The sequence below is a fragment of the Nerophis ophidion genome, linkage group LG04 (genome assembly GCF_033978795.1).
Source record: "Nerophis ophidion isolate RoL-2023_Sa linkage group LG04, RoL_Noph_v1.0, whole genome shotgun sequence".
In the NCBI taxonomy this organism is placed as follows: domain Eukaryota; kingdom Metazoa; phylum Chordata; class Actinopteri; order Syngnathiformes; family Syngnathidae; genus Nerophis; species Nerophis ophidion.
The window spans coordinates 70,947,584-71,069,479 of record NC_084614.1 but is presented as its reverse complement, the minus strand read 5'-3'; the positions used below and the strand labels follow the sequence as shown (position 1 = coordinate 71,069,479).

At 41.4% G+C, this 121,896-nt stretch overlaps 7 protein-coding genes across 21 annotated transcripts in view; 4 read left to right on the top strand and 3 right to left on the bottom strand.

Annotated features, from left to right (window-relative positions):
* Positions 1–3,362: 3,362 nt before the first annotated feature.
* LOC133551831 (arf-GAP with Rho-GAP domain, ANK repeat and PH domain-containing protein 1) lies at positions 3,363–21,561 on the top strand. 6 transcript variants are annotated; one of them, XM_061898962.1, is made up of 27 exons: positions 3,363–3,515; positions 3,818–3,897; positions 3,979–4,025; positions 5,173–7,011; positions 7,664–7,723; positions 7,811–7,967; positions 8,053–8,154; positions 9,848–9,952; positions 10,031–10,091; positions 10,160–10,280; positions 12,166–12,430; positions 12,513–12,712; positions 12,787–12,872; positions 12,949–13,131; positions 13,209–13,277; positions 13,349–13,448; positions 13,542–13,598; positions 13,676–13,802; positions 15,878–15,977; positions 16,171–16,372; positions 16,460–16,505; positions 16,564–16,760; positions 18,873–19,082; positions 19,148–19,253; positions 19,319–19,460; positions 19,536–19,604; positions 20,743–21,561. In XM_061898962.1, exons 1-26 carry the CDS (start codon positions 3,450–3,452, stop codon positions 19,557–19,559), a joined length of 4,752 nt encoding a protein of 1,583 aa, XP_061754946.1. In that variant the 5' UTR covers positions 3,363–3,449; the 3' UTR covers positions 19,560–19,604; positions 20,743–21,561. The 6 variants fall into 6 exon arrangements, with proteins under 6 accessions (XP_061754946.1, XP_061754945.1, XP_061754948.1 ...); XM_061898961.1 differs by having other exon boundaries at positions 19,536–21,561; XM_061898963.1 differs by having other exon boundaries at positions 3,364–3,515; positions 16,567–16,760; positions 19,536–21,561.
* A 3,674-nt stretch (positions 21,562–25,235) lies between these two features.
* On the top strand, positions 25,236–38,262 carry ttc1 (tetratricopeptide repeat domain 1). 3 transcript variants are annotated; one of them, XM_061898954.1, is made up of 9 exons: positions 25,283–25,394; positions 29,502–29,606; positions 33,044–33,365; positions 33,434–33,494; positions 33,573–33,685; positions 37,623–37,659; positions 37,729–37,877; positions 37,954–38,008; positions 38,083–38,262. In XM_061898954.1, coding segments are annotated over exons 2-9 (870 nt in total). In that variant the 5' UTR covers positions 25,283–25,394; positions 29,502–29,604; the 3' UTR covers positions 38,214–38,262. The 3 variants fall into 3 exon arrangements, with proteins under 3 accessions (XP_061754939.1, XP_061754938.1, XP_061754941.1); XM_061898955.1 differs by lacking the exon at positions 29,502–29,606 and having other exon boundaries at positions 25,236–25,394; XM_061898957.1 differs by lacking the exons at positions 25,283–25,394; positions 29,502–29,606 and adding an exon at positions 30,280–30,415.
* On the bottom strand, positions 38,038–42,912 carry pfdn1 (prefoldin subunit 1). 3 transcript variants are annotated; one of them, XM_061898959.1, is made up of 4 exons: positions 42,826–42,912; positions 38,667–38,833; positions 38,504–38,588; positions 38,038–38,424 (listed from the first exon to the last, which is right to left on the bottom strand). In XM_061898959.1, the coding sequence occupies exons 1-4, from the start codon at positions 42,886–42,888 to the stop codon at positions 38,341–38,343; spliced, it is 399 nt and encodes a 132-aa protein (XP_061754943.1). In that variant the 5' UTR covers positions 42,889–42,912; the 3' UTR covers positions 38,038–38,340. The 3 variants fall into 3 exon arrangements, with proteins under 3 accessions (XP_061754943.1, XP_061754942.1, XP_061754944.1); XM_061898958.1 differs by having other exon boundaries at positions 38,504–38,621; positions 38,688–38,833; XM_061898960.1 differs by having other exon boundaries at positions 38,688–38,833.
* Positions 42,913–45,147: 2,235 nt separating this feature from the next.
* On the bottom strand, positions 45,148–60,430 carry mat2b (methionine adenosyltransferase 2 non-catalytic beta subunit methionine). 4 transcript variants are annotated; one of them, XM_061898952.1, is made up of 8 exons: positions 60,050–60,429; positions 55,279–55,363; positions 54,751–54,945; positions 51,211–51,325; positions 50,987–51,139; positions 50,719–50,915; positions 45,625–45,738; positions 45,148–45,557 (listed from the first exon to the last, which is right to left on the bottom strand). In XM_061898952.1, exons 3-8 carry the CDS (start codon positions 54,937–54,939, stop codon positions 45,384–45,386), a joined length of 942 nt encoding a protein of 313 aa, XP_061754936.1. In that variant the 5' UTR covers positions 54,940–54,945; positions 55,279–55,363; positions 60,050–60,429; the 3' UTR covers positions 45,148–45,383. The 4 variants fall into 4 exon arrangements, with proteins under 4 accessions (XP_061754936.1, XP_061754937.1, XP_061754935.1 ...); XM_061898953.1 differs by having other exon boundaries at positions 60,059–60,429; XM_061898951.1 differs by lacking the exon at positions 55,279–55,363 and having other exon boundaries at positions 60,059–60,430.
* A 4,011-nt stretch (positions 60,431–64,441) lies between these two features.
* On the top strand, positions 64,442–68,792 carry LOC133551826 (adhesive plaque matrix protein-like). 2 transcript variants are annotated; one of them, XM_061898947.1, is made up of 4 exons: positions 64,442–64,975; positions 65,109–65,380; positions 65,446–65,566; positions 65,649–68,792. In XM_061898947.1, exons 2-4 carry the CDS (start codon positions 65,141–65,143, stop codon positions 67,934–67,936), a joined length of 2,649 nt encoding a protein of 882 aa, XP_061754931.1. In that variant the 5' UTR covers positions 64,442–64,975; positions 65,109–65,140; the 3' UTR covers positions 67,937–68,792. The 2 variants fall into 2 exon arrangements, with proteins under 2 accessions (XP_061754931.1, XP_061754932.1); XM_061898948.1 differs by lacking the exon at positions 64,442–64,975 and having other exon boundaries at positions 64,988–65,380.
* Positions 68,793–78,019: 9,227 nt separating this feature from the next.
* Positions 78,020–121,896, bottom strand: part of LOC133551824 (uncharacterized) — a 502,474-nt gene continuing 458,597 nt past the window's right edge. The window contains exons 1-3 of one of the 2 annotated variants that reach the window (XR_009806574.1): positions 88,718–89,175; positions 80,202–80,561; positions 78,020–78,359 (exon numbers count right to left, since the gene is read on the bottom strand). Coding sequence is in view for 1 of the 2 variants with exons in the window: in XM_061898946.1 (XP_061754930.1) it covers positions 78,316–78,359; positions 80,202–80,561; positions 99,501–99,573 (477 nt within the window). In the remaining variant the exon portion in view is untranslated. Of the gene's footprint in view, positions 78,360–80,201; positions 80,562–88,717; positions 89,176–99,500; positions 99,604–121,896 lie in introns of those variants that run through there. The other variant, XM_061898946.1, reaches the window with a different exon arrangement.
* tlcd3a (TLC domain containing 3A) overlaps positions 115,577–121,896 on the top strand; it is a 49,183-nt gene continuing 42,863 nt past the window's right edge. The window contains exon 1 of the mRNA XM_061898940.1: positions 115,577–115,953. Coding sequence (XP_061754924.1) covers positions 115,832–115,953 — 122 coding nt within the window. The 5' untranslated portion in view covers positions 115,577–115,831. The remainder of the gene's footprint in view (positions 115,954–121,896) is intronic.

The window sequence follows — 121,896 nt, the reverse complement described above, 5'->3', positions numbered from 1 at the left end:
TGGTGAAGCTGTATTTTCATTTGCACTTTTGTTTTATTGACAGTTTATTTAAAAAAACATATTCATTATTCATTTAGTTTATTTATTTTAGCAGTACGTAATTGATGTACACTTATTTTTCATCAGTTAATTATGAGTAAATTCTTATGCAGTATATTTGGTTAGTACTTATTTCCTCATCAGCCTGACCTAAGCCTTAAGTTTATGTGTTGACTCAAAAACAATCTTTTTGATTAACATGTGATTTTATATCATTTGACAAGGATATAAACCAGGGGTCCCCAAAGTACGACCCGCAGGCCAGATCCGGCCTGCCAGCGTCCAGAATCTGGCCAGAAGTCCCAAGTTTAAAACAAACATGTATATATATTATTTGGCTACTGATGTAGCTTACCACCACCAGGTGTGAATGAATGATGGTTCCCACTTCACTGTGAGCGCTTTGAGTATCTAACAAATATACCTGCGATGAGGTGGTGACCTGTCCAGGGTGTACACCGCCTTATATATATATACATATATATATATATATATATATATATATATATATATATATATATATATATACATATATATATATATATATATATATATATATATATATATATATATATATATATATATATATATATATATATATATATATATATATATATATATATATATATATATATATACATATTTATATATATATATATATATATATGTGTGTACATACATAATCAAGATTTCTGTGGTTTATTCTGTATACTGTGCTCAATACCGGGGTACAGCGGAATATACGTTAGGTCAGGAAAAAACATAGAGGCTATATCATCCCTACAAGCCTGTTTCAGAGGTTTCCCTACTCATCAGGGGATTTTATTTTCCTACAATAAAAAAAATAAAATGTTATTTCATATAGTAAAACCTGCGAAACAGGCTTGTAGGTAACAGCAGAAACATTGTTTTTTATCAGGGATCGTATGTTTAAAAAACCTATATTATAGGTAGTGGGCTGTTTTAGGGAATTTTTGATCAAATTATCCGTAATAGCAATATTAATAATGTTGTGTTTATTCTGCGTAGTGCACTTAAAATAATCATGACCATATCTAGGAATTGATATGATGGAAATTTTCCGATTGTTTGCTTGGTGCTTTGATAAACTGAACGCATCATATACATGGTACTATTTGTGATGTTATGAGCCAGGGAAAAAAAGAACTACCCTACCCAGCATGCAACAGGAGTGACGAGCATGCGCGGTAGACCGGTATAGGTTGTGTCGCCATGACGGCATCTTGTATGTTGTGATATGCACGCTCTGAAAGTAAACGTTAAGAACTCAGCCAACAATCCTCGTCTGCATTATTGATAAATAGACAGACAACACATATACTCCGCTGCTTCACAAGCCGCTGGATGTAGCCGGCAAAGTATTCCCATGCTAGCTAGCCGGTCTAGCAAGCACGCGTCATTCAGTCCAAAACGGCGCAATCTATCCACATTCAGAATTGTCTGGCGGTCGTAAGTGATCCCGGAGTGACCACGCTGTAAGCCAGCCATGAAATTTGCAGAATTGTCCGGTATTTTTGCCAAATGTTCCATCTTTACCAAGAGCCCCTCGACGCCGAAGTACATCCGGGAGATGCCATCTTGTTAAGAAAAGGCGTTAACAAAATAAAAGCATGTAAACAACATACGCAAATGTGCGATAAATAATTGTTGGTGTTAACAGATTGATGAGTTAACGGGTAATTAACGCATTAATTTGCCCACCACTAGTATATATACATATATATATATACACACACACACACATATATATATATATATACACACACACATATATATATACATATACATATATATATATATATATATATATATATATATATATATATACACAGCCCAGCGCCCTTCCATATTTTTCAAACCCAATGCAGCCCCTTAGTCAAAAAATTTGGGAACTCCTGATGTAAACTGTAAAAAGGTTACATATAATTATTAAGTTTGATTGAAATATTTGAGTGGCCCCATGGGCCACTCTGTAGTGGAAAAGTTGGGCCCGAGGTCAAATAGGTCGAGAACGCCTTGTGTATCTGAAATTTTACAGAGGTTGTTGATGTACATAATGAATAGTAAAATATCCATGGACCCCGACTTAAACAAGTTGAAAAACTTATTCGGGTGTTACCATTTAGTGGTCAATTGTACGGAATATGTACTGTACTGTGCAATCTACTAATAAAAGTATCAATCAATCAATAAATCAAAACCATTACTGACCTCTTTGGGACGTCACATGCAATACATAAGTGTTCTGACTTATTTGCAATGTTAGTGTTACATAAAAATAAGATTACTTTACGAGTAATGTGTAATTAATGAATTCCTTTTCCTACGTTCCGCCGTTACCGATGTGTTTCATGTATTGTGGCACGCTAGTTTTGACGTGGTTGTATGTCAGCAAAATAGCGTTAGAAGTCCGGCAACTGCAATGCAGGAAGTATCCTTTTACTAACGCAAAATACCAAATAGGAGGTGGCAACATCACACAGCAAACAACACGCAACATGTAATTACACACGTCTACTACTACTACTGCTACTACTACTATGAGGAAATAATGAACAACAAATTGATGATTGAGGTGACAAGCTTGTAATTCTAAAATACCCTGTTTGTGGACAATGACACTACAGCCATCAAAATACATTCAACCTCTTTGTTAACTAGTATTAACACGATTCAGTAAAAAGATTCAACCGATGTTACAGCTGGCAAACAGCTGTTGTTAGGCTAACAAACCTAGCTGAGATAATGTTTCGTCTGAGTGCGCTCTCGCTGACGTCACAAGTTGCTTGGCAACTGACGCTGCCTTTCAATGGCTCACACACACACTGCTCTCATGAAACATCTCTCAACTGCGTATGCCATATATTTGATTTTTTGTTTTTTTAAAGAGCAATTCCATTAGTAATACTGTGACTTTCATTTTTTGGGGTAAGTAGTGAGTAACTATAATTAATGGCTATAGAAAAGTAATATGCCGAAGACTGCCTATTTGTCCGAATTGCTGTCGGTTTTCTACTCTACTCAAAGCCCCCCCTGTCTCATACCATACATACCTTTCCATTTTCCTAAACAATATACCACGGTTAATTGTCTATACCTTATTGACTTTCTTTCTGTCGAAGTAGTTTTAATAGTGAAGAAAGTTGCTCTACATTTACTTTAGGTCTACAACATAGAAATCCTGTTAAAAAGCAACATCTAGTGGTGTGGAGAGGAAGAGCAGCTTCCTTCACATGTCTTCAACTGACACAGTTCAATGCTAGCAACACACACACACACACACACACACGCACGCACGCATGCACACACATGCGTGCACACACACATATGTTTGATGACGTGAGTCAGTCAAACTGGTCGTGTGAAAAACTGACAGAGCAGGTTGAGCGATGTTTGAACCGGACCAGAATAGAAAAGAGGTGGAAAGGAAACAAGTGGATCTTTGGACAAACACGGTAAGAGAACGTCTTTGCGATTTCATAATTTTTAGTTAGGACTGAATAAATGTGAATCCACACTCCACGCACACACATTGTTGGCACGTTATCATCCCATTCTGATGTCATGACAACAGCCTGATTGGTTGTGATTGAGAACGTCTATGGTTGTATTGGTGTCCTTAACGATAACGGATGGCGTTGTGGCTTGTGCAGCCCTTTTAGACATTTGTGATTAAAGGCTATACAAGTACACTTTGATTGATTGTTTGATTGAACGAGCAATCACTCATAGTCCAAAAATATGTCCACTGTATCAGATGACCCCGGCCCCACCTGTCCCCAAACCTCGAGCTCGTTATGCAAGCGACAGATTAAGCTCCACCTCTTCTCCGGAAAGGTAAGTCCGTAAATGTGCGCTCATACACTTGGTTTTTTTTGAAGAAGGTGAACACAGCTGAGACATTTTCGTGCCTTTCAGAGATCCGATTCGCCAAAATGCATCAGATGGAGTTCTGCCAAGAACAGGTACAGATGTACCACAGGCACATAAACACACACACACACACACACACACGCACATACATCACATACACACACGCACATGCATGCACACGCACACACCACAACAAAATATTCAGGGATATTTTGGTGAGGAAAGTTAAACTGAAGGGACTGCTGATGCTTTCTGCCAAACTGGTTTGTAAACTGGTTTGAATTTTTATGTGAGCACGATGGTAGCAAAACAATTTGTAAATGCATGTCTCACACAGTGTCTGTCATACAATCTGTGTGTGCATGATCAGATTTGTGTGTGTAAACAATATGTACCGTAATAGCGGTATAGCTCGGTTGGTAGAGCGGCCGTGCCAGCAACTTGAGGGTTGCAGGTTCGATCCCCGCTTCCGCCATCCTAGTTACTGCCGTTGTGTCCTTGGGCATGACACTTTACCCACCTGCTCCCAGTGCCACCCACACTGGTTTGAATGTAAAAATTAGATATTGGGTTTCACTATGTAAAGCGGTTTGAGTCACTAGAGAAAAAGTGCTGTATAAATATAATTCACTTCACTTCCTTGAACTGCCGCCGGGGCGCTAATTAATTTAAAACCTCTTCTCACTCCTGCGCTTACCAAAGGCATGCGGTAAAAGTAAGCATGCGCTAATTATTTTAAAACCCCTTCTCACTCCGGCACTTACCAATGGTATGCAGTAAAAAATTGAGTGTGATGTAAGCTTGGACCTTAAATCCTACTGAATAGCTCCTAATCTTCTTCCCTTTATGTGATTTAAAAAATCCTGCTATTTTCATCAGCCTACTCCATTTTGAAAATGATGACAGGAGAAGTGTCACTCGGCACGTCACAAGTTTGACCAGGCGGTAATACTAAGCATGCGCTAATTATTTTGGGAAGCGAGCTTGACATGGCAGTAATTCAAGGCAGGCGAATACTATATGCGCTGTGGCAATTCAAGGAAATACGGTATGTAGGTTTGCAAGTGAAATCTGTGAATGTATAAATAGACCTTTGCCGATAATACATTGTGACCGACAATATACTGTCCCACAAATTGCTGATCCCATTAGTATTTTTTACTGTTGTAATTGGAAGATCAAGAACTTTTAAGTACTAACGTGATTTTACATGGTTTATGATGTCTCCTTTCCCTTCAGATGAAGATCCCCCTCTTGGTTCCACTGCTGAATCACCGGGTTTACAGACACTGGCAGGTGTTGCTGACATACCACCAATGGAAACAACTGACTCTGCTCAAGATCCACCAATTGTACCTGTCCCCTCGTCCCTTCCATCCATGCAAAGTATGGTCAGCAGCATTAAAAGCAGCATACCAAGTTTAGCAGGAACTGCTGACACCATTGCTAACCCTGCCGTTACTATGCAAAGCTCCTCCACCTCGTCCCCTCCATCCATACAAAGCCTGGACATGAGCAGCCCCACACCAAGTTTAGATGGAACTTTTAGCACCCTTGCTAACTCTGCTGTTACTATGCATAGCTCCTCCAGCTCGTCCCCTTCCTCCATACAGAGCATTGTCAGCAGCGTTGCAAACCGCACACCAAGTTTAGATGGAACTGCTAGCACCACTGCTAACCCCACGGTTACTGCGCAAAGCTCCTCCACTTTATCCACTTCCTCCGTACAGAGCATGGCCATCAGCATTGCAAACCATGCACCCAGTTTGGATGGAACTGGTAGCACCACTGCTAACCCTGTGGTTACAACGGAAAGCTCCTCCACCTCGTCCCCTCCACTCATACAAAGCATGGTCAGCACCATTGCAAACCACATACCAAGTTTAGATGGAACTGCTAGCACCATTGCTAACCCTGCGGTTACTACGCAAAGCTCCTCCACCTCGTCCCTTCCATCCATACAAAGCATGGTCAGCAGCATTGCAAACCGAACACCAAATTTAGATGAAACTGCTAGCACCACTGCTAACCCTACGGTTACTGCGCAAAGCTCCTCCGCTTCGTCCCCTTCCTCCATACAAAGCATGGTCAGCAGCATTGCAAACGACACACCCGGTTTGGATGGCACTGCTAGCAGCTCAGCTATCCCTGTGGTTACAACGCAACGCTCCTCCACCTCGTCCCCTCCATCCATACAAAGCATGGTCAGCAGCATTGCAAACCACATACCAAGTTTAGATGGAACTGCTAGCACCACTGCTAACCCTGCGGTTACTACGCAAAGCTCCTCCACCTCGTCCATTCCATCCATACAAAGCATGGTCAGCAGCATTGCAAACCGAACACCAAATTTAGATGGAACTGCTAGCACCACTGCTAACCCTGCGGTGACTACGCAAAGCTCCTCTACCATGTCCCTTCCATCCATACAAGGCATGGTCAGCAGCATTGTAAACCGCAACCCAAGTTTAACTGGAACTGCTAGCCCCCTTTCTAATCCTGTGGTTACTACGCAAAGCTCCTCCACCTCGTCCACTCCATCCATACAAAGAATGGTCAGGAGCCTTGTAAACCGCTCAACAAGTTTTGATGGAACTGTGAGCACCACTGCTAACCCTGCGGTTACTACGCAAAGCTCCTCCACCTTGTCTCCTCCATCCATACAAAGCATGGTCAGCAGCATTGCAAACCGCAGAACAAGCTTAGCTGAAACTCTGAGCACCACTGCTAACCCTGCGGTTACTACGCAAAGCTCCTCCACCTCGTCCCGTTCATCCATACGAAGCATGGTCAGGAGCATTGCAAGCCGCACACCAAATTTATCAGGAACTACTAGCACCACTGCTAACCCTGCAGTTACTACGCAAAGCTCCTCCACCTCGTACCCTCCATCCATACAAAGCATGGTCAGCAGCATTGCAAGCCGCATCCCAAGTTTAGCAGGCACTGCCAGCACCATTGCTAACCCTGCCGTTACTACCGAAAGCTCCCCCAGCCTTGCTGTTAGCGCCTGGATGAGCCCGCAGACACGGCCACCTGAACCCCTCACTCCTTTGATAAGGGGTGACTCACACGCTGGTAAATTACTCACTGTTTCTTTTTGTTGATTATCACTGTGAATCCAAGTTGCTTTTTCTGAATCTCTCAAATGGCTTTCGAATTGCTTTCGAATGGCCGTTGATTTTTCTTGAAACAGTATTAAGGGAGTAAAACTAAGAAAATGTTGTATGGAAAACACATAGAAGGCACACATTGAAGCACAACCTTAACAGCATCATAGGTAAGATAGTTAGGTATGGGAAAGAATAATATAGTATGACGATAAGATCGTCCACCAGAAAATCTCTGGCTCAACACGGGTGTGCTGGCCCAGAACAGGCCCATCATAGCCCAAGACAAACAAAGGTGTTAGGACCAGAGGACAACCAGCCCCAGAGCCAGCAAGAGACCAACACTCAGAAGGACAGGTAGAAATCAGGAGGCCCGAACTGAGTGGGCGCAGAGCCACTCCTGTTTTCAGGAAGGAGCCCTGCTCCCACCCCAACAGCCCTCACCCTCCTTTCCTCGTCAGAGCCCAACATGGGTCGACCCATCCAGAGTGACCGAAGCTTTGCAATGATTGTATTGACAAAATAACTTAACCCTTTGTGACGAATGTATTTTCTGCTTAATGTCCAGACCTTGTTCTTGACAATTGCTAGACAATCACTGTTGTCTTTCTCTGGTCCAGATGTGCTTGTTGTGGCCCCATCATCACAACCAGAGGGAGATGCTGGGCCCACTGGACAAGGTACAGTACAGTAGGACCATATGCAATTTTCAGCTTGATTCACGTTACACCTGACAACTTCCCCTTTTCTTCTCGCTAACACCACAGAGAAAGGGAAAGAAGGCCTCTACCTTAATATGTTGGACGGCTCGGATGAGGACGTTGACTCTGATTCGTCAAATGAGGAGGAACCTTTGGAAGTTTCATCTGGACCTAATGAACAAATGACAGTTGACCTTGCACACAACCGGCTCAACAACAACAAGTACGTACAGTATATGCGGTACTTCACTCAGTACCACGACTTTTGTTTACACTAATAATGTGTGTTGTGTCTGTTGTTCGTGAAGTGTCCTTTACAACCTTTCAGCAAGTGTTATTCCCCCTCAGCCAGTCCCACCTGCTGGCCAATCAGCAAAAATGGCAAAATATTACAAACAAAAGATTCCAAGGTACAAAACAGACACAACTTATGAATTTGTGGAGTCGTTGTTGTTGGTCCAATTTTCAGCGCTAAGCCTTCTGCTAAATGTAAACACTTAGCAAAGAATTTAAGTCCTGACTTCCTTTTTTACATGAATTTATATATTTATTTATCTAGATTAAGATAATTACCAGTAGATTTGCAATGCTTACATAGCAAAAAGGCAATTAACATGAGTGATTGTTAACTCTCATGGTCTCCTATTTGCCAACACAAATTACCCTTAAGGTTGCTCTCAACATACTTATGAAGGTTCTCATTCATCCAGGTGATTGTCATCTTAGGGCAGGGGTAGGGAACCTATGGCTCGCGAGCCAGATGTGGCTCTTTTGATGACTGCATCTGGCTCTCGGATAAATCTGAGCTGACATTGCTTAACACGATAAATAATGAATAATTCCACTTGTGTTAAAAAAACGTTCAAAATATAAAACATTGTCATGCATTTTTATGTTCAAGAAGTTGGTAAGAAGTCATTTAATTATTATTGGTTAGTGTGGGGCTTGCCCTCCTGGGGGTTCTTCAGACCACCAAGCACTGACATGAGAACCTGTTTCAGGGTTTCAATATTATTTTATTTTTCAATAAGTCTCTCAGTTGCTTTCCAGCAATTGTCTTTTTCTCTTTCTTTCTCGCTCGCGCTCTGGTTTCTAGCCCCAAGCCCATCTCTCCTCCTGGCGGCTGCTTATGACATAGCGACAGGTGATCAGATAAAAAGGCCCAGGTGGGCCTTCTACGTACCTGTCGCTGATTTCGACAACAGGCCCGTAGGCCACGCCCCCTCCACAGTTAGCTTCAGAATAACAATGTTTTTACAAAGAATAAGAGACCTCTCTAGAAATGTTGGTCTTTCTTAAAAATGCACGCGTTTTGTTGTGTTCAGTGTTAAAAAAAATATTATATGGCTCTTACGGAAATACATTTTAAAATAGTTGGCTTCTTGGCTCTCTCAGCCAAAAAGGTTCCCGACCCCTGTCTTAGGGCATTCAATCGTTCGCAACTGGACTGCTCGGTTTGTCTTTAAGACAAACCGAGCAGTCCAGTTGCGAACGATTGAACGCCCTGAAATGTTGCTCTCAACAGTTTACAAATGCTCTTAACGTGTGTTCATGTGAAATGTTTAAGATCGACACAGTTTTCAAGCGTAAAACATACACAGAGAATGTCTGCAACGTTTGGACAACACCTTTGGTGGTGTTTCTTTCTGTAATCATAATTAATTGTTACTATTATTAGTTATCAATGATCAAAACATTACAAAAAAGTTTGTTCTTTTATTGCAGTCGAGTGTGTACTTTTAACTGACCATTAAATAAAACAAGTAAAACATCACTGTTTAAACATTTTGGTTGAAATACTGCGCATTTGGAGGTTAAGGTTACAAGGGACATTTAAAACATCCATCTATCCATTTTCTACCGCTTGTCCCTTTTGGGGTCGCAGGGGGTGATAACAAATTCATAAAATCACAAGGTGATTCAACATTATTGAAGTAAATAAGCCTCTACTTTCTGAAAAAGTTGCCTCAAATTCAGGCATTTTAGGTCACGATAATCACAAAAAAAAACCACGAAATCCTGGAGGGATGGCCTAATGAGGACAGGCATTGGGAAAGATGGACAAATAAAACCTTTTTGTGAAGTTGTGTTGTTGTCATGCAGCATTGCAACGATTCGAGTGTCCAGAACGAAAGGACAAGGCCCACGCTCCATTCCACAAAGTGGTGTGGCCCGAGCAAGCTGGCTGGAGACATGGAAAGGCTTCAGGTATATTCATCGTCCTTTTTGTCTTGAGAGATAAAATAAACATACAATAAAAAGATGTCTTCTTTTTTTTTTTTTTAGACATTATGTATTTTGGGGGACATTTGATGGACAGTTGATGTCACTGCAGAAAAAACGAAAAGTAAGTCCGTCCTCTTTTGTGTATATTTTGTATGTGTGTGTTAGTAATAATTGCGTTTTCTTAAACAGGACTATTTCAGCGAGATCCTTTTCCACGTGTCCAGTATCACTAACATAAAGAAACTAGACAAGAGAAGGTTCTCGGTTTACTTCAAAAAGAAACATTATGACTTCATGGCTCCCAGTGATGGTAAGATACTGCTCTCTACTCTCCCACTCTTTCCAATTTTCTATTGGACTGCACTGATTTGTACCATGATAGTAGTGGTTGACTGATATAATTGGCCGACATTGACATACAAACTAGATTTCGGATCATATCGATATACGTTTTTTCCTGACGATAATGATGTAATCTGTTATGATCGGGTCGCACGGTAGTGAGACCGTGTTCTCCAGGATGCAGAAAGACAAGCAGCGCGTAGATAAGACACTTTTAATCTACAAAGATAGGGCAAAAATCCAAAATGGGAGACCGTGCTGATAAGAAACGAGCACAGGGAGCTCAATGCCCATCCATCCATTAATTTTTTACCGCTTATTCCCTTTGGGGTTGCGGGGGGCGCTGGTGCCTATCTCAGCTACAATCGGGCGAAAGGCGGAGTACACCCTGGACAAGTCGCCATCTCATCGCAGGGCCAACACAGATAGACAAACAACATTCACACTCACATTCACACACTAGGGACCATTTAGTGTTGCCAATCAACCTATCCCCAGGTGCATGTCTTTGGAAGTGGGAAGAAGCCGGAGTACCCGGTGGGAACCCACGTAGTCACGGGGAGGACATGCAAACTCCACACAGACAGATCCCGAGCCCGGGTTTGAACCCAGGACTACTCAGGACCTTTGTATTGTGAGGCAGACGCACAAACCCCTCTCCCACCGTGAAGCCCGAGCTCAATGCCACTTAAAAGAAAAACTTTGCATAGCAGACAAAGAAAGAGAGTAACAAGGAGCTCGCATACTGTACCAACTTACTGTCATCGAAAGAGGCTGCACTGAACATAACTTTTTGCTAATAGCGAACAAAGTACCCGTGCTGGGTCTGAGTGGAAAGACTGGGTATATAAGGGGCCATGATTAGCTAACCACTAAATGAAGGCAAGTGCGGAGAGCGCGCTCAAAAACACAGAAAGTAAACATAGGAAGAAGCGCTGAAAGAGAAATAGCCCTGAAACATAGGAAAACTATAACATGTATCAAACAAGACATGGCCTGATGTGTCAGGTCCTGACAGCACCACCCCGCCCCCGTTCCCTCCCCTTATCCCCTCAAAGGGGAACTGCACTTTTTTGCCCATTGTTCACAATCATTATGAAATACATGAAGACGAATGTATTTTTTTTTCAATGCATTCAAACTTGTAAATAAATGCAAATAAAAGTCTGCTTACAGCCGAGCCAATGGGAGGTCCTCTATTCCGCCCATAGATCCCAACAAAAAAAACATTCAAAAAGCGCCAACAATACTGAATTTACATTTCGTGACCTGACTTTTAACCAAGTATCAGTAATATTGTTATTGTAAGCGCTAACGCAGACAAACTATTTATAGCGGCACTTTGATCACGAGCTTGTGTGACATATCCTTGCTCGTAAAACTTTATTGTAGATTATAAATCATGCCTCTAACCTGGATAGTAGAGGGAAGAGGACGTATTCCGACAAATGTTTACACTTTGGCAGCCAATTTAGAAACGGGATGGCAAAAACAACACAAAAAGACACTTGGATTATGAGTATTTTTTCATCTAAACAGCAATACATGAACATCCCAGCAGTCAGCATCCTAATGACTGCAGACATTGTACAGTAAGTGATGTTTTATTAAGTTTATTGGCTCTCACAAAGTCTGCAGTGAGTACTAATCAGTGATGTAGTTGGGGAGAAAAAAAAAGATAATATTGTGATGCCTTTTTAAAATTAATACGGAAGCAGCTTTCTGGGTCTGGTGAAGTGGTAGCGCGTGCGGGAAGAACGCCTGGAACGATCTCTAGTTTATCCTGTCTTCTGTTGGATTTTGTCATGTGACTTCAATACAGAAATATTTATTCCCGGTGGTTTGTGTCACAGATATTCAAGAAGGTTGGGTCCAGTCTCTCTTGGCGTCTCGGGGACAACCGAATCCCGCTGCACCGGAACTGCACGGGCCGATCAACATCAAAGATATAAGAAGCCGGAATTACGCTGCCATCTGCGGGCCTGACTTCTGGGTTTACCCCGAGAAAGATCGTTTCCAGCTCGGCCTGGCTTCCTACAGCATTCCTCTGAACTTGGCCTCAGTCACGGCGACCGGAAAACACTCATTTTCAATGACCACGCCCTTCAAGACCATACAGTACTGACCCGTTTGTCCTCCTTTCTGTCCCATTATATGTGTTTTCCTCTCTGCTTGACTGTGTCTCCATTCCTTTCGCCAGCCTGTCTGTTGATTCATCAAAGGATCTTAAGGTCTGGTTAGACGGCTTGTCCTCATCAATCAGTCGTGCTCTGTCCAGCAGCCAGGTGGCGACGCGTCTATGGAAAAATCCCTCCAATCAACAGTGCGCCGATTGCAGCGCCGCCAATCCTGAGTGGGCGTCGATCAACCTGTTGCTTGTCATCTGTGACAGATGTGCAGGTGACCACTCCCTTATCCGACAGTCCTCCTGTTTAATACTAACTAACCAGTTAATGCTAGGCATATTTCTTCAGGTCACCATCGAAGTCTTGGCAGCACTCTCTCCAATGTCCGGAGTCTAAAGATGGACAACAAGGTTTGGACTGAACCACTCGTACAGGTAAGGCGGAGCGGACGGAACACACAATTAAATGTTTGTCTGTCTCTTAGACCTGTGAAACCCTCTTCCCTCACAGCTGTTCGTTACATATGGCAACAGGCTGGCCAATCAGGTGTGGGCGCCGCTGGTGCCCCTTTTCGAGCAGTTAAGACCAGAGTCTTCAGATGAGCAGAGATCAAACTTCATTCAAGACAAATACCGCAAGGGGCAGTACCGAAGAGTACATGCGCTGGCGTCCTCTTCTGATCTGATGCAGCAGGTGTGACTGACGCGTGACCATGTTGACCGTAAGACCACTTGTACGACCCAGTGACTCCACTCCATGTTTTGTTTCAGAGGATGCGAGAGGTTGTTTGTGGCAGCGATGTCGAAGAAACCATGACACTTATCTGCTCCGGGGCAAAGGTGTCACACTCACACAAACACACACATTCACACATGTACAAACATTTTATATCATCACTGCCTTCCTGCAGGTGTGTCAATCAGATCCTCAGAGCCCCTCTCCCATCCAGCTGGCTGAGAGGGCCGGGCAAGCTCTGCAGGCAGAGATACTTAAACTCAACGAGTATACAGGTGAAACACAACACTTATTTGCATTGAAAACAGTATGAAGACAAAGATGTTAGCAATTTTTGTTGTTGTTTTGTTTTGTTTTTTTCAAAATAGAGGTTCCACCTTACCTTCCCAAGATAGGGTACAGGCGAGCTGACTCCGTCCCCTCATGTAAAAAAAAAATCAAATAAAATCGCCGGCCTCCAGGTACTTTTGTTGTATTGATTTGATGTGCGTCGTTTGTGCAGGTGAGGAAGAGGAGGAGCTCCATGGCAAATTGGAAGACGATCGTTTCCTCTTTTCTTTGGAAAATGACTCCGCGGCATGTGACGTCCTCGACTTGCGGGAAGTTTTATCGCTTTTCCGAAAAGACGGGTAATCATTCCTATTATACTATTACATTATTAACTAGAAAGCTCTTGATGGGGCGGCATGGCGTAGTGGGTAGAGCGGCCGTGCCAGAAACCTGAGGGTTGCAGGTTCGCTTCCCACCTAATGACATCCAAAAAAATCGCTGCCGTTGTGTCCTTGGGCAGGACACTTCCCCCTTTGCCCCCGGTGCCGCTCACACAGGTGAATGAATGATGAATGAATGATTGGTGGTGGTCGGAGGGGCCGTAGGCGCAAACTGGCAGCCATGCTTCCGTCAGTCTACCCCAGGGCAGCTGTGGCTACTGATGTAGCTTACCACCACCAGGTGTGAATGAATGTTGAGTCCCACTTCTCTGTGAGCGCTTTGAGTATCTAATAATAGAAAAGCGCGATATAAATATAATCCATTATTATTATTGATGAACACAGACTTCCCAACAGCAAAAAAGTCCTTCATACACACGGTGATCTGGATTACCCTGATACTGGGGCGGCATAGCTTGTTTGGTAGAGTGGCCCTGCCAGCAACTTGAGGGTTCCAGGTTCGATTCCCGCTTCCACCATCCTAGTCACTGCCGTTGTGTCCTTGGGCAAGACACTTTACCCACCTGCTCCCAGTGCCACCCACACTGGTTTGAATGTAACTTAGATATTGGGATTCACTATGTAAAGCGCTTACAGTCACTAGAGAAAAGCGCTATATAAATATAATTCACTTCACTTCACAAAATATAATCACTTGTTCTTTGAAATTATCTTGTAACGATCTTGCGTTCCTTATGTCTCAAAGGGCTTCACAAACCACAAAGACGTCCTCGGATTAGATGAAAATCCGCCTATGACTTTTTGAGCTATCTAAAACATGATGAGGAAACACTCTTGTTTATCTCCACTAACATACCAGCATACTATTATACACCCACACAAATGCATTAACGGAAGGTAACGTAGCAGAAATTATACAGATGAGGCCCAAATTCAAATCGATTGTTCCTTATCCTATTTTTGGAAAGTTGAATCAAAATATACCCATAAAATTTTGAGCTACAGTATCCATAGCGGAATGAGGGGAAAAAACGGAGTGAACCCTCTCGTCAGACATCCTCTTGTTTGTCTCAGTGGGTGAAGACGTATCAATCAATTGATCAAAGTTTATTTATATAGCCCTTGATCACAAGTGTCTCAAAGGGCTGCACAATCCGTAACGACCTCCTTTGCTCAGATCTCAACAGGGCAAGAAAAAACTCAACCCAATGGGATACAATGAGAAACCTTAGAGGGGACGGCAGATGTGGGGACCCTCCCCCTGGGCGCCCGGTGCAATGGACGTCGAGTGGATCTAGTTAATAGTGTGAGAGTCCAGTCCATAGTGGGGCTAGCAGGGGATCATCTTGAGTGGAGACAGGGTCCCGTCACCTGTTTTCCCTTTTTCCCGGGTCCTGAGATTGAACAGCTAGCGACTCATCAGTAGTCACCTAAAAGCTTCTCCACGCAGGAGAAGGGGGCAGAGCAGAAAAGAGACGGCAGATCAACTGGTCTAAAATGGGGGGTCTATTTAAAGGCTAAAAACTTCAAAGTTGATTGTCACACGCACTCTTGGTGTGGCAAAATTATTCCCTGCATTTGACCCATCACCCTTGTTCACCCCCTTGGAGTTGAGGGGAGCAGTGGGCAGCAGCGGTGCCGCGCCCGGGAATCATTTTTGGTGATTTAGCATCCAATTCCAACCCTTCATGCTGAGTGCCAAGCAGGGAGGTAATGAGTCCCATTTTTATAGTCTTTGGTATGACTGGGCCGGGGTTGGAACTCACAGGGTTGACACTCTAACCACTAGGCCACTGAGTAGTTAGTAGCCTATACAAATGAGTTTTAAGACTTACGTACACACACGGAAGTTGAAGGTTGTTACGAACAGCGTCAGGTAACTGAGTAGAAATGATCTGGAACATTTTTGGACATTTCCTAAAAGTTAGTTAAAATATTTGATCACTTTTTGAGTTGTTTGGCGAATTTACTAACAGACAGACAAACCAACAGTATTTTAGTGACACAAGACTATGAACTGTTTTTGCTTTCAGGCCAACCTTTCAGTTCGAGTTGGTCACTTTAGACAATCGGATCGTTTGCGTGGCTGAAAGCGAGGACGAGCTCTTGACGCACCTGGTCCACATCCTTAAGGTGAGCCTCCCCAAGACTCCTTCCATGACCCAGACCAACTGACAAGACCAAAACCCCCTGATAAGATTTCCAGACCTCAGACCACCAGACTGGACACATGACGGCACTCAAACATGCTTGGAACCACCTGACCAGCCTATATGTTGCATGTTCAAATGTTTCAGGTTGTCACTGCTGTCATTTTTTTTTGCAGGTAATTCTGCCAGGGGGCGTGTCCTACGCAGAGGTGTGCGGGGCCTTAGCAGTCAGTAAAGTGTGTGTTGTTGAAGTGGGGGTAGCCACCAATAATCCCGATGCTTGGTTGTTGCTTTGGGATGGCGGCGTGAGCGTTCACCGTGCTCACAGACACTCAAAGCCGCCTCTCATAATTGAACTGAGCACGCTCAGTCACTACGGTAACTCTTCTTGACATTCACATCCAACATGAATTAAAGTCACATGGAAAACACCAAAAGCAAAGTTCCTTCTTATTTTTTTTTTAGAGGTGAAGCAATTTGAAGACGCCATCTCCATGGTATACAGAGACAGGTGGGTGTGTATGTTACACAAATTATTTGTTTGAAATTACGTGACAATTGCCCGTCAGCAGGGGCGTTTCTCTGCACTTTGACGAGCACTACAGCTGCCATAGCTGGTACGGCCTCCTCCAGGATGCTCTGGCCAATCAGAACATTTCAAAACCTCGGGCGGCCAATCAATCTCTGTACCCAATAGCAGACATCGAAGTGATGAACTCGGTGCCGCTGGCCATTGAACGCTGCATCAAACACATCCAAGACTACGGTAAGAAGACTTCTCTTCTTCACATTGTCTTTTTCTTCTCAAAAGACTTAGACTTTGACTTGGACAAACTTTAATGATCCACAAGGGAAATTGTTCCACACAGTAGCTCAGTTACAATGATGGAAAGTGTAAGGATAGAAAGGACAATGCAGGTATACACAAACTAAATATAGCAATGTAAAATATAAGACATGTACGTAATATTTACACCATATATGTACAGTATATTATATATACAGATATATATAAATATATCAGATATATCATATATGCAGTGTAGAAAAATTACCATGTACAATATTACAATATATGTGACAGCTGTATATGTGTCAGGTGTCAGGTAATAGACAGATATCATCTATTGCTGTATGGGGAGTGATTATACAGCTGGATGGAGTGCGGAATGAAGGAGTTCTTGAATCGAACACTGTGGGAACCAAGCTGAAGGAGCCTGTTGGAGTATGAACTCTGCTGTCCCTCAATTGTCAGGTGGAGTGGGTGGGCAGGATTGTCCGTAATGGCCAGCAGTTTGTCCAGTGTCCTCTTGTCCCTCACTGATACAAACGCCTCCAACTGCGAGCCAATAGTTTGGCCGGCTTTCCGGATCAGTTTGTCAATCCGGTTTGAGTCCCTTTTGCTGGTGCTGCTCCCCCAACAGACCACTGCGAAGTACAGGGCACCGGCCACAAAAGACTGATAAAATGTTTCCACACATTAAAGGACCTAAGCTGCTCATGCCCTTCTTGTAAACAGCATTGCAGTTGTCCTTCCAGTCCAGTCTGCTGTTCAAGTCGACTCCCAGGTACTTAAACTGCCCCACTACTGCCATTTCCCGGCCCTGGATCTTGATGGGCTCCACCGGGGTCATTCTCTTCCTGAAGTCGATGACCAGCTCCTTGGTCTTGTCCATATTAAGAACCAGATGGTTCGCCTAAGACCACTCCACAAAGTATGCGATCAGTGTCCTGTACTCCGATTCCTGTCCCTCTCTGATACACCCGACCACAGCAGAGTCATCTGAGTACAGTGGGGCAAAAAAGTATTTAGTCAGCCACCAATTGTGCAAGTTCTCCCACTTAAAATGATGACAGAGGTCTGTAATTTTCATCATAGGTACACTTCAACTGTGAGAGACAGAATGTGAAAAAAAAATCCAGGAATTCACATTGTAGGAATTTTAAAGAATTTATTTGTAAATTATGGTGGAAAATAAGTATTTGGTCAACCATTCAAAGCTATCACTGATTGAAAGAGGTTTTGGCTCAAAATCTCACGATACATGGCCCCATTCATTCTTTCCTTAACACGGATCAATCGTCCTGTCCCCTTAGCAGAAAAACAGCCCCAAAGCATGATGTTTCCACACCCATACTTCACAGTAGGTTTGGTGTCCTTGGGATGCAACTCATTATTCTTCTTCCTCCAAACACGACGAGTTGAGTTTATACCAAAATGGATACATGGATGATACAGCAGAGGATTGGGAGAATGTCATGTGGTCAGATGAAACCAAAATAGAACTTTTTGGTATAAACTCAACCCGTCGTGTTTGGAGGAAGAAGAATACTGAGTTGCATCCCAAGAACACCACACCTACTGTGAAGCATGGGGGTGGAAACATTATGCTTTGGGGCTGTTTTTCTGCTAAGGGGACAGGACGATTGATCTGTGTTAAGGAAAGAATGAATGGGGCTATGTATCGTGAGATTTTGAGCCAAAACCTCCTTCCATCAGTGAGAGCTTTGAATGGTTAACCAAATACTTATTTTCCACCATAATTTACAAATAATTTCTTTAAAATTCCTACAATGTGAATTCCTGGATTTTTTTTTTCACATTCTGTCTCTCACAGTTGAAGTGTACCTATGATGAAAATTACAGACCTCTGTCATCATTTTAAGTGGGAGAACTTGCACAATCGGTTGCTGACTAAATACTTTTTTGCCCCACTGTATTTCTGCAGGTAGCAAGACCTGGAACTATACTGGAAGTCTGAGGTGTACAGGGTGAACAGGAAAGGAGACAGGACGGTCCCCTGTGGAGCACCTACACCACTGACCGCAGTATCCGACAGGGAGCTCCCCAGACAATGTTTATTGGTTGTTGTTTCAGGTCTGAATGTGGAGGGTGTGTACCGCCGCTGTGGACTGGCCTCCAAGGTGTCACAACTGGTGGAGGCCTTGGTGAAATGTCCGAGCTCTGCCTCTCTGGAGTCAGATGAACAAGGTGTTTTGGACGTAGCCTCTGCCCTGAAAAAATATATTCGCCAGAGGGAACCGCTCTTCCCAGAGAAGGAAAAGAAGGACTGGGTACAGGCGGCAGGTCAGTCCATAGTACTACAAAATGATTACTACTTGTAGTAGTAGTTGACACCTTTTGTGTGTCAGTGATTCCAGATAAAGAAAAGAGGTGGTCAACCTACCGCCAGTTGCTACAGCAACTCCCTGGTCAGCAGCGTGCAACGCTGGACGCCTTGTTTGGACACTTTTACTTGTAAGTAAAAAACATGGCAGGGACTCGGACTCATTCCCCCTAACTGTGTGCGTGTCTTGTGTCAGGGTTCAGGCCTACTCTCAAGTCAACAAGATGTCCGCCCAAAACCTGGCCCTGGTTCTGGTTCCCTCACTCTTCAACAGCTTGAGCGCCGATCTGCTCAATATGACCCGCGAGTTCATCATCCACCACGACATGCTTTTTCCGGTACAGCATGCGTGTCACGTGACCCACGTTAATGGATTGTTCGTTGGCTAAAAAGTGTGTTGCAATGGTTTCCAGACCCACAAACAGCATGGCAGGTGAGGAAGAGCAGCAGATCACAGTCCGCTGAAGAAGCACAAGAGGAAGGTTTGGGACGAAATCAATACTGACGATCAATTGTCTGCATGTTGAAAGAGTTGGAAGACATCAGCCCTTTTCCACCAAAATACCAAAAAGTTTAAAAAAACAATTGTTTTATATAATAAATGAAATATGGAGAATTGTATATATAGTGCGGTTTACCGGTACCAATACAGTACCACGGTACTAATGAGTTAAAATGGACTATATTGCTTCTGAAAAATACCGGTACTATTTATTTTCCAGAGATGACGGAGGGGTGGTAAAACGAGCAGAGGAGCATAAAACAATGCACACACACAGAGTACCTACATGTAGACACAGTGTGGTGATAGAAAAGGAAGAATAGACACATTTTTGGCTTAAAAACTAAGGGTAACGTTGAAGCTATAAACACTAAAGCGCCGCTCTGCAAAAGGTGCTTATCCCTTACCATGAATTGATTAACAAGTTGAAAAATGTATTCGGGTGTTACCATTTAGTAGTCAATTGTACGGAATACGTACTGTACTGTGCAATCTACGTTAACGTTAGCCGTTTGCTAGATAGCGGCTAACGACCATCCGCAGTCAGTAGTGTTTTAGCTACTTCTATATCACTAATCCTCGCCGCCATGGCGACAAATGAACTACGTTTCTTACAATTATCATTCCTGAAGGACGGGGACTAATTAAACATACTTCACTACACACCGTAGGAGGATACAAAGGCTAACTGCTAACAGCAAGCTAGCGCACCTCAATATAAACAAATGCCGTGGGCAGGTATACATACACAGACATCGATTGTATTGATACCAAGTACAAGAGTCGTATATAGTCAATGGTTACGTCGATAATGTCCATTTTTGGTCTTTTTTTAACTGTTTATTAATTCATGAAATGGACACAGGAGAACTTTAATTATGATCAATGTATGACCCTGTACCAACTTGGTATTGGATTGACAGCAAAATTTGTAGTATCACCCAAAATGTATATAAAGTATACAAACAACTGAAAAATAAGTGCTTATTACATTATAACAGAAGTTTAGATAGAACATGTTAAAACAAAAAGTAAGCAGATATTAATAGCAAATGAACAAGTAGATGTTACGGCTCAGACCACTGCCAACGTCGCTCATCAGTCTGTGCGCACTTCAGGACACACCCACGGGCGCGCACATCCACTGACGAGCCGCGTTCGTCTCCGCCCTGCAGCAGCCGCCAGCTGCAATCAATCACTGGCAATCCTCACACCTGACGGTAATGATGGAGCTGCCTTCATAAGCCTGGACAACCTGGCATGCCGGTGCCGGAGTGTAATCATCTTTACCTTCCCTGTGTTGCATCCCCGAGTCAAGCTGTGCGTCTTGTGCTCCCGGAACTTCCCTCTCTCCCCGTGCATCATGGTTTTTCGACTGCTTCCCTCGTTCCTCGATTCTTCGCTCGCCCCACGACTCTGACGCCTCTCTCTCGCCCCGGATCCCCTGCATGCCCCATGGACTGCCTCGTTCCTTCCCTCCTAATTCAACATTTACGGTAACACTTTAGAGCTAATCTACACACATAGTCACACACATACAATCTTGGATTTTGTCACACACTATTCTATAGTTTATTAGTATTGTAAATTATTATTATTATATATATAGAGAGAGGGCATATATATAATAAATCATTGCACACTACTCCCCTCTGGTGTCCGTTTGCCGTCACTCCCCTTGCAATCCACAACAGTAGATTAATTATCCATTTTCTACTGCTTGTTCCTCATAATTTTGAGAAAGTATTAGAATGGGAAATGACACAATATGTTACTGCATACGTCAGCAGCCAAAATAGGAGCCTTTGTTTGCTAACTTACAACTAAAAGAGATGTTAACAATTATATTTAATGCCGAAATTATTCTTTGATTGCAATGATAAATGTATGTTTAACGTATAATGAGATTTTCTGTGAAAATAAAGCCGTTAATTACATTTTGTTTGTGGTCCCTTTTGTTTTGAAAAGTATTCCAAATACATTTTGGTACCGGTCCCAAAATATTGGTATCGGGACAATTCTAACAGCAGGGATTTTGACTCGTGGGCCAAATTTAGAGAAAAAAAATGTATCTGGGGGCCTGTATTATTTTTAGGAACACTAATACAAAACCTCACAATAATGTCTGATTGAATGCTAAAATCTTTATGACAGACCGCCGTAAAAACGGAATTGAATATTAAATTTTTTTACTGAATGAGACACCCAGAATGTACATGAAGATAAAGAATGTGGGATTTACAATATTAACTATGAAGGATAAAACACTAAATATTGACAACATATGAATGTCACACCCCTTCTCCATCCACATATTTTACAATCGATAAAAATGCAAAAAACATAGCAAAATATGAACGGCAGTGGTAAAAAAACAAACACCTACTATCTGATATATGTGATACTCCCCAAAATGTAGAACTTTGTTGCAAAAATCTCCTTTCACGTTTGTCCCTGACACCCGCATTTCAGGCTATGGAAACACTCTGTGGAAACACTCCCCACCCACACTGCTTGGTCCCTCGTCTGAGCTGCTGTGACCTACATTACCATAGTAACTAATTAGATAACCAAAGTACCTAATTAGATTACCTTAGTAAATAGTATATAAGGCAAAAGTGCAGATTCCAACCATTGGAATAATTTGTATAGTTCCAGACTTACGGTCATTAGAAAACATCACTGCACATCATAATGGCAGCTGCACTTTTTCCAGCTTTAAAGATCTAAAAAAAAATGATTTGGGAATGTCCGGCGGGCCAGACTGAAAAGCTTCAAGGGCCGCATGTGGCCCCCGGTCCTTAATTTGCCCAGGTCTGCCCTAAAAGGACTTGGAGGGAAAAAAATGTTTTGCGAGTTCTCGCAAAAGGTTTTTTTCCTCTGTCAGTAAAACAGACACAGCAATGGTGAACCGGAAGTGAAACAGACAACTCATACTCATCATCTGTGGGAGAAATTTATTGATTCCTATTTTAGTATTGGCCTAACAGGGCTTCACGGTGGAAGAGGGGTTAGTGCCTCTGCCTCACAATACGAAGGTCCTGCAGTCCTGGGTTCAATCCCAGGCTCGGTATCTTTCTGTGTGGAGTTTGCATGTTCTCCCCGTGAATGCGTGGGTTCCCTCCGGGTACTCCGGCTTCCTCCCATTTCCAAAGACATGCACCTGGGGATAGGTTGATTGGCAACACTAAATTGGCCCTAGTGTGTGAATGTGAGTGTGAATGTTGTCTGTCTATCTGTGTTGGCCCTTGCGACGAGGTGGCGACTTGTCCAGGGTGTACGGCGCCTTCCGCCCGATTGTAGCTGAGATAGGCGCCAGCGCCCCCCGCGACCCCAAAAGGGAATAAGCGGTAGAAAATGGATGGATGGATGGATGGATGGATATTGGCCTAACATATAAAGACATCAAATCGTACTGTAGTCCCACAACAGAGCACAGATGATGGGTAAGGTACTGCACGCTCCTAGTCCTCCATCGCTGTGTTAGTTTTACTTCCGGTTCACTGACATAGGAAAAAAAAACCTTTGCGAAATCTCGCAAAATATCCATGTCCCTTTAGGGGCTCAGTATAACAGTTATGCCAAGCCAAAAAAACTAAAAATATTTTAAACATTTCTTTTTTAAATAAAAAAATAATGCGCACGTGCACACGTGCACACGCACACGCACACGCACACACACACACACACACACACACACACACACACACACACACACACACTTAAGAGTGTGACAATATATGGAATAATTTAACCTTATAATAAGATAATTCAATCCTTCCACCCATATCATTGTTGTTGTTTTTTGTGCTCCCCCAAAACTGTTGTGTTTTACCCTTTGGTACATTGTGTATTATTCTGTAACTAATAGGGCTGTCAAACTATTACAACATTTAACCGTTTAATCCCATTTAATCACATTTTATCCATAGTTAACTCATATTTAATAGCTATGTTGCAAATAGAAGTTTTAACATATACTGTATCACAGAAATACATTTTAAAATATTTGGCTTTCATGGCTCTCTCAACCAAAAAGGTTCCCGACCCCTGGTGTAGGAGATGGTTTAATACATTGTAGGAAATACAGTAGCGAAAGGGAAATAAGTTAGCGAATTGATTTATTGATTGAAACTTTTATGAGTAGATTTTACAGTACAGTCCATATTCTGTACAATTGACCATTAAATGGTAACACCCAAATAAGTTTTTCAACTTGTTTAAGTCGGGGTCCAAGTAAATCAATTCATGTTAAAAGAGAAGGTTAGGTTAATAGTGGAAGATATTTTAGGCTTGCACAGAGTATTATATACATATTTAAAAAAAGACTGGGTTAAATAAAAATATTTATATCAGGGGTCCCCAAACTATGGCCCGCGGGCCGGTGACGGCCCGCCAGCATCCAAAATCCGGCCCGAGGGAAGTCCCAAGTTAAAAAACATAAAATAATTATTTTATTTTATTTTTCATTTTTATTTTTTTAAATCTGTCCTTTGAAATCCATTTTACTGTTGTTACCTGTTGTGTCTCCTAGCCGTTCAGTCAAATCATATTGTCGAAAAATGCCTTTTCCCATTGATAACTTGACATCATCAGCGGCAAGTGCGTCAATTAGTGTGCAAGGAATATATATATATATATATATATATATATATATATATATATATATATATATATACTATAAAAACAGTACCACTTTTTCTATTTTCCTTTGTTTGTTTTTTATTGTAGCAACAGGGTGTATGCGTGTGCATGTTGATATATATATATATATATATATATATATATATATATATATATATATATATATATATATATATATATATATATATATATATATATATACATACATATATACACACACACACACACACAGCCCGGCCCCCGGCCAAATTGTTCTAACCCAATGTGGCCCCCAAATCAAAAAAATTGGGGACCCCTGATATATATAGTAGGGCAGTGGTTTTCAAATGGGGGTACAGTACGCGTACCCCTGGGGGTACTTGAAGGTATGCCAAGGGGTATGTGACATTTTTTTTTAAATATTCCTGAAATACCAACAATTCAAAAATCCTTTATAAATATGTTTATTGAATAATACTTCAACAAAATATGAATGTAAGTTCATAAACTGTGAAAAGAAATGCAACAATGCAATATTCAGTGTAGACAGCTAGATTTTTCCTGGAAATGTTCCATAAATATTGATGATAAAGATTTATTTTTTTGTGAAGAAATGTTTAGAATTAAGTTCATGAATCCAGATGGATGGATCTCAATTGCAATCCCCAAAGAGGGCACTTTAAGTTCTATGTGTAGAAATCTTTAACTATAATTGAATCACTTGTTTATTTTTCAACAAGTTTTTAGTTCTTTTTATATCTTTTTTTTTATATAGTTCTAGAAAGACCACTACAAATGAGCAATATTTTGCACTGTTATACAATTTAATAAATCAGAAACTGATGACATAGTGCTGTATTTTACTTCTTCATTTCTTTTTTTCAACTAAAAATGCTTTGCTCTGATTAGGGGGTACTTGAATTAAAAATGTTCACAGGGGGTACATCACTGAAAAAAGGTTGAGAACCACTGTAGTAAAGTTCCATCTCGGCCCACACGCCATATGAGAAGGGGGCAGTAATGCACACCAGAAGGTTGCATGCCAACGGCCATTAAACCAAAGAAGAAGAAGAAGAAGAAACGCAGGCGAAGAAGAGTAACCCAGAAGTGAATTCCGGGATAAACCGAGGGCTAACTGTGCTAACAGGTAAGACCTCAAATCAGCCCATTTGAGTGTTTTTCGCCCACCAAATCACACTTTATGAAGACATTTCAAGTTCAAACTGCTATTTGATAACTCGACTGCAGTCTTCTACATGTCGTTCCCCCCGTATTTGTGTCGTTGTTGGTTCATAAACAACACATTGGGGCAAAAGCTTCTTCATCATTGGTCCGTAAGGAGGATGACAGGCAAATAATAACAATGTCATTATTTATTATTATGAACTCTCCAAACTGTCTGCAGTTTAGCGTGATTTAATAATATATAGTTTGATAAAGTCATTCATATACGTTGCATATTAAAAGTGTTAATGTGAGAGAGCCTTAATCAGAACCACTGCATTCGAATATGAAATGTTTCACTTTTCCCCTTAATGATGGGATTTTTCTGTTGTAAGGCGGGGATTTCATTTTTTAAAATAGTCTGATTTAATATGGTTTTAGTTCATTTCGAACATGAATACAGTTATTGTTTGCACGTTACTTATTTATAGGTTTTTTTGATTGATTGAAACTTGTATTTGTAGATTGCACAGTTCAGTACAATTGACCACTAAATGGTAACACCTGAATACGTTTTTCAACTTGTTTAAGTCGGGGTCCACGTAAATCAATTCCATCCATCCATCCATTTTTCTACCGCTTATTCCCTTTGGGGTCGCGGGGGGCGCTGGTGCCTATCTCAGCTACAATCGGGCGGAAGGCGATGTACACCCTGGACAAGTTGCCACCTCATCGCAGGGCCAACACAGATAGACAGACAACATTCACAATCACATTCACACACTAGGGCGAATTTAGTGTTGCCAAACAACCTATCCCCAGGTGCATGTCTTTGGAAGTGGGAGGAAGCCGGAGTACTCGGAGGGAACCCACGCATTCACGGGGAGGACATGCAAACTCCACACAGCCAGGGATTGAACCCAGGACTACTGGTCTTTCGTATTGTGAGGCAGACGCACTAACCCCTCTGCCACCATGAAGCCGTAAATCAATTCATGGTACAAATATATACTATCAGCATAATACAGTCATCACACAAGTGAGATGGGATGTGAATGGAGGAGGGTATTAGTAAAGGGTTGAAGTTGCCAGGAGGTGTTGTTTTAGAGCCGTTTGAAGGAGGATAGAGATGCACTTACTTTTACACCTGTTGGGAGTGCATTCCAGATTGATGTGGCATAGAAAGAGAATGAGTTAAGACCTTTGTTAGATCGGAATCTAGGTTTAACGTGGTTTGTGGAGCTCCCCCTAGTGTTGTGGTTATGGCGGTTATTTACATTAAGGAAGTAGTATGACATGTACTTCGGTATCAGGGAGGTGTAGCGGATCCTATAGACTAGGCTAAGTGCAAGTTGTTTTACTCTGTCCCTGAGCCAGCCAACTTTGGAGAAGTGGGTTGGAGTGAGGTGTGAACTGGGTTGGAAGTCTAAAAGTAACCGGACTAGCTTGTTCTGGGATGTTTGGAGTCTATATATGACGGTTTTGGAGGTGCTGGGGTACCAGGAGGTGCAAGCGTAATCGAAAAAGGGTTGAATGAGAGTTCCCGCTAGAATCTTTAAGGTGCTTTTGTTGACCATAAAGGAGATTCTGTAGAGGAATCTCGTTCTCTGTTTGACCTTTTTGATTACCTTGGTTGCCATTTTATCACAGGGAAGATTGGCCTCTAGAATGGAACCTAGGTAGGTGATCTCATCTTTCCTGGTGATAACAATGTCACCCACTTTGAAGTGAAGTCACTGACTTTCTTAAGGTTGATATGGGACCCAAATAGGATGGATTCCGTGTGACCTAAGTGTATGGATAGCTTGTTGTCAGCGACATAAAGAAGTAGGAAGTAGCTAGCATATTTGTTTACTTCCTGTCTTCATATGTAACACAAACAAAAAAAGTCTAGATTTATTATTTTTTTTTTTTTTAAATAAACCATTCAAACAAAATTATACGCAGTAATACCATAACAATACAATTCCAATTCCAAAACCAAACCCGACCAAGCATCATTCAGAATAGCAATCAACAGAGGATTTGAGAGGACACACAAACATGACACATAACATCCAAAATGAGTCAAACAAAACCGTATCCATCCATCCGTTTTTTACCGTTTATTCCCTTTTGGGGTCACGGGGGGGGGGCTGTTGCCCATCTCAGCTATGATCGGGCGGAAGGCGGCGTACACCCTGGACAAGTCGTCACCTCATCGCAGGGCCAACACGGATAGACAAACAACATTTACACTCACATTCACGCATCCATCCATTTTCTACCGCTTATTCCCTTTGGGGTGGCGGGGGGCGCTGTTGTCTATCTCAGCTACAATCGGGCGGAAGGCGGCGTACACCCTATACAAGTCGCCACCTCATCGCAGGGCCAACACAGATAGACAGACAACATTCACACTCACATTCACACATCCATCCATCCACTTTCTACCGCTTATTTCCTTTGGGGTCGCGGGGGGCGCTGTTGCCTATCTCGGCTACAATCAGGCGGAAGGCGGTGTACACCCTGGACAAGTTACCCCCTCATCGCAGGGCCAACATTCACACTCACATTAACACATGCGGGATTCACGGTGGAAGAGGGGTTAGTGCGTCTGCCTCACAATACGAAGCTCCTGCAGTTCTGGGTTCAAATCCAGGCTCGGGATCTTTCTGTGTGGAGTTGGCATGTTCTCCCCGTGAATGCGTGGGTTCCCTCCGGGTACTCCGGCTTCCTCCCACTTCCAAAGACATGCACCTGGGGATAGGTTGATTGGCAACACTAAAATTGGCCCTAGTGTTTGAATGTGAGTGTGAATGTTTGTCTATCTGTGTTGGCCCTGCGATGAGGTGGCGACTTGTCCAGGGTGTACCCCGCTTTCCGCCCGATTGTAGCTGAGATAGGCGCCAGCGACCCCAAAAGGGAATAAGCGGTAGAAAATGGATGGATGGATGGATTAACACATGCATCCAACTATCCATCCATTTTTTACCGCTTATTCCCTTTGGAGTCACGGGGGGCGCTGCGCTGGTGCCTATCTCAGCTACAATCGGGTGGAAGGCGGTGTACACCCTGGACAAGTCGCCACCTCATCGCAGGGACAACACCGATAGACGGACAACTATGGTGTCACATTAGTGCCAAAAATCCAAGCGCATTAAAATTCTTATCGCGCGCTGATCCTCCACTTCATGCGCGCGCGACACCCTTTTGCGCGCGTGTGGTGCCTTTGTGCGCACGCGCCGTCTTCGTTTTGGTACTTTGTGGGCGGTTATTCTTACATGGCCCCTCCTTTCTAATTGGTCAGGCGAAAATAGCTGAGGGCCAATCAGAAGTATAGCAGGGCGGGTCAACATCAATATGTATCAAGATAATTCAGCTCCTGTCGACAAACAAATTCTGAAAAGTCCAAATTTATTGGAGTTGTGGAAAATACCAATTGAATTGTATCTAAAAGTCTTTGAAGAAGGTAATGTATCATCTGTTGAGAGAATATCATATAGTTAATGAAGTTTTAAGATCAATATCTCTCTTTTCATACACATACAACCAGTCCACAGATGTCAGTCAATGATGGAAATTATATTTTAAAATATGTTTTCTTTCCTCACTTGTCTGTTTTAAAACAATTTTGTATTTATTTAATATCTGTATGTGTAAAGATTGAATGTATGCCACAAGTTGGAACTATTAATTTTCTTTCCTCTATCTACTTTAAGTTTACACCAGAGTTTACCCAAACCCACTTATCTATGCGTACTTCATATCAGGACCACCTGATTAGCATATGGGCCTAATTATTGATGTTATGATTGCAATTACTATTTTAGTAGAATAATGAATGACAGGTTATCACTACAATTAATGAATATGGTGTTAATATTACTATAAAAAGTATTTACGTTTCTGCAAACTCAAACTATGGAAATTTACATATCAGCCCAGATCAGTATAGATGGCAGAGTTAAAAATATGTATTTAAAAGAACAACAAAAAAAGCTAGCTCCATACATTAGGCAAATTAAATCTGAGAGATAATAGTGTAAGACTTACTTGTTCAGCAATGATAGCCCCATGAAAACATGATTTCCTTTCTCTTTAATCCCAGGGAACTGCCATGGACCTTTCATCATAGATATGAATAAACACTCCATGTTTCTCCAGCGTAGCGGCCATCTTACCTCGGACAGCTGGTCCCCATCATTTCATTGATGTCAGTGGTACATGTACTATTTAAATGTACACATACATACAATACTCTGACATTTATGACAAATCGAAAGGAGGAAAGAAAATTAATAGTCCCACTTTGTGGCATACATTCCATATTTACATACACAAATAATAAATAAATACAAATATTTTTGAAAACAGACAAGTGAGGAAAGAAAACATATTTTAAAATATAATTTCCATCATTGACTGACATCTGTGGACTGGTTGTATGTGTATGAAAAGAGAGATATTGATCTTGACACTTCATTAACTATGTTATGTTCTCTCAACAGATGAAATATTACCTTCTTCAAAGACTTTTAGATAAAATTCAATTGGTATTTTCCACAACTCCACTAAATTTGGACTTTTTAGAATTTGTTTGTCACAGGAGCTGTATTATCTTGATAGATATTGATGTTGACCCGCCCTGCTATACTTCTGATTGGCCCTCAGCTATTTTCGCCTGACCAATCAGAAAGGAGGGGCCGTATAAGAATAACCGCCCACAAAGTGCCAAAACAAAGACGGTGCGTGCGCACGAAGTGGAGAATCAGCGCGCGATAACTGTTTTTATGCGCTTGGAATTTTGGCACTAATGTGACGCCATAGACAACATTCACACTCACACACTAGGGCCAATTTAGTGTTGCCAATCAACCTATCCCCAGGTGCATGTCTTTGGAGGTGGGAGGAAGCCGGAGTACACAGAAGGAACCCACGCAGTCACGGGGAGGACACGCAAAGTCCATACAGAAAGATCCCAAGCCCGGGATTGGACCCAGGACAACTCAGGACCTTCGTATTGTGAGGCAGACACACTAACCCCTCTATTCCACCGTGCTGCCCCAAAACAGTATCAATAATAATAAATATTCCAACATAGCAGTGATTAGAAATCCCTCATTTAAATGCTCATCACAGCCATTTATAAAAAAAATAAAAACATTAAGAAAATGAAGAATAGTGTCACAGTGGATTACACTTGCATCACGTCTCATAAGCTTGACAACATATTGTGTCCGATATATATAAAAAAATAAAGCTTAGATTACAGATGTCCGATAATGGCTTTTTTTCCGATATCCGATATTGTCTAACTCTTAATTATTGATTCTGATATCAACAGTTACCGATATAGACAGCCGTGGAATTAACACATTTTTATGCCTAATTTTGTAATGATGCCCCGCTGGAGGCATTTAACAATGTAACAAGATTTTCCAAAATAAATCATCTTAAGTTATGGAAAAAAATGTCAACATTGCACTGCCATATTTATTATTGAAGTCACTAAGTGCATAATTTTTTTTAACATACTTCAAAACAGCAGTTTGGAATTTGGGACCTGCTCTACCTGAGACAGCATGTGGAGGTTGAGGTGGGCGGGGTTGAGTTGAGGGTGGGGGGAGTGTATATTGTAGCGTCCCGGAAGAGTTGGTGCTGCAAGGGGTTCTGGGTATTTGTGTTACGGTGCGGATGTTCTCTCGACATGTGTTTGTCATTCTTGTTTGGTGTTTGTTCACAGTGTGGCACATATTTGTAACAGTGTTTAAGTTGTTTATACTGCCACCCTCAGTGTGACCCTTATGGCTATTTACCAAGTATGCCTGCATTCACTTGTGTGTGTGAAAAGCCTAAGATATGTGATGTGACTGGGCCGGCACGCAAAGGAAGTGCCTTTAAGGTTTATTGGCGCTCTGTACTTCTCCCTACGTTCGTGTACACAGCGGCGTTTTGAAAAAGTCATACATTTTACTTTTTGAAACCGATAATTTTGAAACCGGTAATTTCCGATATTACATTTTAAAGCATTTATCGGCCGGTATTATCGGACATCCCTAGTTTAGATAATAAATTGTGGTTGACATGCGGACTGTGATGAGGTGGCGACTTGTCCAGGGTGTACACCGCCTTCCGCCAGAATGCAGCTGAGATAGGCTCCAGTGACCCCCGCGATCCCAAATGGAACAAGCGGTAGTAAATGGATGGATAACATGCTGAATAATTGATGGTCTGTCATTTATCAATAAGGTTCGAGTTGTTTATCAGGATTGTTCTTCCTCGTACTTTGTAAAAGCTTCTGGTTTGAACAGTTTCTTAAACTGGACCATGTTAGGACATTGTTAGTCCATTCCTTAAAAAGGGAACTGCACTGTTTTTTTGGAATTTTGCCTATCAATTGCAATCCTTATCCAAAGTAAGAACACGTGTTTATTTCTTTTTTTATGCATTCTCACTCGTAAATAAACAATAGCAACAGTCTGTAACTGTAGCTGTAACTATATATCTGCTGTAGTAACAGGCACATTCCTAATAATATGTCATATTTTGCTCGTTTTAAATTGTCGTATTTATTTCACAGACTCATTACAATGTTCACTTTTCCCTACAACAACACTACTTGTCATGGCAGACCTAATTGAGAGACCATTTAGATTACTTTGAGACAAAAGATGATCCAGAACCTTATATTTTTAAGCCTGTATAAATGGAGGTTGAGCTACAACTTTTACAAGCTGAGTGATAAACAGATTCAGCAAATAGCACTCAATCAATCAATCAAAAGTTATTTATATAGACTAAATCACAAGTGTCTCAAAGGGCTGCACAAGCCACAACGACATCCTCGGCTCAGATCCCACATCAGGGCAAGAAAAAACTAATTCTAATGGGATACAATTAAAAACCTTTTAAGGGGACCCCCTCTCCCCCTGGCGACCAGTGCAATGGACGTCGAGTGGATCTAAAAACAAGAAATACAGACTACCAACATAAAAAATCTATCACTTACTGCAGAATGCCTGCTCTCACAGAGAATGATGGAAAGTTTGAATCTTCCCGTTTAAATGAAGAATTACTCATAATCCTCACAGATGTCGCCATAATGGATTGTTGGATGTCAAAGTCGCCAAAAATATCACAGTTTATGGCAACAACTTTCTACTACCCAATTGAAAGACATGATTTATAATCTAGAATTAACTTTCACCAATTCAAAACCATGCAGCAGCTCACCAGCTCGATATGTCAATACAGGAGCATAAGCGAGTTAGCTCTCTGTGATCACGCCGCCGCTAAAAATAGTTTATAATACACAATATAGCTATTAATTGGTTAATTAATAATCAGGTCAAGAGATGTATTGTATGGAGTACTGTTGACGGTTTTTGGATGTTTTTTTTAGAGGGGTTTATGGGCGGAATAGTGTACTTCCATTAGCTGCATTGTTAGCCATCTCATACTTGGTGTATTTCCGGAAATAGATTGATTGATTTTTTTTTAAGAAAAATATGTGTTTTAGTCGTCTACTACATAAGGATTGTGAATAACATAATTTTTTTTAAAAGTGTGGTTTTCCTTTTAATGATTATTTTTACGTGGTGACAAGATATCTTAGTCTTTCATACCGGCCCGTTAAATCTTGCGCTGCAGGATGAGCCACCCAGCAGGCGAGCAAAGGCACAAAGTTGAAGAGGACAACCTGGACAAAGAGGACTTTTTTGACTGCCAGGAGTCTTTGGAACCTCCAGACCAAGAGGATGAGCAGAGGCGGCAGGAGGAGGCAGTAAAGACAGACCGGCTCACTGACGCCACGCATACACAAGCTGATGCCGAGACGGAGACAGGACCACTCGAGGACTACGAGGCTTGGGAGGACTTGGATTCCAACTTAGACGCAGGCTGCGAAGGAGAACTCGATGAGGAAGAACTGAGGAAAGCGCAGGAGGAGGAGCTGACGGAGCAGGAGAAGGAGGTACAGGGCGAATATTGATTGTAATGCGATGAAAACTCATAATGCAACCTCACCTTTTTTTTGTGTAGAGTCGACGACTTGAGGGTTTATCATTAAAGGAAAAAGGCAACAGTCTTTTTAAAGCTGGAGGTGAGTTGACCCATCTATAGCAGTTTGACCAGTGTATGAATTCCAATATGTCGACCGTTCCTTCATCTGTTTGTCCAGACTGGTTGGCGGCGGAGCAAAGCTACTCAGAAGCTTTGCTTTTGTGTCCCGTGTGTTTCAGCCAAGAGCGAGCAGTGCTGTTTTCCAACAGAGCGGCTGCGAGACTGCACCTGGTAAACGACACACGACACGCTGATACTTGTCATCGGGGGGCCTCATTTATAAAAGTGTGCGTGGATTCCGACGTAAAACATTGCGTTAGCACAGGCCTCTGAATGTACGTACAGCGGAACCTCGATTTACAAACGTAATTGCTTCTCGAACCGGGTTCGGAAATTGAAAAAGTTGTATAGTGAAACATGTTTCTCCATAAGAAACAATGTAAATATGAATAATTGGTTCCAGCTTCAACAAAAGTCTCTATTTTAGTTAGGTTTGTGCACTTTGAACACAATATAATGTGCTAAACAGTAGTGTTGTTCCGATACCAATATTTTGGTACCGGTACCAAAATGTATTTTGATACTTTTCTAAATAAAGGGGACTACATAAAATTGCATTATTGGCTTTACTGTAACAAAAAATCTTACGGTACATTAAACATATTTCTCTTATTGCAAGTTTGTCCTTAAATAAAATAAGAAACATACAAGAAAACTTGTCTTTTAGTAGTAAGTAAGCAAACAAAGGCTCCTAATTAGCCTGCTGACACATGCAGTAAAATATTGTGTCATTTTCTATCCTATTATTTTGTCAAAATTATGAAGGACAAGTTCTGTGTTGGCCCTGCGATGAGGTGGCGACTTGTCCAGGGTGTACACTAACCTTCCGCCTGATTGAAGCTGAGATAGGCACCAGCGCCCCCCGCGACCCCAAAGGGAATAAGCGGTAGAAAATGGATGGATGGAAGTTCTAGAAAATTATTTATTAATCTACTTGTTCATTTACAGTTAATATATGCTTAATTTTTCCTTTAACATGTTAAAATGTAATAATCACTTATTCTTCTGTTGTTTGGATGCATTACATTAGTTTTGGATGATACCACAAATTTGGGTATCAATCCGATACCCTGAGTTTATAAACATAATATAATTTATAAAAAACTAAAGAAGATTTTGTGATGCTAAAAATATTGATGTAATTATAGTAGTATCGACTAAATACGCTCTTGTACTTGGTATCACTACAGTGGATGTTAGGTGTCGATCCATCAATGGCGTTTGTTTACATTGTGTCGCCAGTGAGCTACGGTGTGTACTGAAGCATGTTTAGCTATTCCTCGTCCTGCAGGGATGATACTTGTAAGAAACTTACTTTATTTGTCGGCATGGAGGCGAGGATTAGTGATTTAGAAGTAGCTAAAACACTGCAGACTGCGGATGGACTTTAGCCGCTAGCTAGCTAGCCATGTCTTAAAGTACCTCTTCCTGAGGGCGTTTCAGTTTTATAACTTCGCCTTTATCGTTAGTTTTAAAGCCAAAATGCGTCCGTTCTCCCTTTCCTATGTACACACTGTGACTGTTTGTAAGTACCCTGTGATTGTGCCCTGCCGAACATGCTCGTCTGCTCGTAGACCAGCAATGACACAACTTGATGACGATGGGTTGTGGGGGACCGGTACTTTTTAGAGGCGATATAGTACCGAATGTAATTCATCAGAATCGTGGTGCTATTCTGATAGCAGTATACCGTACAAGCCTACTATACAGTAATGTATATCAAACAAACATAACAAGGAAGGGATGGATCAACTTTCTGTGTATTAACAAGCCAAAAGAACAAGCTTCTGTCCTCTATGCGCTGGACTGATAACACACACACACACACACACACACACACACACACACACAAAAAAATCCCTAACTTTAAAGGGGAACTACTTTTTTTTTAGAATTTTGCCCATCATTTGCAATGAGTGACAATAACACACTTCTTTGTTTTTTCCCATGATGACATAGAAGCTATCTTATCTCTTGCTTTAGTTAGCTTTTACAGCTAATACCATAGCACCTCAATGTGTTCCTCAGTGTTGACTTTTACAATAACAATGTCGCTTCAGCTTGGTTATTATACAGGTTACGGAAGGGTAATGAGTTTTTGTTGACGGTTTTTGAATGCATTTTTAAAGTGATTTAGTGGTAGAATTGATTGTTCTCATTAGCTGCGTTGTTAGTCACCTACTAGGTGCCGATTTAAGATGTTAGAAAGCAAAAAAAACAACTTTTGTCTTCTTGTCTGTCATGATTGTGATCAATAGGCAAAATTCCCTCCAAAAAGTGCAGTTCCCCTTTAACAACCGTATCGTTAAAATAATAAACATTTTAAAAAGTAAAATCCGCTTACATTAATATTGGCTAAGGAGGAGCAGACAGAGGGAGGTGGGGGGAAGTAAAAGCAAGGGAAGGCGCCACCGAATTGATTAACATGGACCCCGACTTAAACTTGAAAAACTTATTCGGATGTTACCATTTAGTTGTACGGAATATGTACTGTACTGTACAATCTACTAATTAAAGTTTCGATCAATCAAATCAATCACTGAACGAGCGGAAATGAGCTTTAGCATCTTTTTCCGGAAAAGTCCGGTTTCATCACAATCAAAACTTGCTGTGGTTCGAACCTGCTTTGTTAATTCTTCCATAGTTGAGCGCCATCACTGTACTCAGGCATATGATTTTTCCGTCTAGTCAGAAATCTGTCTTTTTTATCTCTGTAAAAATATTTTTAAAAAATTTGTTTTTCTTCCTTTTTTCCGACCTACAATGAGTGTTAAAATCTTGATCCGCCTCTTTGCCATACCTCCCAACAACTACGGTTTTCCCCGTAAAGAGTACGGTTTCTGATAATCCCTTCCGGTTTACAGTTGCAGTGGTAAAAACTACGGTTTTCCATAAAAACGATTAATTAAAAAATCGAAGCTACGTAGCCTATATACATTTTTTCCAGTAGCTTGGCAGGAGCGTCGCTACTTTTCAAGCAAGTAGTGATTTCCATAGCTTAGCTATTTTCAGACCCAGAAGAGAGTGAGAATAGAAAGAGAGAAACTGACTTTTGTAACTCCACAGGCAGGGGACAAAATATACGGGAAAAATCAATGAGTGGTTGGTTTATGAGTAAGAACATCCATGATTGGTTGGTTGGCTGACTATGAAGAGTCACGACTGGTTAAGATTAGGGCAAAACATTAGGGACAGGCCAATCGGAGGCAAGATGGGGGGGGTCATCGAACCAGGAAGGGGAATCACAACAAACACGCACATCCCTAACCCAAATGACAACGAGAGTTGGACAAGAGAAGAGGGAATGTTCAAGCGGGCAATTTATATATTATGTATTTATTTCTTTTCTCAAACTTCAAGCACACCTGTGAAGTGAAACCCTTTCAGGTGACTACCTATTTTTTTCCCCTGAAGAATCAGAAGAGATTTATTGCCATTGTTTAAGAACGGGTTCACAAACAAGGAATTTTACTTGGCGCAATCGTGCAACATAAAAGACATATAACACAGAATAGGTATTAAAAAGAGCTGTAACTGAGCAATCAGATCTTGTTATTGTTCATGTGCCTGATGGCCGAGGGGAAAAAACTGTTCAGGTGGCGGTAGGTGTGGGTCTGGATTGACCGTAGTCTCCTGCCTGAGGGGAGAATAGTTTGTGTGCTTGAAGCTCATCAAGAGAATGTCAAAAGTGCGCAAAGAAGTATTCGGAGCAAAGGGTGGCTATTTTGAAGAAACTAGAATATAAAACATGTTTTCAGTTATTTCACCTTTTTTTGTTAAGTACAAATTTTTACATTGGTTCATTCTCAGCTTTGATGCCTTAAGTGACAATCTACAATTTAAATAGTCATGAAAATAAAGAAAACTCATTGATTGAAATGTCCAAACTTGTGGCCTCTACTGTATATTTTTTCTACAAATACCAAGGTTTGCAGTGAAAGTTACTTACGCATTTATCCCCCAATGACGCAATCACTTTGCGCACAGCAACTTTTATAGACTAGGCCCTGCTTACTATCACTGTGCTAGCAGAAAATGAGGTGACACAAACAACATCCTAGGATAGTGCAAGGGGTCGAGCTAACTAAGTCCTCTTGTCTCACGTCAGGACCGGAAGGAGGACGGTATAGCAGACTGCTCTAAAGGTGAGTGACGTCGTCACAACCTGTGAGGTCACAGGTGAGCTTACTGGTTTGATGCTTGCACGCACGCAGCGCTGGAGCTGAATCCGGAATACATGAAGGCCTTGCTCAGGAGGGCGGAGCTTTACGAACAGACCGAGCAGCTGGACAAGGCTCTGGAGGACTACCAGAAGGTTCTTGAGCGGGACCCCAATCAGACAGGCGCGAGGCAGGCCTGCATGGTGAGTTCAGTGTCCGCTGGAATAATGAGTGCTCAATGAGGGACTCTGATGACAATGATAGTGACGTTTCTTGCAGAGGTTGCCTCAACAGATTAACGAGAGAAATGAGAAGCTGAAAGAGGAAATGTTAGGTAGGGAAAAAAACTAAAACGTTCAAATATTTAAAACGTGTTGTTTTTTAATAGATGACCTTTGACCTGTGCAGATAAACTGAAGGACCTTGGGAACTTAGTCCTGAGACCCTTTGGCCTTTCGACCAACAACTTCCAGGTAAACCAGGACAGCAACACTGGCTCCTACTCCATCAATTTTGTCAACAAGCCCAACAACACATGATGATGTCATCTACTTTTCAAAATAAAAGTCTTTCCTGTTATGTGTAAAAGAGACTCGCTGTGATTCTGCATGGTTTAATTAGAAACAGTGAGGACATAGTTTGACTAGGACTAGAACTCAACGTCCATCACTGGGCTCTCCTGGACATCAACATCTCTCGAATGTTGTCCTCCGCCTCCTTGACGCTGCGTTCAAGATACACCTTCTTTTGCTGGAATGAATAACAACAACTCCTGTCAGGTGACTGAATCATTATCACATCATTAGTACTAAGAATTAACCATCAGTACCTCCAGCTCTTTGATTTTCTCATCAGCAGTTTTCTGTTTGTCCTTCAGCTGATGGGCGATGTCGTCCTTGGACTGCAGGATGAACCTGGAACACACGTCACCGTGAGAGTTCACCTGACTAGATAGACAAGGTGCATATTTATTTGTTGCCATAGCGACTCACATGCGCCCAACACCTTCGTACATTGGCGTGTCGTTGGGCAAAGTGCTGATCTCCGTGTGCGTCAGGTTGGCGTGTTTCTGAACCCGCGTCAGCTGCTCGATCTGAAGGTCAGCCAGCTTTACCTTCTGCTGTGTGTCGATCATCTTCACCTGCAGCTCAGAGAAGGCCTGCAAAGATGTCCTATTGCTCACCAAATGTCCCATTCCACATGAAGTGTATTGAACACACACATAACTCTTTGGGCTCTCCGCAAATCGGGGGGTGGGGGATGTGTCCCAATCCCATAATGATATTAACTTGCATCTAGAATCTCTGACACAAGCTCCAAGGTTTACCGTATTTTCCGGACCATAGGGCACACTGCCGATGAGTGGTCTATTTTTTTTATCTTTTTTCATATATAAGGTGCACTGGATTATAGGACACATTAAAGAAGCCATATTATTATTTTTTTGTAAATGTAAAACACTTCCTTGTTGTCTACATAACATTTAATGGTGGTTATTTGGTCAAAATGTTGCATAGATAATGTTTTACAGATCATCTTCAAGCCGCTTGCTGACAGTCGCTTACGGATGCGCCGTTTTATGGGCGGTCTTGATTACGTAGCTCACCTTCGGCAGCGTCTTCTCCCCGTCATCTTTGTTGTAGCGGTGTAGCGTGCAAGGATGGGAGTGGAAGGAGTGTCAAAAGATGGAGTGAACTGCTTTAATGACATTCGGACTTTACTTAAATACATAATGGAGCAGCATCTCCTCATCCGCCCGAAATGTGTCCCGTGAAAAAACGTCCGACCGGAACTTTCCAATAACTAAAGTTCCTTAGGTGAATAATGTAAACTCACTACACCGGTATGTTTTAGTGCTTTCATGGTGAGTTTGATGACATATATAAGTAAGAACACTACTTTATATTAGAAACGGCGACAGCGAAGGATGAAGGTCCCATCCAAACCCTGACAGAGTCATACAAAAAGACTATAAAAATGGGATCCTTTACCTCCCTGCTTGGCAGTCAGGGGTTAAATCACCAAAATGATTCCTGGGAGCGGCCACCGCTGCAGCTCACTGCTCCCCTCACCTCCCAGGAGGTGATCAAGGGTGATGGGTCAAATACAGAGAATAATTTTGCCACACCTATTGTGTGTGTGAAAATCATTAGCACTTTAACTTTAACTTAACAAGAAGATGGAGAAAAAGAAGAGGCTCAACGACTACGGTGTCTGCACGGACTACAAAGACGGATGCGAGGAATTTTTCAGGATTTATGCAGATCCCAAATACAGATCAGCAGGTACCAGAAGGTAAGGAAAGTTGCTTTTGCATAATATTGCGAAACAAAACGCTAGTTTACATGTCTTACCTTATACACACACACACCATAATAATACTTGTATATTGAAGCACAGTAAAATCCATCAAGCAGTATGGCTTCATAGCTTACCAAAGTCGTACTAAAACATTTTGACAGATTTTTGTGCGCCGTAAGTCATGTTCTATATTTCAAATGGAACATATTAAATGAGCCATATTGCCATCATGTTGCAGGCTATGCGCATTTCTTACGTTTGACTGCCATCTACTGGTCACACTTATCAATACACTGTGTACAAAATAAAATAGCTTTGAGGTGGATAATCTCAACCAAATTTATTCCTTACGTTAGGAGAACCGGGTTATTAAGAACACTGTCGAGTTTTGAGGAAAAAAAGGTTTTTAAGTGCCCCTTGTTGTCCGGAAAATACAGTATTTGTGCAAAGCTGGACAGCCAGTTAACATCGAAATGTCCTCCAAAAAGCCCACAAGTTTGGTGTTCTGTTTTAGCCAAGACATCTACAAAAGATAAACAGGCTATCAGGAGCTAGCAGCGACACAACAGCTAAGTAAACAATAGCACATGCTAAAGTTAAACAATATTGCAGCCTAAAACACTACGTTTGTCAATATGAATAAGTATCAAATAAATTTGTCGCAAATTACTTACAGGTACATTGTCTAAGGCAGAGGCAAATCAGAAAGTATGCAGTAACAAACGTGTCCGCATCATACAACTTACTGCATCGTGAGCTTAATGTAGTGCTTCTCAACTATTTTCTTTTGCGCCCGCGCCCGGAAGAAGACAATATGTCGCCCCCCCCCAAATGTACGTCATGACTGTAAATAGGGTTCTCACTATTTGAGAAGAACTAACTTTTGATTGATTGATTGAAACTTTTTTAAGTAGATTGCACAGTACAGTACATATTCCGTACAATTGACTACTAAATGGTAACACCCGAATAAGTTTTTCAACTTGTTTAAGTCGGGGTCCACGTTAATCAATTAATGGTACTTAATAAATCATTTTGGTCCAAGGGTGTTGCTCAAAAACAAATGAACACTCCACTCCAAAATAAATGTTGTAAGGTTAGTACTTTTCACAGCTGTCATTGATCTCTGAGTAAATACACTGGATTTAGCCTTTTTTAGACATTCCACACTACAAACTAATTAAAGTATCACACTCGCAAGCCTCCCGGTAAGGTCTATTCAGGTGTACTGGAGAGGAGGCTGCGCAGGATGGGTATAACCTCGGATTCAGGAGGAGTAGTTTGGTTTTCGTCCGGGTCGTGGAACTGTGGACCAGCTCTATAGTCTCGGCAGGGTTCTTAAGGGTGCATGGGAGTTTGCCCTTTGTGAATTTGGAGAAGGTATCGACCGTGTCCCTCAGGAGGTCTTGTGGGGAGTGCTCAGAGAGTACGGGGTATCAGACCATGTGATTGTGGCGGTACGCTCCCTGTATGGTCAGTGTCAGAGCTTGGTCCGCATTGCCGGAAATAAGTCTGATCCATTTCCATTGAGGGTTGGACTCCGCCAGGCGTGCGCTTTGTCAACAAATCTGTTCATAACTTTTATGGACAGAATTTCTAGGTGCAGTCCGGGCCTTGTGGCGCTCCGCTTTGGTGGCTGCAGGATTCGGTCTCTGCTTTTTGTAGCTTATGTGGTCCTGATGGCTTCTTCTGACCAGGATCTTCAGCTCTTACTAGATTGGTTCGCAGCAGAGTGTGAAAAGACTGGGATGAGAAACAGCACCTCAAATTCCGAGTCCATGGTTCTGGCCCGGAAAAGGTTGGAAAGCCATGGGGGAAGATCTTGACCCAAATGGAGGCGTTCAAGTACCTTGTTTTCACGAGTGAGGGAAGAGTGGATCAGTGCAGTGTCTGAAGAGATGCAAACCCTGCATCGATCCATTGTGGTGAAGAAGGAGCAGAACCGGAAGGTGAAGCTCTCAATTTACCGGTCGATCTACGTTCCCATGAGCTTTGGGTTATGTCCGAAAGGACAAAATCACGGGTACAAGCTGCCCAAATTAGTTTCCTACATTGGATAGCGGGGCTCCCTTTTAGAGATCGGGTGAGAAGCTCTGTCATCCGGGAGGAGCTCAAAGTAAAGCCGCTTGTCCTCCACATCGAGAGGAGCCAGATGAGGTGGTTTGGTCTTCTGGTTAGGATGCCCCCTGGGGGAGGTTGTTAGAGCACGTTCGACCAGAAGGAGGCTACAGGGAAGACTATGTCTTCCAGCTTGCCTGGGAACGCCCTTGCTTAGGCTGCTGCCCCCATGACCCGACCACGGATAAGCAGAATAAGATGGATGGATGGATTATTTTTTAACGCAATTATTGTGATCACCGGAAGTATTGTTTGACTGGTGGGAAAAAGGAGAGCTTTTGAATGTTCGAGCAAGACTGGGCACCTGGTCTGTTGTTGCCTTTTGGTAAGTACGCCCCTGTCGCGAATATTGTGATAACAAAAATATTACAAATGAACATTTTTGTCAATTGTTCTTGGGTGTATGTTGTAACTTAAGAATTTAACGCCGCGACACCTTTCTGTCTCTTATTTGGCTGTGACAAAGTTGTAGTTCCCCGAGTTTTTCTCCAACACAGGTTGTGGTGATTGTATTATCATGTAAGTGTTGCCAAGACAACAAGCACGTGTCTAAATGGAACATACCGGTATTGGGAGTCCAAACACAATCATCAATTATTTTCTTATCAATTCGCGAACCTAGCCATCGTAACGGTTTGACACGCACGGCAGCTAAGGATATGAACTTAGATTTCATATCAAACAATACTTATTATTATGTCTGGATTTGGAATCATGCCTTTAAGAAATTACCTTTTTCAGCTCCAGATCGACGGGCATTGCCATTTTCCCTAATGTCATTAAGCGCATGCGCATCAACAACGGCTTCCGGTGTAAAGGTTAACATGGCAACGCCTTCGTATATACTGTACGAAGGATAAATAATAATACGTTTTCAGTACGTCTTAGTGTGTTTTGTTTTATTTAAATGTCATGAATGCAGTGCTTGGTATTGTTGTTTAATTATTCTACATGTGCCGCCCTGAGTCACTGTTATTTGTTCCTAGGAGGACCTTATCGGTGACGGACATACCATCTATGATAGCAACAACGCGTTGGCTTCATCACTCAACTCTGAGAGATCTTTGTAAGTAAATACAATGCATGGCAATGTTATTATTATTCTTTTTCGCCGACTTAGAGAAGGTTTTTATGATTTGTAGTTGTTTTGGCGGATTACCTGACAATTGAAGCCATGTTGTAGTTTTAGTGCTCAATTTGACCAGCAGAGGGCGACAGCGTTACGTGTGTTTAGTGGTACAGTCGCGGTAAAAGTGTACATACACTTATAAAGAACATAATGTCATGGCTGTCTTGAGTTTCCAATAATTTCTGCAACTATTTTTTTTGTCATAGAGTGATTGAAACACATACTTGTTGATTCATGTAATTTGGTTCTTTTATCAATCAAACAATGTTTATTTATACAGGGGGCAAACAAGTATTTAGTCAGCCACCGATCGTGCAAGTTCTCCCACTTAAAATGATGACAGAGGTTTGTAATTTTAATCATTGGTACAATTCAACTGTGAGAGACAGAATGTGAAAACAAAATCCAATAATTCACATTGTAGGAATTTTAAAGAATGTATTTGTAAATTATGGTGGAAAATAAGTATTTGGTCAACCATTCAAAGCTCTAACTGATGGAAGGAGGGTTTGGCTCAAAATCTCAGGATACATGGCCCCATTCATTCTTTCCTTAACACGGATCAATCGTCCTGTCCCCTTAGCAGAAAAACAGTCCCAAAGCATGATGTTTTCACCCCCATGCTTCACAGTAAGTATGGTGTTCTTGGGATGCAATTCAGTATTCTTCTTCCTCTAAACACGACAAGTTGAGTTTATACCAAAAAGTTCTATTTTGGTTTCATCTGACCACATGACATTCTCCCATGTGCTCTCTGGCAAACTTCAGACGGGCCTGGACATGCACTGGCTTAAGCAGGTGGACACGTCTGGCACTGCAGGATTTGATTCTCTGTCGGCGTAGTCTGTTACTGATGGTAACCTTTGTTACTTTGGTCCCAGCTCTCTCCAGGTCATTCACCAGGTCCCCCCGTGTGGTTCTGGGATTTTTGCTCACCGTTCTCATGATCATTTTGACCCCACGGGATGAGATCTTGTGTGGAACTCCAGATCGAGGGAGATTATCAGTGGTCGTGTATGTCTTCCATTTTCTGATAATTGCTCCACAGATGATTTTTTCACACCAAGCTGCTTGCCTATTGTAGATTCACTCTTCCCAGTCTGGTGCAGGTCTACAATTCTTTTCCTGGTGTCCTTCGACAGCTCTTTGGTCTTGGCCATAGTGGAGTTTGGAGTCTGACTGTTTCATGCTGTGGACAGGTGTCTTTTATACAGATAATGAGTTCCAACAGGTTCCATTAATACAGGTAATGAGTGGAGGACAGAAGAGCTTCTTAAAGAATTTACAGGTCAGTGAGAGACAGAGATCTTCCTTGTTTGAAGTGACCAAATACTAATTTTCCATCATAATTTACAAAGAAATAATTTAAATTTCCTACATTGTGAATTCCTGGATTTTTTTTTCACATTCACTTCAAGACTCAGAGTTGAAGTGTACCTATGATGAAAATTTCATACCTCTGTCATCATTTTAAGTGGGAGAACTTGCACAATCGGTGGCTGACTAAATGTTTTTTTGCCCCACTGTGCATTTGTGGACAATGCTGAAGAAAAAAGTCCGTGTCAGAAAACCAACAAATTTAGCTGAACTGCTCCAATTTTGTCGTGTGTAGTGGTCAAAAATTCAACCAGAAGCTTGTGGATGGCTACCAAAAGCACCTTATTGCAGTGAAACTTGCCAAGGGACATGTAACCAAATATTACCATTGCTGTATGTATACTTGTGACCCAGCAGATTTGCTCACATTTTCGGTAGACCCATAATAAAATCACCAAACGTCATGAATGTTTTTTTTGTGACCAGCACATATGTGCTCCAATCACTCTAACACAAAAAAATAAGAGTTGTAGAAATTATTGGAAAGCCAAGACAGCCATGACATTGTTATTTACAAGTGCATGTATACTTTTGACCACGACTGTATGTGAATGTGTAGAATGTACCTTTTATTATATTTGTGTAAAACACAATATACTTTGGTAATGTTTTTGTTTAATCGTTCAGTTTTAAATAGAGGAAAGAGTGTAAAGAAATGTTACAGAGGAAGGAAAACAATTCAAAAGAAGAAACATCATGCTCAACAAAACTACTAAAGCTTCTCTTTTTCTTTATGCTGTTTTATCCTAGACGTTTAATAATAATAATAATATCAATCACAACATTAGTGGAACACAGTTTGTCTCCAGCGCTTGTCGGGGGTGAATGGCCACAGGCAGTCTGTGATGGCAGAGGTGAAAGGTTGCGGTTCAACGCTGAGGTTCAGCAGCTCCAGGCGAGAACATTCCAAGCGACTGTTAAGGGGACGAAGAGCCGAACCCGCCGGCTGCTCGGTCAGCTGCAGACATGCAAATAAGTATGAATCGTCGTCAAAGTAACACAACACGGACGCCTTGTTTTCTTACAGGAATGAGATGATTGGACGGCAGATTGAAGGCCTGCGCTATGGCCACCGCTATCTCGTATTTGGTCATCTGCTCTTTAGCGGAAAAATGAAAGATTCCCCTGATCGACGCATCCTGGACACACAAAATTATAATAATTAGATGTGCACTGAAACAACTTTTTCACTTCTCATACCGATATCGGAGTCTTGAGCATCGGCCGATACCGGTATTAATCTGATACGGTACCAGCACAAATCATACTTTTATTTTGTAGAGTGGAATGTTAGAAAAGGATTGATCAAGTGAAATGAATCAACAATATGAAAACTTCATGTCACAATTATTATGGCCAAAATTGTTAAATATATTTAAATAGCGCTTTTTTCTAGAGACTTAAAGCGCTTTACATAGTGAAACCCATTATATACACCCTTTAAAGGTCTACTGAAACCCACTACTACCGACCACGCAGTCTGATAGTTTATATATCAATGATGAAATATTAACATTGCAACACATGCCAACACGGCCTTTTTAGTTTACTAAATTGCAATTTAAAATTTCCCGCGAGTTTCTTGTTGAAAACGTCGCGGAATGATGACGCGTGCGGGTGACGTCACGGACTGTCAGGAAACATTAGCTCAGCACCAGTTACAGCTAAAAGTTGTCTGCTTTAATGGCATAATTACACAGTATTTTGGAAATCTGTGTTGCTGAATCTTTTGCAATTTGTTCATTTAATAATGGAGACTATAAAGAACAATGCTGTTGGTGGAAAACGGTGGATTGCATCTGTCTTTAGCACCGAGACACAGCCGGTGTTTCTTTGTTTGTTGTGAAGCTTTAACACAGAGCGGTCAAGCGAACATGTTTTTCTACGTCAACCAGCATGTTTTTGGATGGGGAAATTGTGATATATATCCTACCGGAGAAATCATTGGATTATTTGTCGTCCTGCAGCAGCTGTTTAAAAGGCAGTTGTGAGCTTGGCTCCTCGGCTTCTCTCTGAGACACTGGCGTGTTCACCGCAGCCATCAGACCTCGAGGTATGTCTTTACAATCTCACTAAAACACTATTAAAACAATAAGCAGATAAGGGATCTTCCAGAATTATCCTAGTAAATGTGTCTAATTACATCTGAAACACACACTGCCGCCGCTCGGAGCCGTCGCTTTTTATTTATTTATTTTTTCTAGTCCTTCACTATCACTATCCTAATTCACGAAACTTTCATCCTCGCTCAAATTAATGGGGAAATTGTCGCTTTCTCGGTCCGAATTGCTCTTACTGCTGGTGGCTCCCATTAAAAACAATGTGAATATGTGTGGAGCCCTGCAACTCGTGACGTCCCGCGCACATACTTCCGGTAAAGGCAGGGCTTTTTTATTAGCGACCAAAAGTTGCAAACTTTATCGTCGATGTTCTCTACTAAATCCTTTCAGCAAAAATATGGCAATATCACGAAATGATCAAGTATGACACATAGAATGGACCTGCTATTCCCGTTTAAAAAAAGCAAATCTCATTTCAGTAGGCTTTTAAGCTACATTTGACCTGTTTTGAAAATGTTTCATTATAATTTTTATACCAAAAATAGTGTTAAAAACGATCCATCCATTTTCTTCCGCCTATCTGAGGTCGGGTCGCGGGGGCAGCAGCCTAAGCAGAGAAGCCCAGGCTTCCCTCTCCCCAGCTACTTCGTTCAGCTCCTCCAGAGGGATCCCAGCTGGGAGACAGTCTCTCCACCGTGTCCTGGGTCTTTCCCGTGGTCTCCTACTGGTTGGAGGCTCACTAAACACCTCTCCAGGGAGGCGTCCAGGGGGCCATTCTGACCAAATGCCCAAACCACCTCATCCAGCTCCTCTTGATGTGGTTTCAAATGGATTCTGAATGTAATTGTCACCCAACCATTCGGAATCGAATCAAATGGTGAGGTGCCTCAAGAATCCCACCTTTTAATGTTTATCTTCCGTTTTAATTTGTACTAGTTTTACATCCATCCATTTACCACCGCTTATTCCCTTTGCGGGGGGCACTGGCGCCTATCTCAGCTACAATTGGGCAGAAGGCGTCGTACACCCTGGACAAGTCGCCACCTCATCGCAGACTAGTTTTACAATGTTTCCTAATAATAAAAGGCAAAACAAGTGCTGTGTGTAATGGGGAAAGACCAAATATGTCTGGTTAGCATTTAAACTAGCTGGCAATTAGCACACTAGCTGGTTCTCCACGAAACGAGCAGTCTCACCCTGAGTTTTTCGAATTGCCGTAATCAATCATGTTTTTTACGAACTGTAAGATGATCCTTACATCCCTAATGGCAGCAATGAGAAACACTGACTTTGCGACAGACTTCTGCCATGTTTACATTTGATGTGGAATGTCGCTGATAAGCTTCAGCACCCCCGCGACCCCGAACGGGACAAGCGGTAGAAAATGGATGGTCATTTAAAATGTCTTTTTTCTTTGGCGACACCGATTGGCCAGAATATTTCATTAGGTTAACCTCATGAGTCACGACAGTGTAAGTTGAATGATGCGGACACGTTTGTTACTGGGTACTTTTTAATACGCTGTAATATGAAACTATGTACTATAATATACTTGATTTTATTGACATATGTGCTGTTTTACACTGCAATATTGTTCAAATATTAATACGTACAGTACAAACCAAATGTTTGGACATACCTTCTCCTCATTCAATGCGTTTTCTTTATTTTCATGACTAATATAAAAGTAATTTAAAAATATATATATATTTGTATTAATGTTTTAAAATTGCAACTGTTTAATTATTGTGTTACCTAATTTCATTCCATATTTATTTTACGATCAATCCATTTTTCAAACAATATATGTACGGTGCATTACACACAGTACACTTGGATATATACGCCGTCCATTTTATTATATTTTTTAATAATATATAAGTTAGTTATCATGTCGTAATTTCCTTTTTATCTTTATTTATATACAGTACAGGCCAAAAGTTTGGACACACCTGCACCTCATTCAATGGGTTTTCTTTATTTTCATGACTATTTACATTGTAGATTGTCACTGAAGGCCTCACAACTATGAATGAACACAGGTGGAGTTATGTACTTAACGAAAAAAGATGAAATAACTGAAAGAATGTTTATCTTCTAGTTTCTTCAAAACAGCCACCCTTTGCTCTAATCACTGCTTTGACATTCTCTCGAAGAGCTTCAAGCACACCTGTGAAGAGAAAACCATTTCAGGCGACGGCTTCCTGAAGTTTATCGAGAGAATGCCAAGAGTGTGCGAAACAGTAATCAGAGCAAAGGGTGGCTATTTTGAAGAAACTAGATTATAAAACATTTTTTCAGTTATTTCACCTTTTTTTGTTATGTACATACTAACTCCACATGTGTTCATTCATAGTTTTGATGCCTTCAGTGACAATCTACAATGTAAATAGTCATGAAAGTAAAGAACGCACATTGAATGAGAAAGTGTGTCCAAACTTTTGGCCTGTACTGTATGTCTAGCTGGTGTGCTATTGTGCGCTTAGCTGCAGTGTAGCTGCTAGTGGCCTATAGCCATACTATCTTTAACCTTTGTAAATTGAAGAAATTGTGTTTTTTTGGAGGATATGTACAAACCCCTTTTCCATATGAGTTGGGAAATTGTGTTAGATGTAAATATAAACGGAATACAATGATTTGCAAATCATTTTCAACCCATATTCAGTTGAATATGCTACAAAGACAACATATTTGATGTTCAAACTGATAAACATTTTTTGTTGCAAATAATCATTAACTTTAGAATTTGATGCCAGCAACACGTGACAAAGAAGTTGGGAAAGGTGGCAATAAATACTGATAAAGTTGAGGAATGCTCATCAAACACTTATTTGGAACATCCCACAGGTGTGCAGGCTAATTGGGAACAGGTGGGTGCCATGATTGGTTATATAAACAGCTTCGCAAAAAATGCTCAGTCTTTCACAAGAAAGGATGGGGCGACCTTCGATCCCTCAGACTGTATAAAAAAAACAACATCAATCTTTAAAGGATATCACCACATGGGCTCAGGAACACTTCAGAAAATCACTGTCACTAAATGCAGTTCGTCGCTACATCTGTAAGCGCAAGTTAAAGCTCTACTATGCAAAACAAAAGCCATTTATCAACATCATCCAGAAACGCCGCCAGCCTCTCTTGGCCCGAGATCATCTAAGATGGACTGATGCAAAGTGGAAAAGTGTTCTGTGGTCTGACGAGTCCACATTTCAAATTGTTTTTGGAAATATTCGACATCGTGTCATCCGGACCAAAGGGGAAGCGAACCATCCAGACTGTTATCGACGCAAAGTTCAAAAGCCAGCATCTGTGATGGTATGGGGGTGCATGAGTGCCCAAGGCATGGGTAACTTACACATCTGTGAAGGCACCATTAATGCTGAAAGGTACGTACAGGTTTTGGAACAACGTATGCTGCCATTTAAGCACAGTCTTTTTCATGTACGCCCTTGCTTATTTCAGCAAGACAATGCCAAGCCACATTCAGCATGTGTTACAACAGCGTGGCTTCGTAAAAAAACAGTGCAGGTACTTCCCTGGCCTGCTTGCAGTCCAGACCTGTCTCCCATCGAAAATGTGTGGCCCATGATGAAGCGTAAAATAAAACAGCGTGGACCCCGGACTGTTGAACGACTGAAGCTCTACATAAAACAAGAATGGGAAAGAATTCCACTTTCAAAGCTTCAACAATTAGTTTCCTCAGTTCCCAAACGTTTATTGAGTGTTGTTAAAAGAAAAGGTGATGTAACACAGTGGTGAACATGCCCTTTCCCAACTACTTTGGCACGTGTTGCAGCCATGAAATTCGAAGTTAATTATTACTTGCGAAAAAAAAATAAAGTTTATGAGTTTGAACATCATATATCTCGTCTTTGTAGTGCATTCAACTGAATATGGGTTGAAAAGGATTTGCAAATCATTGTATTCCGTTTGTATTTACATCTAACACAATTTCCCAACTCATATGGAATTAGGGTTTGTAGATGTTAGCTGGCTTTTGTATGTTGTTGATATTATCGTATGGCGCAGCACCTTTCAGACAAAGGGGTCATTCACTACCTGTCTCGCTCTCTCGCAAATTTTCCTGCACACGGCAGCGACGTCTCGGACATCGGTCGGGAACCTCTGCAGACAGTGATCCAGCGTGCAGCTCTCTGCCGCCCCCTCCTGGACTTTAAGCCACAGCGACGTGACGACGCTCTCCGTCAGCGACTCCACCTCCCCGAACAAAACGGGCACCCGCAGCACGACGGCTCCTGAAACACGACACGGGATGCGTCAATATTCGCCGACGGACAGGCGACGATGGACGGGTCGGTTCCAGAACCTGGACAGTGTCTGAGGGCCTCTCTCTCCCCCTCCAGTTTGCTGCGTCCGTACACGTTGAGGGGATTGGGAACGTCGTCTTCTCCGTAGGGAGGGTTCCTTCCGTCGAACACGTAGTCGGTGCTGATGTAGAGGAAGAAGGCGCCTGACGCGGCTGTGGCGGCACAGGCGGGGGTTAAAGGTCACGAACGCGTTACTTCGGTGGAAGGCGGCGCCGGTCCTCACCTGCTTCTTTGGCGAGCGTGCTTGTGGCGTGCACGTTGAGGTTCATCGCCGCCTCGGTGTGTCGCTCCACCACATCGGGGCGACGTTCCGCTGCGCAGTGAACTATGGCGTCAGGCTGAGCAAATAGACAGTGTGGTTAAATACTCTCTAGATATGCAAATATGTACGGTACTACATACACAGCAGGGGTGTCCAAAGTGCGGACCGCAGCTCATTTTTTAACCGCACATCCTAAAACTACTATTACAAATGAAAAGCATTTAAAAACGAGGGGTAAAAAAAAAAGAGCATGCAGGTGAAATGTAACAAGAAAAAGTCGCAACGTTGACTCTAATAACACAAAAATGTCATTGCCCAGAAAATAATAATGAATCAAAATCAAAAAATCCAATTACTTCACAACAAATATCCCACTTTGAAATGTTTTGAGAGAATATATTGCATATTTTGTGATTTTGCCCCCAAAAATTTTATGACACAAAGGCATAAAACAAACAAATAAAAACATATAATAATAGATGGATATAAAGTTGATCTAGAGATTTCTGCGTTGAAAGTAAAATATTTAAAGAATATACAGTACAGGCCAAAAGTTTGGACACAGCTTCTCATTCAATGCATTTCCTTTATTTTCATGACTATTTACATTGTAGATTGTCACTGAAGGCATCACAACTATGAATAAACACATGTGGAGTAATCTACTAAACAAAAAAAGGTAAAATAACTGAAAACAAGTTTTATATTCTAGTTCCTTCCTTTACTCTGATTACAGCTTTGCACACTCTTAGCATTCTCACAATAAGATTCAAGAGGTAGTCACCTGAAAGACTTTTCACTTCACAGATGTCATAGTTTTGATCCCTTCAGTGACAATCGACAATAGTCATTAGTGTGAATTATATTTATATAGCGCTTTTCTCAAGTGACTCAAAGCGCTTTACATAGTGACACCCAATATCTAAGTTACATTTAAACCAGTGTGGGTGGCACCGGGAGCAGGTGGGTAAAGTGTCTTGCCCAAGGACACAACGACAGTAACTAGGATGGCACAAGCGGGAATCGAACCTGCAACCCTCAAGTTGCTGGCACGGCCACTCTACCAACCGAGCTATGCAGCCCCATGAAAATGAAAAACATGCATTTGAAACTTTTGGCCCGTATTGTATATTTACTATTCATTTTTGGGCGGGCTCTTTTGGATTCCTGGGAATTTTAGTGGGATTTTTTTATAAAACTTTATTTGCTCAAAAAAAATAACAAATCAGAATCAATGTTGTCTTTATTTATTGGCCTATTTAAGGTTCCAATGACTTCACATCAACTATTCCACTTTGAAAATGAACAAAAAAAAAGCATGACAAAATAAATAAAAATGTAAATTTGACAGATCTGAAATTGATCAAGAGATTCAAAATTTGAAAGTAAAAAAAATATTATAATTGTATGTGTGTATAAATATATATATATATATATATATATATATATATATATATATATATATATATATATATTTACATATATATGTGTGTGTGTGTGTGTATTATTCATAACACTTTTATGAGTGGGGCCCATCTGCATCCATGAGAATTTCTATTGAGATTTTTTTTTTTTTAACTATCTTTGCTCAAAAAATAATAATTAATCTAAATCAATGTTATGAATTACTGAGCCATTGGAGACTACAATTACTTCACATGAAATATCTCACTTTTAAATATTTTTTGGGGAAAGTATTGCATATTGTGTGTTTGCCAAAATAAAAGGGGTTTCCATGACAAAAAAAGGCAATAAACAAACCAAAAAAATAAAATAAAATTGGCTCGTATAGTCAACGGATGGATCTGAAGTTGATCTAGAGATTTAAGAGCTGAAAGTAAAAAAAATTCAATCATCAATGACTTCTTTTTAATAGTGAGAGTCCTTTGGATCCCTGATAATTTTAATGGGATTTATCTTTTTAAACTAATTTTTATTTAGCCTTTATTTAACCAGGTAAAATCCCATTGAGATCAAAGATCTTTTTTCCATGGGAGACCTGGCCAAGAGGGCAGCAGCAAGGTTACATTAAAAACAGTAAACAACACATAAAACATCAAATTTACAACATTAAAACACTATCTTAGCTCAAACTGTAATAATGAATCAAAATTAATGTTATGAATTTTTTACCTGTTTAGCTCTAATTACTTTACATCAAATATTCCACTTTTACATTTTTTTCCGAGGGATGTTTTATCTTTTGTGAATTTGCCATGGAAAAACGTTTTTGTTTAAAGAATAAAATAAAGGGCATAAAACAAAAACAAAAATGTTAAAAAATAAAAATACATAAAAAATCATAAAACACAAATAGATCTGAAATTAACCTAGAAATTTAAGCGTTGAAAGTATTGGAAAAAAAAGACAAAAAGACTTATTTTCAACACTTTTATGAGTGGGGCCCTTTTGGATCCCTCAGAATTTTATTGAGATTGTTTTAAACTATCTTTGCTCAAAAAATAATAGTAACGAATCAAAATCAACGTTTTTATGAATTATTGCTCTCGTTATGGCTCCAATGACAGGGGTTGGGGGTGTTGCATCTATTGTGATTTTGCCGTAAAATAACTCTTTCCATGACAAAAAAGGCATAAAACAAACAACAATATTTTAAAATACATTAAAAAAAACAACTAAAAATTCACAAATAGATCTGAAATTGATCTACAGATGTAAGCGTCAAAAGTTAAAAAAAAAAAAAGTTTCATAGTGTATGAATTGTTTTTACCGCTTTTATAAGTGTGGAATGGGCCGTTTTGGATCCCTGAGAATTTTGGTGAGATTTCTTTTTTTTTTTTTTACTTTCTTTGTTTAAAAAATAAAAATGAACAGAAATCAATGCTGTTATAAGTTATTGACCTATATAAGTCTCCAATTACTTCACATCAAATATTCCACTCGGAAATATTTTTGGGGAATATATTGTTTTTACCATAAAAAAAAACAACTAAGCTTTCTATAATAAAAAAAGCTGAAACCAACAAAAAAACAATAAAAAGATAAATAAAAACCTATAATCGATTTATGGATCGGAAGTTGATCTAGAGATTTAAGCATTGAAAATAAAGAAATAACTTTGACTTATATTTAATACTTTTATGACGGGGGCTCTTTTGGATCCCTTAGAATTTAATGGGATTTTTTAAAAACAATTTTGGCAAAAAAAATAAATATATATAAATCAATGTTATGAATTATTGACCTATTTAAGTCACCAATTACTCCACATCATACCTGTTGAAAAACATGTTTTTATTGTACAAAAAGGACATAATAAAAATATGTATATATATATGTACATAACTATTTCAACAGTTGATCCAGATATGTAAACATTGAAAAAAGCTAAAATTAATACTTATACTTAACATTTGTATGACTGTGGAAGCCAACTAAAGGGGAACCCTAAAGGTTCCAAAAAATATCTACAAAATGAAAAATATCAAAATGGCGTTTGCATGCTTTGAGTTCGGACACCGCTCATGTCAAGCGTCGTACCTTGCTATCCATCAGCAGTCCTCGCACGGCGTCCTCGTCTGTGAGGTCACAACGTAGAAGTCGGGGCCTTGCCCTCTTATACGCCGTTCCAATGACAAAGCAGCCGTGGTTCTGGAACTCCCTGTAGACTGCCCGGCCTAGAAGACCGGTCGCCCCGGTAACCAGGACCCTCAGAGTCGGCGCGTGCATCTCCTCCTGTGATGTAGTCAATAAAAACGCTCAACGTCAGGACTTATTTTAACAAGTTCTCAACGTTGTTTTAATGCTTTGTGCATGCTGGGTATCGGCATCCTTGACTACTAATAATCTGTATCGGCCCTGAAAAAACATTATATGATCTCTAATATAGTCATTGATGACATAAAAATAAGCATTTTGATCAACATCATTACAGTTTTAGCAACCTATGACATAAACTATTGAATAAATCAAATAAAGGTCGACATACAGGCGATCACTCCCTCCCTTCTGTTGCAAGTTTTGTTGATTCTATGTACATGTTTATGTCTGCTATTACCTGTTTCTCACCTTTTTTTTGTACGATGCGCCGGAAGTTGGCAGACCCGTCAGCGATCCTATATCTGTCTCCCGGTAATATTTGTCTGAGTGTACGCTGAAAATCGCAATTAAAAATGATTAAATAATCCAAAATTTGGCCAAATAAAATAAAATATTGCCACTGGAGCATCAGTGTTTCCCACAGGTCAGGCATCTATTTGTGGTGGTGTGGTCGGGCGTTGGCGGCGATGACCAAGAAGAACGCGGAGTTGGAATATAATTACAACACTTTATGTACATATTTATATAATATTTACATCAATCCATCCATTTTCTACCGCTTAATCCTTTTTGGAGTCGTGGGGGGCACTGGCGCCTATCTCAGCTACAATCGTGCGGAAGGCGGGGTATATTTACATATTTATATAATATGTAACTACAAGCTCCATTCACAGACAGAGTCCCATTGCTTTTATATATATATATATATATATTTATTTTTTTTTAAATTTGTGGCGGCCGTAATTCTTTCGTGGCGGGCCGCCACAAATAAATGAATGCGTGGGAAACCCTGGTAGCATACAGTATGAACATTTCGTAGAAATTTTCACATCCCCGTGTGATAAATAAAATTGTCCACGAAGAGAAAATACCAAGACTTACAAAATGACTGCAAAAAGAAACACAAACAATAGGACATTTAAAGTGAAAGTACCAATGATAGTCACACACACACTAGGTGTTGTGAAAAGTGTCCTCTGCATTAGACCCATCCCCTTGTTCACCCCCTGGGAGGTGAGGGGAGCAGTGAGCAGCACCAGTGGCCGCGCCCGGGAATCATTTTGGTGATTTAACCCCCAATTCCAACCCTTGATGCTGAGTGCCTAGCAGGGAGGTATTGGGTCCCATTTTTATAGTGTTTGGTATGACTCGGCCGGGATTTGAACTCACGACCTCCCGATCTCAGGGCGGACAGTCTAACCAAGGGGTGTCAAACGTAAAGCCAGAGGGCTGGATAAGGCCCGCAAACAGGTTTTAAGCGGCCCGCGGGATGAGTTTGTTACGTATAAAAAAATACCCAGAATTTTTTTAATGAAAGAAACTGCCGTTCTAAATGTGTCCACTTGATGTCGCCATAGCAATTATTTAGTTCTTTGTAGATGTTAAATATGTGCAAAATAGACCACATGATGTTAGTACATCAGTCGAGGAAAATGATCAAACTACAAAAATAACATACTGTAATTTGATATTGATATTATTTTCTTATATTACAGATTGAAAATGAACACCAATGAGATGAACATTATCACATCATTTATTCAGAAAGCATAAATAACGACAAATAAAAGTATATATACACTATTAAACGCCACAGGTAGCTTGGCTGGTAGAGTGGCCGTGTCAGAAACTTGAGGGTTCCAGGTTCGAGCCCCGGTTCCGCCATCCTAGTCACTGCCGTTGTGTCCTTGGGCAATACACTTGCCAACCTTGAGACCTCCGATTTCGGGAGGTGGGGGGTGGGAGCGTGGTTGGGGGCGTGGTCAGGGGTGGGGGCGTGGTTAAGAGGGGTGGAGTATATTTATTATTTACACAACTAGAAAAGTGCAGATTGGATTTTACCCTATTTAAAACATGACATCAAAAATATATATTTATTGTGAGAAATCATTAGGATGATCAGTGTTTCCACAAAGATGAATATTATTAATTATTAATAATAACATAGTTAAAGGTAAATTGAGCAAATTGGCTATTTCTGGAAATTTATCTAAGTGTGTATCAAACTGGTAGCCCTTCGCATTAATCAGTACCCAAGAAGTAGCTCTTGGTTTCAAAAAGGTTGGGGACCCCTGCCCTAGACGTTACTGTCACATATGTATTTACAGTATATGGTAGTATTGTCCTGTTTAAGAGTGTCACAACATTGCTGTTTACGGCAGACAAATTGCTTTACGGTAGACGAAAACGTGACTGCTGCTGTTGTGTGTTGTTACTGCACTGGGAGGACGTTAATAAAACTGCTTAACAATAAACCCACATAAGAAACCAAGAACTCGGCCTCGATCATTCTACAGTTATAACGTCATTGGGCAGGCTCGCTGTTTAAATAGTGGGAAAACTGACGTGAAAACAGGCTGTCGACACGTCACTCAAGTCCGCATGGAGCTGGAGGGGGCGTGGCCTCCAGTTTCCCCGGAATTTCGGGAGAACATTTTTCCCGGGAGGTTTTCGGGAGAGGCACTGAATTTCGGGTGTTTCCTGGAAAATCTGGGAGGGTTGGCAAGTATGCTTTAACCACCTGCTCCCAGTGCCACCCACACTGGTTTAAATGTAACTTAGATATTGGCTTTCACTATGTAAAGCGCTTTGAGTCACTAGAGAAAAGCGCTATATAAATATAATTCACTTCACTCATTGTAAAAAAGAGAACCCTACAACATTATGATTTGTACAATTTCAGAATGTTTTTGTTCTATTTTTTAAAGGGGAACATTATCACAATTTCAGAAGGGTTAAAATCAATAAAAATCAGTTCCCAGTGGCTTATTTTATTTTTTGAAGTTTTAAAAAAAATTTTACCCATCATGGAATATCCCGAAAAAAGGCTTTAAAGTGCCGGATTTTCGCTATCTGTAAATCCACCCGTCCATTTTCCTGTGACGTCACATAGTGATGCCAATACAAACAAACATGGCGGATAGAACAGCAAGATATAGCGATATTAGCTCGGATTTCAGCGGCTTAAGCGATGCAACAGATTACGCATGTATTGAAACGGATGGTTGGAGTGTGAAGGCAGATAGAGAAAACAAAATTGAAGAAGAAACTGAAGCTATTGAGCGAATAGCTATTGAAGCTATTTGGCGATTGCATCTTTTGACCACTGGACCAACTTCAATCCGTCGATTGGTAAGTGTTTGTTTGGCATTAAATGTGGGTGGAGGGAAAGGCTGGATGCAAATATAGTTACAAATGTACATACACCTAGCCTAAATAGCATGTTAGCATCGATTAGCTGGCAGTCATGCCGTGACCAAATATGTCTGATCAGTACATAAGTCAATAACATCAACAAAACTCACCTTTGTGATTTCGTTGACTTTATCGTTGGAAATGCATCTGCTTTGAATGTCGCAGGATATCCACACATCTCTGTCGTAGCATCGCTATCGTCGGTAAAATGTGCAGAACAAACGAGGGACTTTCGCATCTTTTGACCACTGCTGCAACTTGAATCCGTCGATTGGTATGTGTTTGTTTGGCATTAAATCTGGGTGGAGGGAAAGGCTGGATGCAAATATAGCTACAAATGAGGCATATTGATGCAATATGTACATACAGCTAGCCTAAATAGCATATTAGCATCGCTTAGCATGCCGTGCTAATCGATGCACACTCCACGTAAGACAACCTGAATCCGTCCCTGATCGTGTTGTTACACCCTCCGACAACACACCGACGAGGCATGATGTCTCCAAGGTACGGAAAACAGTAGAAAAAACGGAAAATAACAGAGCAGATTTGACTTTTGTGTGTAATGTGTTTGAGAAAATGGCGGATTGCTTCCCATTGTAACATCACGGGTGAAAGGTCATCGCTCCGACAGCGAACAATTGAAAGGCGTTTAAATCGCCAAATTCACCCTTTTAGAGTTTGGAAATCGGTTAAAAACACATATGGTCTTTTTTCTGCAACATCAAGGTATATATTGAAGCTAACATAGGTCTGGTGATAATGTTCCCCTTTAACAAAGAAAACAATCGGAAGTTGTCTTTATTTTTAAATTATCATGCCATGATTTTTATTAGTCCGGCCCACTTGGGAGTAGATTTTTCTCCATGTGGCCCTCCATCTAAAATGAGTTTGACACCCCTGGTCTAACCACAAAATGTATACAATTAAATAGGCTGAAAATACTTTAAAAAAACAAGTTAACCAATGTTAGCAACGTTAATTTCCAAACAGTGTGTAAGGCAAATCCTAATCTGCCCCCCCTCCCCCAAAAATATTTTTCCTCAAAAAAGGTGAATAAAACTTCAGTTTTGCTGAGACATGAAGTATGATTAGGATCGGATGAACTTTTGCTTCTTCCTACTCCTTTTCGAGATGTTTACAAAGTGTTTTAGTGTGTAGTATTTTAGAACAGCTCAGACGTTGTACCGATCCGTTGTGGTGAAGAAGGAGCTGAGCCGGAAGGCAAAGCTCTCAATTTACCGGTCGATCTACGTTCCCATCCTCACCTATGGTCATGAGCTTTGGGTCATGACCGAAAGGATAAGATCACGGGATCAAATGAGTTTCCTCCGCCGGGGGGCGGGGCTCTCACTTAGAGATAGGGTGAGAAGCTCTGCCATCCGGGAGGAACTCAAAGTAAAGCTGCTGCTCCTTCACATCGAGAGGAGCCAGATGAGGTGGTTCGGGCATATGGTCAGGATGCCACCCGAACGCCTCCCTAGGGAAGTGTTTAGGGCACCTCCAACCGGTAGACCCAGGACACGTTGGGAAGACTATGTCTCCCGGCTGGCCTGGGAACGCCTCGGGATCCCCCGGGAAGAGCTAGACGATGTGGCTGGGGAGAGGGAAGTCTGGGCATCCCTGCTTAGGCTGCTGCCCCCGCGACCCGACCTCGGATAAGCGGAAGAAGATGGCATTTTAGAACATATGGAATGCAGCGGAGATAGTGCAGCATCCCCCGCGGCCCCGAACGGGACAAGCGGTAATAAAAAAAAATGGATGAATGGAATAATCCTATAAATATTATTAATACATCACTTTTTCTTCTTTCCTGAAATGTTACCTGAAGTACCTGCACGCGGCCTGGCCGGAAGTCAATCTTCACTTCCGATTGGCTCATTTATTCCACGTCTGATCAGATGTGATATCGGCAAATCATCGACCGCATCAGCGATAACATTTAAGATCTTTCCGACACGTTCTTTGTTGCGTCGTTTCCACTTAATCCGAAGGCGATCAGGTGTTTGCCGTAATACGACTGTCGTGAAGCATACGACCTTACTTTACGGCAGGAAAACAAAACCATCGTCAAATCGATTTGACTTGTGCACTAAACCTTTTTAAGTGGTTTGTCGATGGGTCCTTTTTGGAAAAAAATAAATAAAAATATCCTCCGCGTTTCTGTCATCGAATTCTGGCTTTTGATGCCATATCAAATACGAACATTGGCCTTCTCCTTGTGCCTGATGAGTTGGCTCACTACCGCCCCCAGCTGGTGACAATTGATATTGAATGTGAAATAAAACACTCCAAAAAAATCTCCCCTTTTTTTTAAATTAAAAGACACAAACAAATTAGTTATATTTTTTAGTTTAAAGTGAACAGAAAAAGCACAATTTCAAATACTGTCTTTTAATAATTTAAATATGTTTAAATGTTTTTTTTCTGCCTATTACATTTCTTAGTGTGAATGTGAGTCTGAATGTTGACTGTCTAGAACAGTGGTTGTCAAATAGGGGTACGCTACCTCTGGGGGTACTTGAAGGTATGCCAAGGGGTACGTGAGATTTTAAAAAAATATATAACAATTCAAAAATCCTTTATAAATATATTTATTTAATAGTACTTCAACTTAATATGACCGTAAGTTCATAAACTGTGAAAATAAATGCAACAATGCAATATTCAGTGTTGACAACTACATTTTTTTTGCGGACATGTTCCATAAATATTGATGTTAAAGATTTATTTTTTTTGTGAAGAAATGTTTAGAATTAAGTTGATGAATCCAGATGGATCTCTATTACAATCCCCAAAGAGGGCCCTTTAAGTTGATGATTACTTCTATGTGTAGAAATCTTTATTTTTCAACAAGTTTTTAGTTATTTTTATATCTTTTTTTCCAAATAGTTCAAGAAAGACCACTACAAATGAGCAATATTTTTAATAAATCAGAAACTGATGACATAGTGCTGTATTTTACTTATTTATCTCTTTTTTTCAACCAAAAATGCTTTGCTCTGATTAGGGGGTACTTGAATTAAAAAAATGTTCACGGGAGTACATCACTGATAAAAGGTTGGGAACCACTGGTTTAGAATAGAATAGAAGAGAATAGAATAGGATGGACTTTATTCTCATTATATTTGCATATAACGATTTGGCCCTAGTGTGTGAATGTGAGTGTGAATGTTGTCTGTCTATCGGTGTTGGCCCTGCGATGAGGTGGCGACTTGTCCAGGGTGTACCCCGCCTTCCGCCCGATTGTAGCTGAGATAGGCGCCAGCGCCCCCCGAGACCCCGAAAGGGAATAAGCGGTAGAAAATGGATGGATGGATGGATATTAAAGACTTTAACATAAGGTGCGGTAGTGGGAACAAATATGGGGTGAAATAAATAACACAAGAGGTAATAAAGGAAAAAAACTAACAATTGAAATAGACTACTATCCAACAAAAATAATAAGCAATCCTGTACAATATACAAAACACTATAGAAATACAAATACTGCACAATATACAGAGCAAAACAAGAGTACCAAAGTAATAAATAACAATCAGTGTCGGACATATATCGAAGGGTAGTATTGCACAGTAGGGATATTAGGGTAGGATATTGTATAGGGGTGGATTATTATTATAATAAGTTCAACATGGTGACAGCTGTGGGGAAGAAGCTGTCTCTGAGCCTGTTTGTTCTGGCTCTGATGCACCTGTAGCAGGTCGAACAGGTGGTGTGTTGGCCCTGCGATGAGGTGGAGACTTGTCCAGGGTGTACTCTGCCTTCGGCCCGAATGCAGCTGAGATAGGCTCAAGCACCCCCCGCGACCTCGAAAGGGACAAGCGGTAGAAAATGGATGGATGGTTGGATACATTTCTTAGGTGAAAACAATTAACAATTAAACTATTTAATATTTAAAACTGCACTGAAACAGTGATCGAAGAGTAATCCGACATGCACGCACAATTAGATTATTCACATGTTTTTTTTTTGTTGTTGTTGTTTTTTGTCCATTCTCTGTGCTTGTGGTATGCTTGTAATAATCCATTTTCTACCGCTTATTCCCTTTTGGGGTCGCGGGGGGCGCTGGCGCCTATCTCAGCTACAATCGGGCGGAAGGCGGTTTACACCCTGGACAAGTCGCCACCTTATCGCAGGGCCAACACAGATAGACAGACAACATTCACACTCACATTCACACACTAGGGCCAATTTTGTGTTGCCAATCATCCTATCCCCAGGTGCATGTTTTTGGGGGTGGGAGGAAGCCGGAGTACCCAGAAGGAACCCACGCATTCACGGGGAGAACATGCAAACTCCACACAGAAAGATCCCGAGCCTGGATTTGAACCCCAGGACTGCAGGAACTTCGTATTGTGAGGCAGACGCACTAACCCCTCTGCCACCGTGAAGCTTGTAATAAGTTAAAGTTAAAGTACCATTGATTGTCACACACACTAAGTGTGGCAAAAGTATTTTCTGCATATGACCCATCATCCTTTATCACACCCTGGCAGGCGAGGGGAGCCGTGAGCAGCAGCGGTGGCCGCGCCCGGGAATCATTTATGGTGATTTAACCCCCAATTCCAACTCTTGATGCTGAGTGCCAAGCAGGGAGGTAATGAGTCCCATTTTTATAGTCTTTGGTATGACTCGGCCGGGGTTTGAACTCACAACCTACCGATCCGTGTAATATCTTGTGATTTATGTATTATTTTGTGTCATGACCTGTTGAATGTTTACTGTATAAACCTGCCTCAGGACAACGGATGAAAATTAGCTATTGGGCTCACTCCGGCACATTTACATTGTTGCTCTATGTCAGGGGCCGGCAACCTTTACCACTCAAAGAGCCATTTGGACCCGTTTCACAAAATAAAGAAAACAATGGGAGCCACAAAACTCTTTTGAAATTTAAAATGAAATAACACAGCCTACAAAGTTTATTTTTGCTTTGTGCTATGTATAAACCAGGGGTCTCAGACACGCGGCCCGCACCTTTATATAAAAATGTAATATTAGCGCGGCCCATGAGTTTTAATTGAATGCCGTTTGGCAATATCACACTTGCCTACCATCCCAATTTATCCGGGAGACTCCAAAATTTCAGGGCCACTATTCTCTCGAATGTCTGCTGATTATCACTTTAATAACAATATTAAGGGCGATCTGTGATGACATTGCGCTTTACACCCTCTACAACCGTAAATAACAGCTCGTCAGCCCATTTAAATATTTAATGAAGCTTCTGCAGACACACGTAAGTGACTGCAAGGCATACTTGGTCAACAGCCATACAGGTCACACTGAGGGTGGCCGAATAAACAACTTTAAACTCTTACTAATATGCGCCACACTATGAACCCACACCAAACAAGAATGACAAACACATTTCGGGATAACATCCACACCGTAACACAACATAAACACAACAGAACAAATACCCAGAGTCCCATGCACCCCTAACTATTCCGGGCTACATTGAGCGGCGCCAGGCCTATAGACACAACAACACTACACCATGGTCAATGGGCCTATGCACCACGCCCGCCCCATGCCTTCACCATTGCTTGATTCCCCTGAGGGGCGATGGACGGCTGAGTAGCGCTCATGCAGCAGCAGCCACCCTCTGTAGCTCCCACTCCCTCCCCTCTGTTGCAAGTTTTGTTGATTCTATGTACATGTTTATGTTTGCTATTACCTGTTTATCACCTTTTTTTTGTAAGTGGTGCCGGAAGTTGGCAGACCCGTCAGCGATCCTATTTCTGTCTCCCTGTAAAATTTGTCTGATCTTGAATGGGATTGTGCTGAAAGTCTCAATTTAAAGTTAAAGTACCAATAATTGTCACACACACACATTAGGTGTGGCGAAATTGTTATCTGCATTTGACCCATCACCTTTGAAGGGTGCAGTGGGCAGCAGCGGAGTTGCACCAGGGAATCATTTTTGGTGATTTAACCCCCAATTCCAACCCTCAATGCTGAGTGCCAAGCAGGGAGGTAATGGGTCCCATTCTTATAGTCTTTGGTATGACTCGGCCAGGATTTGAACTCACGACCTACCGATCTCAGGGCGGACACTCTACCCACTAGGCCACTGAGTAGGAGGATTACTAAAATACTGATCCTTGTTCTTTCTACCCTTGTATTACTGTATGTATTTTCTTGGATGGGTTGTACTATCACACATTTTGTTGTACTTTTTTTAATACATTGACAATTAAGTCCCATTCCATTCATGGCGTCACACAGGGGTCCATGCTCCGACCTGTTCTGTTCACTCTTTACATGTTCCCTTCGTAGGCAGTATTATTAGAAAGCAGCCTCCTCACTTCCATTGTTATTTAGATGACACCCAACTTAAGAGCCTTCAGCTATCAGGCTCCACTCTTGTGGACCCGTCCTCTTGATTCAGTCCTGGACGCCGATGCCCACTCCTCATCCGAAAGTCAAATTACAATTCTCCTTTTGGCAAAGGCATAAAGCGCTAAAATGTGTGCTGGATACATATTCAACATGCTATGTGTGTTTTTTGGCCAAGCAAACAATGATGGTTTGGTGGATTCCCGGCCCACGGCAGCCTCGTCTGTCAATCACCTCCAAAAATAGAAGAGAAGCAGTCTGATAGCACCACTCTCTCTCTCTTTCTGAAAGTGTGTGTGTGGGTATGTGTGGACACGGCTCGACTGCTGTGACACTAACACCAAGTGCAATCAGAAAGCATGCAGCAGAAGTCCCAGTGAGAAGTAGAGGAACCTTTTAACCACTGGTAAGAACTCTGTTTTGTTGGTGTTTTTAACTGATCTCAGAGCAATGCTAGAGCTTTGGGAGTTTGGCAGAGAAGATACTTTTCTTGGATTCAAGATATTCCATCTGTCCTCACACCTTCCTGTTTTGTCCAGAAAAGTCCAAGCCAAAAATTGTCCACAAAACAATGGCTGGTTGTTTCCTGAGTGCTCACCGCTGTCCCCAAGTGGACCTGCCGCTGCATCGCGGCACTCAGATTCCACCTTGTCTCATCGCTTCCTCGTCCAACTCCGCCGAGGAAGACGAGCGTGGAAGCGGCAGCGACTGGTCGGAAGACGACCTGTCCCTTCACTTCTCTGCATCGGTCATCAGCCCGTCCAGTGACGAAGAGTCTGATCCGGAAAGCTGCGGTCCATGCGTCACTCAAGTGAGAAATGTGAATTAAGTAAAAGAGTTAAAGAGTTCACTAAATTAATCTCTTTTTGTTTTGAGGACAAATGTCCGATTCAAGTCAAAAAGCTCTTTGGCCCCACTGTCCATCATCGCTCAGATCTGTTGCTACGGCAACACAGCATGCCAGTGACCCCTCAAAGCGGCGGAGGAACTTGCCAAGGTAGGAAAAGCCAAACACAAGAGTCCTTGTTGTTAGCACGGATGCTATCAAAGTCAAACTGTTGTCCTCCTTCGTCGTGTAGACGACAACTCGGCACCACAACGACTACGGAAATCCTTCTCTTTGGATGAAAGCAAAACCAAGATGGCCTCTTGCATCATCAACAGTGTCCTGTTCAAGAAGATGCAGGAGCAGTTTGTCTCCGCAGAGGCTCAGAACTCTTCAGCTGGAAGGGCGGAGGAAGATTTGCTTGAAAAAGTACACAGTTTCTCCGCCAGCAGAGCTCCGACAACCGCCCGGGTCTTCGGTCGGGAGGACAAACCACGTCCAAATTTGCAAGTTCGACATGGAAATAATAAGGCTTCCACAGGACATGTGACCAAGATGGCTGCCTGCTTCTCCAGAGTCAAGTCCATCCCAGTTAGGACTGTGAAAGATCTTGCCGATAAACCTACAGAGTCCAGCCAAACTGAAAGAACCAGAACCAACGTCAGTGACCAGGCTGCTACGTCCTTTCCTGAGCAGACTGTCACTGCCCAGGAACAGAACTGCATTCTGGGAGTGTCCTCTCGTCATGTCTCTGCTGTGTATACTGCCTTGCCCACTTCCCGGTACCCTCACCTGGGCCAGGTACGCACCAGCCAGACCCTCCCATCATCTATGAGCTCCACCCACGCCTTCCCACAATCTAAGAGATCTATCCAGACCTTCCCTCCACCCATTAGCTCCACCCACACCATCCGTCCATCCATTAGCCCTACCCACACCCTCCCTCAATCCATGAGCTCCACCCACACCATCTGTCCATCCATGAACCTCACCCACACCCTCACTCCATCCATGAGTTCCACCCACAAACTCACTCCACCTGTTAGATCCACCAACACCCTCACTCCATCCATTAGCTCCACCCACACCTTCCCTCCGTCCAGGAGTTCCACTCACACGTTCCCTCCATCCATGAGCTCCATCCACACCCTCCCTCCATCCATGAGCTCAACCCACACCCTCCCTCCATCCATTAGCTCCACCCATATCCTCCCTCCATCCTTGAGCTCCATCCACACCCTCCCTCCATCCATGAGCTCAACCCACACCCTCTCTCCCTCCATTAGCCCCACCCGTATCCCCCCTCCATCCATGAGCTCCATCTACACGCTCCATCCATCCATGAGCTCCATCCACACCCTACCTCCATCCATGAGCTCAACCCACACCCTCCCTCCATCCATTAGCTCCACCCATATCCCCCCTCCATTCATGAGCTCCATATACACCCTCCCTCCATCCATGAGCTCCAGCCACACCCTCCCTACATCCACTAGCTCCACCCATATCCTCCCTCCATCCTTGAGCTCCATCCACACCCTCCCTCCATCCATGAGCTCAACCCACACCCTCCCTCCATCCATTAGCTCCACCCATATCCCCCCTCCATTCATGAGCTCCATATACACCCTCCCTCCATCCATGAGCTCCAGCCACACCCTCCCTACATCCACTAGCTCCACCCATATCTTCCCTCCATCCTTGAGCTCCATCCACACCCTCCCTCCATCCATGAGCTCCATCTACACCCTCCATCCATCCATGAGCACCACCCAAGCCCTCCCTCCATCCATGAGTTTCACCCACACCCTTCATCCATCCATGAATTCCACCCACACCCTCTTTCCATCCATGAGCTCCACCCACACCCTCCCTCCATCCATGGGCTCCACCCACACCCTCCCTCCATCCATGAGTTTTACCCACACCCTTCATCCATCCATGAATTCCACCCACACCCTCCTACCATCCATGAGCTCCACCCACAACCTCCCTCCATCCATGACCTCCACCCACTCCCTCCCTCTATCCATGAGTTCCACCCACTCCCTCCCTCTATCCATGAGTTCCACCCACACCCTCCCTCAATCCTTTAGCTCCACCCATACCCTCCATCCATCCATGAGCTCCATTCAGACCCTACCTCAATCCATGAGCTCCTTCCACCCCCTCCCTCCATCCATGGGCTTCATCTACACCCTACTTCCATCCACGAGCTCCACCCACACCCTCCAACCGTCCACGACCTCGATCCAGAGATCTCAGCCTGAAGAAGTCTCCAGTAGCTCCGCCCCCAGACGCCTGATGTTTGATCCTAAACTCCAGCAGTACTTTTGTGTGCAGAAGAAGATGCTGATTGACCTGGAAACGGGTCAGTACATCCAGGTCGTCCTACCTGCGCCGATCTTCGGTGCGGACAACACGGACCCCGTCACCCGGAGCCCCCCTCCACATCCTGCCGTGCACGTGCACCCCCTGCACGCCGGCACGCTCATCTGGCCGAGTCAGCAATATTACAGACAAGAAAAGGCAAGCCAGTGAAGATATTTACAATCCAAACAGAAATGCATGAGACATTCTGCATGCTAAAGTGATGTCACCTTTCTCCACGATTGGATGATTCATCAAAGTGACCACTAGGGGGCTCACAGTACTAATACACAACATCAATCAATTAATCAATGTTTACTTATATAGCCCTAAATCACTAGTGTCTCAAAGGGCTGCACAAACCACCACGACATCCTCGGTAGGCCCACATAAGGGCAAGGAAAACTCACACCCAGTGGGACATTGGTGACAATAATGACCCAGTGGGACGTCAGTGACAATGATGACTATGAGAACCTTAGAGAGGAGGAAAGCAATGGATGTCGAGCGGATCTAACATGATACTGTGAAAGTTCAATCCACAATGGATCCAACATAGTCGCAAGAGTCCAGTCCAAACCGGATCCAACACAGCAGTGAGAGTCCCGTTCACAGCGGAGCCAGCAGGAAACCATCCCAAGCGTAGGCGGACCAGCAGCGCAGAGATGTCCCCAGCCGATACACAGGCGAGTAGTACATGGCCACCGGATCGGACCGGACCCCCTCCACAAGGGAGAGTGGGACATAGAAGAAAAAGAAAAGAAACGGCAGATCAACTGGTCTAAAAAGGGAGTCTATTTAAAGGCTAGAGTATACAAATGAGTTTTAAGGTGAGACTTAAATGCTTCTACTGAGGTGGCATCGCGAACTGTTACCGGGAGGGTATTCCAGAGTACTGGAGCCCGAACGGAAAACGCTCTATAGCCCGCAGACTTTTTTTGGGCTTTGGGAATCACTAATAAGCAGGAGTCCTTTGAACGCAGATTTCTTGCCGGGACATATGGTACAATACAATCGGCAAGATAGGCTGGAGCTAGACCGTGTAGTATTTTATACGTAAGTAGTAAAACCTTAAAGTCACATCTTAAGTGCACAGGAAGCCAGTGCAGGTGAGCCAGTACAGGCGTAATGTGATCAAACTTTCTTGTTCTTGTCAAAAGTCTAGCAGCCGCATTTTGTACCAACTGTAATTTTTTAATGCTAGACATGGGGAGACCCGAAAATAATACGTTACAGTAGTCGAGGCGAGACGTAACAAACGCATGCAGTACATTTGTACTATTTGCACACAACAACTGTACTGTAGTGATATTTTCTACACCATTTTAGTTACTGTTGTGTATAACATGCAAATAACATATCTAACCGTCCTGTGAGGAGAATAAATTTGGCGTCTTCACGCCAGCTGCTGTATTTCTTCCATTAATGTTCCATCTGGAGGTGGGTGGAGCCAAAGGTGCTGTAGAAGGTCACGGGGGCGACCCAAAAGGTCATCAGGACTCACTTCAGCTTTCAACAGAACACACATCCACACTGAAAAACTAACATTTCTTCTAGTATTTAGTACATCATGTAGTATTTTATTATATGCACTCTTCTCTTCTCTTTGTTAAAGATAAGTTCTTGCAGGTAAATTGTATTTATTTTTATAATGTCACACTCTTATCATCTGCATCATACTTATATCATGTAATACTCATACAATATGTATCGTAATCATATATGTGTCAGACTCATATCATCTTTATCATACTCATATCGCCTGGATCATACTTATATCTGTATCAGACTCATATTATCTAATACTCATCAAATCTGTATCATACTCATATCTGTATCAAACTCCTATTGTCTGTATCATGTTGATACCATCTGTATTAAACTCGTTTCTGTTTCAGACTCATCATCTATATCATACCCATATATGTATCATACTTAAATCATCTGTTTCATACTCATATCATCTATGTTATACTCATATCATCTTTATCATACTCATATAATCTGTATCATACTCATATAATCTTTATCAAACATATAATCTGTATCATACTCATATCATCCGTATCCTACTCATATTTGTATTATACTGATATCACTTTTATTATATACATCACCTATATCATATCAACTTTATCTTAAGCATGTAATGTTTATCATACTCATATCACCTGTATCATACTCATATCACCTTTATCATACTCATATCACCAGTATCATACTCATATCCTCTGTATCATGCTCATATGCCTTTATCGTGCTCATATCATCCGTGTGATCCTGATATCATCTGTATCATACTCATATTATCTTTAACATACTCATATCCCCTTAATCATACTAGTATTATCTTTGTCATACTCATATCATTTGGATCGTACTCATATAATCTGTATCAAACAAACATCTCCTGTATCATACTCATATTATCTTTATCATACTCGTACCATCTGTATCATACTCACCACCTACACCATATCTTTATTATAAGCATGTGATCTTTTATCATAATCATATAATTTGTATCATACTTATATCACCTTTATCATACTCATATCATCGGTATCATACTCATATCACCTTTATCATACGCATATCATCTGCATCGTACTCATATCATCTGCATCATACTCATATCATCTGTATCATACTCATATCACGTTTATCATACTCATATAATTTGTAACATATTCATATCATCTTGATCATACTCATACTAATATCATCTGTATCATACTCATATCATCTTTAATCGTATTCATATTATCTTTATCATACTCATACTATCTGTATCATAGTCATCACTTATATCATATTATCTTTCTTATAAGCATGTAATCTTTATCATACTCATATCATCTGTGTCATACTCATATCATCAGTGTCATACTCATATCATCTGTATCATTCTCATGTCATCTTAATCATACTCATATCATCTTTATCATACTCATGTCATCATTATCATACTCATCACTTATATCGTATCATCTTTATTATAAGCTTGTAATCTTTGTCATACTCATGTCATCTGTATCATACTCATATTATCTTTATCATACTCATTTCATCTTTATTCTAAGCATGTAATATTCAACATCCTCATATCATCGTTATCATACTCATATCACCTATTGTATATCATACTCATGATATCATCTTCATCATACTCATGCCATCTGTGTCATACCCACATCATCTTTATCATACTCATATCATCTTTATCATACTCATGTCATCTGTATCATTCTCATCTCATCTGAATCATACTCATATCATCTTCATCATACTCATGTCATCATTATCATACTCATCACTTATATCGTATCATCTTTATTATAAGTGTGTAATCTTTGCCATACTCATATCATCTGTATCATACTCATTTTATCTTTATCAGACTCATTTCATCTTTATTCTAAGCATGTAATATTCAACATCCTCATATCATCGTTATCATACTCATATCACCTATATCATACTCATGATATCATCGTCATCATACTCATACCATCTGTGTCATACCCATGTCATCTTTGTCATACTCATGTCATCTGTATCATTCTCGTCATCTTAATCATACTCATATCATCTTTATCATACTCATGTCATCTTTATCATACTCATCAGTTATATCGTATGATCTTTATTATAAGCGTGTAATCTTTGTCATACTCATATCATCTGTATCGTACTCATATTATCTTTGTCATACTCATATCATCTGTATCGTACTCATATTATCTTTGTCATACTCATATCATCTTTAATCATAGTCATATTATCTTTATCATACTCATCCTATCTGTATCATAGTCATCACTTATATCATATTATCTTTCTTATAAGCATGTAATCTTTATCATACTCATATCATCTGTATCATACTTATATCACCTTTATCATACTCATATCATCTGTGTCATACTCATATCATCTGTGTCATACTCATATCATCTGTGTCATACTCATATCATCTGTATCATTCTCATGTCATCTTAATCATACTCATATCATCTTTATCATACTCATGTCATCATTATCACACTCATCACTTATATCGTATCATCTTTATTATAAGCTTGTAATCTTTGCCATACTCATATCATCTGTATCATACTCATATTATCTTTATCATACTCATTTCATCTTTATTCTAAGCATGTAATATTCAACATCCTCATATCATCGTTATCATACTCATATCACCTATATCATACTCATGATATCGTCATCATACTTATACCATCTGTGTCATACCCATGTCGTCTTTGTCATACTCATGTCATCTGTATCATTCTCGTCATCTTAATCATACTCATATCATCTTTATCATACTCATGTCATCTTTATCATACTCATCAGTTATATCGTATCATCTTTATTATAAGCGTGTAATCTTTGTCATACTCATATCATCTGTATCATACTCATATTATCTTTGTCATACTCATATCATCTGTATCGTACTCATATTATCTTTGTCATACTCATATCATCTTTAATCATAGTCATATTATCTTTATCATACTCATCCTATCTGTATCATAGTCATCACTTATATCATATTATCTTTCTTATAAGCATGTAATCTCTATCATACTCATATCATCTGTATCATACTTATATTACCGTTATCATACTCATATCATCTGTGTCATACTCATATCAGCTGTATCGTACTCATACTATCTTTATCGTACTCATTTCATCTCTATTCTAAGTATGTAATATTCGTCATACTCATATCACCTATGTGATACTCATAATATCACCTCTATCATACTAGTATCATCCGTATCAGACAGTGGAAGTGCTCCCTGTGTTGACACAGGGCTAAATGGCCTGAGCTAACATGACAGACCAGAAGAGTTCTCCTGATGAGGTCCAAAGTCCACCAAGTGTTTTTGTCCTGCTGTCACCTTACATGGATTTCCGTCTCGTTGCTAAAAGGGCTTCTTAAAAGAAACATCTATTTTACCAATTGTCAATACAACGAAAATTCTGCAGGAGAACGAAACTACAAACCCCGTTTCCATATGAGTTGGGAAATTGTGTTAGATGTAAATATAAACAGAATACAATGATTTGCAAATCATTTTCAACCCATATTCAGCTGAATATGCTACAAAGACAACATATTTGATGTTGGGAAAGGTGGCAATAAATACTGATAAAGTTGAGGAATGCTCATCAAACACTTATATGGAACATCCCGCAGGTGTGCAGGCTAATTGGGAACAAGTGGGTGCCATGATTGGGTATAAAAACAGCTTCCCAAAAAATGCTCAGTCTTTCACAAGAAAGGATGGGGCGAGGTACACCCCTTTGTCCACAACTGCGTGAGCAAATAGTCAAACAGTTTAAGAACAACGTTTCTCAGTGTGCACTTGCAAAATTTCAACATTTACGGTCCATAATATCATCAAAAGGTTCAGAGAATCTGGAGAAATCACTCCACGTTAGTGTCATGGCAGGAAACCAACATTGAATGACCGTGACCTTTGATCCCTCAGACGGCACTGCATCAAAATCCGACATCAATCTGTAAAGGATATCACCACATGGGCTCAGGAACACTTCATAAAATCACTGTCACTAAATACAGTTGGTTGCTACATCTATAAGTGCAAGTTAAAGCTCTACTATGCAAAGCGAAAGCCATTCATCAACAACATCCAGAAACGCCGCCGGCTTCTCTGAGCCTGAGATAATTTAAGATGAACTGAGGCAAAGTGGAAAAGTGTTCTGTGGTCTGACTAGCACACATTTCAAATTGTTTTTGGAAATATTTGACATCGTGTCATCCGGACCAAAGGGGAAGCGAACCATCCAGATTGTTATTGACGCAAATGCGCAAAAAGCCAGCATCTGTGATGGTATGGGGGTGCATTAGTGCCCAAGGCATGGGTAACTTACACATCTAGGAAGGCACCATTAATGCTGAAAGGTACATTCAGGTTTTGGAACAACATGTGCTGCCATCTAAGTGCCATCTTTTTCATGGACGCCCCTGCTTATTTCAGCAAAACAATGCAAAGCCACATTCAGCACGTGTTACAACAGCGTGGCTTCGTAGTAAAAGAGTGCGGGCCCTAGACTGGCCCGCCTGCAGTCCAGACCTGTCTCCCATCGAAAATGTGTGGCGCATTATGAAACCCGGACTGTTAAACGACTGAAGCTCTACATAAAACAAGAATGGGAAAGAATTCCACTTTCAAAGATTTAACAATTAGTTTCCTCAGTTCCCAAACGTTTATTGAGTGTTGTTAAAAGAAAAGGTGATGTAACACTGTGGTGAACATGCCCTTTCCCAACTACTTTGGCACATGTTGCCGCCATGAAATTCTAAGTTAAATATTATTTGCAAAAAAAAAACAAAGTTTATGATTTTGAACATCAAATATCTTGTCTTTCCCAGAGAAGCCGGCGGCGTTTCTGGATGTTGTTGATAAATGGCCTTCGCTTTGCATATTAGAGCTTTAACTTGGACTTACAGATGTAGTGACAAACTGTATTTAGTGACAGTGGTTTTCTTAAGTGTTCCTGAGCCCGTGTGGTGATATCCTTTACAGATTGATGTCGGATTTTGATACAGTGCCGTCTGAGGGATCGAAGGTCACGGTCATTCAATGTTGGTTTCCGGCCATGTCACATACGTGGAGTGATTTCTCCAGATTCTCTGAACCTTTTGATGATATTATGGACCGTAGATGTTGAAGTCCCTAAATTTCGTGCAATTGCACTTTGAGAAACGTTCTTAAACTGTTTGACTATTTGCTCACGCAGTTGTGGACAAAGGGGTGTACCTCGCCCCATCCTTTCTTGAGAAAGACTGAGCATTTTTTTGGGAAGCTATCTTTATACCCAATCATGGCACCCACCTGTTCCCAATTAGCCTGCACACCGGCGGGATGTTCCATATAAGTGTTTGATGAGCATTCCTCAACTTTATCAGTATTTATTGCCACCTTTCCCAACTTCTTTGTCACATGTTGCTGACATCAAATTCTAAAGTTAATGATTATTTGCACACAAAAAAAAATGTTTATCAGTTTGAACATCAAATATGTTGTTTTTGTAGCATATTCAACTGAATATGGGTTGAAAAGGATTTACAAATCATTGTATTCCGTTTATATTTACATCTAACACAATTTCCCAACTCATATGGTGCATGGCAACTATCAAGCATTTCAGGGTTTAGTGAAACAGCCAGGTGCTAAGATTGCAGACCAAAAAAGTGCTGGCAAAAATGAAGACTTGGAGAAGTTTCTAGAAACAATAAAGGTAAAGGTAAAAAGGCAGACGGCTTCATGTTCGCAAGGTCACAAGACAGTCTTCCAGTCAATGGCAACTACAAAGCATTGCAGGGTTTAAGTAGGCAATCTGACATTAAGTTTGCAGACCTGAGAAGTAGCAAGAAAGAGGAAGACTTAGAGAAGTTTCTAGAAAAAACATCAGAAGATGCCAGTGAAGGTAAAAAGTATGACGGAATCATGCTCGTAAGATCACAAGATAGTCTTCTAGTCGATAGCAACTACAAAGCAATGCAGGGTTTAGTGACGCTACCTTGTTCTATGACTGCACACCAGAAACGTGTTGGGAAAGAAGAAGACTTGGAGAAGTTTCGAGGAAAAACATCAGAAAAGGCCAGTAAAGGTGATAAGTCAGACAGCTTCATGCTCGCAATATCAGAAGCTAGTCTTTTAGTGGAGGACAAAGCATTGAATGGTTTAGTGAAGCATTCTGGAAATACATTTGCAGCGCAGAAAAGTACTGGAGGAGAAGAACAATTGAAGTTTCTTGACTTAGTTTCACATCACATGCAGACGCCTTTTTTGCTCGCTACTGACCAGCAGCATGAAATTATCACTGTGAGCGGCTACAAAAATGTGTAGCGTGCTGCTTCTTTAATGCTTTTGATCGTTTGCGTATGTTTTACTTAACAGTACATTGTGTGTGTGTGTGTGTGTGTTTGTTTGTGACTACCATGAATTAACGTGGACCCCGACTTAAACAAGTTGAAAAACTTATTCGGGTGTTACCATTTAGTGGTCAATTGTACGGAATATGTACTGAACTGTGCAATCTACTAATAAAAGTATCAATCAATCAAAAAATATGGAAGCGGGGTTTGTAATATAAAAAAGAAGACACATTTGTTGTGAGGACTGGTGGGCATGGTAATGCCGGGTTTGTCCCTCCGTGGATGCGATGACGTGAACACAACAAAAGGTAGGATCTTAAAATATTTATTTAACAAAAAGAGAGCTCTGAACAGAAATGCTGGAGCTAATAAAAAGGCAAACCAAAAACGCTAGTATGAAAACTAGGAAATACAAACAGAAAACTAAACTTGGCATGAGAGCACAAACGAGAAAACAAATCTTCAGTATGAAAACTGGAATAATCAAGTGGCATAGCGTGAGAGCTAGCGAGAATAAAAGTAGAAAAAATAGCAGTCGTCACTTGTTGCATGAGAGCAATTTATGAACCCAGGAAGAAATGAACAAAGAGGCTGTCTTAAATAGGAGGGTGATTAGACAAAACAGGTGTGTGTGGACCGGGATTGGCAGGTGGACTGATGAGTTACCATGGTGACAGGCTAAACAGGAAACAAACAGTCACTTGACGGAGAGTGATACCAGAAAGGAAAAATAACTAATATGTGTAGATCCGAGCAGCGGATCGCAACATTTGTATGCATATGTAAATGTATTCATTCACTTTTTTCTTTTCTTCATGGATCTAAACTTTACCGCTGATGGTAGTTTTTTCTATGTTTTTATTTAATAAGTCGTAGGTGTATTTAAACAACACCTCAAGGCAACTTCAACACTTTACTAAAACCCTCCTCCATTCACATCCCATCTCCCCGGATTATAAACAACTCAAATGTACTTCCAATGTATATACTTGTTCTTATGCTATGTGAACTCACTATGTTCTCTGCTGGCTGTACATATCCTACTAAGTAAGACCTACACTGTTTCAATGTCCACATTTCTCTGTTGATGCAATTGTTGATGACTGAAGTACTGATATCAACCAAAGCTCCTCATCCCACCCCCCGGATTGTAAATAATGTAAATAATTCAATGTATATACTATGATGATTAACCTGTGTGATGACTGTATTATGTTGATAGTATATATTTGTACCATGAATTGATTAACGTGGACCCCGACTTAAACAAGTTGAAAAATTTATTGGGGTGTTACCATTTAGTGGTCAATTGTACGGAATATGTACTGAACTGTGCAATCTACTAATAAAAGTATCAATCAAAATTTATTTCAGTATAAAAGTGTAAAAAGTGTTTCGCTTCGGTCATGAAATGATGATAATGGTGTGCCAGGGCATACATACATTTTATATTTAACGCTTAAATCTCTGGGGTCTACATCAACTTCAGATCTATTCCTCATTTCTAAATGTTTTATTCTTTTATTGTTTGTTTGTTTTCCGCCTTTTTTTTGTCAAACAAAACTATGTTTTTTTTATGGCAAACACACAAAATATGCAAAATCTTCCACCAAAAATATTTTTCAAAGTGGAATATTTCATGTGACGTAATCGGGGTGGAGGTGGAGGGGGTAGCGGGGGGTGTATATTGTAGCATCCCAGAGGAGTCAGTGCTGCAAGGGGTTCTGGGTATTTGTTCTGTTATGTTTATGTTGTGTTACGGTGCGGATGTTCTTCCGAAATGTGTTTTTCATTCTTGTTTGGTGTGGGTTCACAGTGTGGCGCATATTTGTAACAGTGTTAAAGTTCTTTATACGGCCACCGTCAGTGTGACCTGTATGGCTGTTGACCAAGTATGCCTTGATTGACTAACGGTCAATTACCTTGCTCTCTCACTATCTTTATCTCCCCCTTACGAATGCTTCCCCTTAGAATGTTGCTTCATGCGCACACCTTCACAAGTGTTTTCTGTTATCAACCCCTCTCAACCCTACCATGAATTGATTTACGTGGACTTAAACAAGTTGAAAAACTTATTCGGGTGTTACCATTTAGTAGTCAATTGTACGGAATATGTACTGAACTGTGCAATCTACTAATAAAAGTTTCAATCAATCAATCAAAAACCCGGTACGTACATTGAAAATACACGCAACCTTGACACAAAACGCAGGAAATTTAAGGCATTTAAGAAACCCCGCCCGGACACCCCGGACAGTCCTGCAAAAGAGGACATGGAAAAAAGAACGTATGATCAGTCTAGTCAAAGAAATTATGCAAACACATTATTAAAAGAACAATTATTTATATACAAAAAACATTGCAACAAATAATTTACATGAAAATCCCCTTGCCTATTAATATGTTTAGAATGTTTTATTTTTTTTTAAATCACACATCATCAGCCCTTCAAAGATGACAGAAGAATACATTTAATATCCCATGTAAACAAACCAACACAAAAACAATAGCCCTGAAAAGGGGCTTGCTTATTTACCGAAACATGAATTTAAAAAATGATGCTAATTAACATGTTTTCCTTTCTTGTCGTCCATGACAACAAAATTGGGATAATCTGCTCTCAGACCCTCCCAGTGTACCGGAGTATACCAAAAACACCGCCACCTGAAACAAAAACACATCGAATAAGCTTTGTCCATACATTTTAAATCCTGCTTGTGCTTTCAACGCTAACATGCCAATACCACTTAAACCAGATGTGTCCAAACTTTTTTTTTTCCCTCCGAGGGGCCCAAATGCTGACAAATGAAGAAGATGCCGGGGCCGTTTTGATATATTTCGTAAATGTTCCCCTGAGCTCGTTGTGAACTAACATGGGGTCGACCGTTTGGAGCTTTGTGGGCTATTTGCACCAAATGCTCCACATAAAAGTGTGCATAAAGTACAGTTCAATATGCATTTAAAACCTAATCAGTACAAATAAATGAATCGGAAGTTTCCGGTATCGGCTTGAAAAAATTACATTGTGCATCCCTCGTTTTCAGTGTCAACATATATATTTTTAAATCATTTTATTAAATATTTTTAATGTGTTTTTTTTATAGTAGTCTGTTCAGAATGTGCAGCGGACCATTGAAATATTTGCCACGGGCCGCAAATGGCCCCTATTTTGACACCCCTGACTTAAAGTGTGGTACCGCTAGTCCAGGGGTCACCAACGCGGTGCCCGCTGGCACCAGGTCGCCCGTAAGGACCAAATGAGTAGCCCGCTGGCCTGTTCTAAAAATAGCTCAAATAGCAGCACTTACCAGTGAGCTGCCTCTATTTTTTAAATTCTATTTATTTACTAGCAAGCTGGTCTGGCTTTGCTCAACATTTTTAATTCTAAGAGAGACAAAACTCAAATAGAATTTGAAAATCCAAGAAAATGTTTTAAAGACTTGGTCTTCACTTGTTTAAATAAATGCATTTATTTTTTTACTTTGCTTCTGATAAGTTCCAGAAAGACTATTTTAGAGAAAGAATACAACCTTAAAAATGATTTTAGGATTTTTAAACACATATACCTTTTGACCTTTTAAATTCCTTCCTCTTCTTTCCTGACAATTTAAATCAATGTTCAAGTATTTTTTATTGTAAAGAATAATAAATACATTTTAATTTAATTCTTCATTTTAGCTTCTGTTTTTTCGATGAAGAATATTTGTGACATATTTCTTAAAACTTATGATTAAAATAAAAAATATATATATTATGGCAAAACCTAGAAAATCTGTAGAATCTAATTTAAATCGTATTTCAAAGTCTTTTGAATTTCTTTTAAAATTTTTGTTCTAGAAAATCTAGAAGAAATAATGATTTGTCTTTGTTAGAAATATAGCTTGGTCCATTTTGTTATATATTATAACAAAGTGCAGATTGGATTTTAACCTATTTAAAACATGTCATCAAAATTTTAAAATTAATCTTAATCAGGAAAAATTACTAATGATGTTCCATAAATTATTTTTTTAATTTTTCCAGAAAGATTCAAATTAGCTAGTTTTTCTCTTAATTTTTTTCGGTTGAATTTTGAATTTTAAAGAGTCGAAATTGAAGATAAACTATGTTTCAAAATTTGATTTGATTTTTTTTCCGTGTTTTATCCTCTTTTAAACCGTTAAATTAAGCGTTTCTTCATCATTCATTCTCTACAAAAAAAACTTCCGTAAAAGGAAAAAAAATGTACGACGGAATGACAGACAGAAATACCCTTTTTTTTAAATATATAGACCAATTTAAAGGTAAATTGAGCAAATTGGCAATTTCTGGCAATTTATTTAAGTGTGTATCAAACTGGTAGCCCTTCGCATTAATCAGTACCCAATAAGTAGCTCTTGGTTTCAGAAAGGTTGGTGACCCCTAATGTAGTGGTACCCGGAAACAGCACAGCTACAATACTTGACATCATTCAACAATTTTAAAGCATATACACGCTGAAGTCTTCGAGGAAGTGTTCCGACTTACCAACGGCGGCCACACCTGCGATAGAACCGATGGCAATACCGGCGATGGCGCCCTCTGAAAGACCCTCTGGCGGTTCTTCGCCTTCGGTGGTTTGGATCGTCGATGAGGGCGAGGGTCCAAGAGAGGTCGAATTATCCGGAGACAGGGTGGTCGGGCCCGGAGCGGGTGTAGTCGGGCCCGGAGCGGGTGTAGTCGGGCCCGGAGCGGGTGTAGTCGGGCCCGGAGCGGGTGTAGTCGGGCCCGGAGCGGGTGTAGTCGGGCCCGGTGCGGGTGTAGTCGGGCCCGGTGCGGGTGTAGTCGGGCCCGGAGCGGGTGTAGTCGGGCCCGGAGCGGGTGTAGTCTGCCCTCTGCACAGAAGAACTTTTTTCACAAAAACACATTATTAAATTGAAACTGCTTCGCTTATTATTATTATTCCCCCACGGCGATTGCATTTTTGTGACCTTTAAAAATCACGAAAACTCATTTGCAAGCTTCTTTGGGGACTTGAACACGAAATTTCCAAATTCACTCTCTGGTGCCCCCTTGAAAATGAGAAAAAAAAATCTGCCCCTGCCACCAGATTCACATATCGCCAGAAAAATCCCAGTACGGGGACGCACGTAAAAGTATCAAGAAGCCATATTTAAAAACAAACAGGAAGTGGACCGTCTTGGTTTTATATTAAGGCCAAAAACAGGTGTCGTAATTTAACAAACTCATCCAAAATGATTCATAGTGGACAGAGAGATGGGCAATGATGAACTGCGAAGGAATTTTGTCTAAGCCATAAGATGTGGGCGGGGCATGGCGCCCACCTTTGATCTGATGGCTTGTCACAAAACGCTTGATCATTTGTAACGAGGTGTCACAAATTCAGATCTTGGTAATAATCGATTCAAATAGTGAAGAGGACACCGTGACGTGCTGAGTTTGTCAGCGCCGGTTCATAGCTGTTTGTGGATGGGCGGCGAAAACTGTTCCTCGCCATCCCCCAATCTAACTTGACTTTAACTGACCAGCTCTCCTTCCAAACTGATATGAGGCTTCAAAGTCAAGAACTGAAAAGTCAAGAAATCTGCGATCAAAGAACTCCGGCTTTATTAGTGATTCCCAGTGCCCAAAAAAAGTCTGCGGGCTATAGAGCGTTTTCTACTCGGGCTCCAGTACTCTGGAATGCCCTCCAGGTAACAGTTAGAGATGCTACCTCAGTAAAAGCATTTAAGTCTCATCTCAAAACTCATTTGTATACTCTAGCTTTTAAATAGACCTCCCTTTCAGACCAGTTGATCTGCCGTTTCTTTTCTGCTCTGCCCCCCTCTCCCTCGTGGAGGGTGGGGCACAGGTTCCGTGGCCACAGATGAAGCGCTGGCTGTCCAAAGTCGGGACCCGGGGTGTACCGTTCGCCTGTGCATCGGTTGGGGACGTCTCTGCGCTGCTGACCCTTCTCCACTCGGGATGGTCTCCTGATGGCCCCACTTTGGACTGGACTCTCATTATTATGTTAGATCCACTATGGACTGGACTCTCCCATTGCAGTCCTCTCCAAGGTTTCTCATTGTCCCCTTGGGTTGAGTTTTTCCTTGCCCTGATGTGGGATCTGAACTGAGGATGTCGTCGTGGCTTGTGCAGCCCTTTGAGACACTCGTGATTTAGGGCTGTATAAACAAACATTGATTGATTGATCATGTCTGCAGTGCCCTCCAAGGTTTCTCATTTTATCCAGTTGGGTTAAGTTTTTCCTTGCCCTGATATGGGATCTGAGCCGAAGATGTCGTTGTGGCTTGTGCAGCCCTTTGAGACACTCGTGATTTAGGGCTATATAAATAAACATTGATTTATTGATTGATCATGTCTGCAGTCCCCTTCAAGGTTTCTGATTGTATCCAGTTGGGTTGAGTTTTTCCTTGCCCTGACGTGGGATCTGAGCCGAGGATGTTGTTGTGGCTTGTGCAGCCCTTTGAGACACTTGTGATTAAAGGCTATATGAATAAACTTTGATTGATTGACTTTGATTGATGTTTGACGTTCATATCCACACCAATATTGCCGCCTCGTGGTGGAAAATTACAAAAGTCACAACTTCTTTCCTGAACTTATTGATGGTGGGCCAGGGCACTGAGAAAGATGTGATTGTATGCGTTATGTTATTATTAAATTGTTATATCATGTATGAAGGATTGTACCCTTAATGCATCCATTCATCCATCCATCTTCTTCCGCTTATCCGAGGTCGGGTCGCGGGGGCAGCAGCCTAAGCAGGGAAGCCCAGACTTCCCTCTCCCCAGCCACTTCGTCTAGCTCTTCCCGGGGGATCCCGAGGCGTTCCCAGGCCAGCCGGGAGACATAGTCTTCCCAACGTGTCCTGGGTCTTCCCCGTGGCCTCCTACCGATTGGACGTGCCCTAAACACCTCCCTCGGGAGGCGTTCGGGTGGCATCCTGACCAGATGCCCGAACCACCTCATCTGGCTCCTCTCGATGTGGAGGAGCAGCGGCTTTACTTTGAGCTCCTCCCGGCTGGCAGAGCTTCTCACCCTATCTCTAAGGGAGAGCCCCGCCACACGGCGGAGGAAACTCATTTCGGCCGCTTGTACCCGTGATCTTATCCTTTCGGTCATGACCCAAAGCTCATGACCATAGGTGAGGATGGGAACGTAGATCGACCGGTAAATTGAAAGCTTTGCCTATCCGGCTCAGCTCCTTCTTCACCACAACGGATCGATACAACGTCCGCATTACTGAAGACGCCGCACCGATCCGCCTGTCAATCTCACGATCCACTCTTCCCTCACTCGTGAACAAGACTCCTAGGTACTTGAACTCCTCCACTTGGGGCAGGGTCTCCTCCCCAACCCGGAGATGGCACTCCACCCTTTTCCGGGAGAGAACCATGGACTCGGATTTGGAGGTGCTGATTCTCATTCCGGCCGCTTCACACTCGGCTGCGAACCGATCCAGTGAGAGCTGAAGATCCCGGTCAGATGAAGCCAACAGGACCACATCGTCTGCAAAAAGCAGAGACCTAATCCCGCGGCCACCAAACCGGAACCCCTCAATGCCTTGACTGCGCCTAGAAATTCTGTCCATGAAAGTTATGAACAGAATCGGTGACAAAGGGCAACCTTGGCGGAGTCCAACCCTCACTGGAAACCCTTAATGCAGTCTTTGGCATATTTAAAAAATATACATAAACATTATCTACATTACAACGTTACACAGAAAAAAATACAAATATAAAGGTTACCAAAATATATTTTGCCGATGTTAAAAAATTATTGCACGCCCCGGGGCGCATATTCAGATAAAATTGACAATTATAAATGCTTTTGCGGTTATTGATAGTCAAGAAATTGCCTTATTCAGTCGGATTTTTCTAATTTATTAAAATTATGTCTTAAAATTAGTACTTTTGTCAGGCTTGTCTGTGACAGTGTGGCCATGTTTTAGTTTTTCCTGTCTGTTTCCTGTCAGCGCTCTTATTTTGTCTGTTTCCTGTTTTTTTTCCCCCTGAGCGCTGTAACCCTCGGCTGCGGCTGATTGGCACCTGGCCACACCTGGTGTCAATCAGCTCGCTCCGATTTGAACCTGTTTTGTCCTCCAGTCCAGTGCTGGATTATTGGATTGTATTGTCGCTCCTGTCGCATCGTGTCGTGTCCTGTCGCTCCTGTCGTGTCATTGCAGCGTAGCGGTAAGCTATATTTCGGTAGCAGTTTGTAGCTTACTGTCTTTTGTTCCCTGCTTATAGTTTGTCTTTATACAACACGTAACGACTTCTGTTTTCCTGCTCACTACCCGCTAGCTTCCATCCTAGGCCCTTTTGTTTTTGCTAGCTTCCATGCTAAGCTCCTTTTGTTTTCTAACTCCCATGCTACCTCTTTTAGTTTGCTATCCGCCTCGTGCGCGCTTTTTGTTAGTACCCTTTTGTTTGTTCGTGTTCTAGTATTTTAATTAAATCAATCGATCAATCAATGTTTACTTATATAGCCCTAAATCACTAGTGTCTCAAAGGGCTGCACAAACCACAACACAAACCACAACGACATCCCCGGTAGGCCCACATAAGGGCAAGGAAAACTTACACCCAGTGGGACGTCGGTGACAATGATGACCCAGTGGGACGTCGGTGACAATGATGACTATGAAAACCTTGGAGAGGACGAAAGCAATGGATGTCGAGCGGGTCTAACATGATACTGTGAAAGTTCAATCCATAATGGATCCAACACAGTCGCGAGAGTCCAGTCCAAAGCGGATCCAACACAGCAGCGGAGCCAGCAGGAAACCAGCGGAGCCAGCAGGAAACCATCCCAAGCGGAGGCGGATTAGCAGCGCAGAGATGTCCCCAGCCGATACTCAGGCGAGCGGTCCATCCTGGGTCCCGACTCTGGACAGCCAGTACTTCATCCATGGCCACCGGATCGGACCGGACTCCCTCCACAAGGGAGAGTGGGACATAGGAGAAAAGAAAAGAAACGGCAGATCAACTGGTCTAAAAAGGGAGTCTATTTAAAGGCTAGAGTATACAAATGAGTTTTAAGGTGAGACTTAAATGCTTCTACTGAGGTGGCATCTCAAACTGTTACCGGGAGGGCATTCCAGAGTACTGGAGCCCGAAATGAAAACGCTCTATAGCTCGCAGACTTTTTTGGGGCTTTGGGAATCACTAATAAGCCGGAGTCCTTTGAACGCAGATTTCTTGCCGGGACATATGGTACAATACAATCGGCAAGATAGGATGGAGCTAGACCGTGTAGTATTTTATACGTAAGTAGTAAAACCTTAACGTCACATCTTAAGTGCACAGGAAGCCAGTGCAGGTGAGCCAGTACAGGCGTAATGTGATCAAACTTTCTTGTTCTTGTCAAAAGTCTAGCAGCCGCATTTTGTACCAACTGTAATCTTTTAATGCTAGACATGGGGAGACCCGAAAATAATACGTTACAGTAATCGAGACGAGACGTAACAAACGCATGTATAATGAACTCAGCGTCTTTTGTGGACAGAATGGAGCGAATTTTAGCGATACTACGAAGATGAAAGAAGGCCGTTTTAGTAACGCTTTTAATGTGTGACTCAAAGGAGAGAGTTGGGTCAAAGATAACACCCAGATTCTTTACCCAGTCGCCTTGTTTAATTGTTTGGTTGTCAAATGTTACAGTTGTATTATTAAATAGAGGTCGGTGTCTAGCAGGACCGATAATCAGCATTTCCGTTTTTTTGGCGTTGAGTTGCAAAAAGTTAGCGGACATCCATTGTTTAATTTCATTAAGACACGCCTCCAGCTGACTACAATCCGGCATGTTGGTCAGCTTTAGGGGCATGTAGAGTTGGGTGTCATCAGCATAACAGTGAAAGCTAACACCGTATTTGCGTATGAAGTCACCTAGAGGCAGCATGTATATGCTGAAGAGTGCAGGGCCAAGGACGGAACCCTGGGGAAGTCCACACCTTACCTTAACGTAGTCCAAGGTCACATTGTTATGGGAGACGCACTGCATCCTGTCAGTAAGATAAGAGTTAAACCAAGACAGGACTAAGTCTGACATACCAATTCGTGTTTTGATACGTTCTAATAAAATATTATGATCGACGGTATTGAAAGCAGCGCTAAGATCGAGGAGCAGCAACATAGATGACGCATCAGAATCCATCGTTAGCAATAGATCATTAGTCATTTTTGCGAGGGCTGTCTCTGTAGAGTGATTTGCCCTGAAACCGGATTGAAAGGTTTCACATAGATTGTTAGACGCTAAGTGTTCATTTAGCTGCTTTGCAACAATTTTTTCGAGGATTTTTGAAATAAAGGGAAGGTGAGACACCGGTCGGTAGTTTACCATGAGGTCAGGATCGAGGTTAGGTCTTTTAAGGAGAGGATGAATAACCGCTTTTTTGCATGCTAGGGGAAGAGTGCCCGAGGAAAGTGATAAGTTTATAATATTTAGCACTGATGGACCTAATAATACAAAGAGCTCCTTGATAAGTTTCCCAGGAATGGGGTCAAGTAAACATGTTTGTTTTATTCCATTTACACGTTGTAACAATTCCTCTAATGTTATTTCCTCAAAACGAGAGCAACTATTTTGGAGGGCAGTATCCGCCGTATATACAGTCGTATCTGTGTTAATAGAACCCAGTTGTAGCTTGGACGCATTGTCTTTAATCTCCTTTCTAATGACTTCAATTTTCTTACTAAAGAATTGCATAAAGTCATCAGCTGAGTGGGTGGAGCTACTGGAAGGGGTCCCTTGTTGGGTTAGCGATGCTACCGTACTAAACAAAAATTTAGGATGGTTTTTATTACGGTGGATGAGATTTGAGTAATATTTAGCTTTAGCTAAGGTAAGCATGCGTTTATAAGTTATTAAACTATCACTCCATGCTTGATGGTGCACCTCAAGTTTAGTCGTGCGCCATTTGCGTTCCAGCTTTCTACATAATAATTTCTGAGCTATAGTTTCTTCTGTAAACCCTGGGGTACGCTTTTTTGGAGCCTTTTTTAACTTTAGAGGTGCTATGTTATCAATGGTTTCGCGTAGGGCGTCGTTAAAGTTGTTAGTGAGGTTATCAATTCAGCCCACATTCTTTGTGAATGGTGCCATTACCGAGGGCAGTAGGTCAGCAAGAGTTGCCGTTGAGGCCGTATTATTGTTGCGGCTGCTATAGCAGTTATTATTATTATTAGTTTGACGAACATGCGTCTGAACCTCGAATTTTATAAGGTAATGATCGGACAATACTTTAGTATACGGGAGTATCGTAACTTTGGAAACGGTGATACCCCTGACAAGCACTAGGTCTATCGTATTACCGTTGCGATGCGTGGGTTCATTTATTATTTGTGTAAGACCACAGCTATCAATTATAGTCTGGAGCGCTACGCACTGGGGCGGTAGATAACAGCCAGGTATAGAGGCAGTGGTGTGACGGACTTCACAGTAAGCACCTCAAACGATTTATATTTATTATTTATGTTAGGACTAAGGTTAAAGTTTTCGTTGTATATTAGAGCGACCCCCCACCCCTTTTAAGGGGACGGGCAATATGGGCATGTGTAAAGTTAGGAGGACATGCCTCATTTCAGGGTATCTGCAGGTTTCAGCAAGTCAAATTTAAGACTTTTTAATGCCACGTTGAATGAAATTTAAGACTGAAAAAAATGATAAAAAATCTATAAATATAAGCGATGGTTGGGGATCCCACTGTACTACAACCTCAATGAAAATCAGTCAATTTTACTTTTCTTATGTTTATAAATAAACAAACTGATAAGCCCCACTCTGCCACATAGCTTATCAAAAATCTTGAGGGATTCATAAACTTTGACATCCAAAACAAACAAACCAACACAAACACCAGTAAAAACATAATAACCAAGGTGAGGGTAAAAATAAATTACATTTGGTCAATAATAGTGCAAAACGGTATAATAACATGGGGCTTCACGGTGGAAGAGGGGTTAGTGTGTCTGCCTCACAATACGAAGTTCCTGCAGTCCTGGGTTCAATGCAGGCTCGGGATCTTTCTGTGTGGAGTTTGCATGTTCTCCCTGTGAATGCGTGGGTTCCCTCCGGGTACTCCGGCTTCCTCCCACTTCCAAAGACATGCACTTGGGGATAGGTTGATTGGCAACACTAAATTGGCCCTAGTGTGTGAATGTGAGTGTGAATGTTGTCTGTCTATCTGTGTTGGCCCTGCGATGAGGTGGAGACTTGTCCAGGGTGTCAGGCCTGATTGTAGCTGAGATAGGCGCCAGCACCCCCCGCGACCCCGAAAGGGAATAAGCGGTAGAAAATGGATGGATGGGTATAATAACATCAACAACAAAACACTGAACACACACCTCAGTTGAGCTTCAGCTGGGTGTACCCATTCACGAGTTCTGCCTCTATTTTTTTCAGCTCACTCATTTTTTCTTTGTATCTCTTGAAGAGATACAAAAAAAAACGAGTGAGCTATAATCACTCACGTTTACTCAAAGACGTGCCGTAACTTTTACTCAAAGACGTGCCCCGACAATTTAAGACAATTGAGTACTGAATTTAAGACCACTTTAGGAATTTCTAATACATTTAATACTTTTTAAGGCCTTCATTTTAGATACATGAATTTAAGACTTTTTAAGGATCCGCGGATACCCTGCATTTAGCGCAAAAAAGTCGTCTGGTTTAAGCCAGGTTTCGCTGAGACCGATGACGTTAAGATTGTTGTCTCTGATGATATCATTAACTAACAACGTTTTGGGAGACAATGATCATATGTTTAAAAAAACGATATTATAGTTAGTGGGCTGTTTTAGGGAATTTTTGATCAAGTTATCCGTAGTAGCGATAATAATAATGTTGTGTTTATCATGCATAGTGCATTTAGTATAATTACAACCATATCTAGGAATTGATACGACGGGAATTTTCCGATTGTTTGTTTGTTGCTTTGATAAACTGCACGCATCATAGTTTTTCCACCTCAGCAGAACGCATGTCCAACTCTGAAACAATCAAAGCAGAAAAAGTGTGTTCTAACTTAACTGACTCCTTACCCAGACCAGTAGTTTCGCATCTTCCATTTAAATCCGTTTTCAGGATGGAGGAAAGTGGTGTTCTGTGGTAATTAGCTTTTAGCTTTTTTTTTAGCCCCGCTCGGCATCCGCGTTTCCGATCACACCGCTGGCGTCTGCTCCGTAGACGGCCCCTGCTGCTACTAGACTCCCCTGCTTCACAGGCCGCTGGTTGTAGCTGCCGAAGTATTCCCTTGCTAGTTAGCAAGTCTAGCAAGCACGCGTCTATCGGTCCAAAACGGCCCGATCTGTCCACATCCAGAAGTGTCTGGCGGTCGTAAGTGATCACGGAGTGACCACGAAGTGAGCCAGCCATGAAGTTTGCCGAATTGTCAGGTATTTCTGCCAAATGTTCCGTCTTTAGCAAGAGCTCCGCGATGTTTTCCTGTTCAATGCTTGCCTCTTTCTCTGCACCTTGGGGTTCGTCACCAAATAACTCTGACAACTTTATTAAAATAAACTGTCCCACCGTAAAGAACAACGAGGAGGTAAAAAGGGGTTGGCCAAAATGGTATGTTTTATTATGTAATATCTTATTTAATAATTAAATGGAAATTGTTGAAATTGATTAGTTAGAACAGGGGTAGGGAACCTATGGCTCGCGAGCCAGATGTGGCACTTTTGATGACTGCATCTGGCTCTCGGATAAATCTGAGCTGACATTGCTTGACACGATAAGTAATGAATAATTCTACTTGTAATCACAGTGTTAAAAATAACATTCAAAATATAAAACATCCTCATGCATTTTTAATCCATACATCTGTTTCCTACCGCACCTGTTCAAGAAGTTGCGTTAATGGTAAGAAGTTATTAATTTATTATTGGTTAGTGTGGGGCATGCACTCCTGGATGTTCTTCAGACCACCAAGCACCGACACGAGAGCCTGTTTCTGGGCTACAATATTATTACATTTTTCAATAAGTCTCTCAGTTTCTTTCCAGCAATTGTCTTTTTCTCTTTCGTTCTCGCTCGCGCTCTGGCTCCAGCCCCAACCCAGTCTCTCCTCCTGGCTGCTGCTTATAACAGAGCGACAGGTGATTAAATAACAAGGCCCAGGTGGGCCAGCTACGCACCTGTCGCTGATTTGGAGGCCGATCCTTGCAACACCCCGCTTCATTGCAGGGCCGCAGGCCACGCCCCCATACACAGTTAGCTTCAGAATAACAATGTTATTACAAAGAATAAGATACCTATTATACTCTAGAAATGTTGGTCTTACTTAAAAATGCACGTGTTTAGTTGTGTTCAGTGTTAAAAATAATATTATATGGCTCTTACGGAAAAACCTTTTAAAATATTTGGCTTCTTGGCTCTCTCAGCCAAAAAGGTTCCCGACCCCTGAGTTAGAAGGAGTGTGAATCTTTGGGTACCTACTGATTCGATCCGATTACCATTCTGGGGTGACAAATCAATTCAAAATCAATTCTTGATTTAACACGATTCTCGATTCAAACCGATTCTTGCAATGTACTATTCGGTGTTATATATATATATATATATATATATATATATATATATATATATATATATATATATATATATATATATATATATATATATATATATATATGTATATATATATATATATATATATATATATATTAGGGGTGTGGGAAAAAATCGTTTCGAATACGAATTGAATCGTTTATGTTGTGCGATTCAGAATCGATTCTCATTTTTTTAAAATCGATGTTTTTATTTATTTATCTTTTTTTAAATCAATCCAACAAACCACTACACAGCAATACCATAACAATGCGATCCAATTCCAAAACCAAACCTGACCCAGCAACACTCAGAACTGCAATAAACAGAGCAATTGAGAGGAGACACGAACACGACACAGAACAAACCAAAAGTAATGAAAGAAAAATGAATATTATCAACAACAGTATCAATATTAACTATATTTTCAGCATAGCAGTGATTAAAAATCCCTCACTGACATTATCATTAGACATTCATAAAAATAATAAAGAACAATAGTGTCACAGTGGCTTACACTTGCATCGCATCTCATAAGCTGGACAACACACTGTGTCCAATGTTTTCACAAAGATAAAATAAGTCATATTTTTGGTTCGTTTAATAGTTCAAACAAATTTACATTACTGCAATCAGTTGATAAAACATTGTCCTTTACAATTATAAAAGCTTTTTTTTATAAAAATATACTACTTTGCTAGCATGTCAGCAGACTGGGGTAGATCCTGCTGAAATCCTATGTATTGAATGAATACAGAATCGTTTTGAATCGGAAAAATATCGTTTTTGAATCGAGAATCGAATCGAAAAAATCAATATATTATCGAATCGTGACCCCAAGAATCGATATTGAATCAAGTCGTGGGACACCCAAAGATTCACAGCCCTAATATATATATATATATATATTTCAGAACTGTTTCATGAAACAGTTCTGTAGAGATTAAGTAGTCTTGTGATTTTTCCCACACCTACATATATATACATATATATATATATATATATATATATATATATATATATATATATATATATATATATACATATATATATATATATATATATATATAATATATATATATATATATATATATATATATATATATATATGAAATGCTTAATGGTATACTAGAGGATGTGTATCCAGGATTTGTAAATAATGAATATACCAACAATGGTAATAGACAAAATACCAACAATGGTAATAGAGAACATAGCAATAATGGTAATAGACAACTTGGCACTAATGGTAAGGACACATTGAGCACATGATAACACTTTGAGACAGAATACAACAGAATGTCAAAATAAATTATAGACCCTCATCGCTATATTTGAACCAAACTCAATGTTTGTATAATAGTTTGAATCGATTAATAGTTTGGCATTGAGAGATATCCAAAGCCTCTCATGTTATGAGCCTGCACTCGTCTTATATTTACCATGAATTGATTAACGTGGACCCCGACTTAAACAAGTTGAAAAACTTATTCGGGTGTTACCATTTAGTGGTCAATTGTACGGAATATGTACTGAACTGTGCAATCTACTAATAAAAGTATCAACAAGTATCAACGTTGTAGATTAGGCGGAAATAATCTGTTAAATGCTTGATATATGATTATTAATGTATTATATTTAACAAGGTCATCAAATTTGAGCAACTTTGATTGCATAAACAGATTATGAGTATGTTCTAAAAAACCAACGTTGTGAATGATCCGCACTGCTTTTTTCTGTAATATAATCAGAGGATGAATTGTGTTGTGCTAAGTACTCCCCTATACTTCAACACAGTATGTAATGTATGGCAGTGCCAAGGTGCAGTATAGAGTTCAAAGAAGTATTCAACACAGTATGTAAGGTATGGCAGTACCAAGGTGCAGTATAGAGTACGGAGTGCCTTTTAATTGAGGTATCAATCAATGTTTATTTACAGTATATAGCCCTAAATCACAAGTGTCTCAAAGGGCTGCACAAACCACAATGACCTCCTCGTTAGAGCCCACATAAGGGCAAGGAAAAACTCCCACCCAATGGGACGTCGGTGACAGTGACAATGATGATTATGAGAAACCTTGGAGAGGACCGCATATGTGGACCGAAAGCAATGGATGTCGAGCGGGTCTAACATGATATTGTGAAAGTCCAATCCATACTGGATCTGACATAACGGTGAGAGTCCAGTCCAAAGTGGATCCAATATAGTAGCGACAGTCCCGTCCATCGTGGAGACAGCAGGAAACCATCCCAAGCGGAGGCGGCTCAGCAGCGCAAAGATGTCCCCAACCGATACACAAGAGAGCAGTCCATCCTGGGTCCCGACTCTGGACGAGCGGTCCATCCTGGGTCCCGACTCTGGACAGCCAGTACTTCATCCATGGACCCTGGACCTGTGTCCCCCCCCCCTCCACAAGGGAGAGGGGGACAGAGGAGAAAAAGAAAAGAAACAGAAGATCAACTGGTTTTAAAAGGGGGTCTATTTAAAGGCTAGAGTATACAAATGAGTTTTAAGATGAGACTTAAATTCTTCTACTGAGGTAGCATCTTGAACTGTTACCGGGAGGGCATTCCAGAGTACTGGAGCCCGAATGGAAAACGCTCTATAGCCCGCAGAAGTATAGATTTCCTTTGTTTATAATGAAGAGGCTTTTGGAGATTTTTTTTTTTAATGTGTCTGACATGAGGTTTCCATGATAGTTTACTATCAATTATTACTCCCAAAAATCTATTCTCATTTACGATTTCAAATTGGGTACCATCAATACTTATTTTCTGTTCAGACGTTATGTTGCGATTTCCAAACATCGCTATTGTGGAGAGACTGAGCCGACGAGCCGACAGCGGGCTAGGAAATATGGCTGTCCTACTCAAGATGGAGGCCAGGAGGCGGAGCATGCAGCAGAGAGGAGAAGCGGGGCGCACTCGGAGCGATGCTGCAGCCAGCCCAGTCAGGTGCATAAACTACACACCTGTTCTCAATCCCATCATCTTCTGCTGCAGCATAAAAGGGGCGAAGGAGGAACACCCAGGGCGGAAGTAGTAGGAGACAACCAGATGAGCGATCAGACGACCGAGAACCACGGAGAGCCACGGAGCGACCGAGACCAGCACAGGAAAGACGCGGCGACTGAAAAGGAGCCCGGTGTTACGTTGCGGATGCATCTTGAATGCGCGAGGAGTTTCACCTCTCGATGCTAAGGACTGGAGCAGGCAGGAATGGAGGTAGGAGCAGGTTTTAATATCAATAACCAAAGTAACACTTGTACAAACGGAAAGAAAAGGTGTGCCAACGCACGGAAAGTTAAATGCTAAGACTAGCAACAGGCAGAGTTCAAAGTCCCAGGTACAGAAGCGCGAGCCGAGCGCGCGGAGGGTAAGCTAAGAATTAGCAGGCTGAATGCAAAAATGAATAAACAACGCAACTGTTGCATAGAGCAAATGAACCGACCAGGAAGAACTAAGGTAGCATGTGGTCTTAAATACAACACAAATAATTCAAAACAGAATTTCTAGGCGCAGTCAAGGCGTTGAGGGGTTCCGGTTTGGTAACCGCAGGATTAGGTCTCTGCTTTTTGCAGATGATGTGGTCCTGATGGCTTCATCTGACCGGGATCTTCAGCTCTCACTGGATCGGTTCGCAGCCGAGTGTGAAGCGACCGGAATGAGAATCAGCACCTCCAAGTCCGAGTCCATGGTTCTCGCCCGGAAAAGGGTGGAGTGCCATCTCCGGGTTGGGGAGGAGACCCTGCCCCAAGTGGAGGAGTTCAAGTACCTAGGAGTCTAGTTCACGAGTGGGGGAAGAGTGGATCGTGAGATCGACAGGCGGATCGGTGCGGCGTCTTCAGTAATGCAGACGTTGTACCGATCCGTTGTGGTGAAGAAGGAGCTGAGCCGGAAGGCAAAGCTCTCAATTTACCGGTCGACCTACGTTCCCATCCTCACCTATGGTCATGAGCTTTGGGTCATGACCGAAAGGATAAGATCACGGGTACAAGCGGCCGAAATGAGTTTCCTCCGCCGTGTGGCGGGGCTCTCCCTTAGAGATAGGGTGAGAAGCTCTGCCATCCGGGAGGAACTCAAAGTAAAGCCGCTGCTCCTTCACATCGAGAGGAGTCAGATGAGGTGGCTCGGGCATCTGGTCAGGATGCCACCCGAACGCCTCCCTAGGGAGGTGTTTAGGGCACCTCCAACCGGTAGGAGGCCACAGGGAAGACCCAGGACACGTTGGGAAGACTATGTCTCCCGGCTGGCCTGGGAACGCCTCGGGATCCCCCGGGAAGAGCTAGACGAAGTGGCTGGGGAGAGGGAAGTCTGGGTTTCCCTGCTTAGGCTGTTGCCCCCGCGACCCGACCTCGGATAAGCGGAAGAAGATGGATGGATGGATGGATGGATAATTCAAAACAGGTGTGCATAGTGAGTCCGTGCAGGAGGCGTAATTAGGTTGCCATGGTGACAATACAAAACAAGGAAGTGTTAGCAACGGGATCAGCAGAGTCCAAAACATGATCAAGACATAATAGGACAATACAAAAAGAACATAAACATGCTAGGGATGTGTGATCCGGAAACCGGATCACAACACCCGGCGCGAGCAGCGGAGGTTGAGCTGAAAGTGCTACCGACCGACCCTGCGAGCGACTTATTGAAAAATAAAGAGTCAAATCTGTGCGAAGCGATGTCGTTCCTGTTTGGTCCACGCAACCCACACGATGGCGGCAGGAAGCAGTTTACAATTATCTTAGTTTTATTTATATTCAAAGATAATTTACTTGTGTCTATACATTTTTTTACTATATTTAGCTCTGTGTTTACTGTATTTATGAGCTCATTATAGTCATCACTACTGTATAATATATTTGTGTCGTCTGCAAATAGTACAAATGTCAGTACCTTAGATGTATTAAACATATCATTAATATATACATTAAACAGTTTGGGCCCCAACATGGACCCTTGGGGGACACCACAAGCAATGCCAAGAGTATCAGATAAAAATTGATCCATTTTTACAAACTGTACTCTTCCTGTTAAATACTGTAACTTTATAACCAGTCACCAGCCTGCCCCTTAATTCTATATCTTTCCATTTTATCTAGTAGAATTGAATGATTAATGATATCAAAGGCTTTCTTTGGATCAATAAAGATACCGACTGCATATCTTTGATGCTCCAGTGCATTAGTCATTTCTTCAATCGCTTGAATTATCGCCATTGAGGTTGTACGTTTGGACCTAAAGCCATACTGACCGTCATTGATTATCTAATGCTTCTCAAGAAAAGATTAAAGTCAAAAGTTAAATAGTTTCTCTAAGATTTTTGAGAACTGAGACAAAAAAGAGATTGGTCGGTAATTGGTGAAATCGTGTTTGATGTCACTTTTGAAGAGCGGAGTTACCTGAGCCATTTTCATTTGACCTGGAAATGGGCCAGTCTGGAATGATAGGTTACATAAGTTAAGGGTTTTACAATATTCGGTATAACCTTTTGAAGCAATATCATGTTGATATCATGGCAGTCAGTGGAGCACTTACTTTTACAATGTTTGTCACTTCCTGCTCATTTGTAGCTGAGAGGAAGAATGACCAAGAATTCTGTTCAATAGTTGATTTTTTAACTCCATTGTCTGGGATATCAACAGCCAATTTACGGTAGGACCAATATTTACAAAAAAACTATTGAACTTATTCACTACATTACTCATATTATAATGTTCACCGTTTTCATCAATAAAGTAATCAGGATAAGTCAACTTTAAATATCCTTGTTTGATTAGACTATTCAAAACATCCCAAGTTTCTTTTATGTTGTTTTTGTTTTCATATAGTTGTTTTTTTAATAATATAACCATTTGTTTGTTTTAATAATATCAGTTAATTTATTTTTGTACTTCTTGTATCGTTGTTGGACATGAGGAACGCACTGGCCTGGCCCAGGTGATGTGCATCCTTCGGAAAAAGATCAGAATTCTCCGTCGGGCAGAGTGGCATCGGAGGGGCGACGCAAGTGGGCACGTAAACGTGCTGCTTTCATAGCTAACCCCTTCAAGTTCACGAAGGATTCGCTGGGACAGAAGCGCAGTGGAAAACTGGGCTCCTCACAGGAAGACATGGATCAACATCTGAAGCAGACGTACAGTGACCCCGCAAGAGATCAGGAGTTGGGAGAGTGTAACAACCTCATAGACCCCCCTGAACCAGAAATGCAGTTTGACATGTCGGAGCTGCAGCTAAAGGAAGTCCGGGAGGTTGTCCGCAGAGCCAGGGCAACTCTGCACCAGGACCGAGTGGCACTTCATACAAAGTGTATAAGAACTGTCTCAAACTCCTGCAGCGTCTGTGGAAAATCCTGCGAGTCTTCTGGAGAAGGGGGAGGATCCCTGAGCAATGGCGACTGGCGGAAGGGGTATGGATCCCAAAGGAGGAAAACTCCACTCAGCTAAACCAGTTCCGCATCATCTCCCTGCTGTGTGTTGAGGCAAAGGTTTTCTTCAGCGTCGTTTCCAAACGACTGTGTACGTACCTGGCAAAGAACACCTACATCAATACATCTGTCCAGAAAGGCGGCATTTCAGGAAAGTCAGGATGTGTGGAGCATACCGGTGTGGTGATGCAGCTCATTCGGGAGGCTCGAGAGAACAAGGGCAACCTATCAGTACTGTAACTAGACCTGGCAAACGCATTCAGCTCCAGTCCGCACAAGCTGGTTCAACTCACTCTGATGAAACATTATGTACCCAGCAGGTGTAGAGACCTCACTGCTGATTACAACAGCAATTTCAGGATTAGGGTCTCTTCCGGAGCAACATCCAGTTGGCACATCGTGGAGATTGGTATTATCACAGGGTGTACTATCTCTGTGACACTGTTCTCAGTAGCCATGAACATGCTCACCAAATCTGCTGAGCCAGAGTTCATAGGGCCCCGCACAAATTCCGGACAAAGGCAACCACCCATCAGGGCCTTCATGGATAACCTTACAGTCACGACAGAATCAGTCCCAGGCTGCTGTTGGATTCTGAAGGGACTTGAAAAGTTGGTGGAGTGGGCCTGGAGCGTTTCAAACCCCCCAAAACTAGATCAATGGTGCTGAAGAAGGGTAAGGCGGAGGACAAGTTCCGGTTTAACATCACAGGCACGGCCATCCCAACTATCTCAGAGAAGCCAGTCAAGAGCTGGGGCCAGGTTTTTGACTGCTCTTTGAGAGACACAACATCCATCCAGTCGACATGCGCTGAGTTGGATGGCTGGCTGAAATCCCTGGACAAGTCAGGCCTACCTGGGAAGTTTAAAGCCTGGATTTACCAGCATGGCATTCTTCCCAGGACCCTGTGGCCTCTCCTCGTTTACTCATTCCCCTCCTCGTCTACTCGTTTCCCATCTCGACAGTTGAGATTTTAGAGCGGAGGGTCATCAACCACCTCCGGAGATGGCTGGGATTAACTAAGAGGCTGAGTAGCATTGCACTCTACGGGAACAGCAACAAACTGCAGTTGCCTTTCAAATCCTTGGAGGAGGAATTTAAGGTAACTAGAGCCAGAAAAGTGTTTCAGTACAGGGACTCAAGTGATCCGAAGGTGGCCAAAACAGGGATCCAATTGAGGACTAGCGGGAAATGGAGGGCAGAGGAAGCAGTTCAAGAGGCAGATACAAGGCTGCGACATAGGAGCCTGGTTGGAGTAGTCACATGGGGTCTGGCTGGGCTAGTATCCTTTCCAACTCCCCACCTGAACACCAGGGGGAAGGAAGGCCGGCGTGTTGTTCAGGATGAGGCCAGAGCGCCAGTGGATGATACGTGAACCTGTAAGGCTGTTGGAATCAAGCAACAGGGAGCTTGGACAAGATGGGAGAATGCGGTTGAGAGGAGAGTGACCTGGGCTGAGCTTTGGAAAGCCGAACCGCAACGCATGAGATTTCTCATCAGTGCAGTGTATGATTTGCTCCAAAGCCCTTCAAACCTGCACACATGGGGCAGACACCAGCATGCCCACTGTGCTCCAAGCAATGAACCCTGGAACACATCCACCGTTACTGTACAAAGGCACTTGGAGATGGAAGGTACAGGTTGAGGCATGACCAAGTCCTGAAGACCATCGCTGAAGCCATTAGTGCAGGACTGGCATGGGCAAAACAGTTCCACCCCTCCAAGAAAACCATCGCCTTTGTCAGAGTTGGTGACAACCCAACTCCTGCCAGAAGAACATCAGCAGGCATCCTGACGTCTGCAAAAGACTGGCAGTTGTCAGTGGACCTTGAAAACCAGCTGAAGTTCCCCAGCCATATCCCAGTCACCACCCTGGGATCAGACATTGTCCTTGTGTCTGAGTCCACCAAACAAACTGTGCTGCTGGAGCTGACAGTCCCGTGGGAAGATCGCCTGGAAGAAGCCTTCGAGAGGAAGCTCTCCAAGTATGCAGGACTGGTCAGCGACTGTCAACAGACTGTTTGGAGTGCAAGGTGTTTCCCTGTGGAGGTTGGATGCAGAGGATTTTCAGCCCGTTCCTTGATCAGAGCCTTCAGCAGTTGAGGCATCGATGGACTAAGAAAGAGGAGAGCCATCCGCAGTACCACTGAAGCAGCAGAAAGGGCCTCGAGATGGTTGTGGCTCAAAAGAGGAGACCCTTGAAGTCATGGTAGCTCGCTAGCTGTCTGGACACAAGCCGGAGGGTTTGATCACCCCTGGTTGGGTCGCTTGGAGGAGTATGACCAGTTGAGGGACCCGAAACGGCCGGTGAATACAAGCGGTCACTGTCCAGATGTGTCCAGACTAGGACTCAGTAGATGTATGTACACAAAATATGTGTATATATTTCTTCGATGTTATAGTTTTTTCAAATCTTAAAAAAAAACTATCACTCAATTTAGAATCGGTCTGAAAAAGAATCGTGATTCAGAAGCTGCTGGAAACAAAAATTATATTTGACTCTGAAAGTTAAAAAAAACTTAACTGTATTACTTTTTTCTTGTTGTATCTTCATCTATTCAATATTTTTAAAAAAATTAAAGCATCCTTGGGCATCTGTTAATTATTTTGTTTGGAAAAAAGGGAAAACAGTTTCGACCACCCAACCTTAAGTTTAAATATTGACTTCTATCGTCATGAAGTCGACTATCCCTTTTTGACAAACAACGCAAATATTTATGACTCCATAAACTTTTATGATTAAACTTGATGGAAATGAAACCCCACGTTGCCTTAATATAGTCTGTACTGTAAGCATGACCTAATAAAAAAAAGAGTGTATATGCAATTTCTGTATTTCAGTTAGCATGTACCTGTACTTCCAAGGAGACATAGAGTCAGAGCAAGTAGATTGGCGTTCATCCTGCAGGAGTTGAGGCTGACCATGTTTCACGGATGGGAACGATCAATAAAAAGGCTGCGAACGACAAATAGCATGATTGGTTTTGTCAAGAATTCACAACACGTCTGCTTTCTGAGCTTAATGTTTAAAAACAATCAGAAATGGGGTTTTTTTGTGTGTTTTTTTAAGGAAACTTAAAAAAAAATTAACACATTTTTTGTCACATATACAATCTATAAAGTCTCTAGCAACTGACTTTCACAGTTGACCAAATCACTATTTCATTTAAATTTTCTTCCAAAACATGCCAATGTCCACCTGCTTACCTGAACTCCTTCTTTGTTTGGTGCTTCTCGGATGAACGCTGGTGTTTATGAGGCTTTTTATTTTATTTTATCACCCCTCTGCCATCGGTGATCCGCCCATCTTGAGCCACATGTACGTCACCATATTGACTAGCGAAGTGCCACAATAAGGATTTTATGACGTCCTGGGCATTAGAAAAAGTTCTCAATCCATATCACCGGTAACACAGCTCCGTTCTGATAATATGATAATTATAAAAATCTCTTAGTATAATTGTGGAGCGTTACATTTTGGATGTTACCGATATAATTATGATGCGATATAACAAAAATGACCATGTGGTTTTTCTAATGTTGGGGGCGCCAATGACTTAATTCCAGAGGTGTCTCGTTAAAACTTATTTTTTTACAATACAGATATTCGTATTGGCTCATACCAATTTCATCCGATACGATACGATATCGACTTGTCCAGAGTGTAACCCGCCTTCCGCCCGAATGCAGCTGAGATAGGCTTCAGCACCCCTCGCGACCCCAAAAGGGACAATCAATCAATCAATGTTTATTTATAAAGCCCTAAATCACGAGTGTCTCAAAGGGCTGCACAAGCCACAACGACATCCACGGCTCAGATCTCACATCAAGGCAAGGAAAAACTCAACCCAATGGGAAAAAGAGAAACCTTGGAGAGGACTGCAGATGTGGAGACCTCCCGTGGGCGACCGGGGAAATGGACGTTGAGTGGATCTGACATAATAGTGATAGTCCAGTCCATAGTGGATCTAACATAGTAGTGAGAGTCCAGTCCATAGTGGGGCCAGCAGGAGACCATCCCGGTACAAGCGGTAGAAATGGATAGATGGACAATATGATATCAACACGAGTCGTGGTACATACTTTTATTATTTAGTGTATGTGGTGGCCTTTAGGGAGATTTTAGGGTGTGTTGGTTAACTTTTGTCTGAAAGTGCCAAATTTGGCACAGGTGTAGCTGAGGGCATACTTATATTTCATGTTTTTGGACGATTAGAAATCCATCCATCTTCTTCCGCTAATCCGAGGTCGGGTCGCGGGGGCAACAACCTAAGCAGGGAAACCCAGACTTCCCTTTCCCCAGCCACTTCGTCTAGCTCTTCCCGGGGGGATCCCGAGGCGTTCCCAGGCCAGCCGGGAGACATAGTCTTCCCAACGTGTCCTGGGTCTTCCCCGTGGCCTCCTACCGGTTGGACGTGCCCTAAACATCTCCCTAGGGAGGCGTTCGGGTGACATCCTGACCAGATGCCCGAACCAGATTAGAAATATGATGAAAAAATCCTCTTTATTATTGGGTGTTTCCGGACACCTAATTAACATATTTCCAAGATGGCGGCTATGTGAAAATTAGGTGTACCTTAACTTTTGATACTTTCGCAAACTATTTTAGGTCTTTTGAGCATCAGAAGAAAGCACTTTGGTGGTATAGCTCGGTTGGTAGAGCGGCCGTGCCAGCAACTTGAGGGTTGCAGGTTCGAATCCCGCTTCCACCATCCTAGTCACTGCCATTGTGTCCTTGGGCAAGACACTTTACCCACCTGCTCCCAGTGCCACCCACACTGGTTTAAATGTAAAAATTAGATATTGGGTTTCACTATGTAAAGCGCTTTGAGTCACTAGAGAAAAAGCGCTATATAAATATAATTCACTCACACTCACTTAATTTCCATATTAACAATATAGCCATTATCTACCAAAATGTATTGCACATATATTTCAACAGAGTTAGAATGTAAAGGTACAGATGTATTTAATTGTAACATTAGTAAAAGTAGAGGAAGTCAGTGTTTTCAGCACAATCCCATTCAAGATCAAACAAACATTACAGGGAGACAGAAAAGGATCGCTGACGGGTCTGCCGGCTTCCAGCGCCCCTTACAAAAAAGATGAGATACAGGTAAACAAGGGGGGCGGGGGGAAACGTTATCATGGACGCCCCTGCTTATTTTAGCAAGACCATGCCAAGCCACGTGTTACAACAGCGTGGTTTCGTAGTAAAAGAGTGCGGGTACCTTTCTGGCCCGCCTGCAGTCCAGACCTGTCTCCCATCGAAAATGTGTGGTGCATTATGAAGCCTAAAATATGACAGCGGAGACCCCGGACTGTTGAACGACTAAAGCTCTACATAAAACAAGAATGGGAAAGAATTCCACTTTCAAAGCTTCAACAATTAGTTTCCTCAGTTCCCAAAGGTTTATTGAGTGTTGTTAAAAGAAAAGGTGATGTAACACAGTGGTGAACATGCCCTTTTCCAACTACTTTGGCACGTGTTGCAGCCATGAAATTCTAAGTTGATTATTATTGGCAAAAAAAAAAAAGTTTATAAGTTTGAACATCAAATATCTTGTCTTTGTAACGCATTCAATTGAATATAGGTTGAAAAGGATTTGCAAATCATTGTATTCCGTTTATATTTACATCTAACACAATTCCCCAACTCATATGGAAATGGGGTTTGTAGTTTGGTCCCTTGACAGGTTACTCCTGATGTTGAACTCATACAGAAGAGCTTATCTATGTACTTGTACAGTCATTCTACTGCCTAATCTAACACTGTGAAAATCATTAACTTTATTGTCATGTCATGCATTTTTCAGTGTGGCTATTGTCAAACAATATGGCCTCCACATCCTCTGATAGTAATTAGTAGCAACAGCAGCAGCAGCATCAATTGGGACTTGTGTTGTCTCTGCCAATTACAGTCTGATGACCCCTTACAAACACCCAAAAGCGAAGGACTTTTGTCGCTAGAAAAGGATCGCAAAGATTTCATTGAAATTGCTAATGCTATACTTTCATGTATAAATGTCACAATTGATCAATTGAATGATGGTTCAGGTATCACATCAACACTTTTATCAAAGGCCTACTGAAATAAGATTTTCTTATTTAAACAGGGATAACAGGCCCAGTCTATGTGTCATACTTGATCATTTTGCGATATTGCCATATTTTTGCTGAAAGGATTTAGTGGGGGGCTTCACGGTGGCAGAGGGGTTAGTGCGTCTGCCTCACAATACGAAGTTCCTGCAGTCTTGGGTTCAAATCCAGGCTCGGGATCTTTCTGTGTGGAGTTTGCATGTTCTCCCCGTGAATGCGTGGGTTCCCTCCGGGTACTCCGGCTTCCTACCACTTCCAAAGACATGCACTTGGGGATAGGTTGATTGGCAACACTAAATTGGCCCTAGTGTGTGAATGTGAGTGTGAATGTTGTCTGTCTATCGGTGTTGGCCCTGCGATGAGGTGGCGACTTGTCCAGGGTGTACCCTGCCTTTCGCCCGATTGTAGCTGAGATAGGCGCCAGCGCCCCCCGTGACCCCGAAAGGGAATAAGCGGTAGAAAATGGATGGATGGATGGATGGATTTAGTAGAGAACATCCACGATAAAGTTCGCAACTTTTGGTCGCTTTTAAAAAAGCCTTGCCTGACGCCGATGTGCGCGTGACGTCACTTGTGTGAGGGCTCCTCACATCCGCACATAGATTACAATCATGGCGACCAGCAGCGCGAGCGATTCTGACCGAGAAAGCGACAAGTTCCCTACTAATTGGAGCGAGGATGAAAGATTTGTGGATGAGGAAAGTGAGAGTGAAGGACTAGAAGAAAAGAAAAAAAAGACGAGGGCAGTGGGAGCAATTCAGATGTCATTAGACACATTTACTAGGATCATTCTGGAAAATCCCTTATCTGATTATTGTGTTACTAGTTTTTAGTGAGATTATATAGTCATACCTGAAAGTCGGAGGGGTGTGGTGACTGCCAGTATCTCTTAGTGAAGCCATGGAGGAGCCAAGAAAGTCGCAGCTGCCTCTTTGACAGCTGCAGGAGGACGCAAGCTCCGCTCATGTCTCCGGTAAGAGCCAATTTATTACCACAATTTTCTCACCGAAACCTGCCGGTGGACATGTGGTAGAGAAACATGTTCGCTTGACTGCTCTGTTCCATATTACAGCTTCACAACAAACAAAGAAACACCGACTGTGTTTGTGTTGCTACAGCCGGCCAAAATACACCGCTTTCCACCAAATGCATGCAGTCTGATAGTTTAGATTAGATTAGATTAGATTAGATTAGATAGTACTTTATTTATTCCGTCAGGAGAGTTCCTTCAGGAAAATTACAATTTTCAGCACAATCCCATTCAAGGTCAGACAAACATTACAGGGAGACAGAACAGGATCGCTGACGGGTCTGCCGGCTTCCAGCGCCCCTTACAAAAAAGATGACATACAGGTAAACAAGGGGGGGGGGGGAGAGAAAAAGATTGATGGGCTAGCAGGTGATACTCTTGCATGTAGACACAGTGGGGCGCCGAAATGTCACCAACTGTATCACGAATCGAGCGCACTCCAGTGCACGTTCATCAGTGCGCACCTTAAAGAGCGTGCAAGCGCGCCCCCTCCGGCTGCAGCAAGCGTCTGCATTCAACCACCAATCAATCAGACTCTACACACCTGTCGCTGATTACCTCTACTGTCTTCTCAAGCCAGCGCAACCTGCTATCCTGTGCCAGAACATAGTGATGTGTCCTGTACAGTAAGCCGAACTTATAAAGCTTTATGCACTTTTTTTCTCTCTGTTTCTCCCCCTCCGTGTTCATTTGTCTCTTATTCCTCCTTGTCGCCTTCCAGCAGCCTACCTTCCTTCCCACGTCACGAGCTGTGTGTCTCGTCTCTCCGCGTTCCCTCTGGTTCCCTGGCTGCATCTTGGATCTCAACCTCCTGCCTGGACACGGACTTCGACGCCTCGCTATTGCCCACGACTTCCTGCCTGTCTCACAAACGTTGGAGCTTGTCTTGCTCCCCACCTTGCTCAACACACTTCAGTTAATCTCCACACATAGTCGCACACCCACACATTTGGATTAGTTTCACAGTCCATACTTTTGTAAATATATATAAATATTAAATAGAGCTAAAATGACTTCGCTTCTGTCTTCCCTTGTACACACGTAACAGACTCATGCATAAGGAGTAGTCACCCCGGGTAACGGCCTTCATGTGAAAGTCCAGTCCATTTGAAGAACAGCAGGGGATCATCTTGAATGAAGACAAGTCAGCAGCGCAGAGACGAGATCCCCGATGCAAAGAGGAGTGGTCCACTCCGGGTCCCGACTTGGAACAGCTAGCACGTCCACCATGGAGGCTGATTTGTGGCCATCTGATAACCTCTCCACACAGGAGAGGGGGGAAGAGCAGAAAAGAGAGACGGCAGATCAACTGGTCTAAAGATGGGTGTATTTACAGGGTAAAGTACACAAATGAGTTTTAGGATTGGACTTAAATGCTTCTACTGAGGTAACATCTCCAACTGTTACTGGTAGGGCATTCCAGAGTACTGGAGCCCGAATAGAAAACGATCTAAAGTTTTTGTGCTTAGGGTATCACTAATGGCTTGTTCCGTTCACCGTGGCTTGTAGGCCAAATTGAGCAGCCACAAACTGGGCTCGTCAGCTTGCTACAGCTAACTCTAGCAAACGTGTCCTCGGCATCCGAAGTTACGAAATGACTCTGCTCTAACTGGCGGACACGGTCTTCTAGTAGGGCCAACCTATCCATAAGAACGGTGCATACTCACCGTGTTTCTTTCACCTAGTTGAGTTCTTGCTGTTTTTCGGAGCAATAGGCAAAGAGTACCAGCAGCGTGAGGTCGATTCTGCCATGACTAAAAAACACACAAATTTGTTGCCAGAAGTCGGAAGTGCGCTGCCATGGAAATGGAAATCAATGCGCTGAAGAAATCGATCAAAAACGATCAAATTATGCTTAAAATTTAACAAATTGCATATTGTTATAAATGGCCCGCCTTCTGTCCGATTGTAGCTGAGATACGCACCAGGGAAAGGGAATAAGCCGTAGGAAATGGATGGATGGATGGATGAATGGTCTGTTACTACATTATGTATGGACTTGCATTATTTATATAAAATGTTGATGGAGGGTTTTGAAGTTGTTTTAGTGGCTTTGAAGATGACAACGGTGACCCAGCCACATCATTCAAGCGTTTTGGTTTTATCATTAAAATCCTAAAAAAAATATCAATCAGTCAATGAAAGTTTTTTTATATAGCCCTTAGTGACAAGTGTCTCAAAGGGCTGCACAAGCCACATTGATATCCTCTGCTCAGATCCCACATCAGGGCAAGGAAAAACTCAACGCAGATGTGGGGACCTCCGTGGGCGACCGGTGCAATGGACGTATAGTGTGAGAGTCCAGTCCATAGTGGGGCCAGCAGGGGATCATCTTGAGTGGAGTCAAGTCAGCAGCGCAGAGACGTCCCCAACTGATGCACAGATGAGTGGTCCACCCCGGGTCCCGACTTTGAACAGCTAGCGCGTCATTTATGGTTACCTGATAACCTCTTCACGCAGGAGAGGGGTGCGGAGCAGAAAGGAGATGGCAGATCAACTGGTCTATTTAAATGCTAGCGTATACAAATTCGTTTTAAGATTGGACTTAAATGTTTCTACTGAATAAAAGACGTAGGTGTTCTTTTCTCTCATAATGATTGTGAACGATGGGCAAAATAAAATAAAAAACCTGCAGTTCCCTTTTAAGCAGAAAATAGTCTTGAGAATTATTTCAAACACCACTAATTAAAGTTGCACTTATCTATCAATTGGCTCTTTTAATATACTTCAAACATGTTTATGTTTAAGTGCATACATAATGAACCAGACATTTTTCAAAAGTAATTTCAGTCATCATCAGATAGCCACTCCTATCATCCATCAATCTTCTTCCGCTTATCCAAGGTCGGGTTGCGGGGGAAGCAGCCTAAGCAGGGAAGCCCAGACTTTCCTCTCTCCACCCACCTTGTCCAGCTCTTCCCGGGGGATCCCGAAGCGTTCCCTAGCCAGCCGGGAGACATAGTCTTCCCAACGTGTTCTGGGTCTTCCCTGTGGCCTTCTACTGTTCGGACTTGCCCTAAACACATCCTTAGGGAGGCGTTCAGGTGACATTCTGACCAGATGCCTGAACCACCTCATGTGGCTCCCCTCGTTGTGGAGGAGCAGCGGCTTTACTTTGAGCTCCTCTCGGATGGCAGAGCTTCTCACCCTATCTCTAAGGGAAAGACCCGCCACCCGTCGGAGGAAACTCATTTCAGCCGCTTGTACCCGTGATCTTGTCCTTTTTGTCATTACTCAAAGCTCATGACTATAGGAGATGATGGGAACACAGATCAACCGGTAAATTGAGAGCTTTGCCTTCCGGCTCATCTCCTTCTTCACCACAACGGATCGATACAGCGTCCGCATTACTGAAGACGCCGCACCGATCCGCTTGTCGATCTCACGATCCACTACTCCCTCACTCGTGAACAAAACTCTGAGGTACTTGAAGTCCTCCACTTGGCACTCCACCCTTTTCCGGGCGAGAACCATGGACTCGGACTTGGAGGTGCTGATTCTCATCCCAGTCGCTTCACACTCGGTTGCGAACCGCTCCAGTGAGAGCTGAAGATCCTGGCCGGATGAAGCCATCAGGACCACATCATCTGCAAAAAGCAGAGACTTAATCCTGCAGCCACCAGATCGGATCCCCTCAACGCCTTGACTGCGCCTAAAAATTCTGTCCATAAAAGTTATGAACAGAATCGGTGACAAAGGGCAGCCTTGGCGGAGTCCAACCCTCGCTGAAAACGTGTCGGACTTACTGCCGGCTATGCGGGCCAAGCTCGGACACTGATCGATCGTACAGGGAGCGAACGGCCACAATCAGACAGTCCGATACCCCATACTCTCTGAGCACTCCCAACAGGACTTTCCGAGGGACACGGTGGAATGCCTTCTCCAGGTCCAAAAAGCACATGTGCCCTCCTATCATTGTGCATTCAAAAAAATATATCACTAAATAACTATATGGTGTAAGACATCAATGGAAAGATATTTCATTTTCTGGGGCGCCAAAGACCTACTTCACGGTCACTGACATTAATATTTTTCAAATCGTTAGCCGATAACAGTGTATAGTTGCTGCCAAATTGAAAATTTAGGCTAGGAGGAGAAGAATGCAGATTTACCTCACGCACAAATGGAAGCTTATGGAGTATTTTATTGAGATAGATGTAAAATAAAACAAAATAAGTGTAATTTAGTACCCCACTGGGATCCAATATGATTTTAAGGAAGCCCTAAAATGAGCAGGAAATGGCTCCTTTTAGGGCAGGCAGGTCAGATCATAAAGATGTTGTAAAAAACAAAAACATTTACGATGAAATGAAAGAGGACATTTCTTCAGCTACGCGTTATTGCAGTGGCTTGTGTGAACCTTGTGCTCCGGCAATGATGGCAATAAGGAAACTTCCAAATAATTATTCAGGTATCAAAATCCACCCGCAATAGAGTAGATAAGATCATTGGTCGGTCAAATTTCAACCAAAAGGTTGGTTTAAATAAATGTGTCCACCATCAATCGCTGTCACCTGTGTCTCAGCAATCATCTTTTTATACGTAGGTGGAGAAATATGGAAGTTATTTCATTGGGGTGACAATAGTTAGTTTAGTTAGTTTGTTTTAGTGTTTTTCAAACATGCATACTGTTAATGCATCACATATTTTCAGGTGTTTCATTACAGCTCAATGACATTTCAGCTGCGCCATTTTACATACAACTACAAAGGTAAAAACACAATGAAAAACCAAAAAATTAACAATAAATAATACATATTGTGCACATGTATTAAACAATATCTAGACCAGGGGTCATCAGCGCGGTGCCCGCTGGCACCAGGTAGCCCATAAGGACCAGATGAGTAGCCTGCTGGCCTGTTCTAAAAAAAAGGTAAAATAGCAGCACTTACCAGTGAGCTGCCGCTATTTTTTAAATTTTATTTATCTACTAGCAAGCTGGTCTCGCTTCGCTCGGCATTTTTAATTCTAAGAGAGACAAAACTCAAGCAGAATTTGAATATCCAAGAAAATATTTTAAAGACTTGGTCTTCACTTGTTTAAATAAATTAATTTATTTTTTTTACTTTGCTCCTTATAACTTTCAGAAAGACAATTTTAGAGAAAAAATACAACCTTAAAAAATATTTTGGGATTTTTAAACACATATACCTTTTTACCTTTTAAATTCCTTCCTCTTCTTTCCTGACAATTTAAATCAATGTTCAAGTATCTTTTTTATTGTAAAGATCAATAAATACATTTTAATTTAATTCTTCATTTTAGCTTCTGTTTTTTCGACGAAGAATATTTGTGAAATATTTCTTCAAACGTATTATGATTAAAATTAAAAAAAAAATATTCGGGCAAATCTAGAAAATCAGTAGAATCAAATTTCAATCTTATTTCAAAGTCTTTTGAATTTATTTTAAAGTTTTTGTTCTGGAAAATCTAGAAGAAATAATGATTTGGCTTTGTTGGAAATATAGCTTGGTCCAATTTGTTATATATTCTAACAAAGTGCAGATTGGATTATAACCTATTTAAAACATGTCATCAAAATTCTAAAATTAATCTTAATCAGGAAAAATGACTAATGATGTTCCATAAATAATTTTTTTTTTATTTTTTCAAAAAGATTCGAATTAGCTAGTTTTTCTCTTCTTTTTTTTGTGGTTGAATTTTGAATTTCAAAGAGTCGAAATTGAAGATAAACTATGCTTCAAAATTTCATTTTCATTTTTTTCGTGTTTTCTCCTCTTTTAAACCGTTCAATTAAGGTTTTTTTTCATCATTTATTCTCTACAAAAAAACCTTCCGTAAAAAGAAAAAAAAATTACCGCGGAATGACAGAAAGAAATACCCATTTATATATATATATATATATATATATATATATATATATATATATATATATATATATATATATATATATATATATATATATATATATATATATAATATATGGTAATTTGAGCAAATTGGCTATTTCTGGCAATTTATTTAAGTGTGTATCAAACTGGTATTCCTTCGCATTAATCAGTACCCAAGAAGTAGCTCTTGTTTTCAAAAAGCTTGGTGACCCCTGATGTATGTACTACAGGTGCCCTCTAGTGGATGTTTCATTTCATTTCATTTTTATGTATCTCATTCATTGATGTACATTTAGAACGATATATAATTATATCACAATTATACAATTTAAATTCACACAATTCCTTAGAAGGAGCAGGATGAAGAAAATCTTATAATTTCCTGCCCCCTTTGACATAGCACATTATCTTACTTCATGAATATCATTTAAGCCGACATACATGTGCTTTGTGGACTTGGAGAAGGCATTCGACTGTGTCCCTCGGGAAGTCATGTGGGGAGTGCTCAGAGAGTATGGGGTATCGGACTGTCTTATTGTGGCGGTCCGCTCCCTGTACGATCAGTGCCAGAGCTTGGTTCGCATTGCCGGCAGTAAGTCGGACACATTTCCAGTGAGGGTTGGACTCCGCCAAGGCTGTCCTTTGTCACCGATTCTGTTCATAACTTTTATGGACAGAATTTCTAGGCGCAGTCAAGGCGTTGAGGGGTTCCGGTTTGGTAACCGCAAGATTAGGTCTCTGCTTTTTGCAGATGATGTGGTCCTGATGGCTTCATCTGACCGGGATCTTCAGCTCTCACTAGATCGGTTCGCAGCCGAGTGTGAAGCGACCGGAATGAGAATCAGCACCTCCAAGTCCGAGTCCATGGTTCTCGCCCGGAAAAGGGTGGAGTGCCATCTCCGGGTTGGGGAGGAGACCCTGCCCCAAGTGGAGGAGTTCAAGTACTTAGGAGTCTTGTTCACGAGTGAGGGAAGAGTGGATCGTGAGATCGACAGGCGGATCGGTGCGGCGTCTTCAGTAATGCGGACGTTGTACCGATCCGTTGTGGTGAAGAAGGAGCTGAGCCGGAAGGCAAAGCTCTCAATTTACCGGTCGATCTACGTTCCCATCCTCACCTATGGTCATGAGCTTTGGGTCATGACCGAAAGGATAAGATCACGGGTACAAGCGGCCGAAATGAGTTTCCTCCGCCGTGTGGCGGGGCTCTCCCTTAGAGATAGGGTGAGAAGCTCTGCCATCCGGGAGGGACTCAAAGTAAAGCCGCTGCTCCTCCACATCGAGAGGAGCCAGATGAGGTGGTTCGGGCATCTGGTCAGGATGCCACCCGAACGCCTCCCTAGGGAGGTGTTTAGGGCGCGTCCAACCGGCAGGAGGCCACGGGGAAGACCCAGGACACGTTGGGAGGACTATGTCTCCCGGCTGGCCTGGGAACGCCTCGGGATCCCCCGGGAGGAGCTAGACGAGGTGGCTGGGGAGAGGGAAGTCTGGGTTTCCCTGCTTGGGCTGTTGCCCCCGCGACCCGACCTCGGATAGGCGGAAGATGATGGATGGATGGATGGATATATCCAAATGTAATGAAACAATCAAAAACAAAAAACACGAGAAAAACAAAACAAGTGCAAAACTTCCTAAAGTATAAACCAAACCAAGAAAATAATAGTAATAATATACACCTCACGGAATGATACAGAGCAAATACAAAACCAGACAAAAAATAAGTAAAATAATAAATAAAAAACAAAACGTAAACACTTATGGCTGTCTATATGATCTTATTGTTCTATCTTTATATATTTTTTTACAATTGGAATATATTTTTACAGTTTTTTATCTCGTTGTAAAGAGAATTCCACAATTGTACCCCCACCACTGATGTACACATTTGTTTTAAAGTTGTCCTTGAATATTGTTGTTTGAAATGACCTTTTCTTCGATGCTCTGTATTCTCAGAAGTGATGACAAACATTTTTTGTAAATTTGCTGGTAATGTTTTACTTCTAGCCTTAAACATGACACACAATGTCTGTAGCTTTACTAGCTCCTGTAGTTTCAATAGTCCAGAGGTAATAAATAATATGTTAGTGTGTTCTAAGTAATCTACTTTATGAACGATCCTTATAGCTCTTTTCTGTAATTGATACAATGCCTTTATGTTACTCTTATAAGTGTTCCCCCACACTTCCACACAGTAGCTGATAAATGGCAATATAAGTGCACAATACAATATGTGCATTGCCCTATAATCTAGCACATATTTTACCTTTTTTAATATAAAAATACTCTTAGACATCTTTTTTCGTACATGTGCAATATGAGATTTCCATGTCAGACCGTCATCCAGCATCACTCCTAAAAATCTAAGTTCAGAAACCCTTTCAATATCAATTCCATCTATTGACAGTTTGATGGTGTCCTCTCTTTTCTTCTTGCCAAAAATCCTAAACTTTGTTTTTTTTACATTTAATGATAATTTTGTTGACATCAAACCATCTCTTAAGTTTAATCATTTCCTGTTCAATAAGTATTGATAACGCTTTTAAGTCATGTCCCGAACTATAAAAGTTGGTGTCGTCCGCAAATAAAACAAATTTCAATAACTTTGATACCTCACATATATCGTTAATATACAAAATAAACAATTAGGTCCCAAAACCAAACCTTGTGGAATTCCACATTCAATCCTCATTTGTTCAGATGTATTACCCAAAAAATCCACAAACTCTTGTCTATTATCGAAATAACTTCTTAGCCATTCTAAAACTACTCCTCTCACACCAAGTGAATGCAACTTGGACAATATTATAGAATGATCTATAGTGTCAAATGCTTTTTTAAGATCGATAAACACACCAATAGTATATTTCCTATTATCAATTTATGTTGCTATATCCTATGTTAAATTCGTTACAGCTGAAGCAGTGGATCTATTAGTTCGGAATCCATACTGGCTCTCACTCAACAGCATGTTCTTCTCAATAAAACTGTCTAATTTTTCTAAAAATTATTTTTCAATTATTTTAGAAAATTGTGACAGCAGTGACATTGGTCTGTAATTAGTTAATATATGTATACATACATACATACTGTATATTTACAATATAGTGAGACATACATACAGTATATATACATTATACGTACATACATAAATACATACAGTATATTTACATTATAATGATACATACATACTGTATATATACATTATATGTACGTACATACATACATACATACATACATAAATACATACAGTATATTTACATTATGATACATACTGTACATACTGTATATTTACATTATAGTGAGACATACATACTGTATATATACATTATACATACATACATAAATACATACAGTATATTTACATTATAATGATACATACATACTGTATATATACATTGTACGTACATACATACATACATACATACATAAATACATACTGTATATTTACAATATAGTGAGACATACATACAGTATATATACATTATACGTACATACATACATACATACATACAGTATATTTACATTATAATGAAACATACATACTGTATATATACATTATACGTACGTACATACATACATACATAAATACATACAGTATATTTACATTATGATACATACTGTACATACAGTATATTTACATTATAGTGAGACATACATACTGTATATATACATCATACATAAATACATACTGTATATTTACAATGCAGTGAGACATACATACAGTATATATACATTATACGTACGTACATACATACATACATACATACATACATACATACATGAATACATACAGTATATTTACATTATAATGATACATACATACTGTGTATTTACAATATAGTGAGACATACATACAGTATATATACATTATACGTACATACATACATAAATACATACAGTATATTTACATTATAATGATACATACATACTGTATATATACATTATATGTACATACATACATAAATACTGTACATACAGTATATTTACATTATAATGGTACATACATAAATACATACAGTATTTTACATTATATGATACATACACACTGTATATTTACATTATACGTACATACATACATACATACATACATACATACATACATAAATACATACAGTATATTTACATTATAAGGGCTTCACGGTGGCAGAGGGGTTAGTGCGTCTGCCTCACAATACGAAGTTCCTGCAGTCCTGGGTTCAAATCCAGGCTCGGGAACTTTCTGTGTGGAGTTTGCATGTTCTCCCCGTGAATGCGTGGGTTCCCTCCGGGTACTCCGGCTTCCTCCCACTTCCAAAAACATGCACCTGGGGATAGGTTGATTGGCAACACTAAATCTGCCCTATGGTGTGAATGTGAGTGTGAATGTTGTCTGTCTATCTGTGTTGGCCCTGTGATGAGGTGGCGACTTGTCCAGGGTGTACCCCGCCTTCCGCCCGATTGTAGCTGAGATAGGCGCCAGCGCCCCCCGCGACCCCAAAAGGGAATAAGCGGTAGAAAATGGATGGATGGATGGATGTTTATCTCCCTTTTTTTAGAGTGGCATTTTTTTTGCTACCTTCATTCTATTTGGAAAAGTCCCCGTTTGAAAATAGAGATTAAAAACATAACATAGAGGCTTGATGATACAGTCAATAGTCTTTTTTTTTCTTTTACAATTATCATGTCAATACCATCACTGTCTCTTTATGCCTTATTTTTCAGTTTTGTTACAACCGATAGAATTTCATTTTCACTAACATCTCCTAAAAGCATGGACTGTAGCACGTTGCTTCCCCCTCTCCATCCATTCTGTATATCTTTATGTTCTTCAATACTCTCTGCCAATTTGGGTCCAACATTCACAAAAAAAAGAATTGAATCCATTTGCCACTTCTTTCATATTTGTTATCATCCTATTATCCTCATCGATAAAATAGCTTGGTGTCAATAAAAATACCTATTCAGACACAAATTGTAATATAAGTACAACTCAAAAAAATGCACTTATGTATTTAATATTACATTTGCAAAAATGTATGTATTTTTTTGTTATTTATATTTGTATTAAATATAACATCAGCCAAAACATATAACAAACAGAAGGAAAAAGAAAACACACAAGACAAAGCAAATAAAACCATCCAGCCATCATCTTCCGCTTATCCGAGGTCGGGTCGCGGGGGCAACAGCCTAAGCAGGGAAACCCAGACTTCCCTCTCCCCAGCCACTTCGTCTAGCTCTTCCCGGGGGATCCCGAGGCGTTCCCAGGCCAGCCGGGAGACATAGTCTTCCCAACGTGTCCTGGGTCTTCCCCGTGGCCTCCTACCGGTTGGACGTGCCCTAAACACCTCCCTAGGGAGGCGTTCGGGTGGCATCCTGACCAGATGCCCGAACCACCTCATCTGGCTCCTCTCGATGTGGAGGAGCAGCGGCTTTACTTTGAGTTCCTCCCGGATGGCAGAGCTTCTCACCCTATCTCTAAGGGAGAGCCACGCCACACGGTGGAGGAAACTCATTTCGGCCGCTTGTACCCGTGATCTTATCCTTTCGGTCATGACCCAAAGCTCATGACCATAGGTGAGGATGGGAACGTAGATCGACCGGTAAATTGAGAGCTTTGCCTTCCGGCTCAGCTCCTTCTTCACCACAACGGATCGGTACAACGTCTGCATTACTGAAGACGCCGCACCGATCCGCCTGTCGATCTCACGATCCACTCTTCCCCCACTCGTGAACAAGACTCCTAGGTACTTGAACTCCTCCACTTGGGGATAAAAAAAATAAATAAAACCAAGCAAAACAAAACAATCCTCTCCCCACTCATACACACATTCACGCATCCATTGAGAGAAGCTTTCATTATTTTTTTATTTTTAAGAACATTTCAAAATGATAACAGGAAATTATTACTTTTATTTTGAAGCTAAACTTTTATTCTGACAGCCTTAGCCGGAAGCCTGATGCGTTTCCGTCAGTCGGCTTGTCACTGGTACTGCTGCTGCTGCTGCTGCTGCTGCTACTACCTCTGCCGCCGATAGCGCGCTCGTCCCGATGTTGCACCGATCCCGGCCAGAACTCCACCTCCCCGGCCCCACGCGAGAAATGCCCCTGCGGCGTGTGTGAACCGGCGAAGCTCGCGTCGAGGAAGCGGGGCGGCGAGGCGAGGCGAGGAGAGGCGAGTCTCCGGGCAAACGGCTTTGACTAGCGGCCAGACGAAGCGGTCAGGATGTTGCAAGTGTTAGCTTGTGGCGCCGTAGTTTTCCCCGGTTTGTTCTTCGCCTTCAAGAAGATCCTGCCCAGAGTGTTCACACGTTGGAGCGATGCCGACGTGGTGCTGGTGAGCGAAAGGTAAAAGCAACCGTTCATTGTCGACAAAACGTCCATTTTTCTCTACCCCCGGCTTTCCTGTGTTATTAACCGCCATTTATTGTGATGCTTACGAACGTGTCTCACGCACGACTCTTTTTCTGTGCTGAGTCGCTTTATTACGTCACATAAGCGTTCTCCGCGGTTACAATTAAATACCGTTAGAATGCGGACTACCTGGAAACATTACCATTTCCTTTTCCCACATAAGGGCGAGGAAAACTCACCCAAGTGGGACGTCGGTTACAGTGACAATGATGACTATGAGAAACCTTGGAGAGGACTGCATATGTGGGCAACCCCCCCCCCCCCCCATCCCCCACCACCCTCTAGGGCAGTGGTTCTCAACCTTTTTTCAGTGATGTACCCCCTGTGAACATGTTTTTAATTCAAGTACCCCCTAATCAGAGCAAAGCGTTTTTGGTTGGGAAAAAAAGAGATAAAGAAGTAAAAATCAGCCCTATGTCATCAGTTTCTGATTTATTAAATTGTATAACAGTGCAAAATATTGCTCATTTGTAGTGGACTTTCTTGAACTATTTGGAAAAAAATGTATAAAAATACCTAAAAACTTGTTGAAAAATCAATAAGTGATTCAATTGTAAATAAAGATTTCTACACATAGAAGTAATCATCAACTTAAATTCCCCTCTTTGGGGATTGTAATAGGGATCCATCTGGATTCATGAACTTAATTCTAAACATTTCTTCACAAAAAAATAAATCTTTAACATCAATGGGACGGCGTGGCGCAGTGGGAGAGTGGCCGTGCGCAACCCGAGGGTCCCTGGTTCAAATCCCACCTAGTACCAACCTCGTCACGTCCATTGTGTCCTGAGCAAGACACTTCACCCTTGCTCCTGATGGGTGCTGGTTAGCGCCTTGCATGGCAGCTCCCCCCATTGCTGTGTGAATGTGTGTGTGAATGGGTAAATGTGGAAGTAGTGTCAAAGCGCTTTGAGTACCTTGAAGGTAGAAAAGCGCTATACAAGTACAACCCATTTATCAATATTTAAAGTCTAGCTTTTCAACACTGAATATTGCATTGTTGCATTTCTTTTCACAGTTTATGAACTTACATTCATATTTTGGTTAAGTATTATTCAATAAATATATTTATACATTTCAATTGTTGCTATTTTTAGATTATTTTAAAAAAATCTCACGTACCCCTTGGCATACCTTCGCGTACCCCCATTTGAGAACCACTGGGCTAGAGTATACAATTGAGTTTCAAGGTGAGACTTAAATGCTTCTACTGAGGTAGCATCTCAAGAGTACTGGAGCCCGAATGGAATACGCCCTATAGTCCCTAGACTTTTTTGGGGATCTGGGAATCACTAATAAGCCGGAGTCCTTTGAACGCAGATTTTTTGCCAGGAAATATGGTACATAACAATTGGCAAGATAGGCAGTGTAGTATTTTATACGTAAGTAGTAAAACCTTAAGTCACATCAAGTGCACAGGAAGCCAGTGCAGGTGAGCCAGTATCAGCGTAATATGCTCAAACTTTCTTGTTCTTGTCAAAAGTCTAGCAGCCGCATTTTGTACCAACTGTAATCGTTTAATGCTGGACATGGGGAGACCCGAAAATAATAGGTTACAGTAATCGAGACGAGACGTAACAAACGCATGGATAATAGTTGGTTTATTTCGAACATGAACACACTTCCAGCATACTACATCGCACAATTTCAAGTAATTTCTCTATATACATCATGTCCGAAAAGGAGTAGGAAGAAGCAAAGCCTATTTAGTCCTACCACTTTCCCACTTCAGAGCGTTTACAAATTTATACGTGCATTTACCGACTTCTTTTTCTAGCACTATGACATCCGTGAATGATTAATACAGCAGTTTTTGTAATATACAAATAAGTCAGTCATGATAAACATACTGAATATCTTATTTTCAATAATGTTGAAGGTGTTTCTCAAAATTCTTCTTTGTACTTTGTAAACACTATTAATTTGAACAACCTCTTAAACTGGTTCATATCAGTAAAATTGTTTAACTTCTTTACTTAACTCATTCCATAATTTCATTCCACATACTGATATGCTAAAGTTTTTAAGTGTAAATAAACGCCGTCAAAGCATATGGTTTTGAGATTGTTACTATAACCATCCACAAGGTTAATATAGTTGGCTTCTCTTTCGTTCCCTCCATTTATCTGCTTTATTTTGTATTTCAAGTTATCATTACTTATATGTATTGTTGCATTTGAACTAGGGCTGGGCGATATATCGTGGGTTTGTCTCTGTGCGATATAGACAATGACTATATCGTGATATTCGAGTATATGTATCGCAGTTGCTTTTAGCTGTTGGAATTACACTGCAGGCTCTTCTCGCTCTTACCTACCTGTGCAGCCCTTTGAGACACTAGTGATTTAGGGCTATATAAGTAAACATTGATTGATTGATTGATTACCTGTCTCTTTCTCACAGACAGCAAGCGCACCTTCTTACATACGTCACATACGTATACGCCCTCGCGGAGCAGAGGTAGCAGCATGGGTAACATTAGCTGCACGTAAGCGATGATAATACGGAACTTCAATGCCTCAGGCGGAGCCGTGCGAGTGATAATACGAGAGAAAGAAGGTGCGAATGAAGGAAGAATTAATTCCCAAGAAAAACAGCTGGGGTCCATCTGGCTTCAAGTGGGAATATGTCGAACAGACAACTGTAATTTTTCAAGTGTGGGCCAAAAGCGTTATTACAAAAAGTAGCATTACTGCTATTATATAGCCTAATTTAAAAAGTAACCTGCTAGAGAATGAAGATTTTTGATTGATTGATTGAAACTTTTATTAGTAGATTGCACAGTACAGTACATATTCCATACAATTGACCACTAAATGGTAACACCGAATAACTTTTTCATATTACAAAAAGTAACATTACTGCTATTATATAGCCTCATTTAAAAAGTAACCTGCTAGAGAATGAAGATTTCTGATTGATTGATTGAAACTTTTATTAGTAGATTGCACAGTACAGTACATATTCCATACAATTGACCACTAAATGGTAACACCGAATAACTCCTTCAACTTTTTTAAGTCGGGGTCAATTCACGGTAATATATCAACATCTCCATTCGGTGCCACACGCCCACACCATCAAAATGCTGAGGCAAACATTTCCAGATCAACACTGTATGAAAAAACTAGCCAACAACAGAATTTAATAACGTCCGTAGTAACCTACCACACAGCAAAGGATGAACACTATTTGATTTCCTATTATGCAGCTGTGTGACATAATGCACAAAAGTGCACTTTTACTTTTAAACTATTGTAGTGGCGTTCTGTACAAAAAGTGCACTTTAATTTAGTGTTATTTTGATATGTCATCCTAGTGACATCATGCACAAAAGAGCACTAATAGCTTGTTTTAAAATGACTCTGACAATCTTGCACTCTCTGTTTTGGAAATGACATGAATGTCTGTGCCACTGCTTAATAACTGTTTGATAAATACAGTTTTGGTCAATTGACATAATTGTTATTTCCCTCTCTGCATGAAACTTTAACATGAGCATATTTTAATGCAGTATGAACAAGAATGTTTTAATGTAGACACATGGAATCATCAAACTGCTGTGATTATATGCATAAAGTGTTAACTCAAGGCTAAGGCAAAATATCGAGACATATATTGTGTATCGCGATATGGCCTAAAAAAATTTAGATATTAAAAAAAGGCTATATTGCCCAGCCCTAATTTGAACAGTTGTGTGTTTTTGTACACTTGATTTTTCACTTTTTGATTATTGTTATTATTATCAATAGTGCTATTTCTATTGGTATTTGTATTGCTCCATCTGTAGTGCAATAATATTCACTGTCATTTCTGTATTATTTATTTCACTAACTGCTTCTTTGCTATCACTTATACCATCATATTTGTACATATCTTATTTGCTGATGTTGTTCTGTTGTTGTTATTGTTGTGTTTGCTGTTGTTTTTGTCTTTATCTTGTCCCCGCAATTCAACCCCTACGTCTTCCTTGTTTCTCTTTCTATCCCCTCCTTTGGCCCATCTGCACAAAGTAATAATATGAATCCATTTAATAAAGTCAAATACAAATAAGGCAACAAGAGAAGTATCCCACACTTTTTTTTACAAAGTCAACATCTACATCCATCCAATTACTACCGCTTATCCCTTTCGGGGTCGCGGGGGGTGCTGGAGCCTATCTCAGCTACAACCGGGCAGAAGGCGGCGTACACCCTGGACAAATCGCAACCTCATCAACAATATAATTTGCCTGAGAGGCTGGACAGACAAAAATATCTAAAACAAACTAAATAAGTTGAACAAATGACTACTGACTCCATCCATCTGAAGAAGCTACAGTAACGCCTTTGTTACAGAAATCATATTACATTAAAGATATTATTAATACAACGTTGATAATACATGTATGTCCTTTAAAATTGACTTCGAAACAACGTTGCAAAATAGTTGTATTCATAAATTGAGACAGCGTTGATGTCAACAGTTGCTGGTTGGTAAATGACCAAATTTCAATGGTTGGATCAACGTCGCAACCTGACGGTGAATAAACGCCGTCGAAACATGTGGTTTCAAGATTGTATTTGTGTGGTACGATATTGGTCGGGAAATTACCAAAAGTCTATGGTCAAAACAACGTCAGTTCAGTTTCAGTTTATTTCGAACATGCATTTGATACAATGTAATGCATCACTTATTTCCAGTGGTTTCATTACAGCACGTCCGAAAAGGATTAAGAAGAAGCAGAGCTTATTTAATCCTACCCCTTTTCATACCGTAGCAATTTTATCCCATTTACTTGTTCTCTGTAACAGGACAGGGAATAAGTAAATAGCAAATGAATAATATACCATAGTAAGTAAACAAATATTAAATACATAAATAATTTCTATCGCAAAAGAAAAAGAAAAAAAGGGTTCAAAATGTTCATCACAATTATTTTTCGGTGTACTTTGTGAACACTTGTATTTTGAACAGTCTCTTAAACTGAATCATGTTGGTGCTTTGCTTGATTTATTTGGTTAATCTGTTCCGTCATTTAATTCCACATACTGATATGCTAAAGGCTTTAAGTGTTGTAAGAGAATACAAATGTTTTAAATTGGAATTTCCTTTAAGGTTGTATTTCTCCTCTTTTGTTGAGAAGAATTGTTGTACATTCATGGGTAGCAGGTTATAGTTAGCTTTGTACATCATTTTAGCTGTTTGCAAATGCACCAAATCATTGAATTTCATTATGTTTGATTCAATAATTAAATGGTTTCTTTGTATGTTTTCTCTATCCAACATTATTTATTATTCTAATTGATCTTTTTTGTAACACTGTTAATGAATGAAGTGCACATTTGTAATTGGTTCCCCATATTTCTGCACAATAACTCAGATAAGGTAACACTAGCGAGCAGTAGAGAATATGAAGTGATTTTTGCTCTAGAATTTGTTTTGCTTTATTCATTATTGACATCTTTCCTGCTACTTTACATTGTATGTTTTTTACATGAGATTTCCAGTTAATTTTATCATCTATTGTCAGAGCCCAACATTGATTAAATGTACTCCAAAAGCTTGTTGTTCAAACCTTGAGTTTGAGTTGCTCAATGTCAGGACCTGTTACGACAAGTTCTTAACATTGTTTTGATGTCTAGTGCCTGCTGCGAAAAACTAACTTTCCTTTTTAATATATAAAAATCGGCTTGTTCTAAGTGGCTAGCAATACAGCTAGTGGGAGCAATCAATCTTACCTCAAAATCACTTTAAAAATGCATTCAAAAACGGTCAACAATACTTCATTTACCTTCCGTAACCTGTATAATAAAAAAGCTGTAGCAACACTGAGGAACTATTTTTCTATCGTAGTAAGTAGAGGTGGGAATCTTTGGGCACCTCACAATTTCGATA

What these genes read in the sequence shown, in the direction of transcription:
- LOC133551831 (XM_061898962.1), top strand. Translation starts at nt 3,450, where the DNA reads ATGTTTGAACCGGACCAGAATAGAAAAGAGGTGGAAAGGAAACAAGTG. An exon ending in TAAACTCAACGAGTATACAG is followed by an intron (nt 13,449 to 13,541) that starts GTGAAACACAAC and finishes TTTTCAAAATAG; the next exon opens with AGGTTCCACCTTACCTTCCC. An exon ending in TTGTTTGGACACTTTTACTT is followed by an intron (nt 19,254 to 19,318) that starts GTAAGTAAAAAA and finishes GTCTTGTGTCAG; the next exon opens with GGTTCAGGCCTACTCTCAAG.
- ttc1 (XM_061898954.1), top strand. An exon ending in CAGTCTTTTTAAAGCTGGAG is followed by an intron (nt 33,495 to 33,572) that starts GTGAGTTGACCC and finishes CTGTTTGTCCAG; the next exon opens with ACTGGTTGGCGGCGGAGCAA. An exon ending in CGGCTGCGAGACTGCACCTG is followed by an intron (nt 33,686 to 37,622) that starts GTAAACGACACA and finishes GTCTCACGTCAG; the next exon opens with GACCGGAAGGAGGACGGTAT.
- pfdn1 (XM_061898958.1), bottom strand. Translation starts at nt 42,888, where the DNA reads ATGCGCATGCGCTTAATGACATTAGGGAAAATGGCAATGCCCGTCGAT. An exon ending in TCGATCTGGAGCTGAAAAAG is followed by an intron (nt 38,834 to 42,825) that starts GTAATTTCTTAA and finishes ACATCTTTGCAG; the next exon opens with GCCTTCTCTGAGCTGCAGGT. An exon ending in AGAAAATCAAAGAGCTGGAG is followed by an intron (nt 38,425 to 38,503) that starts GTACTGATGGTT and finishes TATTCATTCCAG; the next exon opens with CAAAAGAAGGTGTATCTTGA.
- mat2b (XM_061898949.1), bottom strand. Translation starts at nt 60,106, where the DNA reads ATGAGCCAATCGGAAGTGAAGATTGACTTCCGGCCAGGCCGCGTGCAG. An exon ending in GACTGCTGATGGATAGCAAG is followed by an intron (nt 51,326 to 54,750) that starts GTACGACGCTTG and finishes CTATTTGCTCAG; the next exon opens with CCTGACGCCATAGTTCACTG. An exon ending in CGTCCAATCATCTCATTCCT is followed by an intron (nt 45,558 to 45,624) that starts GTAAGAAAACAA and finishes GCATGTCTGCAG; the next exon opens with CTGACCGAGCAGCCGGCGGG.
- LOC133551826 (XM_061898947.1), top strand. Translation starts at nt 65,141, where the DNA reads ATGGCTGGTTGTTTCCTGAGTGCTCACCGCTGTCCCCAAGTGGACCTG. An exon ending in GCGGTCCATGCGTCACTCAA is followed by an intron (nt 65,381 to 65,445) that starts GTGAGAAATGTG and finishes TTTTGTTTTGAG; the next exon opens with GACAAATGTCCGATTCAAGT. An exon ending in CGGCGGAGGAACTTGCCAAG is followed by an intron (nt 65,567 to 65,648) that starts GTAGGAAAAGCC and finishes TTCGTCGTGTAG; the next exon opens with ACGACAACTCGGCACCACAA.